We start from the raw sequence: 127051 nt of genomic DNA, 5'->3' as shown, positions 1-127051 counted from the left end.
CAGTTTAACTCTTCCAACTCAAGGAATAGTTTTCTCATGATAGAATTGCAGAGATCAGATCCATAACGGGTTGAAAGATTGGGAGATAAGAAGCAGGGTGGTTTCCTGAAATGGCATCCTTTGGTAAAAGTCAGACCTATTCTGGGCCGTGAGGTTTTTCAGGCATTCATTCTCTATTTTACATTGCATCAGAAAAATATGTTATGGCTTATTCACTGGATCACATTCAAAACTATTCAATCCTAAACCCTCAGAAATAATTTTTTTCTTCAAACTACAGAACTCAAAAAGAGGCCAGATGTCTCTTTTTGGTTGATTGACTACCTCCTGGACTACATTCAGTAATACCTCTAATTTTTAGAAGAGTCATTAGCCAGCAACATGAGTAAGAGAACTTGAAGTATACACACATCTGTGCGTTGTAAAATATTGCTGCTTTAATAGAGTAAAATTTACAGCAAAGTAAACTTACAGGGCCGGGCACGGTGGCTCACACTTGTAATCCCAGCACTTTGAGAGGCCAAGGCGGGCGGATTACCTGAGGTCAGGAGTTCAAGACCAGCCTGACTAACATGGTGAAACCCTGTCTCTACTAAAAGTAAAAAAATTAGCAGGGCATGGTGGCACACGCCTGTAATCCCGGCTACTTGGGAGGCTGAGGCAGAAGAATCGCTTGAACCTGGGAGACAGAGGTTGCAGCAGTGAGCTGAGATGGCACCATTGCACTCCAGCCTGGGCAACAAGAGTGAAACACTGTCTCAAAAAAAAAAAAAAGTGAACCTACATGTAATGATATTTAATTTTTATGCTTAATTGTGCTGGTTGGGTGCAGTGGCTCACACCTGTAATCCCAGCACTTTGGGAGGCTGAGGCAGGCAGATCACAAGGTCAGGAGTTCAAGACCAGCCTGGCCAACATGGTGAAACCCCATCTCTACTAAAAATACAAAAATTAGCTGGGTGTAGTGGCAGGCGCCTGTAATCCCAGCTACTGGGGAGGCTGAGGCAGGAGACTCGCTTGAACCGGAGAGGCAGAGGTTGCAGTGAGCCGAGACCACACCATTGCACTCCAGCCTGGGCGACAGAGCAACACTCTGTCTCAAAAAAAAAAAAAAAAGTAATTGTGCTTAAGTGGAAAGTACTTTGTAGTCAACATTTCATTTATTAATATTTATTGAAAGCATAACATGCCTATTATGTGTGAGGTAATGTGTTAGCCTTAGTGAATACAGTAGTAAATTAAACAAGGCTCAGTATTCCAAATAGCAGCAAACATTGAGTCAGCCAGACTAGGGTTCAAAGCCCAGATCTGTCACTTTTCTTTTTTGAGACAGAGTTTCGCTCTGTTTGGAGTGGAAAGGCATGATCTCGCCTCGCTGCAACCTCTGCCTCCCGAGTTCAAGTGATTCTCCTGCCTCAGCCTCTCACGTAGCTGGGATTACAGCATGGGCCATGACGCCTGGCTAATTTTGTATTTTTAGTAGAGATGAGGTTTCTCCATGTTGATCAGGCTGGTCTTGAACTACTGACCTCAGGTGATCCACCCGCCTCGGTCTCCCAAAGTGCTGGGATTACAGGCCTGAGCCACCACACCCAGCAGATCTGCCACTTATAAGCTGTGTCCACTTGAGCAAGTTATTTAATTGCTCAGTGCCTCAGTTTCATCATGTGAAAAAAATATCCACAATAATTGTACCTACCTCTTAGGGTTGTGATGAACATTAAATGAGTTAATATCTGCAAAGTGCTTAGAACACAGTAAGTACACAAAAAATTAGCTATTGTCATTCAAAATAAGTTTATATACTGTGTGTTCATACATTCTGAAAGAAATCAAAATATTTGGGACAGGTGCAATGGCTCACACCTGTAATCCCAGCACTTTGAGAGGCCAAGGCAGGTGGATCACAAGGTCAAGAGATCAAGACCACCCTGGCCAACATGGTGAATCCCCATCTCTACTAAAAAAAAAAAAAAAAAAACCACACACACATACACAAATTAGCCAGGCATGGTGGCTCACTCCTGTAGTCTCAGCTACTCAGGAGGCTGAGGCAGGAAAATCACTTGAACCCAGGAGGCGGAGGTTGCAGTGAACCAAGATCGAGCCACTACACTCCAACCTGGCTGTAGAGCGAGACTCTGTCTCAAAACAAAACAAACAAAAAAGAAATCAAAATATTTTACCCCAAAATAAATTTATTTGCTGTATTTTCGAAATGTCTGCCTCAGGGTCAGAGGACTGAGATGGGGGAAATTTGCATCTGTAGAGAACCTCCTTGAATGCAGCCAGGCTTCCCATTTCTATGCCTTCCCTGGATCCAGGAGAGATTGAGAGTCTGCCACCTTTAAAAATTTGAAAGAGGCTGGGCATGGTGGCTCATGCCTGTAATCCCAGCACCTTGGGAGGCCAAGGCCAGCAGACCACAAGGTCAGGAGTTCACCAGCCTGGCCAATAGGGTGAAACTCTGTCTCTACTAAAAATACAGAAATTAGCTGGGTGTGGTGGCACGGACCTGTAGTCCCAGTTACTAGGGAGACTGAGGCAGAAGAATCACTTGAACCTGGGAGGCGGAGGTTGCAGTGAGCTGAGATCGCACCACTATACTCCAGGCTGGACCATAGAGTGAGACTCCATCTCAAAAATATATACATAAAATAAAATTTAAAAAGTTTGAAAAGAAACATTTACCATCTATTCTCTCTGAAGGAGGCTTCATCTACATAACAAGGCCACTTTCACAAACCAAGCCTCTTCCTTTCTTCCTCCCATAACCTATCTTGCCACTAAAACCTATTTGTTTCTGTTTCTGTTTTCATTTTTGAGACGGAGTCTTTCTCTATCGCCCAGGCTGGAGTGCAGTGGCACGATCTCGGCTCACTGCAACCTCTGCCTCTTGGGTTCAAGCAATTCTCCTGCCTCAGCCTCCCAAGTAGCTGGCAATTACAGGCATGAACCACCACGCCCAGCTGATTTTGTATTTTAAGTAGAGACAGGGTTTTACCATGTTGGCCAGGCTGGTCTTTAACTCCTGACCTCAGGTGATCCTCCTGCCTCGGGCTCCCAAAGTGCTGGGATTACAGGCACGTGAGCCACAGCGCCTGGCCTCTTTCAGTAATTTCAAGATGATATATAAGCTTCTATTAATTATTAGGAAGTTGGGTATCCATGCTGAAGGCTCTCATGTGTACATGTTAAATAAATTTGTGGCCGGGCGAGGTGGCTCACGCCCATAATCCCAGCACTTTGGGAGGGCGAGGCGGGTGGATCAGCTGAGGTCGGGAGTTTGAGACCAACCTGATCAACATGGAGAAACCCCATCTCTACTAAAAATACAAAATTAGCCAGGCGTAGTGGCACGTGCCTGTAATCCCAGCTCCTCAGGAGGCTGAGGCAGGAGAATTGCTTGAACCCAGGAGGTGGAGGTTGCAGTGAGCCGAGATCGAGCCATTGCATTCCAGCCTGGGCAATAAGAGCAAAACTCTATCTCAATAAATAAATAAATAAATAAATAAAATTTGTATGCCTTTTCTCCTATTCATCAATCAGCCTCATGTCAGTGATATTTTAGCAAACCTTCAAGGGGGGCCAATAGCTATGGCCCCCACCACACACACACACACACACACACACACACACACACACGTTTATATTTCTTTTTTTTTAAAGAGAGATTTCACTTCCATCCTGAACCCTTGAGGAGGTGTTTGACTCAAATTGCCATTATCCTAACTGCTCTCATGGCTCATAAGCAAAATTTGAGCTCAAGCCACTGTGTCAGCTTTCTATTCCCATGCAGTGCTATCAAGTGAGACCAGGCTCTATTTTCCCTTTCTCTTCTTTTAATCCCCTCTTATATGGATAGACAGCTCTATATCTTTTATCACCTCCTCTTCCCCTTTCTTCTTCTTCCCAAGCCTTTCTGCTCCTTTATCACTTCTCATTTTGGCCTTCTGTGCTGTGCCTAGCACAGAGTCAGGTGTCCAATACAAGTTCAATAAATATTAACGTTTGATTAATTGAACTGAATTTCAGGTTGTCTGCTGAAAGAGAGAAGGCATTTCCTCCCTCACCCCCACCCCCACCTATTTCAAGCATCCAGGCAAATTCATTTAAAGCAGACCTGTCATTCAAGGTGGCAAAACTCTGAGGGATAAAGAGAGAAAAGAGATTAAAGAAGCTAAAATGTAATTATTTAGCCATTAACCCCTTTATATTTATTTAATGTGGTAAATCATGTTCTTTTCTAAAAGTGAAATCTTTATATTTTTAAGAGGGGAAAGAAATACCCCATATTATAGAAAAGATTAGACTCTCTTCAAACCAGAAAGTCAGTAAGTGGATATGTCATAGATGATAAGGAATATTGTTACGTCAAATAAAAGCTGGAACCAAAATAACCTTTTGCTTAACTTTGTTATCAGCAAACCAAATCACAACAAAGTGAAATCCCTAGGAATTTGTCAAACTTTCTCATTTTGGCGCAAGGAAAAGATATCTGAGAGGCTACAATATTAGCGCTCAGAAATAACATGTATTAAAATTGACAGAGCAGGAGCATTGCCATCTTGGACAAGTACAACCATTCTAAAGTTCCCCTTGATCAACAATCGTGCCATTGCACTCCAGCCTGGGCGACAGGGCAAGACTCTGTCTTGAAAAAAAAATCACCTAAGGCCGGGTGCTGTGGCGCATGCCTGTAATCCCAGAAATTTGGGAGGCTGGGGTGGTTGAATCACCCTGAGGTCAGGAGTTCAAGACCAGCCTGGCCAACATGGTGAAACCCCATCTGTACTAAAAATGCAAAAATTAGCTGGGCATGGTGGTACATGCCTGTAATCCCACCTACTTGGGAGGCTGAGACAGGAGAATTGCTTGAACCCAGGAGGCAGAGGTTGCAGTGAGCCAAGATTGTGCCACTACACTCCAGCCTGGGTGGCAGAGTGAGACCCTGTTTCAAAAAAAGAAAACGCCTAAATCCAAAGGGCATCAGCCTAATGGCTAAGGTCAGCATGACCATAAAATGACATGCCAGCCCCAAGATAACCTCCCCTCTGACCAGAGACAGTCCAATCCTGTAATTAACTTCTTCCCCACACAGAAACATTCTAAGCCAATGATAAGCTCTCTCACCCTAAAACCAATAAATACTCTTAGTCTGTAAGAGAGAGCACTCCTGACAGAAATTGGCCAGAAGACCCTCTCAGTTTGATTCTCCAAAATAAACCTGTCTTTGACTGTTGAGCCGCTTTTCATGTTTCTTTCTTCTTTCTTTGACACTTAGAAAACTTAGTTGGCAGTTAGGGCTGGTTTGGTTCCATTAAACAGGTTCTTCAGTGCACCTAGGACTGTGCTACAGGCTACGAGGAACAGATTCATAGACCACACCCTCAAAGATTGTGTGACCTGATGGGAAGATAATATTCAGTGTGAGAATACATGACAATTGGGGCTGGGCTTCGGTAAGTCTCAGAAAACAGCCATCATCTTGGTACCTAAGGAAGGAGGAGACTGTGATAATTGAGTTGAATGCATAGGATATGAATAATCTAAGAGGAACTAGGGACAGCAGCATGAAAAGAGGAAATGAGTAATAATTATACAAGACCCATGGGGAGGCAGGCCTGGCTAGATAACAGTTTGGTGCTTAAGCCATTGGCCATTGGGTGATTAGATAGACAGGTCAGGGAACCTAACAAAGGTTCTAGAGGGCTAGGATGAGGAGTTTGAGCTAGTTCCTGTAACAATAGGAAGCTAATGAAGGGGTTTTATTCATGAGATGTTTCTGCAGGAGAACTCTAGGAGCTGTATATAGATGGATTTTATAGGATGTAGTGATGCAGTCACCTAACCAGTTCTTCCTGCTCACTGCACAGACAAAATCAATTCACTGAGACCACAACATTGCCTTAGAGAAAGGGTTTAGGCCAGGCACAGTGGCTCACACCTATAATCCCAGCATTTTGGGCAGCCAAGTTGAGCGGATCACCTGAGGTCAGGAGTTCAAGACCAGACTGGCTAACATGGTGAAACCCCGTCTCTACTAAAAATACAAAAATTAGCTGATCCAAGATGGCTGATGATTAGCAGCTCGGGCACGTACCTCCCAGTGAAAGCGCAAAGAACGAGAGGACGCCACACTTTCAGACGAATATTTGTTGCTCACGGACCAGGAGATTCCTAGTGGAGGAGCCCCACGGGTCGCCAGGGCGACTCTTGTGGCCGGCGTGGTGGTTTTGCTGGTGCCTTAGCACGCCAGTTCTTGGTGCAGAGTCCGGAGATTCCCGGGCAGAAAAGCACCATCAATCTTAACACCACTGTTTTGGCCGGCTCAGTGGATTGCTCAGATCTCGGCGCAGGGAATCAACAAGTTGGACGTCAGAGACCCAGTTAGAAAGCCGGTAATTATAAAGACGACAGACGGACAAATATATAATGAAGGGAAGAAACCAGCGTAAAAAGGTAGAGAATACTCAAAATCAGAATGCCTCTCCCTCTACAGGGGATTGCAATTCCTCATCAGTAACGGAACAAGGCTTAATAGATTACACGTGTGTTCCAATAACAGAAGCAGGTTTCAAAACGTGGGTGATAAGAAACTTCTGTGAATTAAAAGAACTTGTTCTAACCCAATGCAAAGAAACTAAGAACCTTGAAAAAAGGTTTGACGAACTGTTAACGAGAATGGACAATTTAGAGAAGAATATAAGTGAATTGATGGAGCTGAAAAGCACAACACGAGAACTTCGCGAAGCATGCACAAGTTTAAACAGTCGAATTGATCAAGCAGAAGGAAGGATATCAGAAGTCGAGGATCAGCTCAGTGAAATGAAACGAGAAGACAAGAATGCAGAAAAAAGGATGAAAAGGAATGAGCAAAGTCTCCAGGAAATATGGGACTATGTGAAAAGACCTAATTTACGTTTGATAGGTGTACCTGAATGTGATGAAGAGAATGAATCCAAGTTGGAAAATACTCTTCAGGATATCATTCAGGAAAATTTTCCCAACCTGGCAAGGCAGGGTAATATTCAACTCCAGGTAATACAGAGAACACCACAAAGATATTCTTCAAGAAGACCAACCCCAAGGCACATAATCGCCAGATTTATTAGGGTTGAAATGAAGGAGAAAATACTAAGGGCAGCCAGAGAGAAAGGTCAGGTTACCCATAAAGGGAAACCTATCAGACTTACAGCAGATCTCTCAGCAGAAACCCTACAAGCCAGAAAAGAGTGGGGACCGATATTTAACATCCTTAAAGAAAAGAACTTTCAACCCAGAATTTCCTATCCAGCCAAACTAAACTTTATGAGCGAAGGAAAAATTAAATCTTTTGCGAACAAACAAGTACTTAGAGAGTTCACCACCACCAGGCCTGCTTTACAAGAGCTTCTGAAAGAAGCACTATACATATAAAGGAACAACCAATATCAGCCTTTCCAAAAATATATCAAAAAGCAAAGAACTTTAACACAATAAAAAATTTACATCAACTAATGGGCAAAACAGCCAGCTAGCATCAAACGCCGGTATTAAACCTATATATATTTTAATTGGATAAAAAGCCAAAACCCATCGGTATGCTGCATCCAGGCCCATCTTACATGCAACAATACACAAAGACTCAGAGAGAAGGAGGAAGATTTACCAATCAAACAGAGAGTAAAAATAAACTAATAAACAAAAAGCAGGAGATGCAATTCTCGCCTCTGATAAAGTAGACTTTAAAGCAACAAAGATCAAAAGAGGCGAGGAATGACATTACATAATGGCAAAAGGATCAATGTAACAAGAAGAGCTAACGATTCTATAGATCAACGAGATAGAAAATTAACAAGGATATTCAGAACTTGAACTCAGACCCGGAACAAGTAAACTTAATAAACATTTATAGAACTCTCCACTTCAAATACACAAAACATACATTACCACCTCACACCTATTCCAAAGGTGACTATATAATTGGAAGTAAATCACTCCTCAGTAATCGCATAGCATTTCATAGGTTTAAATTAAATATTGGTTGGCTGTTTGTTTGTTATCTTCTTCCCTTATTCCTTCCTGACTACATCATTAAGTATAATTATCAGTATAAAAGAGCTTTTCAATACCCATTACTAAATTGCATTCTAGCCTGGGCAAGAAAGCAATACTCCCATTCTCTCTCCCTCTTTCTTTTCCTTCTCCCTCCTCCCCATTCTGTCTCTCTCTTTCTCTTCCTTTTTCCTCCTTCCTATTCTCTCTCTCTCTTTCAAAAAAAAAAAAAAAAAAAAAAAAAAATTAGCTGGGCGTAGTGGTAGGTGTCTGTAATCCCAGCTGCTCAAGAGGCTGAGGCAGGAGAATCACCTGAATCCAGGAGGCGGAGGTTGCGTGAGCCAAGATCACACCACTGCACTCCAGCTTAGGTGACAAAGCGAAACTCCGTCTCAAAAAAAAAGAGTTTAATTGATGAGAGGTCAGCCATACCATGTAGGAGATAGAGTTATTACTCACATCAATCTCCCTGAAAATTTGAAGGCTAGAATTTTTCAAAGATAGTTTGGTAGGCAGTTACAGTTATATGTATAGATAGCTCTACACCTTTTATCACCTCCTGTTCCCCTTTGGTTGGGGATGCAATCATAGGGGTGTGGAAAATGATCCTCTTGGACTGAGTCTGCTCCTGGGTTGGGGCACAGTAGGTGTGAGGTGGAACAGTTCAGTAGGTGTGGAGTGGGACTCAGAAATCCATATTTGTTACACTCATCCAAGCTGATTATGTTGCAGATGTGCCCTGACCATATTTTGAGAAACTTTTGCAGTATGCAGTATAGCTTGCGTAGCACAGAAACTTATGACCTCCCATCTGAATGTATGCAACAGTCTTCCTCAGCTTCCAGGTCACTGAAACAGTCTTTGCAAAACGATGACATTAAGAGAAATCTGACTCACTGAAACTGCCTTTGCAAAATGATGACATTAAGAGAAATCTGACATAGTTTATTCCATCTTGCCTTTAACTTCCAAGCTGTCCTTGGTCATTCCTGGGCATGGGCCACGCTAACTTTGGGAGAAAGTTAGTTTATAGTTTAAATGATAACAGCCTTTCCCAAAAACTAAACCGTCCTTGTGAAACTAATGAACGGCCACCAACCAGGTTAGAAGGATGAAAGGGGCCTGCTTTCTACTAAGACGTAGGCATAGTTAGTTAAATGATTACCAGTCATTATTCCAGAGGACATAAAATGTGCAACTATTCCAATTACTCCTGCAGATAACATGACTATTGTAGAACCTAAGATTGGCCTTTTGAGATGTCTCCAGGTTTCTTACATGTCTGACACCCATGGCTCCACCTGTACCCACCAACCACTCCTGTGGTCCCACCTAGAAGTGACTCAGTACAAGAGGAGAGCTTCCAATCCCTATGATTTCATCTTCTATCTAAGCAATCAGCACCTATTGCCTAGCTACCCCCACCTCTTCCCCCAAACTACCTTTGAAACACTCCTAACCTCTCCTCTTGCGCTCTCCTGTTAATGGCAGATGGTGGCCACTGAGGTTGTCGTAAATAACTGCTTCCCGCACAGGGAAAGTCTTCCCTGCCTCCCACTTTCTGCTCACCACCAGCGCCAGAGCTTGGCAGCATGTCTGTGGTACCTCCCAATCACTCGCAGACCGGCTGGTCGCCGGGGGTCACTCAGTTCGGCAACAAGTACATCCAGCAGACCAAGCCCCTTACCCTGGTGTGTACCATCAACCTGTACCCTCTTACCAATTATACTTTTGGTGCAAAAGAGCCTCTCTATGAGAAGGACAGCTCTGTTGCAGCCAGATTTCAGCACATGAGGGAAGAATTTGATTAAATTTACTTTTGGTTCTATTCATACTTTTTGGTACAACATTAAAGAAAATGGACTACTTTTTAAAAATTTTAATTTCTCATTCAACTTCTAAAATTCTTTAAAAAAAAAAAAGAAAAAGAAAACCTCCTAACCTTTGATACATTGCTACATTGAGGAGATGGCTTGGTCAGCCTGGTGTCAATTAAAATCTTTCTTACTGAAATGCCATGGTCGCCAGGGGCAGTGGCTCACGCCTGTAATCCCAGCACTTTGGGAGGCTGAGGTGGGCAGACCACAAGGTCAGCAGTTCAAGACCAGCCTGGCCCACGTAGTGAAGCCCCATCTCTACTAAAAATACAAATATTAGCTGGGCGTGGTGGCAGGCACTTGTAGTCCCAGCTACTCGGGAGGCTGAGGCAGGAGAATCACTTGAACCCAGGAGGCGGAGATTGCGGTGAGCCAAGATCGCGCCATTGTACTCCAGCCTGGGCAACAAGAGCAAAACTCCATCTGGAAAGGAAAGGAAAGGAAGGGAAGGGAGGGGGTCATGGTCTATTTTGTTTGTGCAGTGGGCAGGAAGAACCCATAGGGTGGTTACAGGGTTCAGGAATATTTAGGTTAGTAACAAGCATACCAGGTGATGCCCATTAAAATCTGAGCTCTGGTCAGGGGCAGTGGTTCACGTCTGTAATCCCCGCACTTTGGGAGGCTGAGGCAGGCGGATCACTTGAGGTCAGGAGTTCAAGACCAGCCTGGCCATCATGGTGAAACCCTGTCCCTACTAAGAAAAAACAGCAAAAAGTTAGCTGGCATGGTGGCATATGCCTGTAATCCCAGCTACTCCAGAGGTTGAGGCATAAGAATCACTTAAACCTAGGAGGCGGAGGTTGCTGTGAGCCGAGATGGAATCACCGTACTCCAGCCTGGGTGACAGAGCAAGACTTCATCTCAAGAAAAAAAAATCATTTGCGGTAGCTTTGGAGAAAAAAAAAAAAAGAAAAGAAAAAAAAATCAAACCATAAAAGCCCTAGAATAAGACATAGATGATTATGCATCTGAAATTTGGATGGGAGCAGACATTATAAACTTAAAAGCAGCAGGAAAAAAACACTAAGTAGGCAGATTTTACAACATAACCTTAAGAACCTGACATTACAAAACTATAATTAACAAAGCAAAATCATAAAAAACAAGCAGAAAAATATATACAAGTATAGCAAAGAGTCATTATCTTTCTTGATTAAAAGCTTACATAAACTTACAAGAAGAACACGATGTCCCCAATAAAGACCTTGATAAAAGCATGGAGAGAGAATTTCCAGGAAAAGTGGTTGCTCAATAAGGTGTTGTGTTCTACCTCACTAGTAATCACAGAACATGCAAAGTATACAAACTAGATAATACTATTTTACCTGTGAAGTTGATGAAGATTTAAAAAGAACTGGCCAGGCGCTGTAGCTCATGCCTGTAATCCCAGCCACTCAGGAGGCTGAGGCAGGAGAATCGTTGAACCTGGGAGGCAGAAGTTGCAGTGAGCCGAGATCGTGCCATTGCACTCCAGCCTGGGCAACAAGAGCAAAACTCGGTCTCAAAAAATAAATAAATAAATAAGGAACTGTGCCAGGCATAGTGGCTCACACCCGTAATCCCAGCACTTTGGGAGGCTGAGGCGAGAGGATCACTTGAGCCCAGGAGTTTGAGACCAGCTCGGGCAATATCAAGAGACCATGACACTATAAAAAAATTTTAAAAATTAGCCAGGTATTGTGCATGCTTGTGGTCCCAGCTAGCAGGAGGCTGAGATGGGAGAATTGCTTCAGCCCAGGAGGTCAAGGTGACAGTGAGCCATGACAGTGCTGCTGCACTCCACCCAGGGTGACAGGCAGCGTGACTCTGTCACAAAAAAAAAAAAAAAAAAAAAAAAATTCTGAAAGTAGACCACGGGCAGTGAGGCAGAAACCCTCATACACTGCCAGTGAGATTGTAAATTGATGCTTCCTAGAAAACAAGTAGAATCACTAGTCTTAAAAAAATCTCATAGCATTTGCCCCAGAAATTCTCCCTCTAGGAATCTAGTATAAGAAAATAGAGATATGGGCGGGGTGTGGTGGCTCATGCCTGTAATCCCAGCACTTTGGGAGGCTAAACTGTGCTGATCTGTTGAGGTCAGGGGTTCCAGACCAGCCTGGCTAACATGGCGAAACCCATTCTCTACTAAAAATAAGAAAAAATTAGCCAGGTGTGGTGGCACGCACCTATAATCCCAGCTACTTGGGAGGCTGAGGTGGGAGAATTGCTTGAACCCATGTTGCGGAGGTTGAAGTGAGCCAAGATCGCACCACTGCAGTCCAGCCTGGGTGACAGAATGATTCCATCTCAATAAAAAGTAATAATAAAAGAAGGGCCAGACGCGGTGGCTCACGCCTGTAATCCCAACACTTTGGGAGGCTGAGGCAGGTGGATCACCTGGGTAGGGAGTTCAGACCAGCCTGACCAACATGGAGAAACCTTGTCTCTACCAAAAATACAAAATATACAAAATTAGCTGGGTGTGGTGGCTCATGCCTGTAATCTCAGCTACTCGGGAAGCTGATGCAGGAAAATCGCTTGAACCCAGGAGGTGGAGGTTGTGGTGAGCTGAGATCGTGCCATCGCACTCCAGCCTGCATAATAATGATAATAATAAGATACTGGCTTACAAGTCAAATACCAGTGAGGAGAAATATAGTTTCTAATGACAGGAATTATCTATTATTTAGGGTCCTACCTATCAGATATTAATATACCTGGGAAACCAAGCTAGTAATCAGAAAGTCACTTATAATTTCAACAAATGGAGCTGAATGGCTTTTTGTTTTGTTTTGTTTTGAGGTTTCACTCTTGTTGCCTAGGCTGGAGTGCAATGGCGCAATCTAGGCTCACTGCAACCTCCACCTCACGGGTTCAAGCAATTCTCCTGCCTCAGCCTCCCAAGTAGCTGGGATTACAGGCATGTGCCACTACACCTGGCTAATCTTTGTATTTTTAGTAGAGATGAAGTTTTGCCATGTTGGCCAGGTTGGTCGCAAACTCCTGACCTCAAGTAATCTGCCCGTCTCAGCCTCCCAAAGTGTTGAGATTACAGGCATGAGCCACCGTGCCCGCCCAGCTGAATGGTTTTAACGAAGGTCTTTGGGTTATTTATAACATGTACCAGACCAGTGCTTCTGTCACTTGAATAGTACTGCATAAACACTGACTCTCCAATGTTCTTTTTTCTACCATCTCTAACTAGTTATTAGAATCTTCTGTCATTGCAATATTACCTGCCTCCTGTTCTCATTACATGTCACAGTTTCCAAGGTAACAGCTGCCTTACATGAATTACATTCTAGGTTGGTAGCTCCCAGGTGAGATATTGGGAAGCATCTTAATCTTATTTGCATATATCTACAAATTATATTTACCAGAAGTCACTTCTGGGAAGAGTCACAGATGGCTAGTTTTATCCACTGTGAGCCTTTTTTTAAAAAAAATTTTCAGTTGAAGGGTTTATCATTTCCCGAATTATGTGTCTGATTTTTCTCTAAACTGTATCTCTTAAATTTGGAGATACACATTACTGTGTTGGCCCTTCATTTCACTGATAAACATCAAGGGTCTTTTGAAGATAGTACTTAGGAGAATGGTACGGCCACGCACAAAAATTGGGAAATTGGCCAGGCGCGGTTGGCTCATCCCTGTAATCTCAGCACTTTGGGAGGCCAAGGCGGGTGGATCACCTGAGGTCAGAAGTCTGAGAGCAGTCTGATCAACATGGAGAAACCTGTCTCTACGAAAAATACAAAAAAATTAGCTGGGCGTGAGGCAGGAGAATTGCTGGAACCTGGGAGGCAGAGGTTGCCGCGAGCCAAGATTGTGCCATTGCACTCTAGCCTGGGCAACAAGAGCGAAACCTCGTCTCAAAAAAAAGGGAGTCAGAGAGGGAGTCTTTTGGGAGAGGGAGGAAATAGTGGAATTGAGTGAAGGTTCAGTGGGCATGTAGAGAAAAAGTTAACATAATAGGAAAGCTCTTAATGTTGTATGTGGTGGGGAATTACCCTGGAAACTGTCACCAAACTACCTACCTACCTTTATAGTGCTGGTTTCTAGGGTAACACAGATATTTACTACCTTACATTTACATGGCTGGTGCTGATGTTCATTTTCTCACTTTTTACAGTCCCAACCCTTTGCTTTTTATAGTGTTGAAATTTGCATTTCAATGTTAATAGGATTCCAGTACTGGTGGCTCATTCCTCAAAGCTAGATGTGGAGAAATAGTATAGGAACTTCTATCCTGGGTCCTGCTCCACACTGGAATGTCATCAGTACATAATCCTGGGCTTCATGCCTAGGACTCAACACCAAGGGCATAAATTCTACAACTACCCAGAGGCTATAATTTCCATCCCCTCCAAGTCATCCTCAGTAAACTCTTGATAAAGACACTAGCTTCTACTTTTCTTCCTTTTTTCCCCCACTTAGACTAGTCAAGTGAAGCAGTGGGAGTGGAGAAGTCTACTTTCTTTCTTTCTTTTTTTTTTGAAATAGGATCTCCTTCTGGCACCCAGCCTGGAGTGCAGTGGCGTGATCACAGTTCATTGCAGCCTCGGCCACCTGGGCTCAAGTGGTCCTCTCACCTCAGCCTCCCGAGTAGCTGGGACCACAGGCACGGACCACCACACCCAACTATTTTTTTTTTTTTTGAGACGGAGTCTCGCTCTTGTCTCCCAGGCTGGAGTGCAGTGGCAAGATCTGGCTCACTGCATCTCCGCCTACCAGGTTCAAGCAATGAGAATTGCCTCAGCCTTCCTAGTAGCTGGGATTACGGGCATGCACTACCACACCTGACTACTTTTTATTTTTAGTAGAGACAGGGTTCACCATGTTGCCCAAGCTGGTCTCAAACTCCTGACGTCAAGTGACCCACCTGCCTGGGCCTCCCAAAGTGCTGGGATTACAGGCATTAGCCGCTGTGCCCAGCCCCAGCTAATTTATTTTTTTAATTTTTAGTAGAGACACTACATTCACCATATTGTCCAGGCTGGTCTCGAACTCCTGGGCTCAAGCGGTCCTCCCAGCTTGACCTCTCAAAGCGCTGGGATTATGGGCGTGAGTCACCTCACCTGGTCTTTTTTGTTTGTTTTAACATTAATTTAGGTTCGGGGTACATGTGCAGGTTTGTTATAAATTGCTTGTCTCAAGGGTTTGGTGTACAGATTATCACCCAGGTAGTAAGCACAGTACCTGATAGGTAGTTTTTCTTTTTTCTTTCTTCTTCTTCTTTTTTTTTGAAACAGGATCTCCCTCTGTCACCCAGGCTGGAGTGCAGTGGCACAATCTCAACTCTCAACTCACTACAACCTCGGCCTCCCAGGTTCAAGAGATTCTCTTGCCTCAGCCTCCTGAGTAGCTGGGACTACAGGCACACTCTACCATGCCCAGCTAATTTTTGTATTTTTTGGTAGAGATGGGATTTCACCATGTTGGCCAGGCTGGTCTCAAACGCCTGACCTCAAGAGATCTGCCTGCCTCAGCCTCCCAGAATGCTGGGATTACAAGCATGAGCCACCGCACCCATCCCTCATAGGTAGTTTTTCAATTTTTCTACCTTATGCCTTGTATTTCAGCTTGAGGTACAGCTGAGGTCACTGAGTTTTTAGGCAACAAAGCATAGTTCAGTGTTCATTAGTGTGACTGCACATCAGGTCATTTGAGAAGCTTTTTTTTTGAGATAGAATTTCACTCTTGTTGCACAGGCCGGAATACAGTGGCACGAGCTCACTGCAACCTCTGCCTCCTGGGTTCAAGTGTTCAAGTGATTCTCCTGCTTCATGCCTCCTGAGTAGCTGGGATTACAGGCACCCATCACCACACCCGACTATATTTTGTATTTTTAGTAGAGATGGGGTTTCATCATGTTGGCCAGGTTGGTCTTGAACTCCTGACCTCAGGTGATCCGCCACCTCGGCCTCCCAAAGTGCTGGGATTACAGGGAAGAGCCACCACGCCGGATAGAAACCTCTTTCATGCTAAATGGGGGAAATGATGCTTCTTTGGATAAGACATCAAGTAAAAGCAAAACAGAAACAAAGTACCACTAATATTCTTAAGAGACCGGCCCATTAACTACCTTGAGGAAATAATAGACCACTTGGGGTTCTCAGATCACAACTAATTCAAGAGTCACAATCCAAAAAATGTAATATTTATTGCCCAATGTCTCACCAGATTTGCACATTTATCCCTCACTCCTTGTAGGCATGTGAATTGGTGACCCCTAGTACACTCATCACCCAGAGACCTCTACAGTTTAAGGAAAAAAACTACAAGAATCTAAGCATTAGGATATAAGGAATGAGATGAAACACAACAGAATTTCTTAGGCCTTAACAAACACAAAGAAAGCTGCCCTTTGTGGGAACCAAGTATTGGATCTCAGCTCAGTTCCAAGATAAAGTAAAAAAATCCAGGCCGGGCGTGATGGCTCACGCCTGTAATCCAAACACTTTGGAGGCCAAGGTGGGCGGATCACCTGAGGTCAGGAGTTCAAGACCAGCCTGACCAACATGGTGAAACTCCGTCTTTAAAAAAAAAAAAAAAAATCCAGTATTCCGGCCAGATATGGTGGCTCATACCTGTAATCCCAGCACTTTGGAAGGGCGAGGCAGGTGGGTCACCTGAGGTCAGGAGTTCAAGACCAGCCTGGCCTATATGGTAAAACCCCATCTCTACTAAAAATACAAAAATTAGCCGAGCATGGTGGCAGGCGTCTGTAATCACACCTACTTGGGAGGCTGAGGCAGGAGAATTGCTTGAACCCACAAGGCAGAGGTTGCAGTGAGCCGAGATGGGGCCATTACACTCCAGCCTGGATAACAGAGCAAGACTCCATCTTGGAAAAAAAAAATCCAGTATTTTACACTTGATCTTAGCCAAAAGGCCGAGAAACAATAAAAAAAATCCAGTATTCTATATTGCCTCTAGAACCAAGTAAAGATAAAGCATATCCATCTCAAACCAATAGCCAACAATGTGATAAATGAGAAAAAGGAAGTTAGTAAAAATATGATAGTTAATAAAATGGGCTTTTGGGTTCAGACCAACCTGGGTTTAAAATCTCAGTTCATGTGTGGGTGAGGTGGCTCACACCTGTAATCCCAGCACTTTGGGAGGCCCAGGTATGAGGATCCTCTGAGCCCAGGAGTTCGAGACCAGCCTGGGCAACATAGTGAGACCCTGTCTCTATTTTTATCAAAAAAATATAAAAATCCCAGCTCAGGAATATATATGCCTGTGACTTTGAGCAAGTTACATAATAAATCAAAACCTAATAATAATAGTTTCTACTTTTTGGGGTTGCTGTGTGGAATGAATGAGATTGTGTATGCAAAACACTTAAAATAGCACTTGATACATGGTAAACCCTCTGTAACTTTTTTTTTTGAGACAGAGTCTTACTCTGTCGCCCAGGCTGAAGTACAGTGGTGAGATCGCGCCTCACTGCAACCTCTGCCTCCCGGGTCAAGTGATTCTTCTGCCTCAGCCTCCAAAGTAGTTGGGATTACAGATGCCTGCCACCACATCCAGCTAATTTTTTTTTTTTTGCGTGTGTATTTTTTTTTTTTTTTTTTTTTTGAGACGGAGTATCGCTCTTGTTACCCAGGCTGGAGTGTAATGGTGCGATCTCGGCTCACCGCAACCTCTGCCTCCTGGGTTCAGGCAATTCTGCTGCCTCAGCCTCCTGAGTAGCTGGGATTGCAGGTAGGCGCCACCATGCCCAGCTAATTTTTTGTATTTTTAGTAGAGACGGGGTTTCACCATGTTGACCAGGGTAATCTCGATCTCTTGACCTCGCAATCCACCTGCCTCGGCCTCCCAAAGTGCTGGGATTACAGGCGTGAGCCACCGCGCCCGGCTTTGCATGTGTATTTTTAGTAGAGATGGAGTTTCACCATATTGGTCAGGCTGGTCTCCAACTCCTGACCTCAGGTGATCCGCCTACCTCAGCCTCCCAAAGTGTTGGGATTACAGGTATGAGCCACCATGCCCAGCCAAACCCTCTGTAAAGTATAGCTTACTTCTAGCTAAAAACACTCTCACTGGAGTCAGGGACAAAGCTCAACTGCTACCATTTACAAGCTCTTAATAGTGTTCTGAATAACCAATATCATCCTTAGACCTAGGCAAGAGGGGCTTCTGCCCTGAAGCTCATGCTTTAAAGGATACCTCATATTGTAAATATTCAAAATAAATTCATTAAAAAAGACACAGACACTTGTGCCACTTGGGATCTAGTGCCTACTTAGTGTTGGTACAGCAAACCACATAACCCCAAATCTCCACTCTCTTGAGTAACATCATTCAAACTTAAAGGAAATACTTCCGATCTCTCACTCTTTATACTTGAAACAAAGGCAACTCCATCTACAAGCCAGGAAGTTTTGTGAGTTATGCTGCTGCTGATATCAGACACTGCTTAGAAGTACAAGAAACATCTGAGTAGCAGATGTGCTTACTGAGAAAAAAGGACAGTTAACTTGTCAAATCCCTTCTCTCTCAGTAGAAATAGATTCTTCCACAACGATGATTGTTTCCCAATAGTAAGAAGCATAGGCTTTCTTGCTTCTCTTTGTTTTCCAACTCATGGTTCCTTGATGTGTGGTAAGTAGGCCTCCAATTGTACTCTTGCCCCAGGCCAAGCAAATCTTAAAAGCTGGCTTGTAGCTAATACCATAAGACTTGAAAGGGAAATTAGGAATAACTATTGGAAGAGAGACAGAAATTACCATTATTTCCAGTTAATTTGTCTGTCAAGAGAATACCCAAGGGAATCAATTGAAACACTCATAAATTTAACAAAAGGGTTCAGAAAAGTAGCTGAAGAACAATCAGTAGTTTTCCTGTAAGCCAGCAACAACCAGCTAGAAGATACAATGGGGAAAAAAAATGCATTAATGATGATAAAAATAGCATAAAATTCAATAACTCTTTTGAATTCTTGGGCTCAAGAGATCCTCCCGTCTCAGCCTCCCAAGTAGCTGAGACTATGGGCACATGCCCATGCAACCTGGGGGCAGTTGGGGGGGGTAGGGGAGAGACATTGGGGGGTGGGGAGGGAGGGGAGAGTGGGGAGGGATAACATGGGGAGAAATGCCAGATATAGTATGCACCTAAAATAAAATAAATAAAATAAAAATAAATAAATAAATAAAGACTTCAAAAAAATTTCATTGTAGACATTTTTTTAAAATTTCATAGTGAGACCAACATGTGGTCTCACTATGTTGTCCAGGCTGGTCTGGAACTCCTGGGCTCAAGTGATCCTCCTGCTCTGGCCTCCCAAAGCTTGGGAATTACAGGCATGAGCCACCACACCCAGCCAGGAAATGCACAGAGGCCAGGCGCAGTGGCTTGCGCCTGTAATCCCAGCACTTTGGAAGGTCAGTTCACCTGACATCAAGTGATCCACCCGCCTCGGCCTCCCAAAGTGCTAGGATTACAGGTGTGAGCCACTGCGTCTGTCCTATTGTCGAAACAGGACGATACTGAACATACCTGTAGTCCCAGCTACTGGGAAGGTTGAGGGAGGAGGATAGTATGAAACCAGGACCTCCAGACTGTAGTGTCAGACTGCACTTCAGCCGGGGCAACATAGAGAGACCTTGTCTCTAAAAAGCAAAAACAGGGCAGAGCACAGCAGCTCATGCCTGTAATCTTAGCACTTTGCAAGCATAAAAAGGCATCCTTAATTTTGGGGATCTGACTTTGCCTTCAGCTTATTTGCTGCTTCTTTGGCCCTTGAAAGCCATGCTTTCCTGGCTCTGTTCCTCCAAAGGAACCCTAAAGCCAGTAATCAGTTAAGAAACTGGCAAATGGAAAATCTTACAAGTGCGGAATCTTCTGTCTATCTGTATTTATATGCATTTTGTGTGTGTGTGCGTATGTGACGTTTATATATAAAAGAGCTCTGATTGCCAGGTGCTGTGGCTCACGCCTGTAATCCCAGCACTTTGGGAGGCCAAGGTGGGTGGATCATGAGGTCAGGAGTTTGAGACCAGCCTGGCCAATACGGTGAAACTCTGTCTCTACTAAAAACACAAAAATTAGACAGGCATGGTGGTGTGCACCTGTAGTCCCAGTTGCTCAGTAGGCTAAGACAGAAGAATCACTTGAACCTGCGAGGCAGAGGTTGCAGTGAGCCAAGATCGCACTATTGCACGACAGCCTGGGCAACAAAGCAAGACTCCATCTCCAAAAAAAAAAAAGAAAAAAAAAAGAAAAATACTTTCAAATAGAAGAGTGAATGGTATTTGGTTTTCTTTGGACTGTATTTGTATAAATATGTTATTGGTATGTGTTCCAAAATTATGGGAAACTTCTGTTTCCCAAAAAATGTTGATATAATTTAGCATACATTATCAATAATTATAATTGTTATATGAAATTGTTGTTTGCCACAGAAGTAACCAAAATTCCTAGTCAATTGTAGCTTTAATAGTTGCTGTAGACTTTTGTCATCCACAGACATTTTGTCTTCCTTTGGTCCTTTTCAAAAGACAGTTTATAATCAGATATAGGACTCTGAGTGCAGGTCCTCAGATAACTTTAAAAACTGAGCTATTGGAGGCCGGGCGCAGTGGCTCATGCCTGTAATCCCAGCTCTTTGGGAGGCCGAGGCAGGCGGATCACAACGTCAGGAGTTTGAGATCAGCCTGACCAACACAGTAAAACCCCATCTCTATTTAAAAAAAAAAAAAAAAAAAATTAAAAAAGAACTGAGCTATTGGAAACTTCTAGGACTCTCATGGAGAGTTAATGTGTTAAGCATTGCTAGACCCTTTGTCTTCAGAGTCAGGAGAACTTATTTCTTTAGAGCTATTTGCAACTGTTAACAAGTAAGTAAAATACACTGCTGTGAACAAAATTTGGAGCATATTTGTTCCTCTCTGATTTCTCCAGAATTTGGAAACTATTTGTGAGTATTCTCAATTTATGGCAGTATGGTTAATTGCATAAATGCAATAAGAATTTGTTTTCTTTTGTAGCAGGACACAGTGGGAGAAATTGGTTATTTTACCAAGGCTTTGACTGGAATGGCATGCTTCCTTTAAAGAATCAAAGTTGACTTATAGAGCCAATTAAAGCCCATTGGGGCATCTGGCCTCATACCTTGTCCACACAGAGTCCCTGTGCAAGGTCCCTGACCTGTGGTAACTAAAGAATGTCACTTCTAAGAGGCTCATGAACCCCAAGTTATCTTGGGACCTCAAGAGGAGAGGAATTTACCTAACTCATTTGAGTATTTGAGGGTACAAACCCATGGCTGGGCTCAGCTTTTAAAATGTCTTATCTGAGATTCTTCATGAAACAGAGTTCTAGCAAAGCCAATTAAAAAAGCCTAAGTGAAAAATAATCATTCTTGCCGCACATTATGCAAATAATCAGGCCACATACAGTAAGACTAAAGTTTATTTTGTAAACAAATCAGTTCTATTAAGATTTTTTTTTAATAAAAATAGGGACTAGGCCGGGCGCGGTGGCTCAAGCCTGTAATTCTAGCACTTTGGGAGGCCGAGGCGGGTGGATCACGAGGTCAAGAGATTGAGACCATCCTGGTCAACAAGGTGAAACCCCGTCTCTACTAAAAATACAAAAAATTAGCTGGGCATAGTGGCGCATGCCTGTAATCCCAGCTACTCCGGAGGCTGAGGCAGGAGAATTGCCTGAACCCAGGAGGCAGAGGTTGCTGTGAGCCGAGATCACGCCATTGCACTCCAGCCTGGGTAACAAAAGCAAAACTCCGTCTCAAAAAAAAAAATAGGGACTGGAGAGAGAAAAATTATGCTTCAAAAGAAAAACTATAGTACACTGTTGTTAGCTGTTCTTGAGGTTTCTTTTGCAATTTAGACTAAATTTTAAATTCTTTGTGGGTTAGAAGTCCCCAAACTAATGCTTTCAAATCTTTGCTTTTAAAATTGGGAATTGTATTCCTCATCCCAGGACTCATTATTTACTTTATAAGGTAAAATGGCTGTTCACTTGAACACTGTAGTAAAACTATAGATGAAAGTACTAATGTTTCTGCCATACAAGCCTTAGAAGCTCAACCAGGCCTGCATGAGTATGCTCAGACAATGGCAAAGCAGTTCCACTGTTCTCACCTTAGGGTTCACTCCCATTCCCACTACATCCTCTGTCAGCAGGAAGAAGCCAGAGTGATCAATGGCCTTTTCCCATGTTCATAGCCTACACCTTAAGATTTAGGTGCTATATAACTCAAAGGGAGGGATTGAAACTGTCTTTGCAAAATTATGACAGACAGTGAAAGAAATGTAACTTGACTGACTCTATCTTGCTTCTAACCTCCAAGCTGTACTCATTCACTCCTGGGCATAGGCTGAACCAACTTTGGGAGAAACTTAGTTTATAGGTTAAAGAAAGATGGTGGCCGGGCATGGTGGCTCACGCCTGTAATCCAAGCACTTTGGAGGCTAAGGAGGGCGGATCACCTGAGGTCGGGAGTTCAAGACCAGCCTGACCAACATGGTGAAACCCAGTCTTTATAAAAAAAAAAAAAAAAAAAAGAAAGATGGTAACAGCCCTTTCCCAAAGTAGACCTCCTTCCTGCCTGGGGACAAGATTGCCTTTGTAGGACTAACATTGGCCACAAGATTAGAAATTATGGTTTAGGAGTCATGTAGCTGGAGGCTACAAGATTCTGACCGTCCCTAAACTGCTCATAAGTTAAGTGTTTGAGATATTTTGCAGAGCCTGCACTTGATGGATCACCTGGCACCACCCAGATCAATGAACTAGCTCATCTGAAACTTGTGGCCCCCACCCAGGAACTGACAAGAAAACAACTTTAAGTCCCTGTGATTTCATCTCTGACCAAGCAGCACTCCTGCCTCACTGGCTTCCCCTCACCCTTAAAAACTCTGCTCCCAGGTCAGGTATGGTGGCTCATGCCTGTAATCCCAGCACTTTGGGAGGCCGATTCAGGTGGATCACCTGAGGTCAGGAGTTCGAGACCAGCCTGGCCAACATGGTGAAACCCCCGTCTCTACCAAAAATACAAAAATTAGCCTAGTGTGGTGGCACATGCCTGTAATTCCCAGCTACTTGGGAGGCCGAGGCAGGAGAATTGCTTGAACCCAGGAGGCAGAGGTTGCAGCCAGCTGAGATGGCACCACTGCACTCCAGCCTGGGTGACATCTCAAAAATACACAAACAAAACAAACAAAAAACTCTGCTCCCCCAATGCTCAGGGAGATTGATTTGAGTAATAAAACTCTGGTCTCCGGCATAGCGGGCTCTGTATGAACTACTTTTTCTCTATTGCAATTCCCCTGTCTTGATGAATGGGCTCTGTCTAGGCAGCGAGCAAGGTGAACCCCTTGGGCAGTTACAGTTTCACCATGTCGGCCAGGCTAGGCTGGTCTTGAACTCCTGACTTCAGGTGATCCGCCTACCTCAGCCTCCCAAAGTGCTGGAATTACAGGCACGAGCCACCACGCCTAGCCATGCATCACATTTTTATTTGTAAAAGTAAAAATCATGGAAACAACATCAGTATCTAGCAATAGGATGCTAAATGAATTAGAATTATCATACATTCGAGTGACGCTAAAGTTTTATGCAATCATTAAAAATGATTGTGTAGGGCTGAGCATGGTGCCTCATGCCTATAATCCCAACGCTTTGGCAGGCTGAGGCAGGAGGATCAATTGAGCCTAGGTGTTCAAGACCAGCCTGGGAAACCCCATCTCTACAGAAAATAAAACGGATGTGGTGACACGTGCCTGTAGTCCCAGCTACTTGAGAGGCTGAGGTGGGAAGACCACTCGAGCCCATGAGGTCGAGGCTGCAGAGGAAGACCCTGTGGTCTCAAAAAAAAAAAAATGTGTAGGGCTGGGTTCTGTGGCTCATGCCTGTAATCTCAACATTTTGGGAGGCCAACATGGAAGGATCCCTTGAATCCAGGAGTTAGGGATCAGCCTGGACAACATCACAGGCTCTGTCTCCACAAAAAATAAAAAAATTAGCCAGGCATGGTGGCATGTGCCTGTGATCCCGGCTACTCTGGAGGCTGACGTGAAGGATCACTTGAGTGAGACCTTGCCTCTAAACAAAACTAAACTTTCTCTGTGTGTGTGTGTGTGTGTGTGTGTGTGTACGCACTTACAGTGCTAAACAACTTTAAGTGCGACACAACATTGCAAAATATTATAGGAAAGGCAGCAGAACAATTGTTAAGAGCCTGGGCTCTAGAAATGAATGCCTAGGTTTGAGTCCTGGCTCTCCACTCACTAGCTGTATACTCTTGGGCAAGTTACTTACCTTCCCTGCACCTCAATGTCCTCATTTATAGCATGGGGACTCATATCTAGTCCATAGTGTTGCTGTAAAGATTAAACGAGTTAATAAAAGTAGAGGGCAGTGTCTATCATCTAGTAAACAGCCAACAAATATTGGTTATTGTTACAGAAAATTGGAGGAGGGGAAAATCATATCTAACTGAGAATGGATCAGGAAAGGCTTTATGGAGGAGGTGACATTGAAGAAAAGGTTTAATGCTAATGAAGAGTGATGGTCGGGTGAGGGGGTGAGGGTCAACAGATAGGAAGTTAAAGGTAGAGGAGGTGGAAAGGCTTAGGTTGTGTGGGGCCATGAGTGGAGAGATGAGGAGTGGCATGTGGCAGTGGGAGCTATTGAAAACTAAATCTCCAAAGAGAGACAGAGGTCAAAACGTGGAGGGCCTTGAATGCCAAATTTAAAACTGGAGTTAACCACTGGCTATGAGAGTCATTAAAGAGAGAGTTGGGCTGGGCACGGTGGCTCACATCTGTAATCCCAGCACTTTGGGAGGCTGAGGTGGGTGGATCATGAGGTCAGGAGTTCGAGACCATCCTGGCCAACATGAAGAAACTCCATCTCTACTAAAGATACAAAAAATTAGCTGTATGTGGTGCTGGATGCTTGTAATCCCAGCTACTTGGGAGATTGAGGCAGGAGAATCGCTTGAACCCGGTAGGCGGACGTTGCAGTGAGTCAAGATAATGCCATTGCACTCCAGCCTGGGCGACAGGGCGGCACTCCGTCTCAAAAAAAAAAAAAAAGATAAAAGAAAAAAATAATGAAATAAAGAGTCATTCTCTTCTTTGTGAAAGAGAAAAAGAAAGCCCTCTTTGGCAGCATTGAAGACTGACAACTTTCCAGTTTTATCCTTGAGTGTTACCAACTTCAGAAACAACTCTCTGAGGACTAATATTTTGATTTAGGGAAAGGAAAGGGGGTCAGAAAGGAAGAGATGGAAAAAGGGAGTGAATAACTGAAGGATGATAAGTGGGAGGGGGAGATGAAAAGTGAGCCCTTTTGCGGTAGCAAAGGCTGTCTTCCCTAATTCCTCATTCCTGGGTGGTGACTGAACTCATATATAACCTACCTTCTCCTCATTTAAGATTTGAAGTTTCCGTCTTTAGTTTAGGGCTTCATTTAAGTTCGAGGCGGTCCTTTTGGCCTGTGAGCACACGTAGGGCATTAGGACCCAGCGATTGTTGTAGTGAGAGTGGTTGAATCTCGGTCTCTCAATTTTTCTCTCTAGCTCCCTCCTCTCCCTTTGTCATTCTAGCTGCCTGCTGCCTCCGCAGCGTCCCCCCAGCTCTCCCTGTGCTAACTGCCTGCGCCTTGGACAGAGCGGGTGTGCAAATCAGAAGGATTAGTTGGGACCTGCCTTGGTGACCCCATGGCATCCCCCAGAACCATAACTATTGTGGCCCTCTCAGTGGCCCTGGGACTCTTCTTTGTTTTCATGGGGACTATCAAGTTGACCCCCAGACTCAGCAAGGATGCCTACAGTGAGATGGTAAGTAAAACAAACGGGTGATGAGGAGTGCACTCCCATGGGATTGCGAGGACCTCTCCCCTTTTTTCCTTCTCAGTCTCTGGTCCCATCCCCTTAGCCCCTATCCCCACCTGGACCCTCCCTTCTCAACAACTTTGCAGCTCGGAAGGAGCAGCTGGGCAAGAGCGATTTCTTTTGTGGGCTATGCTGCTCTGGAGCCACTGAATGCCAGTTGGGGGAGGGGTTGCCCAGCGAATATCCCCCACCCCAAGTAAACCAGAAGGCTGAGACCTGCATAGCACCTGTCACTGGCAGGAATCCTTCCCTCCTTGCAGCACGCACCCAAAGTCCAGGCAACCAGTCTACAAGTCTGATTCCCTCCCTGTGAGCTAAGAGTTCAGCAAGCAGAGAGTTTATTTATTTTAGAGCAGAACAAAGGGGAAAGAGGGAAAGAGCTGGGAAAAATGGGCTACTAAAACAAGCAATTTGTAGGGGCTGGCTGGTATTCCTCATCCCAGGCAGACAGCTGATAGTATTCCTCCAGCCACCTGGGTATGTATCTGGATCTTTGAGACAAAGCATTCTTCGCCCAAATAAAGGTCACTAAGCTCTTGTTCTTCCCCTTCTCTCAAGGGAGAGCTAGGTATTTTGTTTTATTTTTTTTTGTGTGTAGGGTAATTACGAAATCCGCAAAGTCTGCTTTTTCTCTCCTGCAAAACAGTCCGTAATCCCCACCTTCCTTTCTGTGGATGTCCAGAACCAGGCCCTCTGCAGGTTTTCCCCTCTGCAGAGTTGGAATCACCGAAGGTGACTGGCCAAAACATCTCCTCTGCAACCTGGGGGCTGGGCTGCTTTCCCCAGTTGGGCGTGATAAGGACTTGCTTTTATGCCTTGGAGTACTAGGAGATGGCAGTGAATGTTTCCAGCACTTTCAGGTCTCTCCCTTCTCCCCCTGTCACTTTGCCTCTTCTTTTCCCCACCCCAGCTGAAGGGACCCTGCTTTTCATTGCCTTTGCTAGACTGTCAGTAATGGGAGGGAGCACATTAATAGGCTCTCAAGGTCAAGAGAGAAAGGAGCTTAGAAGAGGAACAGAAGGGGAGAGAGAAAAAAGGCAAGCCCCGTAAGGGCTGAGGCAGGGAGGAACAGCCTCACACATTGCGAGGAATTCATAGCTCTCCTGAACCCACTGCAGAGCTTTCCAGGGCCCCTTAACGTGAGCTGCAAATGCATGGAGACTGGCAAATTATATTAATAGATGCTCAGAAAATGTTTGCAGGCAGCTCTGGCTTCTGTCTCAGGGTTTAAGCTGGAGCTTTCCATTTCTTCCTCACCACAGTATCACCCTAGGGTGGGGGAGGGTGGCTAGGAGTCAAGGGCTTAGGTCTAGCCCCAGTGGCAAATCTTTACATGCTTCTCCTTCTCCCTTCCCCTCTTCCCAGCATGTTTGACCAGATGGAATTTAAATCAGGTCAAGATGAGGACCCAAGGCAGCCTGCACTGGGAGAAGAGGGGCGGGGTGGGGTAGCAGAAGCCACCAAATGACTTGAAGAGGTTGGGAAAGAGGGACAGGGTGGAGGGGAAAGGCCACTATATTTCTGTCTTGGTGGTAGTAGTTTAGTGTTAGATTATGACTAAATGAATACGGTCTTGCTTTACTTTTCATATGTACATATATTTATATATTTGTGTGTGTGCACCATAGGTATTTGTAAGCTTTCCCTAGCCTTAGGGACACACTACCTTTCTTCAGTATATTCCCTGCCCTCCAGACCCTAGTCAGCTGCTTCAGAGGCACCCCAAGCTGCACCCTAAGTACAGTGTTAGGCTCTGCAGGCAATCCGACTAAGATGGAGTCACCGGGAAGCTTCCTACCAGCTTGGCAGGAACTCACGAGGACCAGCCACAAATGGGTTTACAGTATGTTTCTTCCTAGAAATGGAGCTGTCTAGCACAGCCTAATGAAAGGCAGAAGAAACAAATATGAAGATTTCATATCACACATAGGAACGTATTTAAATAGATATAATGTAACACAGCAATACAGAACCATTGTGTGTGGGTGTGTATGCACACTTCTGCACTTCTGTGCTAGGGGCATCTAGAGGGAATGGAAAGATTGTATCTAACTGAGAAGTAGAAGTCACAGTAGTTTGAGGAGGGTTTTCAGACTGCCCTTTTTCAGGGTCCCCTCCTGCATCGAGCATCAGGTCATAGACTGGAGACTGCTCTCTGGCATAGAGCCTACTGCATAGTGCCTGGGCTTGGCCCAGTTTTATTCTCATTTTCATAGGAAATGGAGGGAAATTCAGTTCTAGTACAGAGAAGGTACTCAATATATATTTGTGGAGTGGATGGGTGAATGAATGAGTCATTGTAGCATTGCCTTGGCTTGTTACCACCCTTCAGATTTCTCTGGTTGGCTCTTGATTATGCAGTTCAGGAACATGTCTTGCTTCTTAGAGGGGATCTCTAAGAAGCCCCTCTCTCTCAGAGGGAGAGTCTCCCAGAACCCCTAGATCAGTTGCGATGATTATCTGGGATTTTCTGTTTTCCATTAAGGAGTGATTCCTCTGCATCGACGAGGTTAGTCATGTATTGACTGCAGTGGCATTTCTTACAAGATCTCAAAGCGTTGTTGCTGCTGTTGTTTTAAGATTGTTTGTTCTTTACAACATCTCTGTGAGGTATATTTCGTGTATTAGTTATTTTTATTTTACTGATGGATAAACTGAAGCAGAACAAGTTTAGTGGCATATCCAAGGCCAGGAAGGCAAGCTGTTGTTGGAGCAGAGATGAGAAGCCAAGTCTATACTCCCAATAGAAAGATCATTAATAATTAAAACTGTTGGGTTTTTATGGATGCCAGAATGGACAACTGATTCTTGATAATACCTGGTACATTCTTCCTCCTTTTATTGTACCAGTTTAACTGCCAAATCCATATTGTAAGTTTTGTTTTACTTCAAAATCAATTTTTTAAATTTTAGAGTTTTGATTTGATTTGGTTTCTCTTTTCCTTTCTCGCTCTCTCTTTTTTTCTGCTTTTCTGCCAACTATTTTTTTTCTTGTTTTAAAATCATTTGTGTCATTCTTAGATGTTATCTTCTCCATGGAGAATCATTGCTAAAAAAACAAATAACTGAACTTTTCTCCTACTTCTACTGGAGAAGTCAGGAAGGGTTAGTGGAAAGAGTGCAGGCTTTGCAGTCTCACAGGCTTGGGTTCAAGTCCTGCTACTCTTGGTGTCTCAGTTTCTTTGTTCACAAAATGAGGATAAGAATGCCTGCCACTTAAGAAACAACCATCCTAAGAAGAAGAAGAAGAAAAGAATGCCTACCTCAGAAGGCTGTAAATATTAAATGAGATTATGTATAAAATGTCTGGTACAGTATGTGTTTGAGAAATGCTTTGGGTGAGGTGATTATGATGTGATTCTGTTTTATGCAGTGGTTTCCTAACTGATTTAAATAGCCAGTTTAAGGGATTGATATAAAGCATTTATTTATTTATTTATTTTTGAGATGGCGTTTCGTTCTTGTTGCCCGGGCTGGAGTGCAATGGTGCGATCTCAGCTCAGTGAAACTTCTGTCTCCCAGGTTCAAGCAATTCTCCTGCCTCAGCCTCGGGAGTAGCTGGGATTACAGGTGCCCCCCACCACGCCTGGCTAATATTTATATTTTTAGTAGAGATAGGGTTTCACCATGTTGGTCAGGCTGGTCTTGAACTCCTGACCTCAGGTGATCCATCCACCTGAGCCTCCCAAAGTGCTAGGTTTACAGGCATGAGTCACCACCCCCAACCTGAAATCAAGCATTTAGAAGAACAAGATGCTATTTTTATGTGCCCTGTGGACAGACCTGTATGCCATCAGCTAATATTGAAAAATGCACACTTGCCACTGTATAATGTACAGTGGATTTCATGCAGAACTTCCAGATGCATCTCTGAATAGCCCATTTGGCATGTGTTGTCCCATACCTCCTCCAGATTTAGCAAGTATCATTATAGAGTACTCTAAATCCCAAGTGAATTCAATATGACTGGCCACTCCCTTAACTAAATGCCTTTATTAGTTCACTTGAAATTGGGAGACAGCCCTTAAAAGTGCTGAGATGCAGTTTCCCGTGCAGTGACTAGGAACATATAAATAGTTGGTTTGCTTTAAATTTGGTGTTCAGCTTTTTGTAGTAGTGGCTTCATCCCGTAAGCACAGGGGTCCACATATGAAAAGATAAGAAAACACCAAAATCCTGCTCAAAATAAATCCAAGAGATTTTAGTCCTGAGGATGACTGGGCAAGTCTCTGATTCTTTGTATGCCCTCATAGTAAAGGTTTGTTGATTTGATTTATTTGTTTATATGTAGTTAAATGCCCTCCTGTTTATGTAATCCTGAGGAAACACTCCCAATATATTTGGGCAGTTTATTTAATATCCATAGGTAATCTTTTAAGCTTCCAATCACTGCTATTACTTGCTTTCCAACTAGGTAATAAGATAGTAATTTACTGATGCTTAGACTGCTCTCTGAGGTGGTACAGTATGTTTATATTCAGAGGAAACTGAGACCCTGAGATGTGAAGCAGCTTTGCTTAGTTCATACAGCCTGCCATCACAAGCTAAACTACATATTAGAGCTTATGTTGGGGAGCTTGTAGCCTCTCAGTATGGACAACAGCTGAGTTTGTTTCAGACAGATCTTTGACTGACAGTAGGAGTCAGTCTTCTGGTTGCCCTACGATGCAATCTGGGAAGGGTCCACTTTAACTGGTACAATTAGGCTTGCCAGCTTCCTCTTTAGGTGGGCACTATATGACAGTGGAAAGTAGAATTGCTTAAAAGGTGTTTATCATTCATGTGGCTATTTGGCAATTAAATATGTAGTGGCTTTTTATTACATTTAAACAATGATCTATGATTCACATGGGCTCTATTTCTTACAGGGACTCAGAAAAATCACACATGAGTCAGTACATTTTGCAGCACTTATGTAGGCTTTATGGTTTAAGATAGCAACCAGGCTGAGATTTTTTGCCAAAATATATTTTTATCAGTGCTTTCTTCGGCTTTCATATAGTTTTTTTCCTTGTAAATCTTATTGAAGTATAACATATATACTGAAACATGCACATAGCATAAGTATGCAGCTCAAGGAATTTTCAGAACATTCTCGTGTAACTAACACCCATATTAAGAAAAAGCACACTGCCAGACACTGTGGCTCACGCCTGTAATCCCAGCACTTTGGGAGGCTGAGGCAGGTGGATCACCTGAGGTCAGTATTTCAAGACCAGCCTGGGCAACATGGCGAAACTCCATCTCTACTAAAAATACAAAAATTAGCCGGGCTTAGTGGTGGGTGCCTGTAATCCCAGCTACTTGGGAGACTGAAGCAGGGGAATTGCTTGAACCCGGGAGGCAGAGGTTGCAGTGAGCCGAGATTGCACCACTGCCCTGCAGCCTGGGCAACAGAGCGAGACTCTGTCTCAAATAAATAAATAAATAAATGAAAGAGAGAGAGAGAGAGAGAGAGAGAGAGAGAAAGAGAAAGAAACAGTACATGACCAGCACCCCAGAAACCTTCCTCAGGGCCCCTTCCAGTTGCTACCCATCTCAAGGGTAATTACTATCCTGACTTCTAACAACATAAGTCAATTGTACCTGATTTTGAACTTTATATAAATGGAATTCTACAGTATATTAGCCAATTTATCTTTTCCTTTTACTAATTGGCATGAGTGAACTGAAGTGGATACCACTTTCCCTGTGTTCTCATTTCGTATTTTGTCTTGTTAGCTGGCTTAGGCTGGTTATTAATTGTAATCATGAGTGAACTGAAGTGGACACTACTTGCCCTGTGTTCTCATTTTGTATTTTGTCCCGTTAGCTGGCTTGGGCTGGTTATTAATTGTAATCAAAGATTAATATCATTTGACAGTTTTGAGCTGTTCAAGTTTAATGTCATTAATATGAGATCATGAATCCTGGTCTGTGGTGAAGAATAAATGACAAAAAGGAAAAAAAAAGATATGACTAAAGAAAGGCTTCGGCTGGGCTCGATCCCTGATGCCTATAATCCCAGCACTTTGGGAGGCTGAGGTGGGTGGATCACCTGAGGCCAGGAATTCTAGACCAGCCTGGCCAACATGATGAAACCCTGTCTCTACTAAAAATAAAAAAATTAGCCGGGCGTGGCGGCAGGCGCCTGTAGTCCCAGACGTTCGGGAGGCTGAGGCAGGAGAATTGTTTGAACCCGGGAGGCAGAGGCTGCAGTGAGCCAAGATCGTGCCACTGCACTCCAGCCTGGGTGACTGAGCAAGACTCCATCTCAAAAAAAGAAAAAATAATAAATTTTAAAAATAAAAAGGCTCCATATGCTTTTGACTCATGTCTGAATCATAATGTCCTCATAAGAATGGACCTGCTTGATTCATCAATGATTTTGTTATCATTAAAATAATTACTGTGGCTTGCAAACATATGGATTTCTAATTGTGTGGTTCATTTTTTTGTGTGTGTGTGTGACAGCGTCTGGCTCTGTTGCCCAGGCTGGAGTGAAGTGGCATGGTCTCGGATCACCTCAACCTCTGCCTCCTGTGTTCAAGTGATTCTCCTGCCTCAGCCTCCTGAGTAGCTGGGACTACAGACGTGTGCCACCACGCTTCGCTAATTTTTGTATTTTTAGTAACGAAGGAGTTTGGCCATGTTGGCCAGACTAGTCTCGAACTCCTGACCTCAGATGATCCACCCACCATGGCCTTCCAAAGTGCTGGGGTTATAGGCGTGAGCCACTGCACACAGCCTAATTATGTAGTTCGTTAATGATCAAATGTGTGTGTGCTGATGCTATGACACTTTATTTGACTAAATCTTTAAAATGCTCATTTGATTTACTGAATCTGAGGAGAAACTGAGGTAATAAAATACTTAGTAATTTTCTCCAAGCAATTTAGTGGCAAAACTAAAATTGGAATTCAGCTTAAGAATCCCAGTCCCAAGGATACTGCTACATGATTGCCTTTGATTACAGGAATTTGAAACATATAACCAAACCCGTCTTTTTCCTGTTTTTTTTTTCCCCCTCCTATAAGGAAACTATGGTTTCAGAGCCTGGGTTATTGCAGTGGAAAGAACACAGACCTAACAAAGTGATTTGCAAGAGCCTTTTAAGAAAGTGAATCTGTCAACTCTCTTTATTCTTGCTATCCGTACAATTAAAGTCCTTAGAGACCTAGTTACTATAGACTCAAGACATGTGACCCTTCTATTGTTAAACTTGAGGTGGCCTGGACCAAGCATAATGAGGGGGCTGGCAATAACAGGATTCTTTTGATGTCTCTATCCTACTCCACAGGAGAAAGATAGATGGTTTCCTATGATGTCAAGACCCATCCAAGCTTAGTCTCATCTCCAATAAACTAAACATTTCCTCTTTGGAGTCCTAGGGAATAAATCCTATCTGTACCTACTCAGCTTTCAATGACAGATTTGATAAAATGGCTTATCCACATGCAGTTTTCTCTTGAGAAAAGGAGGAAAGAAAGAGGCAACAGCTGCATAAAATATCCACAGCTGCAGTTTAAGAGGTTAGCTAAACAGCTAAAAATGTAATATGCAGTTTTACTAAATGGAGAGAAAAAAGATTACTGAAGTTATAGGAACTTGATTTAAAGACCTGGAGTTTGGCCCCAGGCTACAGATTGCACTATAGTATAGATAAGAATCTATTCCTGAATGATGGATGGTTAAGCCCTAGTCAAAAAAGAAGTGTTTCCAGAAGCCACTCAACAAGCATTTGGAAATCTTGGCTCCAAACTGACTATAAGAAACTCATCCTGGCTGGGTGTGGTGGCTCAAGCCTGTAATCCCAGCACTTTGGGAGGCCGAGGCGGGTGGATCACGAGGTCAAGAGATCAAGACCATCCTGGTCAACATGGTGAAACCCCGTCTCTACTAAAAATACAAAAAATTAGCTGGGCATAGTGGCGCGTGCCTGTAATCCCAGTTACTCAGGAGGCTGAGGCAGGAGAATTGCCTGAACCCAGGAGGCGGAGGTTGCTGTGAGCCGAGATCGCGCCATTGCACTCCAGCCTGGGTAACAAGAGCGAAACTCCGTCTTAAAAAAAAAAAAAGAAAAGAAAAGAAACTCATCCTGGCCGGGCGTGGTGGCTCACACCTGTAATCCAAGCACTTTAGAGGCCAAGGTTGGCGGATCACCTGAGGTCGGGAGTTCAAGACCAGCCTGACCAACATGGTGAAACCCCATCTTGAAAAAAAAAAAGAAAGAAACTCACTCATCCTTTGGCTGGCGCGGTGGCTCATGCCTGTATTCCAGTATTTTGGGAGGCTGAGGTGGGTTGATCACCTGAGGTCAGGAGTTCGAGACCCCCCGACCAACAAAGTGAAATCCCATCTTTACTAAAAATACAGAAAATTAGCCAGGCATAGTGGCAGGCACCTGTAGTCCCAGCTACTTGGTAGGCTAAGAGAGAATAATTTCTTGAACTCGGGAGGCGGAGGTTACAGTAAGCAGAGATTGTGCCACTGCACTCCAGCCTGGGCAATGGAGCAAGAAGAAAAAGAAAACTCATCCTGAGCCAGGTGTGGTGGCTTATGCCTTTAATCCCAGCACAGTATTTTGGGAGGCTGAGGCAGCAGATCACGAGGTCAGGGGTTCGAGACCAGCCTGGCCAATATGATGAAACCCCCGTCTCTACTAAAAATTCAAAATTTAGCCGGGTGTGGTGGCACACGCCTGTAGTCCCAGCTACTCAGGAAGCTGAGGCAGAAGAATCGCTTGAATCTGGGAGGCAGAGGTTGCACTGAGCCGAGATCACGCCACTGCACTCCAGCTCAAAAAAGAAAAGAAAAGAAAAGAAACTCATCCTGTCTCCTGTGTTAATCACATCAGAAGTTTACACTTAGGATTTAGGAATTGCCTCTTGAGAACCTTTGTGTTACTAATTAGAAATGGCCTTTACTTATCCAGTGGCTTTCGCCTGTAATCCCAACACTTTGGGAGGCTGAGGCAGGAGGATCACTTGAGCCCAGGAGTTTGAGACAAGCCTAAGCAACATAATGAGACCCAGCCTCTACAAAAAATGTTACAAGATATTAGCCAGGCATGGTGGCACAAGCCTGTAGACCCAGCTACTCGGGAGGCTGAGGCGGGAGGATCACTTGAGCCTGGGAGGTCGAGGCTGCAGTGAGCCCTGATGGTGCCACTGCACTCCCGCCTGGGTGATAGCAAGACCCTATCTCAAAAGTGGTAAGAGGCCAGGTGTGGTGGCTGACGCCTGTAATCCTAACACTTTGGGAGTCCGAGGTGGATGGATCACCTGAAGTCAGGAGTCCAAGACCAGCCTGGCCAACATGGCGAAACCCTGTCTCTACTAAAAATACAAAAGTTAGCTGGGTGTGGGGGTGCACACCTGTAATCCCAGCTACTTGGGAGGCTGAAGTGGGAGAATTGTTTGGGTCTGGGAGGCAGAGGTTGCTATGAGCTGAACCACTGCAATCCAGTCTGGGTGACAGAGCGAGAATCTGCCTCAAAAAAAAAAAAAAGTGTTAAGGAAGCCTCTTGGGTCTACATTTTTTCCCATAATGTCCCCCTGCTACCATCACCAGAGTGCAGAGGGAGAAGGATAAGGCAGGTGGCATGTTTTGAGGTTAATGAGAGCAAAGGGTGGACTTCTCACCATCACCAAGTACCCTAAACCTCAGCTCAGCTCTGCCCCACATGGGTCTGGCTCTTTTCAGCCCAAGGTTTTACTCTGCCTCCTTGTCAACCTCTCTCCTAATTTCTCTCTGAAAAATCATTGATTTAATCTAAGATGGGCAGAGAGAGGAAGAATGACTAACACTTTGTATTTCCATATAGGCTCAGGAACAGGGTAGGGATGACGGTGAGGTGGAATTTTAAATAAGGACAGTCTCTGCCAAGGCAGGTTTAGGGAGAAGTAAGTGAAGCAGGGTCGTGCAAATGTAGAGTCGGAGCCTACCTTTATTTAAAAGTTTGATATTTTGTTCATCATGGATATTATTTACCTTGATTAATGAGTGTTTTTGGTGCCATCTTAAATTTTCCACCCGAAGTAAGTAGCCTTGCTGACTTTACCTTAGCCCAGGCTTGTTCAGGAACTTTCAAGTAATTTGCTCAGAAACACCCAACTAGAAAGTGGCAGGAGCACTTTGGAAAGTTGAGGCAGGCCATATAGCCAGGCGCTGTCTCTAAAAAAACGTTAAATAAATAAATAAATAAATAAAAGAAATTTAGCCTGGTATGGTGGTGCATGCCCTGTAGTCCCAGCAACTTAGGAGGCTGAGGCAAGGTGGGAGAATTGCTTTTGAGCCCCAAAAGTCGAGACTGCAGTGAGCTCTGATCTTACCACTGAACTCCAGCCTGAGTGACACAATGACAGCCTATATCAAAAAAAAAAAAAAAAGACTAGAAAGTGGTAGAGCTGGGATTTGATGCCGGTCTGTTTGCATCTAAACCATGCTTTTTTTTCTAAACTTTTAGTCTTTTTTTTTTGAGATGGAATCTGTTCCCCAGGCTGGAGTGCAGTGGCATGATCTTGGCTCACTGCAACCTCTGCCTCCCAAGTTAAAGCAATTCTCTGCCTCAGACTCCCGAGTAGCTGAGATTACAGGTGCCTGCCACTATGCCCAGTTAATATTTTTGTATTTTTAGTAGAGATGGGCTTTCATCATCTTGGCCAGGTTGGTCTTGAACTCCTGACCTCATGATCTACACACTTCGGCCTCCCAAAGTACCAGAATTACAGGCGTGAGCCACCAAACCTTGCCTACCATTAGTCTTTTTTTTTTTTTCTGAGATGGAGTTTCTGTTGCCCAGGCTGGAGTGCAGTGGCGTGGTCTTGGCTCACTGCAACCTCTGCCTCCTGGGTTCAGGTGATTCTCCTGCCTCAGCCTCCTGAGTAGCTGGGATTACAGGCATGTACCACCACACCCGGCTAATTTTTTGTATTTTTAGTAGAGACCAGGTTTCACCACATTGGCCAGGCTGATCTCAGCCTTCTGACCTTGTGATCTGCCCACCTCAGCCTCCCAAAGCGCTTGGGTTACAGGCGTGAGCCACTGCCCATTAGTCTTTTAAGAGTCCTCATAGGTGATTATCTTAGGCCACTCATGATAATTAATCAATTAAGTAAAGATACATTTGCTTGTTAGCATTTGTTCCAAGTCTACAGTGTGTGAATACTATTTTAAGTGCCAGATGCTTCTGAAAGGTCAAGTTGGCTTTCTGCCTGTTTCTTTATTTTTTTATTTTTTTGGTGCCATGACTCTGCCTTATTCTTACACTTGTCTAGCATTTGGCACTTTTGACTATTCCTTTTTTTTTTTTTTTTGAGACGGAGTCTCGCTCTGTCACCAGGCTGGAGTGTAGTGGCGCAATCTCGGCTCACTGCAATCTCTACCTCCTGGGCTCAAGCGATTCTCCTGCCTCAGCCTCCCAAGTAGCTGAGATTACAGGCACGTGCCGCCACACCCGGCTAATAAAACTTTTTTTTTTTTTTTGAGACAGTCTTGGTCTGTCGCCAGGTGCCAGGCTGGAGTGCAGTGGCGCAATCTCAGCTCACTGCAACGTCCACCTCCTGGGATCAAGCAATTCTCCTGCCTCAGGCTCCCAAGTAGCTGGGACTACAGGCGCACACCACCATGCCCAGCTGATTTTTGTATTTTTTTAGTAGAGACGGGGTTTCACCATATTGGCCAGGATGGTCTCGATCTCTTGACCTTGTGATCTGCCCGCCTTGGCCTCCTAAAGTGCTGGGATTACAGGTGTGAGCCACTGCACCCGGCTTGACTAAAACTCCTCTTGGTTTTCATGACCTGGTCTCTCCTGGTTTTCCTCCTACTTTTCTGACCATCCTTTCTTCTATGTGCTTTGTGGACTCTTCTTTCTTTTTTCTCTCTCTCTTTCTTTCTTTCTTCTTTCTCTTTCTTTCTTTTCTTCTTTCTTTCTTTATTTTTATTTTTTTGAGACACAGTCTTGTTCTGTTGCCCAGGCTGGTGCAATCTTGGCTCACTGAAACCTCTTGCCTCCTGGGCTCAAGTGATTCTCCTGCCTCAGCCACCTGAATAGCTGGGATTACAGGCATGTGCCACCACGCCTGGCTAATTATTGTATTTTTTAGTAGAGATGGGGTTTCACCATGTTGGCCAGGCTGGTCTGGAACTCCTGACCTCGTGATCCGTCCGCCTCAGCCTCCCAAAGTGCTATTACAGGCATGAGCCACCAGCCAGATTTTTCTTTCTTTTCTTCTTCTTCTTTTTTTTTTTAGACAGAGTCTCACTGTGTTGCCCAGGCTGGAGTGCAGTGGTGTGATCTTAGCTCGCTGCAACCTCTGCCTCCCGGGTTCAAGCAATTCTCTCCCTCAGCCTCCCGAGTACCTGGGATTACTGGCACCCGCAACCATGCCGGGCTAATTTTTGTATTTTCAGTAGAGATGGGGGTTTCACCATCTTGGTCAGGCTGGTCTTGAACTCCTGACCTCGTGATCCACCCACCTTGGTCTCCCAAAGTGCTGGGATTACAGGCATGAGTCACTGCGCCCTGCACAGATTTTGCTTTCAAAGCATTCCTCAACTCTGTCCCCTTCCCCTAATCCTGACTGTCATTGTGCTAGTCCACATCTCTTACCTGATCTCTTTGTTTCTAGGCACACTTCCCCCAATTCATCCTCCACAGTATTTCCAGAGGGACCATCTTTTCTCTTTTCTTTTTTCCAGACAGGGTCTTGGTCTGCCACCCAGGCCGGAGTGCAATGGCACAATCACAGCTCACCAAAGCCTTGAACGACTCTCTGAAGCCTTGAACTCCTGGGCTCAAGCAAACCTCCTATCTCAGCCTCCTGAATAGCTGGCACTGCAGCCATGCACCACCACGCCCAGCAAAATTTTAAAAAAAACTTTTGTAGAGAGAGGGTCTCACTATCTTGTTTAGGTTGGTTTGCATTCCTGGGCTTGATCCATCCTCCTGCCTTGGCCTCCCAAAGTGTTGGGATTATAGGTGTGAGCCACTGTGCCCAGACTATTTCCAGAGGGAACTTCTTTCAAAGTTCCTCTTGGCTTATAAGACAAAGTCCAGCTCCACATCAGAACAGATATTGTTCTCCATGATCTAATTCATATTTATCTCTCCTATTTCATGTCTCACCTCCCTCTCTTCCCTCTGTCACCCTATGCTGAATTGAAGTGGTATTTGGCCGTATTTGGTCTTTGCTCATCCAGCTTCCTCTGCCTACAGTGCCCTTTCCTTTTTTTATCTTGCAAACACCTGCTCTACTTTTAAGATTCCATTCCAAGTTTTCTGTCACCATCCAGGGACATTTGACCACTCCCTCTGGTGTACCTATACTGTTCCTACTACATAATTATATCCAGCACTTATAACACTTTATTGCATTTGTGTATTTACATATCTGCTTTTCCCCTTATAAACCTCAAACTTCAGGAAGACAGGACCTTTGAATAAAAGACACCTGTATCCAGAGTACCCAGTACAGTGTCTAGCACAAGGAGGCACTTAATAAATATTGAATTCAGGCCGGGCGCAGTGGCTCACGCCTATAATCTCAGCACTTTGGGAGGCCGAGGCAGGTGGATCACGAGGTCAAGAGATTGAGACCATCCTGGTCAACATGGTGAAACCTCGTCTCTACTAAAAATACAAAAAATTAGCTGGGCATGGTGGTGTGTGCCTGTAACCCCAGCTGCTCAGGAGGCTGAGGCAGGAGAATTGCCTGAACCCAGGAGGCGGAGGTTGCGGTGAGCCAAGATCACACCATTGCACTCCAGTCTGGGTAACAAGAGCGAAAACTCTGTCTCAAAAAAGAAAAAAAAAAAAAAGAAAAAGAAAAAGAAAAAGGAAAAAAAGAAAGAAAAGAAACTTTTTTTTTTTGAGATTGAGTCTTGCTCTGTCACCAGGCTGGAGTGCAGTGGCGTGATCTTGGCTCACTGCAACCTCTGCCTCCCAGGTTCGAGCAATTCCCCTGTCTGGCTAATTTTTTGTATTTTAGTAGAGATGGGATTTCACCATGTTGGCCAGGATAGTCTCAATCTCCTGACTTCGTGATCTGCCCGCCTTGGCCTCCCGAAGTGCTGGGATTATAGGTGTGAGCCACCGCACCCAGCCAGAAAGTAAACATTGAATGAATAAATGGAAACAAAATGAAAACAAAGCAGTGGGCCAACCCAATAAAACACTTGATAAAATCTCATCAATTTACTGCAAAATGAGGCACAGGTCAATCTGGATAGTGAAAAATAGGAATGATCTATTATTCTAAGGTCAATATAATTCTGTTACTTTGTAATCTTATATAGATCTCTATTTATGTACCACTAACTGTGCTGCTTTGTGTTGTTTACATACCTGTTTCCTCCTTCTAGTCTGAAAGCTTCATGACCCATCTTATTTATCATTGATGCATAACCCATAATAGGTGTACAATAAATATTTGTTGAATCAAAATTAAGGAATGAGGCCGGGTGCGATGGCTCATGCTTGTAATTCCAGCACTTTGGGAGGCCAAGACAGCCGGATCACCTGAGATCAGGAGTTCAAGACCAGCCTGGCCAACATGACAAAACCCCATCTCTACTACAAATACAAAAAATAAAAAACTAACCAGGCGGTGGTGGTGTGCGCCTGAATCCCAGCTACACCAGAGGCTGAGGCAGAAGAATCGCTTGAACCTGGGAGGTGGAGATTGTAGTGAGTTGAGATTCCATCACTGCACTCAAGCCTGGGCAACAGAGTGAGACTCCGTCTGAAAAAAAAAAAAATGAATAAATAACATAAAATAAAAATTAAGGAATGAAGCTAGCCAAAGTAGCTTCTTATAAAGGTCTAGGGATTTATTTCAATGAAATGAGAATTATTTCGTCTTACTATATTTTAAAGCTATATAAAGGGCTGACATTTGCATACAGTTTTCTATTTGCTCAGCAAAAACATTCATTTTTATAGATTCTATAAATATAAACTCCAGTTTCCTCTTTTCTGAAATATCACAGATTCCAAATTAGGGAAGTCCAAGTTAGTGAAGCTCTACCATATTGTACCTTACCTTGTTTCATTTTGCTTGGTATTCATATGCATCTGGGATTTGACAAAGCAGGCACTAGAAAATATGGATGTGCCTAACATGTACCAGTTTTTATGGACCTACTAAATTTAAAAAAAAAATTCTTTTTTTTTTTTTGAGACGGAGCCTTGCTCTGTCACCCAGGCTGGAGTGCAGTGACACGTTCTTGGCTCACTGTAACCTCTGCCTCCCAGGTTCAAGTGATTCTCCTGCCTCAGCCTCCCGAGTACCTGGGATTACAGGCGTGCCCCACCACACTTAGCTAATTATTCTATTTTTAGTATAAATGGGGTTTCACCATGTTGACCAGGATGTTCTCGTCCTCCTGACCTCAGGTGATCCACCCCCTTCAGCCTCCCAAAGCGCTGAGATTACAAGTGTGACCCACCACACCCAGCTAAAAAAAATTCTTAATGTTATTTATGATTTATAATCATAAATGTTTTTAAACTATAAAATCAAATTATTTGCCTTATTACCTTTGGTGCTTGTCTTAGTCCATTCAGACTATTATAATAAAATAGCATAAACTGGGTAGCTTATAAACAACAGAAATTTAGTTCTCACAGTGGAGCTCAAGATCAAGGTGGCAGCAGTTTGATGTCGATTGAGGGCCCACTTTCTGTTCATAGACAGTGCCTTCTAACTGTGTCCTCACATGGCAGAAGGGGCAAGTCAGCTTTCTGAGGCCTCTTTTATAAAGGAATTTATCTCATTTAAGAACACTCCACCCTCAGACATAATCATCTCCCAAAACCTACTAATACCATCATCTTGGGGGTTAGGATTTCAACATATGAGTTTTGTTGGGAACACAAACATTCAGACCATAGCAATCATGCTACTAAGGTTTAAATCACAGGGATCCCAGAAGATTGCTTGTTTTTTTTTTTCATTTTATTTTATTTTTTATTTTTTTGAGACAGAGTCTCACTCTGTCACCCATGCTGCAGTGCAGTGGCGTAATTTCGGCTCACTGCAACCTCCACCTCCCCAGTTCAAATGATTCTTATGCCTCAGCCTCCTGAGCAGCTGTGATTACAGGTGACAGCACCATGGCCGGGTAATTTTTGTATTTTTAGTAGAGACAGGGTTTCACCATGATGGCCAGACTGTCTCCAACTCCCGACCTCAGGTGATCTACCTGACTCGGCCTCCCAAAGTGCTGGGATTACAGGTATGAGCCACTGTGCCTGGCCTCTTATTTTAATTACATAAAATTAAGATATGAACAATTATATGTAATGGGACACCAGTGGCTGTTGTGAAAGGGGAATGGAGGTAGGAAAGGAGGACTCTGCTTGTGTTTTCTTCATTCTAATGTTAAAATCATGGTTAATGCAGTAATTTCCTTATAATATTCCCACTCTAGAAACGTGCTTACAAGAGCTATGTTCGAGCCCTCCCTCTACTGAAGAAAATGGGGATCAATTCCATTCTTCTCCGAAAAAGCATTGGTGCCCTTGAGGTAGCCTGTGGCATCGTCATGACCCTTGTACCTGGGCGTCCCAAAGATGTGGCCAACTTCTTCCTACTCTTGCTGGTGTTGGCTGTGCTCTTCTTCCACCAGCTGGTCGGTGATCCTCTCAAACGCTACGCCCATGCTCTGGTATTTGGAATCCTGCTCACCTGCCGCCTGCTGATTGCCCGCAAGCCTGAAGACCGGTCTTCTGAGAAGAAGCCCTTGCCAGGGAATGCTGAGGAGCAACCCTCCTTATATGAGAAGGCCCCTCAGGGCAAAGTGAAGGTGTCATAGGAAAGTGGAAGTGCAAAGAGTGGACCTTCCAGGCAGTTGCGTCTACGACACCAGGAAGATGTCAGTGTGTGTTTCTCATTTGATTTATTTATCTTGGGGAAAGGGAAAAATGTAATCTGCAAGTTAATGACCCTATTGGCTTGTGTACATCTATATGCTAAAATGACTTCCCCACTTGACATTTGTGCACCACCTGTAATCACTCTGGGGCAACTCTCACATCTTGCTGCATGTACATGTATACGGCTACTATTGAAGTGTAATTGTGAGATGGACTCCAGCAAGCATGTGATTGTGAGACTGTGTGTGGGAAAATGTATTTAACTACTCTGTGTGTGTGTGCACATGCACAAACGCATGTGCAGAGCAGGCTCTGATCTTGAACTAATCCTGCACAGGCATCCTTCCCTTTATGGATTGATTCCAGCAAAGGCAGAATAAAACAAATTTCCGATATAGAGAATCCTGATCAAGTCATGTATTCTCATGGCCGGGAATCTCTCCACAGATGCTGAAAACTTAAACTTACTACTTTAGAGAAAAAAAAATTCAATTTGAGACACTGAGTTATATATAAAATTAATTAGGCTTTATTCCAACAGTTGTTTAAAATTTAAATAGTCCATATTGAGTTTAATTAAAACAAGGGTGCATGCAGTTAAATTGATAGTTTAATTCTTCAAGTGATAGTATAGGAAGTTTCACCTTGCCTTTGTCTGAGCCCCACCTACTAAACCCCTTTACTCACAGTTTGAAACTGAAGCAGTAAACTTGTTTCCTGACATCTTTTTCAGATTGTCTTAAGCCCAAAATTGCCTCACTTCCACTATTCTCAGCAGCCAACCAAGATTTGGCAGCTGCTCCACTGTTAGGGTCGAGGGAACAGGATCAATCTTGTTAGAAGTCTGTGAGTCTCAAACTCTACCTGTTCTTTGCAATCATCCAAAATTTGACAAAGAAGCTATATTCAGTGTTTCCTTGCCAAACAAATTTACTACTCTTATTGATTCTTCACCGAGGTTTGCTAGTGTAAGCAGAGTTCCAAGTCACCCCGAGAGTTGTCTCTACACTTCTTTATCATTCCAGTGAGTGGAGTTTAGCTGGGGGAAGGACATTTCATAAGGGTTAGTTGGATTGAGCAGTATAAACATTTGCTTTTTTCATTACGTACTGTTGTTTTTCCTTGTTAGATGTGCTTTGGTGGTTTAATATTATTGTGCCAGGGATGGGGAAATGGGTGGGGTGGGGTGTGTGGGAAGAGTACTTATTACTGTATTTTCTTCAGTGTCATTGTTCTTGGTAATTGATACCTCTCTGTTTTATTTCTCTCATTCTTTCAAAATAAAACTTTTTGAAATTTGGAGGAAACTGGACAAATACTGAAAATCTGGAAAGTAAAGATCATATCAAAGGATTCAGCTTCTCTTTTTCTGAGTCTGGATGAAGGAAGAGAGGAAAGAGAAGAGTATAATCACTCAATATGCTAATGAAGTTGCCAACTTTCTGATTTCTTTTTTTTCTTTCTTTCTTTTTTTTTTTTTTTTGAGACATGGTCTTGCTCTGTTGCCCAGGCTGTAGTAAAGTGGTGTGATCACAGCTCACTGCATCAGTCTACCAGGTTCAAGTGTTCCTCCCACCTCAACCTCCTGAATATCTGGGACTATGGCATATGTCACCATGTCCGGCTAATTTTTTATTTTTTGTAGAGACCGGGTTTTGCAATAGTGCCTAGTCTGGCCTCAGATCCCTGAGCTCAAGCAATCTGCTTGCCCCGGCATCCCAAAGTGCTGGGATTACAGGTGGGAGCCACCTCGCCTGACCTAACTTTCCAATTTCATTTACGTTCCCACACACTTTTGTGATGTTAGCACACAAGACAGCCACATAATTAGGATCCCAATAAAATTTCCAGGTTTTGGAAGTTTTGCTTTATTAGGTGATGCCAAGGGAAGTTAGAAAAATGATTTCAGAGAAAATTGAAGATATATTAAAGGTGAATCACTAGCTATCACTACATATATATATATGTCCAAAAATTAGTACAAGTTGCACTGCCTCAGACTTGTCACAGTAGGCAAGATATTTCACCACTCAGGGCTCCAGTTTCACCATCTACAAAAAGAAGGGTGTTGAAACTTTAAATTCCCTTCTAATTTACATTTCTTTGAGCCTATTAAACATGATTAAAAGCATGAAAAATAATTCAAGAAATTTTCTTTTTTTAAAGAAATTTTCAATTTTATTAAAGAAGAGCATTTATCAGAAAAAATTGAAGAGTCTCAGTTGTCATGCATGATTAAATAAGAGTTTGTGAAACTACTCTGAAAACCATATATGATGTGGTAAATAATTATTTTTGCTGTGTGCTTTCCCAAATACATAAACTTAATTTTTGATAGTTCATCTCTAAGATTGCAGTTCCCCCCAACTAGTTTACCTAAAGTTTATAGGTATGTGTTGGTCTCAACAACTCAGTGAGTCATTAAATTTATATCTTTTCTCTCTTATTCCTACTCTAATAAGAGATTAAATTAGAGACTAAGCTGAGAGCTCAGACTAAACCCTTGTTGCTGTTTTAAAGCCAGTTTCTTTAAGGTCAATTAACTTCTCATGGTTAGGAATAGTTACATGTTGACAGCCAGTTTCTAGAAAACCTTGGAGGATATCCTTACTGATTCTCGGTAAAAGGAGGGCAGATCCAGCTTTTCTTTCCTCCCACGCCCTAGGTTCACACGGGGAAAGCGACAGGCCCTTTGACTTAAGTCTCATCCAGGGAGAAGCCACCTTTATTGTGAAGTTTGCGGTTTCACGTTTTCCTACAAAGTCCCGACATCTGGGGTCAGCGTAGGCAAAATAATCACTATAATTGATCATGTTAAATTCAAGAACGGAGACCTGAATTGTCCCATCACACGCATAATGACGAATGCGAACATTCCTAGCACAGTGGGAACGCCAGCCAATCAGTTCACTCCAGCAGCAACGGCCCACTCGCTGCGCGGCCCCTAGGCCCCCCAGGTGGGTGGGGCAATCCGCTCTCTGTAATTGGGTATACGTCAGCGTCGGCGCGCGCGCCACCTCCCGCCACAGAGCCACCTCCCGCCACCTCTAGCCAGTCAGGCTTCAGCTGAGTGCGTAGCTCCGCCCAGCCGCCGCTTGGGTCTGCGCGGAAGCGCATGCGTGCGGGTGGAGTCCGCGTCTTTGAATTCCGGAGGCGGCATTCGGTCGTCAGAGGCCTGGGCGGTTACATGTCGAGTGTGTCAGGTGAGGAGGTACTTTTAAACACCGCGCGAAATAGGGGCGAAGATAATCTTTTAATTTTTGAGGGTGGAACTATCCTGCAAGATGTGGCTGTGGTCCGGTTTTCCGTAGCCAGTTTCGCTTCCAGCTGGAGCAGGCTGTGACAGGGATCCTTGGGAAGCGCTGGGATGGTTCAACTGGGTGGGGTCAGAAGCCGCTCCCCCGCCCTTCTTTCCTAGGACCCTAGGAAACGACTTGGCACCTGTAACCTCCCACTGGGTTGGACATACATAGTCCTCTTCTGATCTGGCCTCATCTGTTCCAGGGAGGTGGGATTGAGTAGGTGTCATTCCGACCATTCCTTTAGTTTTTCCTATTTGAAGCCAAAAACTTAGAAGTCATTCTTGGTTATACTTCCCTTTTCCCTACATCCAATTCTTTTATCACGGCCCACTCTGTCTACTTCCAAAACATAGCACTAATCCAATCATTTTCCACCTCTACACCCTAGGCCTAGTGCAGGCTACAGTCATCCCTTTACTGGACTTCTCCAACAGTCTTTTATTTGGTTTGTTGCCGCTACTTGACCTCTAACGTTCTTGTCTCTGCACTGCAGCTAAAATGATCTTCAAACACAAATCAGATGGTATTGCTCCCTTCTCTAACCTCTCCCCCTTCCCCTATGTTTTCCCATGACATTTAAAATCCGAACTCCTTACTCTGGCCTGCAAATCCCAGTGTGATCTATCGAGTCCCTGGCTACGTTCTGACTTCATCGCTTATTATCTTTTACCTCTTTCATTCCACTCCCTCCAGACTGATGTTGCTACACTTTCTTTTTCGATTTCCTTCCTTCCTTCCTTTCTTTTTCTTCTTTCTTTCTTTCCTTCTTCCTTCCTTCCCTTGTTTTTCTTTTCTTTCCAGAGTCGGGTTGGGTGTGGTCGCTCACGACTGTAATCCCAACACTTTGGGAGGAAGCTGAGGTAGGTATGGATCACTTGAGGTCAGGAATTCCAGACCAACCTGGCCAACATGGGGCAAACCCTTCTCTACTAAAATACTACAGTTAGCTGGGCGTGGTGGCATGCGCCTTCTTCTTCAGTCTAATGCTCTCCCAACTGAGCTATTTTGGCCACTGGCGTGTGCCTATAATTCTAGCTACTGGAGAGACTGAGGCAGGAGAATCCCTTGAACCCGGGAGGTGGAGGTTGCAGTGAGCTGATCAGACCACTGCAGTCCAGCCTGGGTGAGGAATGAACTCTGTCTCAAAAAAAAAAAGAAACAAAAGAAACAATGTCTTGCTATGTTTCCCTCAGCTTCCCAAAGTGCTAGGATTGTAAATGTGACCAACCCTACCGTGTAGGGCCAAGCTGCTGTTTCTTTAACACATAAAGTTCTTAAAGGTCACCTCAGAGAGGTTTTCTTTGAACATTTGTTACAAAGTTACAATGTAGCTTCCCATTCCCACTTCATTTCTGTAACATCACTGTGTATTATATTCATTATTGCTTGTTTACTTTTCTTCCCTTTTTTTTTTTTTTTTTTAGAGACAAGTTCTTGCTCTGTCACCGAGGCTGGAGTGCAGTGGCGCGGTCACGGCTCTCTCTGCAGCCTCTACCTCCCAGGCTCAAGCGATTCTCCTGCCTCAGCCTCCTGAGTAGCTAAGACTACAGACACGTGCCACCACGCCTGGCTAATTTTTTAAGTCTTTTTTAGAGACGAGGTCTCACTGTGTTGCCCAGACTGGTCTTGAACTCCTAGGCTGAAGGGATTCTCCGGCCTTGCCTCCCAAAGTGCTGGTATTACAAGTGTGAACCACCATGCCTGGTCTTAGTTGTATACTTAAGTATTGACTCTCACCTCCCCGCTTCAATGTAAGTTTCATGAGAATAGGGACCTTGATTGTTTTATTATTTTATCCCTGGTAACTAGACTTGTGCTTGGCATATAGATGACATTTAGTAATTATTAAGTGAATGAATGGGAATATTTGTCTCCTGAAAATGCTTAGTCTTGCCACCAGTTTGGCTTTTGAACTGTGTGGTTTTAACTTAGCACTCACAAAGTGAGATGCATAAAGATTAAAAGTAAAATCAAGGAGAGGTGGGGAAAATAGGAGTGGAGAAAGTAAGATTGAGTTATTGAGATGGATTAGTTTTTTGTTTTGTTTTTGAGACAGGGTCTTGCTCTGTCGTGCAGGCTGGAGTGTAGCAGTGCAATCTCGGCTCACTGCAACCTCCACCTCCGAGTTCAAACGATTCTTCTGCCTCAGCCTCCCGAGAAGCTGGGATTACAGGTGTGTGCTACCATGCCCAGCTAGTTTTTGTATTTTTAGTGGAGACGGGGTTTCATCATATTGGCCAGGCTGGTCTGGAACTCCTGTATGCCTGACCTCAAGTGATCCACCCGCCTCAGCATCCCAGAGTGCTGGGATTAGAGGCGTGAGCTACTGCAACTGGCCGAGATGGATTAGTTTTGGACACACTTATATGACATAGCCATTCTAAGAGAGAACTTGCTCTGTTTCCTGTATTCTGGTGTTTTTTTCCACTAGAAAGCTAGTTCAGCTGATGAATGTTACCTTGGCAGGTTGTTTCTATTTCTATTTAGGGCAAGGGCTTTCTGAGAAAGTCAACCTCTAGATTTTGTTTCCTGGATTGTTGTCAACTTGTTTATTGCATGCCTGTTGTATGCTAGCTATTGTATACTAAATACTGGAAATACACTCTGTCTCTGTGGAGAAGAAAGGACTGTTTGGCTGATTAATGATAACTTAACACTTGTTTCTGTATAGAACATATGCAGTAATGTCATCTCAAAAGAGAGGTAAGAACGTCCAGGCACAAAACAGGACTTCACAAGGTAGTAATAGTTTTCAGACCACGCTTTCAGCCTGGAAAGTAAAACAGGATCCAAGCAACTCAAAGAGCATCTCAAAACATGGAGAAGACAATCCAGTGGGAGATTATGAACATGCTGATGATCAAGCTGAAGATGCTCTGCAAATGGCAGTGGGATATTTTGAGAAAGGTAAAGGTGGATTATTTTCCTTATGAAAGCCCTATTTCTGTAAGAATATTCTAGTCTTTTTTCTGAAGAATTTTTAAAGGGCTGGGTACGGTGGCTCACGCCTGTAATCCTAGCACTTTGGGAGGCCGAGGTGGGTGGATCACCTGAGGTCAGGAGTTCAAGACCAGCCTGGCCATCATGGTGAAACCTCATCTTTAAAAAAAAAAAAAAAATGAATTTTAAAGGAAAGCATAATTTTGCTCATTCATGCTTTTGTTTATTTAATAGACATTGAACACTTACTATGTATCAGCATGCTAGGTACTAGGGACACAACAACAAAACTTACTAGCAGAGTGGTTTCCAAACTGCTGCATATTGGGATCACCTGAGAATCTTTTTTTCTTTTTCTTTATTTTCCCCTCCCTCTCTACCTTTTCAGCTCTGAGAATCTTTTAACAAACAAACAAACTGTTGTCAGGCATCCACTCTTTTTTTTTTTTTTGAGATGGTGTCTTGCTTTTGTTGCCCAGACTGGAGTGCTGGAGTGCAATGGTGTGATCTCGGCTCACCACAACCTCCACCTCCTGGGTTCAAGCAATTCTCCTGAATTCAGGAGAATTGCTTGAATCTGAATAGCTGGGATTACAGGCATGCGCCACCACGCCCGGCTAATTTTGTATTTTTAGTAGAGATGGGGTTTCTCCATGTTGGTCAGGCTGTTCTCGAACTCCCAACCTCAGGTGATCTACCTGCCTCTGCCTCCCAAAGTGCTGGGATTACAGGTGTGAGCCACTGTGCCCAACTGGCATCCACTCTTAGACTTTCTGATTTTATTGGCATGGGATGCAACCTGGCATAGGGATTTTTTTTTTTTTTAAGGTTTCCTAGGTGATTCCAATGTATGACAGAGTTTGGAAACCACTGTCCTAGTATTGAAAGAGACTGTAGTCTAAGGTCAGTGCTTTTAGTAAGTTTAGAATAAGAATGTCAGTGCATGATCCAGCTTTCCTCACTGAAGGTGCTATTGCTGTTAAATATTCTTTAGTTAAAAATATCTTTGAATGGTTTTTGGGAAGACACTTCTTACATAAACAAACTCATTTATTTATTTATTTTTGGAGACAGGGTCTTGCTCTGTTGCCCAGGCTGCAGTGCAGTGGCATGATCATGGCCCAGTGTACATCTGACCTCTTGGGTACAAATGATCCTCCCATATCAGCCTCCTTAGGAGCTAGGACCATAGGCATATGCCAGCATGCCCAGCTAGTTTTTAAATTTTTTGTAGAGATGGGGGTCTTGCCATGTTGCCCATGCTGGTCTCAAACTCCTGACCTTAAGTGATCCTCTTGCCTTGGACTCCCAAAATGCTGGAATTACAGGTGTGGGCCACCACACCTGGTCATTAAGCTATTCCTTTAAAGAGTTTCAAGTTGTTATTATTGAGGCTGAAGACAGAAATAATTTTAAAGGTCTCACTATTTAATATTGTTTCTTTTTTTCAGGTCCCATTAAAACTTCGCGGAATAAAGATAAAACCTGGGAAAAACACTTGAAAACTGTGGAAAATGTGGCTTGGAAGAATGGGTTAGCTTCAGAAGAAATTGACATTCTATTAAATGTTGCACTCAGTGGCAAATTTGGTAAGTTGAGGAGATGCTTTTTTTTTTTTAATCTTTTGACTCACCTAGCACCTATATTTTTTATTTTAAAAATAAATTTTTTACATTTTCTTTTTTTATATAATAGAGAGAGGGTCTCACTGTATTGTCCAGGCTGGTCTCGAACTCCTAGACCCAAGTGATCCTCCCCCATTGGCCTCCCAAAGTGCTGGGATTACAGGCTTGAGCCACCACACCTGGCCCAAGGGAATGTTTTCTGATTTTTTGTTTTTTTGAGACAGAGTCTTGCTCTGTTGCCCAGACTGGAGTGCAGTGGCATGGTCTCGGCTCACTGCAACTTCTGCCTCCCAGGTTCAAGCCATTCTCCTGACTCAGCCTCCTGAATAGCTGGGATTACATGTGTGTACCACTATGCCCAGCTAATTTTTTGTATTTTTTTTTAGTAGAGATGAGGTTTCCCCATGTTAGCCAGGATGGTCACGATCTCCTGACCTTGTGATCTGCCTACCTTGGCCTCCCAAAGTGCTGGGATTACAGGCGTGAGCCACCGCATCCAGCCTAGGGGATGCTTCTTTTTTTTTTTTTATTTTTATTTTGAGACAGAGTCTTGCTCTGTTGCCCAGGTCGTAGTACAGTGGCTTGATCTCGGCTCACTGCAGCCTCTGCCTCCCAGGTGTAAGCGATTCTCTGCCTTACCCTCCTGAGTAGCTAGGATTACAGGTACCCACCACACGCCTGGCTAATGTTTTTATATTTTTAGTGGAGACAGGATTTCACCATCTTGGCCAGGCTGGTATTGAACTCCTTGACCTCGTGATCCACCTGCCTTGGCCTCCCAAAGTGCTGGGATTAAAGGCATGAGCCACAGTCCCCACCTGGGGATGCTTTTGTCATCACTTTGCTATTAGTTTTTCCTTTTAGACTTTGACTTGGATTGTTCATTGGAATCAGTTGCAGTTCTTTATATTTACTGTTCTCGTCATAAGACCAATCTGTTAAGATTATAAAATTGGCTTTTCTTGTGTTTAGGCCAAAAGTTTCTATATGCATATGCTGAAAATGACCAGTTACCATATATCATTACAAATAAAATACAGAATACATACTCTTGTCACCAAATACATGAAAATCATTTTTTAGTATTTCTCTTAAGAAGCATACATAATAATTTAAATAATGTTGCTGGAAGACATCTTAAAATATTACTTAGTCTACTTCATTACCTTCATTATCTATGGCAAGTCCCTGCTTACACTGTCTCCATTCCAGTGTCTATGACTTTTAACAGTCAAGATGCTTTTTCTTTTGTGCAAATACATCTTTTCCTGTTCTGAGTTCATTGGTGTTGGTGGGGATGGTTGGATGAGGTTCTTAGAAGTAACATCTGGTCAGTATTTTATTTACTTGAAAAGAACCTTTTAACGTTTTCTCATTTAAATTCAGACTTGGAAGGTATTTTAGACTCTAAATACTTTCATTTAAAAGTGAGGAAATAGGCTGGGCGCGGTGGCTCACACCTATAATCCCAGCACTTTGGGAGACTGAGGCGGGTGGATCACGAGGTCAAGAGATCGAGACCATCCTGGTCAACAAGGTGAAACCCCGTCTCTACTAAAAATACAAAAATTAGCTGGGCATGGTGGTGTGCGCCTGTAGTCCCAGCTACTCAGGAGGCTGAGGTAGGAGAATTGCTTGAACCCAGGAGGCGGAGGTTGCGGTGAGCTGAGATCGCGCCATTGCACTCCAGCCTGGGTAACAACAGCGAAACTCCGTCTCAAAAAAAAAAAAGAAAAAAATAAAAAATAAAGGTGAGGAAACAGAAGCTCAGAGTAGTTAAAGAGACTTGCTTAATGTCAGAGCTAGAACTGGGGAAATAAGATGTCCAAACTCCCATTCTAGTGCTTATACTGTACTACATTGCTGCCTTTTCTTCTACTTAGAAAAAAGTTAACACTGGGCACAGTGCCATGGCTCATGCCTGTAATCCCAGCAGTTTGGGAGGCCAAGGCAGAATAATTGCTTGAAGCCAGGTTTGAGACCAGCCTGGGCAACAAAGTGAAACCTTGTCTACAAAAAGTAAACAAACAAAAAAAAGTTAGCTAGGTGCAGTGTCATGTGCCTGTAGTCCTAGCTACTTGGGAGTCTGAGGCAAGAGAATCACTTGAGCCCAGGAGTTTGAGGCTGCAGTGAGCTATGACGGTGCCACTGTACTCCAGTGTGGGCAACAGAGTGAGACCCTGTCTCTGGGGGAAAAAAAGAGTAAGACAGCTCTGAAAACCAAATGCTTTATATACTAAGTGTTTCCTGGCCCTTGCATGTTAGATTTATTTGTTTATATCCTAGCAGCATAAATAGTTGGGATCACGGGCACCCACCACCACGCCCAGCTGATTTTTGTATTTTTAATAGAAGCGGGGTTTCACCACATTGGCTAGGCTGGTCTTAAACTCCTGATCTCAGGTGATCTCTGTGACATCATTTCTATTACCAGATGGGAGAACATCACAGAGTCCTGAGATCAAGTGGAAAGATTGGACTAGTGTAGAAAGATATTACTGCCAGCCAATTCCAAGAATATCTTGTTCTAGGCCAGTCACAGTGGCTCATGCCTGTAATTGCAGCACTTTGGAAGGTCAAGGTGGACAGATCCCTTCAGCTCAGGAGTGTGAAACCAGCCTGGGCAGCATAGTGAGACCTTGTCTTTACTAAAAATAAAAAATGTAAGCAGGCATGGTGGCACGTGCCTGTAGTCCCAGCTACTCTGGAGGCTGAGGTGAGAGGATTGCTTGAGCCCAGGAATTTGAGGTTGTTGTGAGCTGTAATTGCACCACTGCACTCCAGCCTGGGTGACAAAGTGAGACCATGTCTCAAAAAAAAAAAAAGACTATCTGTTCTATTCTGCTACTCTCCCTTCTTTTTTGGGGTGAGTGGATGATATAAATATATATATATTTAATTATATATACATATATATATGTATTAATTTATTTTGAGACGGAGTCTCACTCTGTCACACAGGCCGGAGTGCAGTAGCACGATCTCCACTCACTGCAACCTCCACCCACCACCACGCCTGGCCAGTTTTTGTGTTTTTAGTAGAGACGGGCTTTCACCATGTTGGCCAGGCTGGTCTTGAACTCCTGGCCTCAGGTAATCCACCTGCCTCTGCCCCACAAACTCCTGGGATTACAGGTGTGAAACACCACGCCTGGCTATATTTTTATTTCCAGTTCACATTCTCTCATGAACAAATACTTTTTTTTTTTTTTTTTTTTTTTTTTGAGACGGAGTTTCGCTCTTGTTACCCAGGCTGGAGTGCAATGGCGCGATCTGGGCTCACCGCAACCTCCGCCTCCTGGGTTCAGGCAATTCTCCTACCTCAGCCTCCTGAGTAGCTGGGATTACAGGCATGCGCCACCATGCCCGGCTAATTTTTTGTATTTTTAGTAGAGACGGGGTTTCACCACGTTGACCAGGATGGTCTCGATGTCTTGACCTCGTGATCCACCCGCCTCGGCCTCCCAAAGTGCTGGGATTACAGGCGTGAGCCACCGCGCCCGACCCGCAAATACATTCTTAAATGTAACACCTCATGCAAGGTTTCCCTTGGTAGCTTTAAATAAATCTGTCTATTATGGCATTAAAAAAAATGAAATCTTTGAAATATTCCCGTGATTGAAAGGGTTTTTTGGAGATATAACTCTTATTTTTTTTTTTGAGACGGAGTTTCACTCTTGTTGCCCAGGCTAGAGGGCAATGGCGCAATCTCCACTCACTGCAACCTCTGCCTCCCAGGTTCAAGCAATTCTCCTGCCTCAGCCTCCCTAATAGCTGGGATTACAGGTGCCCGCCACCACGCCCAGTTAATTTTTTGTATTTTTAGTAGAGACAGCGTCTCACTATGTTGGCCAGGCTGGTCTTGAACTCATGACCTCAGCCTCCCAATGTGCTGGGATTATAGGCTTGAGCCACTGCGCCCGGCTTTGTCTTTTCATTTTGTTTCTTCTTCTTCTTTTTTTTTTTTTGAGGCAGAGTTTCACTCTTGTTGCCCAGGCTGGAGTGTAATGGCGTGACCTTGGCTCACTGCAACCTCCACCTCCCGGGTTCAAGTGATTCTCCTGCCTCAACCTCCCAAGTAGCTGGGATTATAGGTGCCCAGCACCATGCCCAGCTAATTTTTGTGTTTTTAGAAGAGACTAGGTTTCACCATGTTGGCCAAGCTGGTCTTGAACTCCTGAACTCAGGTGATCCACCCACCTCAGACTCACAAAGTGCTGGGATTGCAGTTGTGATCCACCATGCCCTCATAAAATTCATTGTTTTAAAAATTCAGTATTTTTGTTTTTGGAGATAGGGTCTCACTCTGTCACCCAGGCTGGAGTCCAGTGGTGCAATCTCAGCTCACTACAACCTCCACCTCCCAGGCTAAAGCTGTCTTCCCACCTCAGCCTCCCAAGTAGCTGGGACTATAGGCATATGCTACCGCATCTGGCTAATTTTTGTACTTTTTGTAGAGATTGGGGTCTCACTATATTGCCCAGGCTAATCTCAAACTTCTAGGCTCAATCAGTCTTCCAACCTCAGCCTCCCAAAGTGCCTGGATTATAGGCATGTGTCACCATGCTCGGCCCCAAATTCAGCATTTTTTAAAAAGCATAGTCACAGAATTGTATAATCATCAACACTGTCTAATTCTTGAACATTTTTATCATCCCAAGAAGAAATTTATATTTTTTAGTTTTTTTATTTGGGACAGTCTCACTCTGTTGCCCAGGGTGGAGTGCTGTGGCATGTTCTCAGCTCACTGCAACCTCTGCCTCCTAGGTTCAAGCGATTCTCCTGCCTCAGCCTCTCGAGCAGCTGGGGTTGCAGGTGCCTGCCACCACGCCTGGCTGATTTTTTGTATTTTTAGTAAAGACGGGGTTTCTCCATGTTGGTCAGCCTGATCTTGAACTCCCGACCTCAGGTGATCTGCCTGCCTTGGCCTCCCAAAGTGCCAAAGTGCCGGGATTACAGGTGTGAGCCACCATATCTGGCCTATATTTTTAAAATAGAAATATTTGGGCCAAATAATTTGCCATATATATATATATATTTTTTTTTTTTTTTTTTTTTTTGAGACAGGGTCTCACTCTGTCACCCAGGCTGGAGTACAGTGGCATGATCATGGCTTACTGCAGCCTCGACTTCCCTGGGCTCAGGTGATACCCCCACATCAACCTCCTGGGTTGCTTGGACTACAGATTTGCACCACCACCCTTGGCTAATTTTTGTATTTTTAGTAGAGATGGGGTTTTGTCATGTCGCTCAGGCTAGTTGTGAACTCCTGAGCTCAAGTGATCCGCCTGCCTCATCCTCCCAAAGTTAGTTAGGATTACAGGCATGAACCACTGTGCCCAGACATTGCCTTATGGTTTATATTAGTAGTTAAAGGTACATTTTTGTTTTGAACAATTTATTAATAATGTTAAGAGATACTGAATTTTACATACTGTTGTTTTTTTTTTAGATTTTATTTTTGTTTGAGACAGTCTCGTTCTGTTGCCAGGGTCCAGGCTGGAGTGCAGTGGCACAATCTCAGCTCACTGCAACCTCCACCTCCCGGGTTCAAGCAATTCTCCTGCCTCAGCTTCCTGAGTAGCTGGGACTACAGGTGCACGCCGCCACGCCTAGCTAATTTTTGTATTTTTAGTAGAGATGGGGTTTCACCATGTTGGCCAGGATGGTCTCGATCTCTTGACCTTGTGATCCGCCTGTCTCGGCCTCCCAAAATGCTGGGATTACAGGCGTGAGCCACCGCACCCAGCCATACTGTTGGTTTTTATTGCCTTCAACGTAATGTGAGATTTTTAGATCCAAGAGTGAATAATAGTGAAAGAACAATTGAGACACTAAAATGTTTAATTCAGCTTGTTTGCTTTCCAGGAAATGCTGTAAACACACGAATGTTGAAGTGCATGATCCCAGCAACAGTAATATCAGAAGATTCTGTGGTTAAGGCAGTCTCCTGGCTTTGTGTTGGCAAGTGTTCTGGTAGCACTAAGGTAACCTTTTAAACACTATGTTGATACGTCCTTCAGAACCACTTAACGGCTGGCAGGGAAGAGCCACTTAGGAAGTAATGGCAATGGCCTTTTGTGCGAAGCCTGTAGTTTAGGAACAATACATCTTGATGCAAGGACTATGTTCAAACAGAAATTTTTACTGAGAAGTAAAATCTGTCATTCTACTTTGTGCTGGAAGCTTCTAAAACAGCCCGGGGAGCGGGGAGGGTGAATTAAACTCTTCTGTACTAGTTATAGTTCTTTAAAGATAAGTATTTTGTCTCTTTGATAGGTACTTTTTTATCGTTGGCTGGTTGTAATGTTTGACTTCATTGATCGTAAGGAGCAAATTAACTTGCTCTATGGCTTCTTTTTTGCCTCATTGCAAGATGATACATTGGTAAGTAAAAATTGGACAGTATTGAGCATCAGATAGTACATGTGTGTATATTAATGTACCACATATGCTTCAGAGTGCTACACAATGTGTTTTTCCTTATTTTTTTTTTATTGCATTTTAGGTTTTGGGGTACATGTGAAAAACATGCAAGGTTGTTGCATAGGTGCACACGTGGCAGTGTGATTTGCTGCCTTCTTCCCCTTCACCTATATCTGGCATTTCTCCCCTTGCTATCTCTCCCCAACTCCCCACCCCCCACTGTCCCCCGCACTGTCCTGCAACAGACCCCAGTGTATAGTGCTCCCCTCCCTGTGTCCATGTGTTCCCATTGTTCAATACCCGTCTATGAGTGAGAACATGCGATGTTTGATTTTGTGTTCTTGTGTCAGTTTGCTGAGAATGATGGTTTCCAGGTTTATCCATGTCCCTACAAAGGATGCGAACTCATTGTTTTTGATGGCTGCATAATATTCCATGGTGTATATGTGCCACATTTTTCCTGTCCAGTCTATCATCGATGGGCATTTGGGTTGGTTCCAGGTCTTTGCTATTGTAAACTGTGCTGCAGTGAACATTTGTGTTCATGTGTCCTTATAGTAGAACGATTTATAATCCTTTGGATATATGCCCAGTAATGGGATTGCTGGGTCAAATGGAATTTCTGTTTCTAGGTCCTTGAGGAATCACCACACTGTCTTCCACAATGGTTGAACTAACTTACACTCCCACCAACAGTGTAAAAGTGTTCCTATTTCTCCACATCCTCTCCAGCATCTGTTGTCTCCAGATTTTTTAATGATCACCATTCTAATTGGCGTGAGATGATATCTCAATGTAGTTTTGATTTGCATTTCTCTAATGACCAGTGATGATGAGCATTTTTTCATATGCTTATTGGCCTCATGTATGTCTCCTTTTGTAAAGTATCTGTTCATATCCTTTGCCCATTTTTGAATGGGCTTGTTTGTTTTTTTCTTGTAAATCTGTTTTAGTTCGTTGTAAATTCTGGATATCAGCCCTTTGTCAGATGGGTAGGCTGCAAAAAGTTTTTCCCATTCTGTTGGTTACCGATTCACTCTATTGACTGTTTCTTTCGCCGTGCAGAAGCTGTGGAGTTTGATTAGGTCCCATTTGTCTATTTTGACTTTTGTTGCCAATGCTTTTGGTGTTTTGGTCATAAAGTCCTTGCCTACGCCTATGTCCTGAATGGTTTTGCCTAGGTTTCCTTCTAGGGTTTTTATGGTGTTAGGTCTTATGTTTAAGTCTTTAATCTATCTGGAGTCAATTTTAGTGTAAGGTGTCAGGAAGGGGTCCAGTTTCTGCTTTCTGCATATGGCTAGCCAGTTTTCCCAACACCACTTATTGAACAGGGAATCCTTTCCCCATTGCTTGTTTTTATCAGGTTTGTCAAAGATCGGATGGTTGTAGATATGTTGTGTTGCCTCCGATGCCTCTGTTCTGTTCCATTGGTCTATATCTCTGTTTTGGTACCAGTACCATGCTGTTTTGATTACTGTAGCCTTGTAGTATAGTTTCATGTCTGGTAGTGTGATGCCTCCCGCTCTGTTCTTTTTGCTGAGAATTGACTTGGCTATGCGGGCTCTCTTTTGGTTCCATATGAAGTTTAAGGTGGTTTTTTCCAGTTCTGTGAAGAAGGTCAGTGGTAGCTTGATGGGGATAGCGTTGAATCTGTAAATTACTTCGGGCAGTATGGCCATTTTCACGATATTGATTCTTCCTAACCATGAACATGGAATGTTTCTCCATCTGTTTGTGTCCTCTCTTATTTCATTGAGCAGTGGTTTGTAGTTCTCCTTGAAGAGGTCCTTTACGTTCCTTGTTAGTTGTATTCCTAGGTATTTTATTCTCTTTGTAGCAATTGTGAATGGCAGTTCGTTCTTCATTTGGCTCTCTTTAAATCTGTTATTGGTGTATAGGAATGCTTGTGATTTTTGCACATTGATTTTGTATCCTGAGACTTTACTGAAGTTGCTTATCAGTTTCAGGAGATTTTGGGCTGAGATGGGGTCTTCTAGATATACAATCATGTCGTCTGCAAATAGAGACAATTTGATTTCCTCCTTTCCTAATGGAATGCCCTTTATTTCTTTTTCTTGCCTGATTGCTCTGGCTAGAACTTCCAGTACTATATGGAATAGGAGTGGTGAGAAAGGGCATCCTTGTCTAGTGCCAGATTTCAAAGGGAATGCTTCCAGTTTTTGCCCATTCAGTATGATATTGGCTGTTGGTTTGTTGTAAATAGCTTTTATTATTTTGAGATACGTTCCGTCGATACCTAGTTTATTGAGAGTTTTTAGCATAAAGGGCTGTTGAATTTTGTCGAAGGCTTTCTCTGTATCAATTGAGATAATCATGTGGTTTTTGTCTTTGGTTCTGTTTATGTGGTGAATTACATTTATAGACTTGCGTATATTGAACCAGCCTCGCATCCCCGGGATGAATCCTACTTGATCATGGTGGATAAGCTTTTTGATGTGCTGTTGTAATCGGCTTGCCAGTATTTTATTGAAGATTTTTGCATCTATCTTCATCATGGATATTGGCCTGTAATTTTCTTTTCTTGTTGAGTCTCTGCCGGGTTTTGGTATCAGGATGATGTTGGTCTCATAAAATGATTTGGGAAGGATTCCCTCTTTTTGGATTATTTGGAATAGTTTCAGAAGGAATGGTACCAGTTCCTCTTTGTATGTCTGGTAGAATTTGGCTGTGAACCCATCTGGACCTGAGCTTTTTTTGGATGGTAGGCTCTTAATTGCTGCCTTGACTTCAGACCTTGTTATTGGTCTATTCAGGGTTTCGACTTCTTCCTGGTTTAGGCTTGGGAGGAGGCAACTGTCCAGGAATTTATCCATTTCTTCCAGGTTTTCTAGTTTATATATATGGAGTTGTTTGTAATAATCTCTGATGATGGTTTGAATTTCTGTGGAATCTGTGGTGATATCCCCTTTATCATTTTTTATTGCATCTATTTGGTTATTCTCTCTTTTCTTTTTTATTAATTTGGCTAGTGGTCAGTCTATTTTGTTGATCTTTTCAAAAAACCAGCTCCTGGATTTATGGATTTTTTGTGGGGTTTTTCGTGTCTCTATCTCCTTCAATTCTGCTTTGATCTTAGTTATTTCTTGTCTTCTGCTAGGTTTTGAGTTTTTTTTGATCTTGCTCCTCTAGCTCTTTCAATTTTGACGATAGGGTGTCAATTTTAGATCTCTCCTTTCTTCTCATGTGGGCACTTATTGCTATATATTTTCCTCTGGAGACTGCTTTAAATGTGTCCCAGAGATTCTGGTATGTGGTGTCGTTGTTCTCATTGGTTTCGAAGAACATCTTTATTTCTGCCTTCATTTAATTGTTTAGCCAGTCAACATTTAGGAGAAAGTTGTTCATTTTCCATGAAGCTGTGTGGTTCTGGGTTGGTTTCCGAATTCTGAGTTCTAACTTGATTGCACTGTGGTCTGAGAGACTGTTTGTTATGGTTTCTGTTCTTTTGCATTTGCTGAGGAGTGATTTACTTCCAATTATGTGGTCAATTTTAGAGTAGGTGTGATGTGGTGCTGAGAAGAATGTATATTCTGTGGATTTGGGGTGGAGAGTTCTGTAAATGTCTATTAGGTTTGCTTGGTCCAGGTCTGAGTTCAAGTCCTGGATATCCTTGTTAATTTTCTGTCTCGTTGATCTGTCTAATATTGACAATGGTATGTTGAAGTCTCCCACTACTAATGTGTGGGAGTCTAAGTCTCTTTGTAAGTCTTTAAGAACTTGCCTTATGTATCTGGGTGCTCCTGTATTAGGTGCATATATATTTAGGATCGTTAGCTCTTCTTGTTGCATTGATCCTTTTACCATTATGTAATGTCCTTCTTTGTCTCTTTTGATCTTTGTTGCTTTAAAGTCTATTTTATCAGAGATGAGAATTGCAACTCCTGCTTTTTTTTTGCTCTCCATTTGCTTGGTAAATCTTCCTCCATCCCTTTATTTTGAGCCTTTGTGTATCCTTGCATGTGAGATGGGTTTCCTGGATACAGCACCCTGATGGGTTTTGGCTTTTTATCTAATTTGCCAGTCTGTGTCTTTTGATTGGGGCATTTAGTCCGTTTACATTTAGGGTTAATATTGTTATGTGTGAATTTGATCCTGTCATTTTGATGCTAGCTGGCTGTTTTGCCCATTGGTTGATGCAGATTCTTCATTGTGTTGACGCTCTTTACCATTTCGTGTGTTTTTGGAGTGGCTGGTACTGGTTGTTCTTTTCTATGTGTAGTGCCTCCTTCAGGAGCTCTTGTAAAGCCGGTCTGGTGGTGATGAAATCTCTGAGTACTTGCTTGTTCACAAAGGATTTTCTTTCTCCTTCACTTATGAAGCTTAGTTTGGCTGGATATGAAATTCTGGGTTGAAAATTCTTTTCTTTAAGGATGTTGAATATTGGCCCCCACTCTCTTCTGGCTTGTAGGGTTTCTGCTGAGAGATCTGCTGTGAGTCTCATGGGCTTCCCTTTGTGGGTAACCCGACCTTTCTCTCTGGCTGCCCTTAGTATTTTCTCCTTCATTTCAACCCTGGTGAATCTGACGATTATGTGCCTTGGGGTTGCTCTTCTAGAGGAATATCTTTGTGGTGTTCTCTGTATTTCCTGGACTTGAATATTGGCCTGCCTTGCTAGGTTGGGGAAGTTTTCCTGGATAATATCCTGAAGAGTATTTTCCAGCTTGGATTCATTCTCTTCATCACATTCAGGTACACCTATCAAACGTAGATTAGGTCTTTTCACATAGTCCCATATTTCTTGTTGACTTTGTTTATTCCTTTTTACCCTGTTTTCTCTAATCTTGCCTTCTGGTTTTATTTCATTGAGTTGATCTTCAACCTCTGATATCCTTTCTTCTGCTTGGTCAATTCGGCTGTTGAAACTTGTGCATGCTTCACGAAGTTCTTGTGTTGTGTTTTTCAGCTCCATGAATTCACTCATATTCCTCTCTAAGTTGTCCATTCTCGTTAGCATTTTGTCAAGTGTTTTTTCAAGGTTCTTAGTTTCTTTGCATTGGGTTAGAACATGTTCTTTTAGTTCACATAAGTTTCTTATTATCCACTTTCTGAAAGCTGATTCTGTCATTTCATCACACTCATTCTCCATCCAGTCTTGTTCCCTTGCTGGTGAGGAGTTGTGATCCCTTGTAGGAGGAGAGGTGTTCTGGTTTCGGGTGTTTTCATCCTTTTTGCACTGGTTTCTTCCCATCTTTGTGGATTTATCCACCTGTCGACTTTGTAGTTGCTGTCTTTCTGATTTTGGTAGTGTTAAGTCTGCAGCAGTAGAACTCATAAACCCCCTTTTTTCCCCCCAGGTGTTCTGTCCCAGGGAGTTAGGGCTTTATGATTTTCTGCTGTGCTGCTGCCGTTTTCCCTGCCCACAAGGTGGCAGCCTAGTCACACTCAGCCTGCAGAGGCTTCGCTGAGCTGCTGTGGTCTCCACCCAGCTTCCGTGTGAACTTCCCTGCAGTCCTGTTTATATGGGTGTAGTTAGAACTGCTTCTGCTATGTTGGCCCGCCCCTGTAGTGATGGAGTCTCTGTAGTGGCGGGTTGCCTTGACTACAGCAGATTGCCCTGGGAACTGCAGGGTGCCTCTGTAACGGAGGATGCCCCTCCTCCACAGAGCTGGACCGTCCCGGGTTCAGTTGTGTTTGCCGTGGCACTTTTTTTGCCCTGGAATCTCCTGGCTTGGCTCCCTGTTTCAGCTCCCCTTGCTGGCTAAGAGGGGACACCATCTTATCTGCTCTGCCCCAGGAGCTGCTGCGTCAGCTGAAGCCGCAGCTCTGAGATTCGTGGTGCTTTTTTTCCCAGAGAATCTCCTGGCCTGGCTCCCCGTTTCAGCTCCCCTTGCTGGCTTAGAGGGGACTCAGTCTCGCTCACTCTGCACAGGGAGCTGCTGCATCAGGGCGCAGGCCAAGCGGCCGCGCCGGTCAAACCAGTGGTGCTGGTGACCCGTGGGGCTCCTCCGCCTGTGAATCTCCTGGTCTATGCGCAGTAAAAATCCGTCTGGAAATGCGGTGTCCACTCACCCTTTGCGCTTTCTCTCGGAACTGCAATCCCGAGTTCCTCCTAACCGGCCATCTTGGAGCTCCTCCATTTTTCCTTATTTTAAAAATAAACATACAGAAATGTACCAAGATAACATAGACATATGAAATATACAGAAAAAGGCAAAGAATAGCATTCTATTTTGCACCTGTCTGTCAGATTAACAAAAATTTTTTATCATATCTACTTTATATCTTCTTTTAAGGAAATAAAAATGTTACAGATAGAGTTGATTCCATGTTGGAGTCTCTGTGCTGAGCTAGAGCACTCATTGCCATCTTTTCCTTTTTAAACCACTTCAGCAGGGTCCTCTGAGTCATTTACTCTACATTTTCTTGATTAACACTGCAAAAGCCTCATCAGAATTAATGAGGAGAGAATTCCTTTTCATGAGTGCTAATGGAGTGATTTTGATTAAATAGCATAGTTATTTCCCTTAAAAACATTAATGACTTTAAGAAATCAATCTACTGTCTACCTGGAAGACTTTTAAGGACCATCAGTAGTTCATGGACCATGTGAATCACTCATCTAACTCTATTTCTCTTGCCTTTGGGAAGAGAATTCATTTATTGATTTTATTTTTTAAAAATGTTTCCAGTGTGTTCATTGCATTGTCCTAGGCACTGTAGAAGATTCAAAGTTTAGCATAGAGTTTCTTTACTCCAGGAACTTGAAATCTAGTTGGGGAATTAAGGAAATCACATAGAGTTGAATTATCAAAAATAGTATATGATAGTTTGAGGATAATAATTGCTGTAATATTTCCAGGAAGGAGGAAAGCACTGTAAATCAAAATGATTAGTAAAAGCACCATAAAATATGTGGGTGTTGAGCTGGGCCTTACAGGTTGAATAGAATTTGGGATTTGATGACAGAAAATGACATTTGATATGATGGGAGATAGTTCAAGCAAAGTTGTGAGATGTGTAAGTTGTGTTTTAGGAGACCTTAAACAGACCAGCCTGACTTAATTGGAGGTGGTGGTAGGTGGTAAAGCTGAAAAAGTTGGGTGAAGACAGATTGTAGAGTTCTTCCAATGTGTTGCTAAGGAATTTGAACTTTATTCAGTGGGGAAATCACTGAAAATTTCTGGGTAGGATATGTTGAAAGCAGAAAGCTATATCTAGTAGTGCCAAACAATGTGAATTAGGAGGGAGACTGAAGGCAGGAAGACTAGTTAGGAAGCTGAACACGGTAATCTAGGTATATCATGATATCCTAGACAAGAAATTCTCAAATATGATCTGTGGACCCCCTGAGGCTCCCTGAGACCCTTTCAGGAAGTCTGAGAGGTCAGAATTATTTTCATAATCCCAAGGTATTATTTGCCATTTTCACTTTGTTGACCTTGTCACTGATGGTGCTAAAGCAATGGTGGGTAAAACTGCTGGCCCTTTAACAAGAATCAAAGCAGTGGCACCAAACTGTACTAGCATATTCTTCATTGTGTTCTTCATTGCGGTGAAAAACAAAAATGCTAATTTCATTTAAGAATGTCAAGTGAAGCAGTAAAAATTAACTCATTTTTATTAAATCTGTACATCTTTTGTTTTTTTTTTTTTGAAACAATCTGGCTCTGTCACCAGGCTGCAGTGCAGTGGCATGATCTCAGCTCACTGCAAACTCTGCCTCCTGGGTTCAAGTGATTCTCCTGCCTCAGCCTCCTGAGCAGTTTGGACTACAGGCATGTGCTACCATGCCCAGCTAGTTTTTGTATTTTTTAGTAGAGACAGGGTTTCACCATGTTAGCCAGGATTGTTTTGATCTCTTGACCTTGTGATCTGCCCGCCTTGGCCTCCCAAAGTGCTGGGATTACAGGCATGAGCCATTGCACCTGTCCTAAATCTCTACATCTTTAATATTTTGTTTGATGAAACGGCAAGTGCAAACACAGTGCTGCATACTAAAGTACACTGGTTATTCTGAGGAAAAGCATTTGTGTGATTGAGTTGCGAGTCAAATTAGCTCCCTTTTTTTTTTTTTTTTTTTGTGAGACGGAGTCTCGCTCTGCCCAGGTTAGAGTGCAATGGCTTGATCTCTGCTCTCTGCCTCCTGGGTTCAAGCGATTCTCCTGCCTTAGTCTCCCGAGTAGCTGGGACTACAGGTGCGTGCCACCACACCAGGCTAAGTATTTTTAGTTGAGACGGGGTTTCACCATGTTGGCCAGGCAGGTCTCGAACTCCTGACCTCAGGTGATACGCCTGCCTTGGCCTCCCAAATGTTGGGATTACAGATGAGAGCCACCGTGCCTGGCCTCCATTTTTATTTGAAAGAATGAATGACGGCTGGGCGCAGTGGTTTATGCCTGTAATCCCCACACTTTGGGAGGCTGAGGTAGGCTGATCATGAGGTCAACAGATAGAGACCATCCTGGCCAACATAGTGAAACCCTGTCTCTACTAAAAATACAAAAATTAACTGGGCATGGTGGCACTTGCCTGTAGTCCCAGCTACTCCTGAGGCTGAGGCAGGAGAATCGCTTGAACCCAGGAGGTGGAGGTTACGGTGAGCCAAGATCACGACACTGCACTCCAGCCTGGAGGACAGAGTGAGACACTGTCTCAAAAAAAAGAAATTTCAAGATGAGATTTGGGTGGAAAAATAAGAAAAAGAAAAAAAGAGTGGAAAAAATAAAAGGAATGACTGACATATGAACCATAGTTATTCAGACTTGAGTATTTGGAAGATGTTTTCTTGAAAATGAACAAAACAAGCCTGTTATGTTAAAGAAAACAACTGGCAGTATCTGTTGCTAGTGATAAAATTTGAGCATTCAAGTGAAAAATTGAAGTTTGGAAAATTTGTTTCTGCCACCATGAGCCGGATGACTTTCAGATACCTGAAAGACTTTTCTAATGATTGGTGATGGTATTAATGATGTGATTTTTAGTTATCATATAATGAAATGTGTCAGCATTTGGAAGCTTAGTATAACTCATTGAGCTAATGTTTTCCAGATTAACAAGTATGATGTTCTAAATTCATACATGGTTAAAAGATCCATTCAAAGTACAAGATACATCAATGAATTTTAATAGAACAGAGTACAGAGCTTTTACTGCAAGTGTTTCAGATTCTACATTGCAGCTAACCCTTAAGAAACTACCACTTGTCAAGTTTTGGTGTAGTATCAAAGACTAATACCCACATTTTTCTGAAAAGGCTTTTAAAATATTCCTACCTTTTTCAACTACATATTGGTATGAGGCTGGATTTTCTTAATATAAAACATAAGATTGAAGATCTTCAATCAAAACAACAGAATTGATGCTGCAGCACAGAATCCAACTGTATTCTTTTAAGCCAGAGACATTAAAAAGATTTGTATGGCCGGACACAGTGGCTCATGCCTGTAATCCCAGCACTTTGGGAGGCCGAGGTGGGTAGATCATGAGGTCAGGAGTTCCAGATCAGCCTGGCCAAGATGGTGAAACCCCATCTCTACTAAAAATACAAAAATTAGCCAGGTGTGGTGGTGGGTGCCTGTAATCCCAGCTACTCGGGAAGCTGAGGCAGAGAATTGCTTCAGCCCAGGAGGTGGAGGTTGCAGTGAGCCGAGATCATGCCACTGTACTCTAGCCTGGGAGACTCTGTCTCAAAAAAAAAAAATTGTAGAAATGGGCTAGGCGTGATGGCTCATGCCTATAATCCCAGCACTTTGGGGGGCTGAGGTGGGCAGATCACTTGAGCTCAGGAGTTCGAGACCAACTTGGACAACATGATGAAACCCCATCTCTACAAAATATATAAAAATTAGCTGGATGTGGTGGTATGCATCTATAGTTCCAGCTACTTGGGAGGCTGAGGCAGGAGGATTGCTTGAGCCCAGGAAGAGGAGGTTGCAGTGAGCTGAGATCATGCCATTGCATTCCAGCCTAGTGAGACCCTGTCTTTACTTAAAAAAAAAAAAGCTGGGTGTAGTGGCATGCACCTGTAGTCCTGCCTGACTACTTGGGAGGCTGGGGTGGGAAGATCACTTGAACTTGGGAGTTGGAAGCAGCTGTGAGTTGTTATGGTGCCAATGCATTTCAGCATGGGTGACAGAGCAAGAACCTGTCTCAAAAAAATAAATTCTCAGTATTATTTGCAACATGGTGAGTATTGACAGACAGTCCAGATAAACGAAAGCTCTTTGCGGTCCTCTAATATATATACATATTTTTTGAGACAGAGTTTCACTCTTGTTGCCCAGGCTAGAAGAGTACAATGGCGTGATCTCAGTTCTTGGCAACCTCCACTTCCTGGGTTCAAGCGATTCTCCTGCCTGAGCCTCCTGAGTAGCTGGGATTACAGGTGCCCACCGCCATGCCTGACTAATTTTTTTGTATTTTTAGTAGAGATGGGGTTTCCCCATGATGGCCAGGCTGATCTTTAACTCCTGTCCTCAGGTGATCCACCTGCCTTGGGCTCCCCAAAGTGCTGTGATTATAGGTGTGAGCCACTGTGCCCGGCCAAGGGGTCCTCTAATTTTTTTTTTTTTTTCTTGAGACGGAATCTTGCTTTGTCGCCTTTCCCGGCTGAGAATTAGTTTATTTACCTTGGTAATGATTACTGATATAGTAAAAATAAATTCAGATATCTTATTTTGAGATATTCTAAATGAGCTGGGTTTTTTTTTTCCAAGTGTTCTCTATCCTCCTTTTTTTTGGATTGACCCTAATTTTTTTCCTATTCTTGTTTGGAAGTCACATACTCTGTGACTCTTCTTCAAAGTGTATTCGTACCTACTTAACATGCATACTTAAAGTCTAAAGGTGACTGGCATCTTTACCTTTATCTTATATGATACAAAGACCTTAGGATCCTTTAACTCTCTTTTTCATTTTTTTTTTCTCTCCCTGTCATATGGTACTGAAGAATGCTTTAACTCTCATCACACTGCTCCTGGCTTATATGCTGCTGGTGTCTGGTTTTAGTTCTAGCTTGTTTTTCTCCATCCCTTTACACACACACACACACACAGTAGATTTTTTCTTTTTTTTTTTTTTTGAGATGGAGTTTCACTCTTGTTGCCCAGGCTGAAGTACAATGGCGTGATCTTGGCTCACTGCAACCTCCGCCTCCTGGGTTCAAGTGATTCTCCTGCCTCAGCCTCCCGAGTAGCTGGGATTACAGGCATGCGCCACCATGCCCGGCTAATTTTGTATTTTTAGTAGAGATGGGGTTTCTCCATTTGGTCAGGCTGGTCTCGAACTCCTGGCCTTGTGATCCGCCTGCCTTGGCCTCCCAAAGTACTGGGATTACAGGCATGAGCCACCATGCCTGGCCTCTGAAACCATTTTTTTTTTTTTTTTTTTAAAGACAGGGTTTCACCATGTTGGTCAGGCTGGTCTTGAACTCCCGACCTCAGGTGATCCGCCCGCCCTGGCCTCCAAAGTGCTTGGATTACAGGTGTGAGCCACCACGCCTGGCCTTTTTTCTCTCTCTCTTTTTTTTTTTAATTAATTTATTTTTTTTGAAACCATTTCTAAGTATGGAAGAAGCAATATGGAATATGCTGTACTTTAGACCTTGAAGTTTAGAGTCATGACTACAAAAATACAAATTTGTTTAAAGAAAGTCTTTGCTTTTGTTGCTTTCTCTAGTACCATTAAATACTTTATTTTTTCACTTGCCTATTATTTAGAGAGGGTGTTGGCAAATTTTTCTTAAAGGGACAGGTAGTAAACATTCTGGGCCTGAGAGTATTGTGTTTGTTGCAACTATTCAACTCTGCTGGTGTGGTGTGCAAGCAGCTGTAGACAATAAGTGAATGAATGAGTGTGGCTGTGTCCTAGTAAAACTTTATTTACAAAAACAGGTAGACCATAGTTTCCTGACCCCTGATCTAGAATAAGACCTTAACAGATGGACACTGAAAATGAAATGGTATAAGGGAATCAGTCATTCAATAATTTAATTAGCAAATTGAGTGCATGCTATTTGCCAAACTGAAGACCAAGCTGTTAGTTAAATTCTTTATATATACTCACTGGAATATGAAGCAACATTGAAAATGATAATTTTGGAGACTGAACAACATGGGAAAATGGTTTTAAATAGGAAATCAGGATAAAAGTTTCAAGTTTATGTCTTAATAAGTATGGGGCAAGCTCAGTGGCTCATGCCTGTAATCCTCATACTTTACGAGTCTGAGTCAGGATAATCACTCGAGGCCAGGAGTTAGAGACCAGCCTGGGCAACATACTGAGACCTTGTCTCTACTAACTAACAATACATACATACATAAAAATATTGAAAGAAATAACAAAAATTCATGCAATTCTTTCAATATTTGTATGAATTTAGTAACTACATACATACAAATATTGAAAGGAATGCATGAATTTTTGTTAGGTAGAAGGATGATAGGTAATTCTGTTTTTCAGATTGTGTGCAATATCTTTACATTCCAAAAATAACTAAAAAATGACCTAATGGGATGTTGATTAAAACTATTGTTTTTTTTAAATCACTATATAGTAGGAAAAAGAGATGCTTTGTAAAGCTATTGTTCAGTGAAGTCCTGAAGGTTTTTTACTTAATCAGCATAAGATTGACGTTTGAGGAAAATGTGTTACCCCTGTGTTCAAGACATGTTATCATTTCTCTTAAATTTTTTGTTTTAACAGTGCCCTTATGTTTGCCATTTGTTATATTTACTTACCAAAAAAGAGAATGGTGAGTATTTTCATTACAGTTATTTTACACTTTGTGGAGTTTGCATTTGTGTTGGCCTTTTTAAAGTTAAAATCACTATTAGCATTAGTTATATGACAAAATTCATTTTGTGGAAATTGATTTTTAGTACTTTATCTAAGAGCATCTACTTAATGGCTTAACTGAACAGTGTGCTTATTTTCTTGATACATTGTAAGAAAAAAACTGTATGAACTGCATGGTGGTTAAATATAACCAGTTTCTTTTTATTCTGAACCCAAATTCATGCTACCTCTTTCCTTTATGTTTTCTAGTCAAACCATTTCGTGTGAGAAAACTGCTTGATCTTCAGGCCAAAATGGTGAGTACCGAAAAGACCTAAGACCTGCCAAGGTACTATGTGCCAGATACAGAGCCAGACTTTGGGAATGCAAAATCAAATAACTCATTATCTTTTTTTTTTTTTTTTTTTTTTTTGAGACAGGGTCTCACTCTGTTGCCCAGACTGGAGTGCAGTGGAACGATCTTGGCTCACTGCATCCTCTGCCTCCCAGGTTCAGGTGATTGTCCTGCTACAGCCTCCCAAGTAGCTGGGATGATAGGCACGTGCCACCACATCCGGCTAACTTTTGTATTTTTTGGTAGAGATAGTGTTTCAGCGTGTTGGCCAGGCTGGTCTGGAACTCCTGGCCTCAAGTGATCCAACTGCCTCGGCCTCCCAAAGTGCTGGGATTAGAGGCGTGAGCCACTGAGGCAGGCCTAGGAAAGCATTTTAAGACATTATCTTCTGGATGCTTAAACTTCAATATATTCTCTGACTGTTATCTCTAGTCCTTTACAGCTCTCTTGCATTGTTATTTTCACTTTACCTGCCAGGTAACAGAAGTCTGTGAAGCTTTGGGTATGAAACAATAGGAAGTAATAGTGGCCATGCCTAACTGGAGCCTTCATGACCTGCCTACAGGCATTTATTGAATGAAAGTCGCAAACACAGAATGCATTCGTGCTTCTCCAATGTGAGGTCTTCTCTTAGTGCAGTTCAATGATTATTCTTTTTTTATAGCCTTCTGTTTTAGTTCCATGGGCACAATTATTTTTTCTTAGTTCTCTGAAGATATTAATGGTAATGTTTTTGTCCAATTTGAATTTTATTTCACATTAGTAGAAATTATGAAAAAGATGTACCTTTTCCCATGTTACAGCAAAACATTTCAATGGAATAAGAAAATTCTTACTGTAATAAAAGATCTTGCTGGGTGGGCACAATGGCTCACGCCTGTAATCCCAGCACTTTGGGAGCCTGAGGCAGGTGGATCACAAGGTCAGGAGTTAGAGACCATCCTGGCCAATGTGGTGAAACCCTGTCTCTACTAAAAATACAAAAAATAGCTGGGCGTGGTTGTGGACATCCGTAATCCCAGCTACTTGGGAAGCTGAGGCAGGACAGTCGATTGAACCCGGGAGGTGGAGGTCGCGGTGAGCTGAGATCGCTCCATTGCACTCCAGCCTGGGTTACAGGGTGAGACTTTTGTCTCAAAAAAAAAAAAAAGATCTTGCTGATTTGTATTAGCTGAAACACAGTGTATGTTCAAGTTAAAAAATGATTTATTAGATGATTGTCTAAAAATCTAAAAGACACTAAATGTATGGTTTCATTACTAACACTCTGTAAGTACTTTACTAAGTTATTCCATTATCAATACCCATTTAAAAAGATGCATACATAATATTGTTTTGATTAGCTAAATTTTGATGAGTTTGGGCAAGTCCAATAATATACCAAGAAGGCATAGCCATGTGCATATGTAACCTAACATGCATGATAGTAACAGGCATAGTCAGTCCCCATATGTGAGGAAATACATTGGATGTGTGAATTTCTGATACCTGCAAAGGCATATATCCCATCTATCCCATCCATGCCCCATAACTCCCAATCTATGAAGGAAACAAAACCACAAAAATTGCCTTTCTGGTGGCAGGCATGAATAGTAGGAAGTGAGGCAGGCATGTTATTTTCCTACATACACTAGGCCCTGTCCAGAGCAATCTTTGGAACAAGAAGGGAGAATTAGGTGGTTTTTTTTTTTTTTTTCCATGACATTACCCTAGGCTTGTCAGTCAAGAGAATTAGGTCTTATCTTAAGGGTTGATGAGGATGGTTTCTGGGATTCTCCCTCTCTCAGGCATGAGCCTGTGTGTATGCACCTTGGGCTGTGATATTTTTCTGTTTCAAGCTTTGTCTCTGTTTTCTCATAGTTTATGTTTTTAGTTTGTTTGGTCTGTCTTTAATGGTACTTTTTATTTTGTTTTTCTTTTTTTTTTAACATATTTCTTTTCTAATTGTACTTTTTAAATTTAAATTTTATTTTAATATTTTTAAGAGACAGGGGTCTCACTTTGTCACCCAGACTGGAGTGCAGTGGCATGATCATGGCTCACTGCCAGTTTGAATTCCTGGGCTCAAGTGATCCTCCCACCTCAGCCTCCAGAGTAGCTGGGACTACAGGCATGCACCACCATGCCTGGCTGATTTTTTAATTTTTTGTAGAGACAGGGTCTCTCTATGTCACCCATGCTGGTCTTGAACTCTTGGGCTCAAGCAGTCCATCTACCTTGGCCTCCCAAAGTGCTGGGATTACAGGTGTGAGCCACTGCACCTGGCCTGTCTTTCTTGGTAGTTTTTCTCAAATGCTTGGTAAAGCTTATTTGTTCATATTTAAAAGTAAAGTAGTAACACGATGATTGGAAACTTGTGTGCATGAGCAGGACTTGTTCATTTGTAGGATCTTGATGTTTCATTGAGGATCCTCCCAGATGACTATGTCAATTTTCTCAGCAGAAATCTCCTGTTTCCTGTCTTATGGGGTTGCATAGTTGCACATACTCAATTGTGTGTGTGTGTGTGTGTGTGTGTGTGTGTGTTTATAATATGAGGAGTTGGCTCATTTAATTATGGTGGTTGGTAATTCCAAAATCTACAGGATGGGCCAGCAGACTGGAGATCCAGGAGAGCCAATGTTCCAGTTTGAGTTCAGTGGCAGTCTACTATAGAACCAGAAAGAACTGCTGTTGCAGATAAAGTCTGAAGGCAGTCTGTTGGACGTTTTCTTCTTATTTAAGGGCCTCTTCTATTCAGGCCTTCAACTGATTGGATGAGACCTATCCACATTACAGAGGGCAATTTGCTTTACTCAAAGTCTGCTGATTTAAATGTTAATCATATCCAAAAATCCCTCACAGAAACACCCAGAATAATGTTTGTCCAAATATCTGCGCAGCCTGTGGACCAGCCAAATCAACACTTAAAATTAACCATCTGATATGGTTTGGCTGTGTCTCCACCCAAATCTCATCTTGAATTATAATTCCGATAATCCCCACATGTCGTGAGAGGGACCTGATGGGAGGTAATTGAATCATGGGGGCAGTTTCCTCCATGCTATTCTTGTGATAGTGAGGGACTTCCGGCTTCTCTCTGCTCTCATTCTTCTCCTTCCTGCCATCATGTGAAGAAGGATGTGTTTGCTTCCCCTTCCATTATGATTTCAAGTTTCCTGAGGCCTCCCTAGCCATGCAGAACTGTGAGTCAGTTAAACCTCTTTCCTTTATAAATTACCCAGTCTCAGGCAGTTCTTTATAGCAGTGTTAGAGTGGGCTGATATATCATCATGGGGTGTAAACTTGGCTACTGGCACTCTGAGACCTAAGCAGTAGAAAGGGGTGAGAAATGGTCTTGTTATCCTCCCTTGGCTATGCCTGGTTGTATCTGAGTCCAGCTTCATTTTCAGAGAGTAAAGCCTAATGTCTTGCCAGTATAGTGAAGGGATTTGGGGTTCTAACTGCTTCTTACGTAGCCTTTCATGCAATACTCCAGTTTTCTGTTCCTCTGGCATCCTCACGTTTTAGAGGTATCTGGTCCCTCAAATCTTGATCCTTTCTGGGAGTTGTCAAACATGAATCTGATTTTTTTGAGGCTTTTTCTGTTGATACCTTATATTTTATTTTATCTGTTCTGCTGACTTGGTTACTATTTGCCCATCTTCATTCTAGGTTCCAAAATCTTGTTTAGATTTTTCATTTGCTGTTGTCTCCTCTCTTGTTCTCTTTGAACTTGTGCTTTGCTTTATCCCCTTTTTATTCTTCTTTTATTTATTTATTTATGTTTTGGAAATGGAGTCTCGCTCCATCACCCGGGCTGGAGTGCAGTGACGCAATCTCGGCTCAGTGTGACCTCTGCCTCCCAGGTTCAAGCCATTCTCCTGCCTCAGCCTCCTGAATAGCAGGGACTACAGGTGTGCACCACCATGCCCAGCCTAATTTTTGTATTTTTAGTAGAGTCAGGATTTCACCATGTTGGCCAAGCTGGTCTCGAACTCCTGACCTCAAGTGATCCACCCACTTCGGCCTTCCAAAGTGCTGGGATCACAGGTGTGAGCTACCACACCCAGCCACCTTTTTCATTCTTTTGCTGTCTTTTAAATGGGGCTTTAGGAGAACCCAGAATTAATCATGTGTTCAATATGCCATTTTAACTGGAAATCTCCCCATCCCCTTTTTTAGCATTAACTTTTTAACAAGAAAAATAGTTATTAACTAGACTATACGTTATAAAGGCCTCAGCACTACCAAGTATTCTATAAAAAGCATTCTGGCTCAAAACAAACACTCTGATACCCATGGATAATGGGTGTACAGAGGTTAGAAGATATTTTCAACGTAGATAAACTGGATCAATTTAGTTTTGTTTTAATAAATTTAATTTCAAGAAGCTGTTATAAAATAGAAATATTAGGCCGGGTGCAGTGGCTCACGCCTGTAATCCCAGCACTTTGGGAGGCCGAGGAGGGTGGATTACGAGGTCAAGAGATCAAGACCATTCTGGCCAACATGGTGAAACCCCGTCTCTACTAAAAATGCAAAAATTAGCTGGCTGTGGTGGCGTGCGCCTGTAGTACCAGCTACTCAGGAGGCTGAGGCAGGAGAATTGCTTGAACCAGGGAGGTGGAGGTTGCAGTGAGCCAAGATCGCGCCACTGCACTCCAGCCTGGCGCCTGGCAACAGAACGAGACTCTGTCTCAAAAAAAAAAAAGTTGTATTTCTAAGCCTCATTTGCTGCCTTACTTTTTACAGTATTTGATTCAATGAAATTTTAGTATAATAAAACAATTCAGTTACTTTCTTAGAATTCATTTTAGTGGTATTCTTTCTCTGGATAGCCAGATGTATAAAACAGGTTTGTAGCAGTAATGACTTCTTTCATTGTGAAATTAGTGCTTTTGTTAAGACTTAAGACTTGTTTCAGTTATATCAAAGCTGCTTGATTATGGCTTAATTTCCTAGATAATTTTCCAAGAATTATGATAATCAGGTATTAGCTTCTCTTTTGGTCCTATCCCTTTGATGTCTAAATCAAGGACAAATAAACTTTGAGTCCTGAGTATGCTTGTGAAAATAAGCTATGCTATGCTAGTAAGTATAACTGGTAAGCCTAAAGTATAGGAAGAGAAGAGAGAAAACAGAAGGTAGAAGTAAAGTCAAAAAAGGTCTTAAGAGAGAAGATCACAGTTTGGAGAGGGTTGTTTTATGGTGGTTGACTTGAATGCCTGGCTACTCATTTTTTGATTATCGATAGCATCTTTCTATAGATATATCTCATAGTGAAATTATGGTCTGAATATACTTTTTTCATTCTTATTGGTATTTGTTTCCTCAGTTTCTTAGTAGCCACAGAATTGAAAATGAAAAACTTATTTTTATTTCAGGGAATGCAGCCTCATCTCCAGGCTTTGTTGTCGCTGTATAAGTTCTTTGCTCCTACTCTGATTTCTGTATCTTTGCCTGTAAGGAAGAAGGTAAGGGATTAAGGAGAGAGAAATCATATTGAGATTGAAATACGTTATTTTTGGTAAGGTTAACTTACAGATTTCAACTGAAATGTTTACAGCCTACTATTTTACTATCTAGTATTGTGGTACTGTTTTGGGGAAGTTTTTTTAGGGATTGGCATTTTGTATTAATCCTATTTAGTGTATTTAATAGATTGCTGATGAGAAAAAAAACTTTAAATGTATTTGTATGCGTGTAAAGGATTTCATAATATATTTTCAATTAATAAGAGTTTTAGACTTTATGTTGTTCCAATTTATGGGTGCCTACTCTCTTGTACTTTATATCCAAATTTATAGATGTATTTTAAGAATTCAGAGAATCTATGGAAGACGGCTCTGCTTACCATGAAGCAAAGAAACCAGGGACCTTCTCTAGAACCTCTGAAATTGATGTTAGGTCCAGCTAATGTTCGTCCTCTAAAAAGAGTAAGTATCTAAAGCCCAAACCACTTGCATGGCTTTCTTTTATTAAATCCAAATAATAACCATTCATATCTTAGAGGAGATTATAGATATTTAAATACATGTCAGTTACCCAGGATTCTGTGTAAACCATATTCAGATTCCTTTAATTGAAACACCTTAACAGCTGCTTTTATATTTATGGTTTGTAGTCTGTTTAGTCCATCAGTAGATTGTTTTATTTTCTTTCTTTAGAAGTGGAGTTCTCTCTCAGTTATACCAGTGCACAATTCCAGTAGCTGCACTAAAGAATGTGGAAAAAAAGAGATGAGTCTTTCTGATTGTCTGAATAGAAGTAGATCATTTCCACTAGAACAGCTTCAAAGCTTCCCCCAACTTTTACAGAACATCCATTGCTTAGAGGTATGCGACTGGACCATATGCTTCTTTGCATTTTCTATTTGAACTTCATGGCCTTTTTTTTTGTTTGTTTTTTTGAGACAGGGTCTTATTCTGTCACCCAGGTAGTGATATAATCATGGCTCACTACTGCCTTCAGCTCCTGGGCTTATGTGATCCTCCCATCTCAGCCTTCCAAGTAGCGGGGATTATAGATGTGCATCACCACGCCTGGCTAATTTAAAAAAAAAATTTATATCAGGCTGGGCGCGGTGGCTCACGCCAGTTATCCCAGCACTTTGGGAGGCTGAGGTGGGTAGATCACTTGAGGTCAGGAGTTCAAGACCAGCCTGGCCAAAATGGTGAAACCCTGTCTCTATTAAAAATACAAAAATTAGGCCAGGCGTGGTGGCTCACGCCTGTAATCCAAACACTTTGGAGGCCAAGGCGGGCGGATCACCTGAGGTCGGGAGTTCAAGACCAGCCTGACCAACATGGTGAAACCCTGTCTTTTAAAAAAAGAAAAAGTAAAAAAGTAAAAAAAAAAATACAAAAATTAGCTGGGTGTGGTGGTGCGTGCCTATAGTCCCAGCTACTCAGGAGGCTGAGGCATGAGAATCGTTTGAACCTGGGAGACAGAGGTTGCAGTGAGCCAAGATTGTGCCACTGCTCTCCAGCCTGGGTGACAGAGCGAGACTCCATTTTAAAAAAATTATTTAAGCCAGACGTGGTGGCTCATGACTGTAATCCCAGCACTTTGGGAGGCCAAGGCAGGCGGATCATGAGGTCAAGAGATCGAGACCATCCTGGCCAACATAGTGAAACCCCGTCTCTACTAAAATACAAAAGTTAGCTGGGCATGGTGGCACGTGCCTGTAGTCCCATCTACTCAGGAGGCTGAGGCAGGATAATTGCTTGAACTCAGGAGGCGGAGGTTGGTTGCAGTGAGCTGAGATCACGCCACTGTACTTCAGCCTGGCGTATGGCGACAGAGCAAGACTCTGTCTTAAAATAAAAAAATTATTTAAAAAATATGTTGCCCAGGCTGGTCTCAAACTCCTGGGCTTAAGCAATCTTCCTGCCTCAGCCTCCCAAAGTGTTGGGATTATAGACATGAGCCATTGTGCCAAGCCTGTTTTTGTTATATATTTTCTGTATGATGATTCCCTTATCCACTTTTCAGATACTTAATTGTTGATCAGTTGTTCTGTCATTGCAGCTGCCTTCTCAGATGGGCTCAGTGCTAAACAACTCTCTGCTGCTTCACTATATTAATTGTGTCAGAGATGAGCCCGTCTTGCTGAGGTTTTATTACTGGTTGAGTCAAACATTACAAGAAGGTAAGAATTGAGTGAGGATGGAACAAAATAGTTTACAAATGGGTTTCTTTTATGAGGGTGCCAAATCCTAGACAAGAGGAGCCTTCATATGTTGTAATTATATCTCTGGGAGTCATATATTTAAAGCATGAATGTTTATATTGTTGTAATTTTAAGGCAGTAAGAAGGGAGAGAGATTTTGTTAAGGAAACACTGCTGGATGGCCACCAAAACTCAATGGGGTGTTCTACTTTGGTGACTATTGTAATCTAAGGATTCTTCATCTTTGTATGTCCAGAAACTTGCTGTTAAGCCCCCAGAGTCTTCCCATTAATGGTAACGAAACTCAGAGGAAACTAATGTATAAGCCAGAATGTCAGCTTATTATAAAATTAATTATTTCTGGTAAGCAAAATGGTCATATCTGCCAACTAGAATATTCCCTCTGTGCTATCAGCATATATGGGAGCCAAATTTGTCATTAGAAGGTTTCTTAATTACAGAATTAAAGGAAAGGGCAGTGAGAAGTGTTTCATCCAGGCCAGAGTAAAGCCTGAGCATTCATTCCTCCAATGGTGGGGGACAGTGGGGAGGAGAGGGTGTGTTTCTCTGGACATAGTATTTCTTTTGACCAAATTGTTTCTTTACTGGATAAGCAACTCCTGACTCTTCTGATGGTTAAAGTTGCTTTTAGTTGGTTCCAGGCCAATTCTCCTTCTTGCACTCTGAATCTTTTAAACAGAATATGATACAGTTTATTAAATTTCCACTTACTAAATTTCTATCACTCTTACATTATACCCAGCCTACCCTAACTGAAGTTTAGGGTATTCTAAAACTTTCAATTCAGATGTTTATACTTTCTTGGATTACTATGTGATATAAAGCTTACCATATTCATTATACATGAATTTTCTCCATTTATTTTTTTCACTGTATAAACTTTTCCCTGTATTATCAAGTTGTTGAGGAACATCTTACTATCACCTCCATGTATTTGTTCTAGTCTACATCATGAGTTAGCTAGGATGTATGAAACTTACTGGCTTTTTTACTTTGTCACTTATTTGTTACTTTAGTGATAATTATTTTTTGTGCACTTTTTTACTGTGGTACAACTAGATGCTTATATTTACTGTTTTTGCTCTAGAATGTATTTGGTACAAGGTGAATAATTATGAACATGGAAAAGAATTTACCAATTTCCTGGATACTATCATCAGGGCAGAGTGCTTCTTACAAGTAAGATTTCACTTGCTTCTTCCACATTCCATCACTCTTTACTAAAGTTTATTTAGATATCCATTGAAAACCTTTTCTTGGCTGGGTGCGGTGGCTCATGCCTGTAATCTTAGCACTTCAGCGACTGAGGTGGGTGGATCGTTTGAGCCCAGGAGTTCAAGACTAGCTTGGGCAACATGGCAAAACCTCATCTCTATAAAGAATACAAAAATTAGCCAGGCGTGGTGGCATGCATCTGTAGTCCCAGCTACTCAGGAGGATGAGGTAGGAGGATCACTTGAGCTCAGGAGGTTGAGGCTGCAGTGAGCCATAATTGTGCCACTGCACTGCATGCAGGCTGGGTGACAGAGTGAGATCCTGTTTCAAAAACAAACAAACAAAAAACCCCCCTTTTTAGTACCTGATATCTTTTGTAAACAATATTTGTTCAATTTGAAACTTATTATAAATAGAGCTGAGTTGGACTTTTATCTTTGCACTGTTGGATTTGAAGAAAGAATATGTTATATTATGCAAATAAAAGGGAAAAGCCTGTAATTAGAGAACAAACTGAAGACGTAATTAAATATATTCAGTTAATTGAATTAGCCAGTAATGAAATTTCATAGGGTCACTACTTATATTCTTTTTTTCTTTCTTTTTTTTTTAATAAAGAGATGGGGTGTCATCATGTTGGACAGGCTGGTCTCGAACTCCTGACCTCAGGTGATCCACCCATCTTGGCCTCCCAAAGTGCTGGGATTACAGGTGTGAGCCACCGTGCCCGGCCTCCACTACTTATATTTTTATAATCAACATTTTTCGAGCATCAAATATGTTCCAGCCAATGGACAATTTGGTCTGGGTAACCCTGAGTTGTATTTTAAGCTGCAACTTAGGTATTAGCACCATCAAGAAGCCTTCATTTATTGCCCCAATGCGGGTTAGCATCTTGTGCTCCCATGGCTCCCTGTGCTTACCTCTATCGTGACACTTTTAGCACCCATTTTTCCACACATTATGAGCTCCCAGCAGGCAGAAACTATGTCTAACTTTTCTTCATGTATAGATGTTCAGCTTGATTGATAAACGTTTGTGGAATAATTCTTTGTTTTTTTTTTTTTTTGAGACAGGATCTTGCTCTGTTGCCCAGGCTAGAGTGCACTGGCACAATCATGGCTTACTATAGCCTGATTCTCCCCCTTTGGTCTAGTAGCTAGAACTACAGGTGTGCACCACCACTCCTGGCTAGTTTTTTTTTTTTCATTTTTTTGTAAAAATGGGGGTTTGCCACTTTGCCCAGGCTGGTCTCGAACTCCTGGGCTTAAACATTCCTTCTGCCTTGGTCTCCCAAAGTGCTGAGATTACAGGCGTGAGCCACCACACCCAGCCCAAGTTTTAGGGATTTGGTGTGAAACCATTTAATTGGAAGTTGGGTGCAGACGATGGTAGTGAGGATAGCAATTTAGGTTGACGTTTATGTTTCCTACTTGGGAAGATGGATGGCACTCACTGAGAAAAGGAATATAGGAGAAGCAGGCTTGGAAGGAAAGATGTTTCAAAACTTAAGAGATGCCTATGGGACATCAAAGCGGTCATATCTAGTATGCAGTAAAATAATGAGTCTAGAGCTCAGGAATGAGATTTGGGCTAGAGATACAGATTTAGGACCCCTCATGTTAAAAGTGGTGGTTTTAGCTGTGATATGGATGAGATTGTCCAGATAATTCATGTCATGAAATGAAGGTCTTAGGATAGAGTCCTGGTGCATGTTACTATGTAAGGCTTAGGTGACAAAGGAAAAAAGGGAATTCCCAGATCCTCACTCTGGTGGAAATATAAGCAACCTAGACATTAAGCCTCTAAAGATGGAGCTGCTCAGAGTAGGGATTTGGTCTATGACCTCCAATGAACTTCTAGCCCTGTTACATAATAACATTGTATACATTTTATTGACTGTTCAAATTACTGCATGTACCCCAAGATAATAAATTTTATTTAAAAAATTCTATAACTTTTAATCTTCTTTCCAATTGATGAAGTTTTATAGCATTTGAGAAGTATTTGATAAAGATGGTAATGTATGCAAATACTGATCTTCTTATCCTTTTTCTGAGGAAGTCTGGCACCTAACCTAAGGCTTTTAATATATTGATGACAAAAAATTAGTCTAAGAGTGAAGCAACTATAGCATAAAATAAACTGGTTGTTTAGAGCGTAATTTTATGACTGAAGAGTTCCATATAGGGATTTACTATTCACTTGTGTTACAGGAGGGATTTTATTCTTGTGAAGCGTTCCTATATAAGAGCCTTCCTCTCTGGGATGGCCTCTGTTGTCGGTCACAATTCCTTCAGCTTGTGAGCTGGATTCCTTTTAGTAGCTTCTCTGGTATGTATCATGAAAATTTGGAGTCATTTAATTCAATGTGCTATGATTGAAAATGTTTTGAATAATTTTTTTTTTTAATTCCCAGAGGTGAAACCACTTCTTTTTGACCATCTAGCACAGCTCTTCTTTACGTCAACCATTTATTTTAAGGTAACAAAAACTTGCCTTGCTTAGATTCCATAGGATGTATTATTCTATTGCTAGTAGTACACAATTCCAAACTGATATTACAACAATGGTTTTATAACAGGATTTTCTTGGACCTGGGTGTTGAGGTGCTGCATCACTCAACTCGAAGTTAATGCATAGAATGTTCCTTTTTTAAGGCTGTGTTGTATATAGTTTTCCTGACCTGTTTCCGCTTGTAGCAAATGACATAGTGAACAAACAAGTGGCAAATGCATACTAATAAAAACAAACTGAGAAATAGTTTGATTGTTGTGGTTTATATTTTTGTAGATACATTTATTGATTTTACAAATATTTTTTGAGCACCTACTGTATACCCTCTTGACAGTGGGAATACAGTCGTGATCAAAGCAAACAAAACTCCCCATGACATTCATATTTTATATTTATAATAATAGTTTTCTGCTAATAAAATTGTTCCAACCTTATATATAATATGTTACTATTATGGGGTGGTCTCCAAGAAGACCAATATGGCTTCCAGAAGTTTTACCTGAGTGAGTTTGAGAGCCACCTTCTTTTTTTTTTTGTTTTGTTTTGTTTTGTTTTCAGACGGAGTCTCGCTCTGTTGCCTGACTGGAGTGCAGTGGCACGATCTTGGCTTACTGCAACCAACCTCCACCTCCCAGGTTCAAGCGATTCTCCTCGTCTCAGCCTCCCTAGTAGCTGGGACTGCAGGTGCACACCACCACATCCAGCTGTTTTGTATTTTTTTTCCATCTACCTCAAACTTCAAAGTTTTGTATTTTTTGTAGAGACAAGGTTTCACCATGTTGGCCAGGATGGTCTCAAACTCTTGACTTTGTGATCCTCCTGCCTCAGCCTCCCAAAGTGCTGGGATTACAGGCGTGAGCCACTGTGCCTGGACGAGAGCCACTTTCTTATAGAATTCCTATCCTAAAAGAGGGACAATTAAGTAATGTTTCTTTTGTAACTTTTCTTTTTTTTTTTTTGCCTTAAATCACTTACTGTTGACCACATTGACAGCAAACATGTTGTTCTGGTTAGTGTTTGTCATAACTGAGTGGCACTTGATTAATTTCTATCATATTAACTTGGATTTGAGGTCTATTTATGTTAATTGTAATTTATATATCCTGACCAATATCATCATTCACGTGGCATCCACACCAGTTCTCCCAGCTAATAAATTTTCAGAGACTTCAGTTTGAATTTTTTTTGCAATTCTCCCTCAATCTTCTAATTGGGTTATTTGTTTCTTTTCTTATTCTTCCATGCTGAAGAGCTATTTAAACATTAGGCTGGACCATAGGAAATTGCCATTTTTTGTAGGTCAAAGATGGTTAATGATTGGCAGTTTGCTGTGGTTCAACCTAATATGCATATACACATTCATACACACTTATATTTGAGAGGGAGAGGGGTGGGGAGAGGAAGGAAGGAAGGAAGGGAACAGACAGTAGGCTAAGTACAGAACTCAGGGGAATGCACACAGTATTTAATTCTCAAGCCAAGAAGGAGGACAGTCTGAAGGAATCTTAAGAAATTGCCAGAGGTATAAAAAGAACCAGGAGAATAATAGTTCCAAGGAAACAAAGGGAATATAGAATATCAAAAGGAATGAAGGAATAATGTTGCCAAGTATCCCAGGAAGGTCCAGAAAGATAAGGACAAAAGAAGTTTCTTTTAGAATTGACAATACAGAGGTTTTGGCTTCCTTTGTGAGTAGTTCCAGTGGAGTGTGGAGGTAGAAGTCAGATTGTGTGGGTTGAGGAGTAAGTGAAAAGTCAAGACAGTGAGTATAGAATATGTTTAAAAATGTTTGACCAAAAAAAAGTTGTAGAGAGGAGCTATAGGGGGCTGTGAACCAGGGGAAGTTGTTTGTTTGTTTGTTGCCTCTAAAATGAGATAAACATGAGTGTGTTTATAGATGGAGTTGAAGGAGCCAGTGGAGAAGAGGGAGAAGTTGAAAATGGAGAAAAGATTGGGGATAATTGATGGTACAAGGTTCCAGAAGGAATATGAAGGTATTGAGTTAAACTAAGTAGGGAGATTTACTTGAATGGGTGGTTAGGAATTGGGAGGCACCATTTATCCTCTAAGACTGGGGAGAGGATGCACGGATAGGTGGTAGATAAATTTGTAAAGTTAGAAGAAAGGGTAAGACATTGAAGTACTTTGTGCCTAAGAATGTTAAATTTCTCTAAATGAGAAGCATGCTTGACAGAATAGAATTAAGTAGGTCACTCCAGGAGGGCATTAACTGTTTAAAACAGCCAGTGAGTATAAAGAGCTGGTTAAAGACAAGTAAAAGGATTATTGAGTGTCATTAAGGACCCAGCAGAAGTTGGCAATCATAAATTTGGAATGGTGCCAATCTTTGCAGTTGTGTGTTTTTCTTCCACTTAGATATTGGAGAAGAGAAAGCAAATTATGAGATTGAATCAGTTTGGGTTTTGCTGGTTGAATGGAGTACAAGAGAGTTGTGATCAGCTGTGGTCTAGTCTAGATAGGAAAATAAGACCAGGAGAAAGCTGATAAACCTGAAAAAGGAGGTTAAAAATTAAGGAATTGGCCAGGTGCAGTGGCTTACGCCTGTAATCCCAGCATTTTGGGAGACCAACACAGGTGGATCATTTGAGGTCAGGGGTTCGATACCACCCTGGCCAACATGGTGAAACCCCATCTCTACTAAAAATACAAAAATTAGCCGGGTGTGGTGGTGGACACCTGTAATCCCAGCTACTCGGCAGGCTGAGGCAGGAGAATCACTTGAACCTGGGAGGTGGAGGTTGTAGTGAGCTGAGATTGCACCATTGCACTCCAGTCTGGCTGATAGAACAAGACTCCGTCTCAAAAAAAAAAAAAAAAAGGAATTAAGGGATTGAGTATCTCTGATGCTGAGAAACAAGAGTAACTATATTGGAGTTGAGTCTGTAAGAAAGTTGGAATAGGAAGTTATAACAAAAAATAATTTTTGTGTGGTTCAGTTCAGGTTATGACAGAATAGTATGTGGCTGTGGGAGTAGGTAACTAAGGTGGAATGAAGGTTAAGGTTATTTGATTCAAAGTCAATGAACTGTGAAGCTGAAATGTTGGGGAGATCATTGCATGGACACTGGTGTAACTGAGGTGTTGATGGCAGGACATGATGCAGAGTTCTAACATCCCCAATGAATCTTGATGAGTTTCCAAGTGATAGCAAAGACATGAGAAGATAAAAAAAATCGAGGGTAGTGTTGCTAGGTAGTATGAACAAAGGAGAAAGGGTTTACACAAGGAAGGAGGAATAATGGTTTGGAAATAGAGTTGAAGATAGCTTTTATATTGTGTTCAGAAAAGCAAGGGATAGTCAAACTCGTGAGAAAAACTGTAGCAAAATGCAATCAGAAATAGTGTATTTGATCTTAGCCTAACAAATTCAGCTTTTAGCAGTAGTTTGGCTAATGAGGTTCTTTCTGTAGCTCAAAGATTATTTGTAAACATACTTAAACAAGGCAGTTTTTTTCTGTGGCACCTGATTAAATAGAAGATCCATTTGATTTCTCTATATTATCGTTTCTTCTTTTTGAGATGGAATCTCGCTGTGTCACCCAAGCTGGAGTGCAGTGGCATGATCTCAGCTCACTGCAACCTCAGCCTAGCAGGTTCAAGTGATTCTCCTGCCTCAGTCTCCTGAGTAGCTGGAATTACAAATGCCTGCTACCACGCCCGGCTAATTTTTTGTAGTTTTTAGTAGAGAGGGTGTTTTGCCATGTTGGCCAGGCTGGTCACGAACTCCTGACCTGAGGTGATCCACCCACCTCAGCATCCCAGAGTGCTGGGATTACAAGTGTGAGCCACTGTACCTGGCCTGTATGTTATCTATTAAATTAAATCTGATTTCCTTCTTAAAGTAGGATTTATAGGGCAGTGCTTACATCTAGTTATTAAGGTGGGATATGGAAATGTATTCAGAGGAAGCAGTGACCTGGTTTGTTGGTGAAGGAGAGCTAGGATATGATTAAGGTAAGAAGACAGAGAAATCATACTTTGTAGAATATGAAGGTGTATGTTTAGGTTACTACAGAACAGAGGTTCTGGATACTGCAATTGAGAGATTTGGAAAGGACAGGATCAATGAAAGGGGACAAGCATAGAGACAAGGAAGAAAAAGTGACTAAAGGGGCTTACATATTGGGAGGTGACTAAGGGTAACAGGAATGTGAAATATGGTAGAATTAGCTAAACATGAGTTTCCAAGGCCTGTAGTAACTAGTTATTGCCTTATTGTATAGCTTGATTACCCAGCTTAGTCTAATAAATGAATAGTATTTTTAAAGTCTATTAAAATATTTTCACATTTTCAGTGTGTTTTGTTTGGTCCTGGTCAGTTATGCCTATCAGCAGACAACTTATTTTCATCGAGGATTTTTTTTTTTTTATATGGAGTTTCGCTCTTTGTTGCCCAGGCTGGAGTGCAATGGCGTAATCTTGGCTCACCACAACCTCTCCTTCCCAGGTTCAAGTGATTCTCCTGCCTCAGCCTCCTGAGTCGCTGGGATTACGGGCATGTGCCACCACACCTGGCTAATTTTGTATTTTTAGTAGAGACGGGATTTCTCCATGTTGGTCAGGCTGGTCTCGAACTCGCGACCTCAGGTGATCTGCCTGCCTCAGCCTCCCAAAGTGCTGGGATTACAGGCGTGAGCAATTGTGCCCGGTCTCATTGAAGAATTTTGCATGGGAAAGGCCCCATAAATCCACACAAATGTTACATTTGTTTTGGAATGTTAATTTTTCAATACCTGTCCTTATTGATTTATGATTTTCCATACAGTTGCAAACATAGTAGACATAAATTTAAAAATCAGAATATGTAATTAACATAAAAATGAAAATACATAATCAAAATCGGAATACATAATAATTTTCATGTTTCCTCATAGTCATAATGTTGTTAATAGTGGCACCATAGTCCTTAGGACCATAATTTATTTAGTAATTTATTATTATTTCTCTCTCTCTTTTTTAGAGACAGGATCTTGTTCTGTTGCCCAGGCTGGAGTGCAGTGGCATGATCATAGCTCACTGTAACCTTGAACTCCTGGGCTCAAGGGATTCTCCCACCTCAGCCTTCCAAGTAGCTGAGACTATAGGCATGTGCCACCAAACCTGGCTAATTAAAAAAAAATTTTTTTTGAGACAGAGTCTCGCTATGTCACCAGGCTGGAGTGCAGTAGTGCAATCTTGGCTCACTGCAACCTCTGCCTCCCAGGTTCAAGCAATTCTTCTGCCTCAGCCTTCCAAGTAGCTGGGACTACAGCGTGTGCCACTATGCCCAGCTAATTTTTGTATTTTTAGAGAGATGTGGTTTCACCATGTTGGCCAGGTTGGTCTCGATCTCTTGACCTCATGATCCACCCACCTCGGCCTCCCAAAATGCTGGGATTACAGGTGTGAGGCACTGTCCCCGGTCTAAAATTTTTTTAGAGACAAGGTCTTGCTATGTTGCCCAGGCTGGTCTTGAACTTCTGGCCTCAAATGATCCTCCCACCTCAGCCTCCCAAAGTGTTGGGATTACAGGCATGAGACACTATACCTGGCCTCTATTATTTCTAATTTGTCTCTTTTGTCAAATAACTGTCTCGAGCATCTTTATATATATATATATATATATTTTAAACTTCTTCCCTTGGCATACCTATATAGGAGGGAGATTACTGGATGAAAAGAAAGGTGCTGTTACTTAGCTAGTGGGATGTACACTGCAAGTTCTTGGAAAGAAGGAGGATGCAGTGGATGGAGTGCTTAAATAACAAGAGTTTAGCAGCAATGAGGAAAGTGTTGGGGTTTGGGAGATGATACAAGAATAAAGGAGACTAGCTAGGAGGATAAAATGACCTCAAAGATGTGAAGGCCCGGTCTAGGGTAGTTATAGTGTGATTGGGAAGAAAATGAATAAGTAGGACATTTTGAAGAAAAAAAAAATGATAGGATATGGTGACTGAAGATAAAGTGTATATGATGCAAGATGACTTGAAGTTTTCCAATTTGAGATAGTAAATGAACTTGGGCTATTTTGCCTGGAGGAAAAAAAGACTAAGATTTTCTGGTTCCCTTTCAATATTTGAGGGATTGTCACATGAAAAGAGATCTCTGTGTAGCTGCAAGAAACAGAGGCAAATATAGGGCAGTATCTCATAACAGTTAGAGCAGACTCATGATGGAATAAAGGACTTTCAGAGGTGATATATTTCTTAACAGTGAAGTAGGTCAGGCAGAGGTTTAATGGCTGTCTATTCAGGATATTTATGTAGAAAAGGTTCACATGTCAGGTAGAGCTGTGTTTCTCAGTCTTGTTTTTAGAAAGCAAAAACTGGCTGGGTGCAGTGGCTCACGCCTGTAATCCCAGCACTCTGGGAGGCTGAGGTGGGTGGATCATTCGAGGTCAGAAGTTCGAGACCAGCCTGTCCAACATTGTGAAGCCCCATCTCTACTAAAAATACAAAAATCAGCCTGGCGGTAGTAACACGCACTTGTAACTCCAGCTACTTGGGAGGCTGAGGCCAGAGAATTGCTTGAGCCTGGGAGGCAAAGGTTGCAGTGAGCTAAGATCACGGACACTGCACTCCAGTAGTGAGATCCTGTCTCAAAAAAAAAAAGAAAAAAAAAAAACCTATGTCCTCTTATCATCATGAACATAAAAACCTCATATCTACCTTCCCTCCCTCCCTCCCTCCCTCCATCCCTCTCTCTCTGTCTCTCTATCTCTCTCTCTTTTTCGAGATGGAGTTTAATTCTTGTTGCACAGGCTGGAGTACAATGGGGCGATCTCTGCTCACTGCAATCTCTGCCTCATGGGTTCAAGTGATTCTCCTGCCTCTGCCTCCTGAGTAGCTGGGATTACAGGTGCCCACCACCATGCCTGGCTAATTTTTGTATATTTAGTAGAGACGGGGTTTCACCATGTTGGCCAAGCTGATCTTGAACTCCTGGCCTCAAGTGATCCACCCCTCTTAGCCTCCCAAAGTGCTGGGATTGCAAGTGTGAGCCACCCCACCTGGCCCTTCATACCTTTCTTTTGTTTTTTTTGAGATGGGATCTCATTCTGTTCCTCAGGCTGGTGTGCAGTGGTGCGATCTTGGCTCACTGCAACCTCTGCTTCCTGAGCTCAAACTATCCTCCTAGCTCAGCCTCCTGAGTAGCTGGGACTACAGGCATGTGCCACCATGCTTGATTAATTTTTATGTTTTTAGTAGAGAGAGAGTTTTGCCATGTTGCCTAGGCTGGTCTCAATCTCCTGGGCTCAAGAGATCTGCTCACCTCAGCCTCCCAAAGCACTGGGATTACAGGCATGAGCCACTGTGTTTGGCCAAGTTTTTTGCTTTCTAAATATGACATGATATGTATATACTGTGTACCCACAAAAATTAAAAATAAATTTTAAAAAATGATAATATAACATAATGTTGAATATCTTTTCAAATGATAAAATTCCTTGGTTGACACTGAAGTAGACTATTGTCTTAGATGATTCCAGAGTTGCTTTCAACTACTACTTCTAACCTGAATGCAAGTTGTCAAAAAAAAATATTAATTGAACTGTTCTGTGAAGTAGCAGTGAGCACTCTATCACTAGAAATACTGAAATCAGTAGGCCATTATTTAGTAAGAATGTTTTTTAAGAAAGGTTTGTTGTATTAGATTTTGGGATGATATAGATAGCTTTCAAATTTATAGATATTACGGTTTATCATCATAAATGCCGTGGATTAATTTCTGTGATCATTGTATGTTTTTGTATGTGACTGAGGCTTGGGAAATCAAGGCAAGGCCTGAGAAAAGAAAGACTAGAGCTGGGCACGGTGGTGCTTGCCTGTAGTCCCAGCTACTCGGGAGGCTGAGGTGGGAGGATCACTTGAGCCCAGGAGTTCTGAGCTGTAGTTCACTATGCCGATCGGGTGTCTGCACTAAGTTCGGCATCAATATGGTGATCTCCTGGGAGCGGGGGACCACCAGGTTGCCTAAGGAGGGGTGAACCGGCCCAGGTTGGAAACGGAGCAGGTCAAAACTCCCGTGCTGATCAGTAGTGGGATTGCGCCTGTGAATAGCCACTGCACTCCAGCCTGGGCAACATAGCGAGACCCCGTCTCTGGGGAAAAAAAAAAAAGAAAAGAAAGACTAGAATTGCTTGTTTTTCAAAGTCACAGAAGTTAAGATAAATTTTTGTGACTGTCAAAAAAGGCGACAAATTGTAATTGTAGACCATAAGGTAAAAAGGAAGAGGAACTTGTATCTATAGCAACTTCAGAAGATCTCTGAGAGGGGTCGATAAAGATGCTGTTTTTATTCGATGATGTAATATTTGTTATAAATGAATTTAATTTAGAGAAAAGTCTATTCCTAGGCTGATAAGTTGGGCAGTCCTGCTGAGGTATGTTTCTTGTAGAGAAAATGGCAAAATAAACTTGTACTTGGCATTTGTCTGTCTCCTGGAGACTGATCATGTTGTAGAAGCAGCTGTTGGGTTCCAAATTGGATGTGATCATCTCTGTGATCCTTTCCATCTCTTAGCCTCTGTTAGTTCTGAACACTGTTATGTCTGAATGATTTCATGATTTTGTTTTGTTTTGTTTTGTCCTCTTCAGTGTAGTGTTCTTCAGAGTCTGAAAGAGCTACTGCAGAATTGGCTGTTGTGGCTTTCTATGGACATTCACATGAAACCTGTTACAAACAGTCCTCTGTGAGTTATCTAACAGTCTTCCACAAGAGACGATCTGTATACAGATGTTTGCATATGTTTAATAGTGTGGCATGAAACCTAATTTTTTCATGTAAATGCTTAGTAGTACTTTCTAGCAGACTTTTTTGTGACTTTACACTCTTCTTCCCCCATAATCCTGAGAGGAAGGTTAATTCTCTAAGTTTCTATTATGTAAATCAAAAAGCAACCTCTTATCTGGTAAGTGACTTCAAGAGTTAATAGAGCAAAACACTAGAGAGCTGAGATTAGACTTTGACTTCCATTCAGTTTAACTCATTTTATAAAATATATTCTTATATGTAAAGCCAATTTTCATGATGGCTAGAAAAATCTCTAAGGCAATTTTGCTGTACAACTTTGTTTTTATGTTTCTAAGCTGTATTTTGGTTATATCCATTAATTTATCTTAACTTGGAGTTTAAAATATAAGTAAATTTTTGTTAAATGTGTGCTTTACCTTCAAAATAAAAGACTTGTGTTAACTGGTGTATGACACTTATATTTATATAAAAAAAGTAAAAGACTAAATTTCAAGGCACTGCATAATCAGGTTGTTTTGCCTCTCTACCAAAAATATTTGCCTTGTCCTATATTCTTTTTTTTTTTTTTGAGACAGAGTCTTGCTCTTTCACCCAGGCTGGAGTGCAGTGACGCAATGTCAGCTCACTGCAACCTCTGCCTCCCAGCTTCAAATGATTCTCCTGCCTCCACCTCCTGAGTAACTGGGACTATAGGCACATGCCACCACGCCTGACTAAGTTTTTTTTTTTTTTGGTATTTTTAGTAGAGATGGGGTTTCACCTTGTTCGGCAGGCTGGTCTCAAACTCCTGGCCTCAGGTGATCTGCCCACCTTGGCCTCCCAAAGTGATGGGATTACAGGTGTAAGCCACTGCGCCTGGCTGCTTCTCCTAAATTCTATTATCAGTCACATTATTTTTCAGCAGTTGAAGAACTATATTATAGAAAATTACAAATTGAGTCAAAAGTAGAGAAAATACTGCAGTGTTACCGTTCTGTGCCCATTACCCATCTTCAACAAAGGTTAACTCTTGGTTAACCTTTTTTCATCTAAGTACCTTTCACCTTTCTCTTCAATTTTTTTTTGGTTAACTAAAACATTAAGATTTATATCTTCAATTATTATTATTATTATTATTTTTTGAGACGGAGTTTCACTCTTGTTACCCAGGCTGGAGTGCAATGGCGCAATCTCGGTTCACTGTAACCTCCGCCTTCTGGGTTCAAGCAATTCTCCTGCCTCAGCCTCCTGAGTAGCTGGGACTACAGGCGTGCACCATCATGCCCAGCTAATTTTTGTATTTTTAGTAGAGACGGGGTTTCACCATGTTGACCAGGATGGTCTCGGTCTCTTGACCTTGTGATCCACCTGCCTGGGCCTCCCAAAGTGCTGGGATTATAGGTGTGAGCCACCGCGTCCTCTTCAATTGTTTTTAAGCAAAACTCAGTTCCTGTTTCAACTGTAAAAAACGATACCATTACGACACCTAAAAAATTAGTAGTTCTTTTTTTTTGAGACAGAGTCTCACTTTTGCCTAGGCTGGAGTGCAGTGGAGTGATGATAGTTCACTACAACCTCCGCCTCCTGGGTTCAAACAATTCTCCTGTTTTGGCCTCCCGAATAGCTGGGCCTATTGGTGTGTGCCACCGTACCCAGCTAATTTTTGTGTTTTTAGTGGACGGTTTCACCATGTTGGCCAGATTTGTCTTGAACTCGTGACCTCAAGTGATCCACCCTCCTTGGCTTCCCAAAGTGCTGGGATCACAGGCAGGAGCCACCATGCCCAGCCAATAGTTCTTAATATCTTCAAATATCTAACCAATGTTCAAATTCCCCTTAGCTTCAGTTATAAATAGCTGGTGGTTAGCTTGGTTAAAAGTTCAGCCCAGACTCATTTTTCTGTATGTTCTTATCCCTATAGTGGTTTCCTACTTTGGTAGGAGAATAGAGAATAGAAGCCTCTTAAGGCCTGGAAAATTGTTTTTAATTTTTCCTATTCCTTATTACATTGTTTCCATATACATCTGATCACTTTTAGAAGGAAGTGGAGTGTTAGTGAGTAGTAAACATCTTGTAAAGCTGTGCTTCTCAAAATACGGTCCTTGGATCATCAGTATAACCTGGAAACTTGTTAGAGTTGCACATCTCAGGTCTTGCCCTAGATCTACTGAATTAAACTCTGGAATTGGGGCCTAGTAATCTGTTTTAACACCACCATAATTCTGGTGCAAGCTGAAGTTTGAGAACCACTATTATAAAGAAATTCCTTTTAAATATTTAATCTCTTCTACCTAAGTTACATTAAGAATAGTAGGTTTGAAATTACTCCCCCCTGCCTTTTTTTTTGGAGAAAGGGTCTTGCTCTGTCTCCCAGGAGTACAGTGATGCAGTCTTAGCTCACTGCAGCCTCGACCTCCCAAGCTCAAGCAATCCTCCCACCTCAGCCCCTGAATAGCTGTGACCACAAGTGTGCACCACCACACCTGGCTAAATTTTTAATTTTTTATAGAGACATGGTCTCACTGTGTTGTCCAGGTTGGTCTTGAACCCCTAGGCCCAAGCTATCCTGCTTTGGCCTCCCAAAGTTTTGAGATCACAGGTATGAACCACCACATCCAGCCTGAAATTCCTCTTTTACTTGTGGTTTTCCCTAACGTGCATTCCCCTCTGTGGGCTACTGAGCCTGGACCCATATTTATTAATTCCCTATTCCCCAGATAAGCAAGAGATTTAACAAAATAGTATGTTTGCATCTATAATCTTTGGCCAATTTGCAATGTAAGTCTCCGGTACCCCTGAAATAGCTGCCTTACAATTTCTGTATTATCTTTCCAAAAATCTTAAGATTCCTCTTTTATTAGTGTCATAAGTTAAGGGAGACAATTTAAAAAGGAATTCTGCTTTCTAAAATTCTTAAATAGATGGACATACATGTAGATAATTTTGCTTGTCGTATCAGTATATGGCATTATATAGTATAGCTCAAGTTTTCAATACTTCTTTATTTAGTAAATATAGGTGTAATGCCCTGTTTCTGTCATGTGGCCATATGCCATATCACTGTCAAAAAGGGAGTAAACTGTAGTTATATATCATAAGAAGAGAAGGGAAGAAAACTTCTTAACAGTGGTTCTCGAAGGGAGGCATTTCTGGTTGTCACAGTGACTGGGAAGAGGTTACAACCATCATTTAGTATGTAGGAGATGGGGATGCTCAATGTGCTCCAGTGGGTAGGGAGTAGGAGGCAGTCCTCAACAGTGAATTGTTTCATACAAAATGCCAATAGTGTCTTGTGGAGAAACACTTCAAAAGAGGCTGTTCTGAGCAATTGTCATTGTTTCAAATTATTTCACACATAGTTGCCAAGTGTTAGCAAAATTCATAGTTAAGATACAGTTACCACCTGTAATCCCACCACTTTGGGAGGCCGAGGCCAGCGGATCACTTGAGGTCAGGAGTTCAAGATCAGCCTGGCCAACATGGTGAAACCTTGTCTCTAGTAAAAATATAAAAATTAGCTGGGCATGGTGGCACATGTCTGTAATCTCAGCTACTCAGGAGGCTGAGGCATGAGAATTGCTTGAACCTGGGAGAAGGAGGTTGCAGTGAGCCGAGATCACACCACTGCACTCTAGCCTGGGTGACAGAGCAAGACTCCATCTCAAAAAAAAAAAAAGATACAGTTTTGCAAGTAGCCAGATGGCTATGTGTAGATGCTTGCTTATTTGAATGGTCTCCTGATCCTTCCTTGATTACCCTGGCACTGAACTATCACGGTGGTGGGCAGTAGTAGAGTCATCATCATCTCTAAAACTAAGATTATACATGTTCTTTTCCTTATGCATAATCATTGTTGACTACCTAGATAGGAGGGTAAAGCTATGAATTCAAATTTCTAAGTCTTTTCCTAATCCATTTAACATTGCATTGAAGGACAGGGGTGAGTAGGTGGATGGATTGAACTAATACCCATATGTGCTGTAGGAGACTCCATTCATTGATCCAGGGAGAATATAAAATACCCAGATCTGTTTTTTACTAGAAGAATAAAAGATGCCAAAAAATTTGCTAATTCTCTTTTAGGATTGAATTGAATTCAAGTGAAAATATATATATTTCTTTTGCTTTTGCTTTTTTTTTTTTTTTTTTTTTTGAGACAAAGTCTCTTTTGCCTAGGCGAGGCTGGAGTACAGTGGTACAATCTTAGCTCACTACAACTTCCACCTCCCGGGCTCAAGGGATTCTCCTGCCTCTGCCTGCCGAGTTGCTGGGATTACAGGTGTGCACTACCACGCCTGGCTAATTTTTGTATTTTTAGTAGAGACAGGGTTTCACCATATTGGCCAGGCTGGTCTTAAACTCCTGACCTCAGGTGATCCGCCTTCCTCAACCTCCCAAAGTGCTGGGATTACAGGCATGAGCCACTGCACCCGGCCAAATTCAAGTGAAAATATGTTTAACAGCATTTTAGCTAAGGAATTCAGGCAAAACTGAATTTTGATTTGTGTACTGTAGGTTTCCTTCAATATGTGTTGCAGTGTTACCGACAGCATAGGAAATGATTCCTAAAGTCATTTTAATGTTTATTCCTTTAAACCACTTTTGACTTGGTTGGGATAAACTAGTACTCATTTTTTCTAGTTTACTGTATAATTTTGTCTATTTTCACATTTTATGCTGAATTTTTTTAGACAGGGTCTTGCTCTGTTGTCCAGGCTGGAGTGCAGTGGCATGATCTCGGCTCACTGTAGCCTCCACCTCCTGAAGTGATTCTCCTGCCTCAGCCTCCTGAGTAGCTGGGATTATAGGTGCCCACCACCATGCCTGGCTAATTTTTGTATTTTTAGTAGAGACAGGGTTTCACCATGTTGGCTAGGCTGTTCTCAAACTCCTGACCTCAAGTGATCTGCCTGCCTCGGCCTCTCAAAGTGGTGGGATTACAGGCGTAAGCCACTGCATCTGGACTGATTTTTTTTTTTTTTGAAACAGAATCTTACTCTGTTGCTCAGGCTAAAGTACAGTGGTGCAGTCTTGCTCACTGCAGCATTTGCCTCCTGGGCTCAAGCGATCCTCCCACCTCAGCCTCTTAAGTAGCTGGAACTACAGACGTGTTCCACCACACGTCTACAGACGTGAGCCACAGGCTCAGGTGATCCTATCACCTCTGCCTCCCATGTATCTGGGACTACAGGTATGTGCCACCACCCCAGCTAACTTTTGTATTTTTTGTAAAGATGGGCTTTTGCCATGTTGCCCAGGCTGGTCTCAAACTTCTGGATTCAAGAGATCTGCCCACTTTGGCCTCCCTAAGTGCTAGAATTACAGGTGTGAGCCAGTGTGTGCTGCCCTGAATTTTTCATGTCACTTTTATGTGAACTTTTTCCCCCCCTTAACTATCAATGGAATACCTATTTTTCTAGTGGTTTTTATATCTCTCACTTGAGAATTTTCATATCTGCTTGGAACATATTACCTTATTTCTCTGGTATTTACTAGTAGAGTCTGGTTGCTTAGAATGTTCTATGAATTCATCTTAATGGTTCTCTGGAGGGCTAAGTGTAGTTTTATGATTAATCACTGTGATTTTTCTAAAAAGTGAATTATACATTGGAGCACTGAAAGTGTTTAAAATATTCGCCAACTTTTTGCTTTATATCATTATATCATTCAGCTTTAGCGTTGGAATTGTGAGCACTTTTGCTACTCTATATCTGAATGTTAACGGTTTTTTATTGCAGAGAGACAACTTTGGGTGGATCCATGAACTCTGTGTCTGAACTGATCCACTATGTAGGGTGCCTGTCCACTACTGCAATGCGCTTGGAGAGCAACAGTACTTTCTTGCTGCACTTTATTTTGGATTTCTATGAGAAGGTAGTACACATTACATTTTCCCCATTTGGATTTTTGTGAAGGCTGTCCACTTTATTGACTTACTATTTAAATTTTATGCAAAACCATTAAGGTGGGCTATAATCTTATTAGCATCGTTAAAATAACCTCACATTTTGAGGTTCATGATTATTTTCTTGGCAGAATCGCTGACTTTCATAAACAAAGTGGAAAAACAAATGCTTTTTTTTTTTTTTTCCTCGAGACAGAGTCTCGCTCCGTCGCCCAGGCTGGAGTGGAGTGGCACAATCTCAGCTCACTGCAACCCCCACCTCCCAGGTTCAGTTCCCTGCCTCAGCTTCCCAAGTAGCTGGGATTGTAGGTGCCTGCCACCACATGCAGCTAATTTTTGTATTTTTAGTAGAGATAGGGTTTCACCATGTTGGCCAGGCTGGTCTTGAACTCCTGACCTCGTGATTCACCTGACTTGGCCTCCCAAAGTGCTGGGATTACAGGCATGAGCCACCACACTCGGCCTAAATGCTGTTTTTTTTTTTTTTTTTTTTTTCCATTTTTGTTTTTAATCACCAAAGGCACTAGACTGGACTAAATGCTGGCAGATTTTTAGGTCCAGGTACCGCTACATTGACCTGTGTTAATACCGGCCCTAGACGGAAGTCTATTGTTAGCATTATTTTTGTTCATCTCATTCCCCACCCTTGGCAGAAACCAAAAATATCTTGTTTCTACAGATGTCCATTTCTACCTTTCAATTGCCTTACTTTTCTTGGTACCTAGTATCCTTTTATTGTTTTACAGTATATGACCTGGACAGAACTATAGATCGGTGCAAAAGTAATTGCGGTTTTTGCTATTGTTTTCAATGGCAAAGACTGCAATTACTTTTGTGCCAATTTAATATTATCCATGAAGTTATCCATTATAGTCTCACTTTTCCCAGCTTTCTCTATTTACTAATACCTAGTTGTCTTGTATTGTGCATTTGCTTAGAAGCATGCTCCTTTGTTTTCTAGGTTGACAGCTAACTCATATGATAAGTAAGTATTATGGGAATTAAGGAGAAAGAAATACTTCCTTCCTCTACCCTGTTCCCCTAACTTTAAGACCTTTCCCCAGAAAAAATGAAAGATTTAAGTAATGGCCTTATAGAAATAATCCTCTATAGTATAGTTGATATTTGGTGAAGTGTATTTTAAGCAAGCTTGTAGTTATCTGTTTATTTAGGAGTCAGACATGTCCAAAGCTAATGTTATATTATTGCTTATCTTATACTGATGATTCTTTGGGTGAACTTGGTTGAAGAGTTCTGGGGAATACTCTATATACTGATGTTATCATTCTTTTTCAAAGGTGTGTGACATATATATAAATTATAACCTTCCATTAGTGGTGTTGTTTCCTCCTGGGATCTTCTATTCTGCACTCCTCAGCCTAGATGCCAGCATCCTGAATCAGCTGTGTTTTATTATGCACAGGTACAAAAGCTTTTTACCATTTTATGAAATAGTGTATTATAATTCTCTCTTCATTTTTCAGCTATAATACAATAAATATTCCTACTCATTTTCTGCCAGGGCCTCTGGAAATCGGAAACGTGGCTTGCGTTTGGACATGACCTTCCGATATGGGGCTATGATAGCTGTGTTGTTTTTAAATCCACTGCTGTGGTTACGGAATAAAAAAAAAGTCATAGTTGAGGACCTGTTGTGCAGTGGTACTGTTGCACTCAGCATGGTTCATTCTAGTTGCTGTGTCTTCAGGAAAAATTAGTCGTTTGATGACAATTGCTTTCAGTGTTTGTAGCTTCTCTGGTAAAAACATTTTCTGGGAGATAAGGGGAGCTATTGCCAATTATGTAAAGCTGTGTTATTTCTAGTCTCTTCTAATTATTTCACGTATGGACTGAAATTACTCTTTTTAGTCCATAAGTGTACACTTTTTTTTTTTTTGAGATGGGGTTTGCACTTGTTACCCTGGAGTGCAATGGCGTGATCTTGGCTCAGTGTAACCTCCGCCTCCTGGGTTCAAGTGATTCTCATGCCTCAGCCTCCTCAGTAGCTGGGATTATAGGCACTTGCTACTACGCCTGGCTAAGTTTTTGAACTTTTTTGTAGAGACGGGGTTTTACCATGTTGGCCAGACTGGTCTTTAACTTCTGACCTCAGGTGATCCACCTGTCTTGGCCTCCTAAAGTGCTGGGATTACAGGTGTGAGCCACCATGCCCAGCTAAGTATACACCTTGTTGGCATAACTCGTAGAACTATGTCAAGGTTGAAATGTTAAAAAACTTGTTAGTTGTTAATAGTTCTCTGACAAGAAGAACGTATTTCTAAATTTCCCCTTTAACCTTTCTGCTGTACCTTTTTTTTTTTTAACATCAGGAAAATATGTTCTATATCAGTGACTGACTGCTTTTGAGCCTCTATTTTTTTTTTTAATTTTACTTTAAGTTCTGGGATACATGTGCAGAACATGCAGGTTTGTTACATAGGTATACATGTGCCATGGTGGTTTGCTGCACCCATCAACCCATCATCTAGGTTTTAAGTCCTGTATGCATTAGGTATTTGTCCTAATGTGCTCCCTCCCCTTGCCCTTCACCCGCTGACAGGCCCCAGTGTGTGATGTTCTCCTCCCTGTGTCCATGTGTTCTCATTGTTGAACTCCCACTTATGAGTGAGAACTCTGTTAAATTTTTAATAGTGAAACGTTGAAAGCATTTTTCATTGTTTATTTTTTACTTAGTCAAGTGCACATCTTAAGTGAACCAATTATTGAGCCTCTATTAATTTTCACTTGAGAATGTATCACAAAATGATAAAATCCTTAACTACACAACTGGATATTTGTGTATGTGCACATTTGCAGATATTTACATTTAAAATATATGTTTTTGTTTATTTTTACCACTTCAAAGGCATTATATTCAAAGGCATATTACATGTTTCATTCTGTTTGTTTTTTCTGTTAGGTATCATAAAAATTTGACTGCCGCAAAGAAAAATGAGTTGGTACAAAAGGTATGAATGAGAAAACTCTGTTAAATCACTGTTGTTTACAAATTAAGTCTAGATATACGTGACCTGATGGGAATAAGAAAGAAAGGGATAACAGGTGATAGTGACAATTTTTTATTTCTCTCCCATTAGACAAAATCGGAGTTCAGTTTCAGCAGCAAGACTTATCAAGAATTTAATCACTATTTGACATCCATGGTTGGTTGCCTGTGGACCTCCAAACCCTTTGAGAAAGGAATATATATTGACCCTGAAATCCTGGAAAATACTGGAGTGGCTGAATATAAAAAGAGTTTAAATGTAGTCCATCATCCTTCTTTCTTGAGTTATGCTGTTTCCTTTTTGCTACAGGTAAGGGTACTTCTTTTTATTGTAGTTTAGGTTCTGGGGTACATGTGCAGATCATGCAGGATTGTTGCATAGGTACATACATGGCAAGGTGGTTTGCTGCCTTCATCCCCCCATCACGTATATCTGGTATTTTTCCCCATGTTATCCCTCCCCACCCTCCCTCCCTCCCTCCTCTGTCCCTCTCCCAGCCCCCACCAACTGACTGCAATGTGTGATGCTCCCCTCCCTGTGTCCACTTGTTCTCATTCTTCGATACCTGCCTATGAGTGAGAACATGCGGTGGTTGGTTTTCTGTTTTGTGACAGTCTGCTGAGAATGATGGTTTCCAGATTCATCCATGTCCCTATGAAGGACACGAACTCATCGTTTTTTATGGCTGCATAGTATTCCATGGTGTATATGTGCCACATTTTCTTTATCCAGTCTATCCTTGATGGACATTTGGGTTGGTTACAAGTCTTTGCTATTGTAAACAGTGCCTCAGTGAACATAATTGTGCATGTGTCTTTATAATAGAACAATTTATAATCCTTTGGGTATATAACCAGTAATGGGATTGCTGGGTCAAATGGAATTTCTATTTCTAGGTCCTTGAGGAAGCACCACACTGTCTTCCACGATGGTTGAACTAATTTACACTCCCACCAACAATGTAAAAGTGTTCCTATTTCTCCACATCCTCTCCAGCATCTGTTGTCTCCAGATTTTTTAATGATCGCCATTCTAACTGGCGTGAGATGGTATCTCAATGTAGTTTTGATTTGCATTTCTCTAATGACCAGTGATGATGAGCATTTTTTCATATGTTTGTTGGCCTCATATGTCTTCTTTTGTGAAGTGTCTGTTCATATCCTTCGCCCACTTTGAATGGGTTTGTTTTTTTCTTGTAAATCTGTTTTAGTTCTTTGTAGATTCTGGATATTAGTCCTTTGTAGATTCTGGATATTAGCCCTTTGTCAGATGGGTAGATTGCAAACATTTTTTCCCATTCTGTTGGTTGCCGATTTTCTCTATTGTTTTTTTTTTTGCTGTACAGAAGCTCTGAAGTTTAATTCGATCCCATTTGTCTATTTTGGCTTTTGTTGCCATTGCTTTTGGTGTTTTAGCCATGAAGTCCTTGCCTATGCCTATGTCCTGAATGGTTTTGCCTAGGTTTTCTTCTAGGGTTTTGATGGTGTTAGGTCATATGTTTAGATCTTTAATCCATCTGGAGTTAATTTTAGTGTAAGGTATCAGGAAGGGGTCCAGTTTCTGCTTTCTGCACATTGCTAGCCAGTTTTCCCAACACCATTTGTTAAACAGGTAATTCTTTCCCCATTGCTTGTTTTTGTCAGGTTTGTCGAAGAGGAGATAATTGTAGATGTGTGGTGTTGCCTCTGAGGCCTCTGTTCTGTTCCATTGGTCTGTGTTTCTGTTTTGGTACCAGTACCATGCTGTTTGATTACTGTGGCCTTGTAATATAGTTTGAATCAGGCAGCATGATGCCTTCAGCTTTGTTCTTTTTGCTTAGGATTGTTTTGGCTATGCAGGCTCTCTTTTGGTTCGATATGAAGTTTGAAGTGGTTTTTTCCACTTCTGTGAAGGTCATTGGTAGCTTGATGGGGATAGTGTTGAATCTATAAATTACTTTGGGCAATATGGCGATTTCCATGATGTTGATTCTTCCCAACCATGAGCATGGAATGTTTTTCCATCTGTTTGTGTCCTCTCTTATTTCCTTGAGCAGTGGTTTGTCGTTCTCCTTGAAGAGGTCTTTTACATCCTTTGTTAGTTGTATTCCTAGGTATTTTACTCTCTTTGTAGCAATTGTGAATGGGAGTTTCCTTTTGATTTGGCTCTCTGTTTGTCTGTTATTGGTATATAGGAATGTTTGTGAGTTCTGCTCATTCATTTTGTATCCTGATACTTTGCTGAAGTTGCTTATCAGTTTAAGGAGATTTTGGGCCGAGAAGATGGGGTCTTCTAGATATACAATCATGTCGTCTGCAAATAGAGACAATTTGACTTCCTCTTTTCCTAATTGAATACAGGTAAGGGTATTTTTAAAAGAATTTTTAGCTCTTCCGCCGCCGCCGTGGGAATGGAAACATCTGCCCCACGTGCCGGAAGCCAAGTGGTGGCGACGACTGCGCACCACTCCGCAGCCTACCGCGCAGATCCTCTGCATGTGTCCTCGCGAGAGGAGTTCCTCGAAATGGTTGCGTCCAGTCAAGGAAACTTTGAGGGAAATTTTGAGTCACTGGACCTTGCAGAATTTGCCTAGAAGCAGCCATGGTGGTGTAAGCTATTCGGGCAGGAATCTGGACCTTCAGCCGAAAAGTATAGCGTGGCAACTCAGCTGTTCATTGGAGGTGTCACTGGATGGTGCGTGGGTTTCATATTCCAGAAGGTTGGAAAGTTGGCTGCAACAGCTGTGGGAGGTGGATTTTTTCTCCTTCAGCTTGCAAACCATACTGGGTACATCAAAGTTGACTGGCAACGAGTGGGGAAGGACATGAAGAAAGCCAAACAGCAGCTGAAGATCTAAGAGCAGTCAGGTACCTGCTGAGGTCAGGAGCAGAGCCGAGGAGGTGGTGTCATTTGTGAAGAAGAATGCTCTAGTGACTGGGGGATTTTTCGGAGGCTTTCTGCTTGGCATGGCATCCTAAGGAAGATGACCTCATTTTCATTGTTCCTGTTTTTTTCCAGCCAGCAGCCTCTACACTCCGTCATAGGACATCAAGTCGTTCCTCTTCTCCCGTGCCTTCCTCCCTGCCATGGCAAATCCGGGTGGCTTCTATAAGCATCTGTTGGTGCAAGTTACTGTGGCACCATGAGCTTGATGGTGGCAGAAGAGACAGTAGTCCTTAGCTCTCCTCCCAGTACACCCCCCACTTGGTCAGTCTGTAGGTCAGCAAGAAGATTCCTTTACCCCCATGCAAGACACTTAAACCAGAACACATTGCAAGCTGGCTCACCATGGAAGATGACTGGATCCTGAAAGGTTGTCCCAAAGTATTGATTTGGAAAAGAAATAAGCACATAGATAACCTTATTGTGTGCTGCATGGAAAGGAACTGAATGCATTTGCCTTTAAGCATGAAAAAAAAAGAATTTTTAGATGGCAGAAATAGGAAATGCCATAAATTTAATGTGTCTGAATTATAAGACGTATTTAGTAATTTTTTTTAAGTAACAACTAAATTTTGGGCATTGTACTAGGCTCTGGGATTCTAGTTAATTTAGGTAAGTTTCTGTCCTCTAAGAGAGCTTGGGCTTGTAGCAGAGACAGACTTCTAAACAAATTACTATAATACAGTGTGGCAAAATGAGAAAAAGTTCAGTTGTGAGAAAGATGGGGGAGTGATTAGTTCAGTCCTGCCTGGATAGAGGTGGTGCCATGTAAGGAAAGGCTCATAGAAGTGGAAGCTCTCATAAAATCCTTCTAGACAAGATAGAAAATGTAGGCTACATAATAGTACAATTAGACTCTTAGTCAAAGACTGCTGATTTAATGGATTGATACCAATATGCAGGCAGGTGGCAGAGGGTGTGTGTTTGTGTGTGTTCTTTCAGGACTTTATTCTCAGCCCTGTCACTTTCAACATTATGTGTATGTGATATGGAGAAGAACTCAAATTGTGTGTATCTGAAATGCATGGATGAGACAACAGGGTGGGATAAAAATACCCTGAAAGAATTTGGACTCAGAATTCCCTTAACAGACCGGAACATCTAACAAAATGAGAAAAGGTGTGCGGTGGGGGTGGGGGGAGATATTCATTGAATAAATTTTAATATATGCATACAATGAAGCAGACACTATAGTGAATAAGACACTCAGAGTGTTGTCCTGAGAGAGTTTGCCATCTAGTCAGGGAGGCAGTCATTAAACAGACATCTTAGAAGAAACAATAATGAGTCATATAATAGGGGAAAGTACAGAGGGTGATGAAAAAATATAAAGGAGCCTAAGTTCAGGATTTGCAGAAATGATGTTGATTTGAAGGATGGACAGGAGCTTGCCAAGATAGGAGCAAAGTTTGAGGAAAAGTGCAAAGATGCAGAGCAGAAATGGAACAGAAGTCAGCAAACTTTTCTTGTAGAAGGCTAGACTGTAAATATTTTAGATTTTACAAATCATGTGGTCTGTGTCAAGAGTACTCAGTGTTGTCATTGTAGCATGAAAGCAGCTATAGACAAAGCATAAACAAATGGCTATAGTTGTATTCCAGTAAAAAATTTATTTACAAAACCAGGTATTGAGCTGGAGTTTGGGCTTTGGGCCATGGTTGGCTGACCTCCATGTTAGAGCCTGTCATGTTCGAGGAACATGAAGTAGAATTGTAGGGCTGGAGCAGTGATTCTATACTGACTGAGCAGCTGAATTGCCAGTGGTGCTTTTCCTTTTTCTTTTTGTTTTGTTTTTGAGATGGAGTCTTGCTCTGTAGCCCAGGCTGGAGTGCAGTGGTATGATCTCGGTTCACTGCAACCTCCAAGGTTCAAGCCATTCTCCTGCCTCAATCTCCTCAGTAGCTGGGAATACAGGCATGCTCCATCACACCTGGCTAATTTTTGTATTTTTAGTAGAAACGGAGTTTCACCATGTTGATCAGGCTGGTCTCAAACTCCTGACTTCAAGTGATCCACTTGCCTCAGCCTCCCAAAGTGCTGGGATTACAGGTGTGAGCCACCATGCCTGGCCCCGTGCCCAGCCCCAGTGGTGCTTTTTGAAAGTGTACATCCTTGGCTCCTCCCATGCTGAGACTCTGATTTAATAACTCTAGGGCAACATTCGAAACCCACCTTTTAAGTAGTTCTGATATACAAGAGTTGAGAGCCACTGGGCTAGACTATAATCTGGTAGGAGATGAGGTTCTGAAATGCAGTCAAGGACCAGATGCTGAGAAAAATAATACATAAGCCTCTAAAACCATATTAATTGATTTGAATATTTGAATAAGAGTTATATTTTTTAACTACATAGAAGAATTTCAGAGACAGTATAGTGATCTTCTGATATTTCTTCTTCTTGTCTTTTTCTCTTTTCTTACCTTCATAAAAGCTTTATTTATCATACAATATATAAAAATGTGTCAAATTAATAATGTTAATATTACTACTAATATGAGACTACTAGATGTTTGCAGGTCTTCTTCCCCTGGACTAAATCTTTCTACAAATGTAAGGTGCACGTAACTGTATTTTACATGCAGTTAGGTACATTTGTTTTCATGTTTTACAGATTGCCTTTTTTTTTTTTTTAAGACAAGGTCTCATTCTCACTCTTTGTCCCCCAGGATGGAGTGCAGTGGCGCAACCTTGGCTCACTACAGCCTTGACCTCTGGGGCTCACTTGGTCCTCCCACCTCTACCTCCCAAGTAGCTGGGACTACAGGTGTGTGCCATCACTCCCAGCTAGTGTTTTTTCTATTTGTAAGGATGGAGTTTTGCCATGTTGCCCAGGCTGGTCTCAAACTCCTGAGTTCAAGAGAGATGCCTGCCCAGCCTCAGCTGGGATTAAAGGTGTGCACCACTGTGCCTGGCTACTTTTTTTAGATTTGATTTTATTTTGAAATATGTAAATTTACGTAATTTCCATTTTTTTTTTTTTTTGAGAGAGAGTCTCGCTCTTGTTGCCCAGGCTGGAGTGCAATGGTGTGATCTTGGCTCATCGCAACCTCTGCCTCCCGGGTTCAAGCAATTCTCCTGTCTCAGCCTCTCTAGTAGCTGGGATTACAGGCATGCGCCACCACGCCTGGCTAATTTTGTATTTTTAATAGAGACAGAGTTTCTTCATGTTGGTCAGGCTGGTCTCGAACTCCCGACCTCAGGTGATCCATTCGCCTCAGCCTCCCAATGTGCTGGCATTATAGGCGTGAGCCACCACGCCTGGCCCTAAATTCTAAACTATGAAAATCTCATTTCTACCCTTGCCTCTTCCATCTTTTACCATCTTCTTCCTTGAGATAGCCATTTCTATTGCTTTTTGTTTTTTCCATCCAGTGTTTCCTTTCTTGCATTGTTTTATAATCTGTGTTTGATAATTCCAATGTCTGAAGTTTTTGAATGTCTGCCTCTGTTGCCTGCTTTTGTGTGTGTGTGTGTGTGTGTGTGTGTGTGTGTGTGTGTGTGTGTGTGCGCGCTTCTTCCTCACACTACTTAGTTTCTTTGTGTGCCTGGTTATCTTTGACCATGTGCTGGATACTTGGAATATTATTTTGTAGAAATAAGTTGAACGCTGAAATGATAACTTTCTGCACCGAGGATTTTCCTTTGCTTCTCACAGGTACCCAGTGGTGCTCTTTATCTGTCACTACCCTAAATCCAAGTTCTGTGTCTCAGATTCCCTGAACTGGGAGGTCAGACTGCAAGCTTGTAAGAGGACTGATTTACTTCTGGTTATGTCCTATCTTGAAGGTGTAGCCCATTTCCAAGTTTAAAGTGGAGCATGGCTGGGCGCTGTGGCTTATGCCTATAATCCCAGCACTTTGGGAGGCTGAGGTGGGAGAATCACTTGAACCCGGGAGGTGGAGGTTGCAGTGAGCCGAGATCTCAACACTGCACTCCAGCCTGGCAACAGAGCGAGTCTCTGTCCCAAAAAAATAAGTGGGGCATGATTAATAAGAGTTCCCAATTTTGGCAAACCCTATGCTCTGAATTTAATTACCTTAGTTCTTTGAGGCCGTGGAAGTACAGTTCACTTTGGTAGCAAATTCCTCTGGATTGGCAAATTCCCTCAGGCCAAAAGTTATTTTGAGTATTAGACTTACCTCTTTGGGTTCTCATTTTCTATATTTTGGCTTTGTAATTCCTTACCATATCATTAGCACTTTACTTTAAAAAAAAATCTACCTTTTGTTATGGAAAATGTCAAACATAACAAAGGTAGAATAGTATGATGAAGCTAGGCACAGTGGCTCACCTCTGTAATCCCAGCACTTTGGGAGGCCAAGGCGGGCGGATCACTTGAGGTCACGAGTTGAGACCAGCCTGGACAATATGGCAAAACTGGCGAAACCCCAGTCTCTACTAAAAGTACAAAAACTTAGCCAGGCATGGTGGCGCATGCCTGTGGTCCTAACTACTCAGGAGGCTGAGGCAGGAGAATCGCTTGAACCCAGGAGGCAGAGGTTGCAGTGAGCTGAGATGGCACCACTGTACTCTAGTCCAGGTGACAGAGCAAGACTCCATCTCAGAAAAAAGCCAAACCAAAACAAAACAAAAAAAAACAAATTAAGTATACGGTTCAATGGCTTTTATTCTTAGAGCTGTGCATCCATCACCATCATCAATTTTAGAACATTTTCATTATTCCCAAAAGAAACATCACACCCCTTAGCCATCATTCCCCAGGGCCTCCCACCTTTCAGTCTTAAGCAAACACTAATCTACTTTGTATATCTGTGTATTTCCCTATTCTAGAAGTTTCAAATCAGTGAAATCATACAATATGTGATTTTCTGTGACATACAATATGTGACCACTTCTGTGCAGTGGTGCCGTCTTGGCTCACTGCAACCTCTGCCTCCTGGGTTCAAGTGATTCTCCTGCCTCAGCCTCCTGAGTAGCTGGGACTACAGGCACGCACCACGACGCTCAGCTAATTTTTTGTACTTTTTGTACTTTTTCTTTTTTGAGACAGAGTCTTGCTCTGTCACCTGGGCTGGAGTGCAGTGGTGCCATCTTGGCTCACTGCAACAACCTCTGACTCCTGGGTTCAAGCAATTTCTCCTGCCTCAGCCTCCTGATGCATGTGCCACCATGCCCAGCTAATTTTTTGTATTTTTAGTAGAGATGGGGTTTCACCATGTTGGCCAGGCTAGTCTCTAACTCCTGACTCTCTAACTCCTGACCTCACTATGGGAGGCCCACCTTGGCCTCCCATAGTGCTGGGATTACATGCGTGAGCCACAGTGCCTGACCTGGCTTCTTTCACTTAGCATAGTATGTTCAACGTTCAGCTATCTTATGGTATGTATCAGTATGTTATTTGTTTTTACTGCTAAGTAATATTTCTTTATATAGATATGACACATTTTATTCAATTGTCAATTGATGTCATATTGTCAATTGATGGACATTTTGGTTATTTTCAGTTTTTCATTTCCCTTGGGTATATATACTTAAGAGTGGGGGCTGGGCGCGGTGGCTCACGCCTGTAATCCCAGCACTTTGGGAGGCCGAGGCGGGTGGATCCCGAGGTCAACAGATCGAGACCATCCTAGTCAACATGGTGAAACCCCGTCTCTAGTAAAAATACAAAAAATTAGCTGGGCATGGTAGCATGTGCCTGTAATCCCAGCTACTCAGGAGGCTGAGGCAGGAGAATTGCCTGAACCCAGGAGGCGGAGGTTGCAGTGAGCCGAGATCGCGCCATTGCACTCCAGCCTGGGTAACAAGAGCGAAACTCCGTCTCAAAAAAAAAAAAAGAGTGGGAATACTAGATCATATAATAACTCTATGTTTAACCACTGGAAGAACTTCCAGACTGTTTTCCAAAGTAGCAGCACCATTTCACATTCCCATCAGTAGTATGTAAGGGTTCCATTTTTTCCACCTCTTTCCTAACACTTGTTACCTGGTTTTTTTTTTTCTTTCCTAGCCATCTTGGAGATGTGAAGTGGTATTTTATTGTGGTATTGATTTGCATTTCCTTGGTAGCTATTGATGTTTAGCATCTTTTCATGTGCTTATTAATCATTTATATATTTTCTTTGGAGAAATGTCTATTCAGACTCCTTGCTCACTTAAAAATTTTTTTTTAAGTTTTTTAGTTTATATATATATATATTTTGAGACTGTCATTCTGTAGCTCAGGCTAGAGGGCAGTGGCACAATCACAGCTTACCTGCAGCCTTGAACTCCAGAGCTCAATTGATCTTCCCACCTCAGCCTCCTGAGTAGCTGGGACTACAAGCGCACGCCACCACTACTGGCTCACTTTTTGTAGACAGGGTTTTACCTTGTTGCCCAGGCTGGTCTGGAACTCCTGGTCTCAACTCTGGGTTGCCCTCCCAGAGTGCTGGTATTACAGGTGTGAGCTACTATGCCTGGCCCTTTGCTCATTTTTTAATGAGTTTATTTGCGATTTTATTATTAAGTTATAATAGTTCTTTTTGTATTCTAGATACAAATCCTTTATCAAATATGTAATTTGCAAAAGTTTTCTCCAATTTTGTAGGCCGTCTTTACTTTTTTGTTAGTGTCTTTTGATTTACAAAGGTTTTTAATTTTAATGAAATGTGATTTCACTTTTTTTTCCATTGCTTATGCTTTTGTTGTCAGAGCTTAAGAAATCACTGCCTGATCCAAGATTACAAAGATTTACTCCTCTGTTTTGTCTGAGAATTTTATAGTTTTAACTCTTATATTTGGGTTTTTAAAATCAATTTTATCTCTTGTGTATGTTGTGATTTAAGTATACAACTTCATTTTTGTGTGTGTGAGCACACAAATGTACCCACATCATTTGTTGAAAAGGCTACTCTTTCCTATTAAAATGCTTTGGCACCCTTATCTAAAATCAATGGACCATAGATATATGGACTCTTAATTCTGTTTTATGGATCTATATGTCTGTCCTCATGCCAGTAAATGTTGTCTGGATTAGTATAGCTTTGTAGTAAGCTTTGAAATCAGAAAATATGAGTTCTCCAACTTGTTCTTATTTTTCAAGATTGTTTTGGCTATTCTTGATTCTTTGAAATTCCATATGAATTTTAGAACCAGCTATCAATTTCTATAAAGAATCCAGGCAGGGTGTGGTGGCTCATGCCTGTAATCCTAGCACTTTGGGAGGCCAAGGCGGGGGGATCACCTGAGGTCAAGAGTTCAGGATCAGCCTGGCCAACATGGTGAAACTCTGTCTCTACTAAAAATACAAAAATTAGTCAGGTTTGGTGGCATGCACCTGTAATCCCAACTATGAGAGGCTGAGGCAGGAGAATAGCTTGAACCCGGGAGTGTGGAGGTTGCAATGAGCCAAGATTGTGCCACTTCACTCCATCCAGCCCGGGCAAAAGAGCAAAACTCTGTCTCAAAAGAAAAAAAAAAAGGATCCCACTGCAATTCTGATAGATAATGGCTTGTAATCTGTAGAAATTTGGGTAGTATTCTAATATAGATGACGGGGTGATGGAGGCAGCAAACCACCATGGCATGTGTACACCTGTGTAACAAACTTGCATGCTCTGCACATGTATCCCAGAACTTAAAGTATAATAATAATAATAATAAACAAAACCAAAAAAAAAAACCCTAGAGACAGTAAGACGTTTACAGAAAACAAGAGACCCAACAACATGGGCAGAAGATGAGAGGGTCTCCCAGTATATGAAGGCAAATCCAGGATAACAGCTGTGTCCCAGGCAAGGAGGGCAAACTAGGGTTAGAGCAAGTGAGAAGGTTGTGGGCAAGACTTGTTCAGAAAGATGGAGTAAATAGAATACTTCAAAAAAAAAAAAAAAAAGAAATTTAGGTAGTATTGCCATCTTAACAATATTGTCTTCCAATGCATAAACATCATGTCTTTTCATTTATGTAGGTCTTCAGTTTTTTTCAACAATGTTTTGCAGTTTTCAGATTATAAATTTTATACTTCTTTTGTTAAATATATTCCTAAGCATTGTTTTTTTTTATATTATTGTAAATGGAATATTTTTCTTAATTTTAGTTTTGGATTGCTTATCGCTATTATATAGAAATGCAATTGATCTGCATCTGTATATTGTTCTTATATCTCATAATGTTGTTGAACTCAATTATTAGTTTTTATAGCTTTTCGTTGTATTCCTTAGGATTTTCCATATACAAGATTATGTCTTCTGCAAATGGATATAGTTTTGTTTTTTTCCTTACAAATTTGAATGTCTTTTCTTTGTCTTGCCTAATTGTACTGCCAAGAACCTCAGGTACTATGTCAAAAAAGAAAATGACAAGAATGGCCACTTAATTATAGGGAGAAACATTTCACTTTGTCATTTGTCAGGTTGAGGAACTGCCCTTCTATTTCTAGTTTGTTGAATTGTTTTTCTGTTTTGGTTTTTTAAATAAATTTTTGTTGTTGAATGTTTTTTTATTTTAATTTTTTATTTTTTTTGAGATAGACTCTTGCTCTTGTTGCCCAGGCTGGAGTACAGTGGTGCAGTCTTGGCTCACTGCAACCTCTGCCTCCTGAGTTCAAGCGATTCTCTTGCCTCAGCCTCCCAAGTAGCTGGGATTACAGGCGCCCGCCACCCTGCCTGGCTAATTTTTGTATTTTTAGTAGGTATGAGATTTTACCATGTTGGCCAAGCTGGTCTCGAACTCCTGGCTTCAGGTGATCCACCTGCCTCGGCCTCCCAAAGTACTGGGATTACAGGCATGAGCCACTGCTGTGCCAAATGTTTTTTATTATGAATGAGTGTTAAGATGTTGTGAAATGCTTTTCTGCATCTATAAACATGGTTTTGTGTTTTTTGTCCTCTATTCTACTGATATGGTATATTACATTAATTGAGGTTCGGTATATTACATTAATTGAGGTTCAGATGCTTAACCAACCTTGCATTCCTAGAATAAATCCTGTTTTGTAATGGATAAGAATTCTCTTTTACACATTACTAGGTGTTTTTGGGTAACCCTTTATAGCACAGGCTTACGAAATTCAGGAAGGGCAACCAAAAACTCTTCTGTTAAGTCTTTAGATTCTTGGAGACAAACAGATTCGATTATTGAAGAAAAAATGTTAAAGCATATAAATTACCAGTTTAGTTTGGAAAATAGCTCAGACTAGATTGTCATGTAAGACTTTTATGATGTAATGTTGAACTTAATAAAGACAATTGAGTCAAGTACAGCCATAAATACTTGTAATAATAATGATGATGATGATGGTGATGATGATGCTAATGTTTTACCTTGCCTTTGTTTAATAACTTACCCTCTTTTTTTTCTTTTGAGACAGAGTTTTACTCTCATCGCCCAGGTTGGAGTGCAGTGGCACAATCTTGGCTCACTGCAACCTCTGCCTCCTGGGTTCAAGTGATTATCCTGTCTCAGCCTCCTGGGTAGCTGGGATTACAGGCACCTGCCACAACACCTGGCTAATTTTGATATTTTTAGTAGAGATGGGGTTTCACCATGTTGGTCTCGAACTCCTGACTTGGCCTCTCAAAGTGTTGGGGTAACAGGCATGAGCCAACCACTCCTGGCCTTATCCTATTTTTTTAAGTGCCACAATATACATTGACTCTTTAATTATCAAAGCAGTCTTGTGAGGTTGTAAGGTTAGGCGCCATTATTCCCATCTGAAAGGTGAAGGAATAGCCTCAGGAAGGTTGATTTATTGCTTAAAGGGGAAGGTAATGAACAATTATTTATTTATTTATTTATTATTATTATTTTGAGATGGAGTTTAGGCTGGAGTGCAGTGGCACAATTTTGGCTCACTGCAACCTCTGCCTCCTGGGTTCAAGCAATTCTCTGCCACAGCCTCCCGAGTAGTGGGATTACAGGCACCCGCCACCATGCCCTGCTAATTTTTTTTGTATTTTTAGTAGAGACGGGGTTTTGCCATCTTGGCCAGGCTGGTCTTGAACTCCTGACCTCATAATCCATCCGCCTCTGCCTCCCAAAGTGCTGGGATTACAGGCATGTGCCACCACACCTGGCCTTTTTTTTTTTTTTTGAGACAGAGTCTCGCTTTGTCGCCCAGGCTGGAGTGCAGTGGTGCAATCCTGGCTCATTGCAACCTCTGCCTTCCAGGTTCAAGCAATTCTCCTGCCTCATCCTCCCGAATAGCTGGGATTACAGGTATACACCCCCATGCCCAACTAATTTTGTATTTTTAGTAGAGGTGGGGTTTCACCATGTAAGCCAGGCTGGTCTTGAACTCCTGACTTCAGATGATCCACCTGCCTTAGCCTCCTGAAGTACTGGGATTACAGGTGTGAGCCACCACACCTGGCCTATTTATTATTTTTTCAATGTTTATTTCCATAGGTTTTTGGGGAACAGGTGGTATTTGGTTACATGAGTGAGTTATTTAGTGGTGATTTGTGAGATTTTGGTGTACCCATCACCCGAGAAGTATACACTGAATCCAGTTTGTAGTCTTTTATCCCTCATCCCCTTCTCGCCATTTCCCCGAGTCCCTCGAGTCCATTGTGTCATCATACGCCTTTGCATCCTCATGGCTTAGCCCCTACTTATGAGTGAGAACATATGATGTTTTGTTTTCTTTTTTTGAGATGGAGTCTTGTTCTGTCGCCCAGGCTAGAGTGCAATGGTACAATCTCGGCTCACTGCAACCTCTGCCTCCTGGGTTCAAGAGATTTTCCTGTCTCAGCTTTCTGAGTAGCTGGGACTACAAGCACATGCCACCACGCCCGGCTAATTTTTGTATTTTTAGTAGAGACAGGGTTTTACCTTGTTAGCCAGGATGGTCCCCAACTCCTGACTTTGTGATCCGTGGCCTTGGCCTCTGAAAGTGCCAGGATTATAGGCATGAGCCACCACGCCAGGCCACGATGTTTCGTTTTCCATTCCCGAGTTACTTCACTTAAAATAATAGTCTCCAATTCCGTCCAGGTTACTGTGAATGCCATTAGTTGATTCAGTTTTATGGCTGAGTAGTATTCCATCGTGTATATATGCCACAGTTTATTTATCCACTTGTTGATTGATGGGTATTTGGGTTAGTTCTACATTTTTGTAGTTGCAAATTGTGCTGCTATACACATGCATGTGCAAGTGCCTTTTTTGTATAATGGCGTCTTTTTCTCTGGGTAGATACTCAGTACTCAGATTGGTGGATCAAATGGTAGTTTGACTTTTAGTTTTTTAAGGAATCTCCACGCTGTTTTCCGTAGTGGTTGTACTAGTTTACATTCCCATCAGCAGTGTAGAAGGGTTCCCTTTTTACTGTATCCACACCAACATCTATTATTATTTATTTATTTTTTTATTACGGCCAGGAAGTAACAATTATTGTATTGAAGACTTATGACTCGCCAGACTTGGACTATAATGTACTACATATATATGTTAGGTCTCAAAACTAGGTATCACTATCCCTGTTTTGCAGGAGGGGAAGCTTAACTCAAAGAGGTAGAATATATTGACCCTAGATCAGTAACAAACAAGAGGAGGACATTGGGGCCGGGCACTGTGATTCATGTGTGTAATCCCAGCACTTTGGGAGGCCAAGGTGGGAGGATCGCTTGAACCCAGGAGTTTGAGACCAGCCTTGGCAATATAGTGTGATGCTGTTTTTATATAAAATTTAAAAAAACTTAGCTGGATGTGGTGGCATGTTCTCAGCTGCTTGGGAAATTGAGTTGCGAAGATCCACGTGAGCCTAGGAGGTCAAGGTTGCTGTGAGCTGTGATTGCACCATTGAACTCTCTAGCCTGGATGACAGAGTGAGACCTTGTCTCAAAAAAGAAAAAACAAAACACTGTTTTGGTTTTTTTTTTTTTTAATTTGGGGTATTTATGTGGTATTTTGATATATGCATGCAATGTATAATGATCAAATTAGAGTAAATGGGATATCTGTCAACTCAAACACCATTTTTCCATTTTAAGAACATTCCAGATCTCTTCTAGCTATTTTGAAATATACAATGAATTATTACTTCTAGTCACACTACTGTGCTATTAAACACTAGAACTTAATCTTCCTATCTAACTATATTTTGGACCCAACCTCTCTTCATACCTGTCCCCCTCCCCCTTTTCCCAGCCTCTGGTAACCATAATTCTACTCTCTACCTCCACGAGATCCACTTTTTTTTAGCTCCCACATATGCGTGAGAACGTGCAATATTTGTCTTTCTGTGCTTGGCTTATTTCATTTACCATAATGTACTCCAGTTCCATCCATGTAATCGTAAATGACAGAATTTCATTATTTTGTATGGTTGAATAATATCCCATTGTGTATATCTACTGCATTTTCTTTATCCATTCATCTGTTGATGGATATGTTATTGGTAGTTTAATAGGAATAGCATTGAATCTGTAAACTGCTTTGGGCAGTATGGCCATTTTTACAATATTGATTCTTCCTATCCATGAGCATGGAATGTTTTTTTCCATTTGTGTCATCTCTGATTTCCTTGAACAGTGTTTTTTAACTCTCATAGAAATCTTTCATCTCCCTGGTTAGCCATATTCCTACATATTTTATTCTTTTTGTAGCTATTGTGAATAGGTTTGTGTTCTTGATTTGGTTCTCAGCTTAGGTGGTGTTGGCGTATAGAAATGCTACTGATTTTTGTGCATCGATTTTGTATCTTGAAACTTTGCTGAAGTTGTTTCTCAGGTCTAGGAACTTTTGGGCAGAGACTGGGGTTTTCTTGGTATAGAAGCATATCATCTGAAAACAGATAGTTTGACTTGTTCTCTTCCTATTTGGATGCCTTTTATTTTTTTTCTTGCCTGATTGCTCTAGCTAGGACTTCCAGCACTATGTTGAATAAGAGTGGTGAGAGAATGCATCCTTTTCTTGTTCCAGTTTTCAAGGGGAATGCCTCCAGCTTTTGTCTCTTCAGTATGATGATGGCTGTGGGTTTGTCATATATGGCTCTTATCATTTTGAGATATGTTCCTGCAATGCCTAGTTTGTTGAGAGTTTTGACCTGAAGGGAGACTGAATTTTATCAAAAGTCTTTTCTGCATCAATTGGTTCTGATCATGTGGTTTTAGTTTTTAGTTCTGTTTATGTGGTGAATCATATTTATTGATTTATTGATTGTGTATATTGAACTAACGTTGCATCCCAGGGATAAAGCCCACTTGATTTTGGTGGACTAGCTTTTTGATGTGCTGCTGGATTCAGTTTGCTAGTATTTTGTTGAGGATTTTTGCATCAGTGTTCATCAAGGATATTGGCCTGAAGTTTTTACTGAGTTACTACCTTGAAAATGTTTCAAATTAGCCAGATTCTTTAGAGATAATTTAGTAAACTTTAATTTGGCCAGTTAGATCTCATTATTAAAGAATTCAGCTCACTTAATAAGTTGAAATATTTTAAACGTGTAGAGCCTACATTTTGGGAAATTCCGAAGCTCTGTGTTTTCTTATCACAAATTGCCTTTGAATTAACAACTAGTTGTTTCTTTATTCATTCAGCAAATATTTATTTGGTGTCCCTTCTGCTCCTGGCACTGGGAATACAGTGTTGAAGAAAACAGATGTCATCTCTGCCCAATGGAGTTTATATTCTAATGAGGGCAAATGATAAGTAATAAAACGAAAAAACATAATAATTTTAAATTCTGATGAATGCTACAAAGAAAATAAACAGTGTGGGGTGAGATAGAGTCACTGTAGAGTTGTCAGGGATGGATGGTCCAGGAAGACCTTTTTGAGCAGATGACATTCTATCTAAGATTTCTTCTAAAGAATGAGAATCAGCCAGCTTGGAAATAAATAGAAGAGTGATGTAGGCAATGGGAATAGTAAATAAGACCAGTGTGGCTTAGCATTAAGGAACAAGAGGAAGAATGGAGTAAAATAAGGTTGGAGAGATGCAGGAGCCATCTATCTTACAGGTCTGTTTAAGAGTACAGTGGGAGGCCAGGCGCAGTGGCTCACACCTGTAATCCCCACACTTTAGGAGGCTGAGGCGGGCGGATCACGAGGTCAAGAGATCGAGAGCACCCTGGCCAACATGGTGAAACCCCGTCTCTACTAAAAAATACAAAAATTAGCTGGGTGTGGTGGCACGCGCCTGTAGTCCCAGTTACTCGGGAGGCTGAGGCAGGAGAATTGCTTGAACCCAGGAGGCGGAGGTTGTAGTGAGTCGAGATCATGCCACTGCACTCCAGCCTGGTGACAGAGCGAGACTCGGTCTCAAAAAAAAAAAAAAAAAAAGAGTACAGTGGGAAACAATGGAATGATTTTTTTTTTTTTTGAGACAGAGTTTCGCTCTTGTTGCCCAGGCTGGAGTACAGTGGCACCATCTGGGCTCACTGCATCCTCCGCCTCCTGGGTTCAAGTGATCCTCCTGCCTCAGCCTCCCAAGTAGCTGAGATTATAGGTGCCTGCCACCACACCTGGCTAATTTTTGTATTTTTAGTAGAGACGGAGTTTCACCATGTTGGCCAGGCTTGTCTTGAGCTCCTGATCTCAGGTGATCTGCCCGCCGGCCTTTCAAAGTGCTGGGATTACAGGTGTGAGCCACTGCGCCTGGCTGGAATGATTTTTAAGTAGGGTTGTAAAATGGTCTCAGTTGATGTTTAATGGAGATCACTTTTTTTTTTTTTTAAACAGAGTCTTGCTCTGTTGCCCAGGCTGGAGTGCAGTGGCATGATCTTGGCTCACCGCAACATCTGCCTCCCAGGTTCTAGTGATTCTCATGCCTCAGCCTCCCTAATAGCTGGGATTGCAGGCTTGCACCACCACACCCAGCTAATGTATTTTTAGTAGAGACAGGGTTTTGCCATGTTGGTCAGGCTGGTCTCGAACTCCTGACCTCAAGAGATCTGCCCACCTTGGCCTCCTAAAGTTCTGGGATTACAGGCATGAGCCACCATGCCTAGCCAGTTTTGGTTTATTTTGAGACAGGGTTATGCTTTTGTTGCCCAGGCTGGAGTGCAATGGTGTGATCTCGACTCACTGAAGCGTCCGCCTCCCTAGTTCAAGTGATTCTCCTGCCTCAGCCTCCCAAGTAGCTGGGATTACAGGCACCTGCCACCACGCCCAGCTACTTTTTTATATTTTTAGTAGAGATGGGGTTTCACTATGTTGGCCAGGCTGGTCTTGAACTCCTGACCTCAGGTGATCCACCTGCCTCAGCCTCCCAAAGTGCTGGGATTACAGGCGTGTGCCACCGCACCTGACTGACTTTTTGTTTTTTTGACTTGAATACTTGGGTTGATGGTGGTTTTGTTTATTATTAAGATGAATACTGATAAGAAAACAGGAGAGGTTATTTTGTTTTGTGGGGAGGACAATTTGAGAATCAAGTTCTGTTTGACCTACTTAAGTTTGAGATGCTTATTAAACATCCAAGAAAAAAACGTTAGTAGACAGCTTTAAATAGGCGTGCGGTGCTCAGAAGAGAGGTTCAAGCTAGAGAAATAAATAAAATATGGAATTCATCAGCGAGTAGTATATTTATCAATTTCAAAAACTTTTTTTCACTTTCCTACTTCTAAGAGAGCAGATACATCTTGTGATCATTGTAGGTCAGGTAAGAATCATGACATATTTGTCATTTGCTGTGGGAGTGTGCACAGGCAGACTGAAAAATCTGGAGACAATATTGGAGCATTGTTGTAACCTTCAAAAACCCAATGATTTGGAGGGAGGGAAGGCAGAAGCAGTGATTCATACCTGTTATGGGCTTTCCTGAAGCAGAAGCCAAAAGTAGTTAGCTTTATATAATTGAGACCCCAGCATCATTAGCTATTAGTTCTTTTAAGAAATGCATTGTATATTTCCAATAGCCAAGAGAGGACTTTGAATGTTCCCACAGCAAGGAAATAATTTTTATGGTGATAGATATGCTAATTGCCATGATTTGATCATTAAACAGTATATACACATATTGAAACATTGCATTGTACCCCTTTATCATAAATATGTACTATTATGTGTGAGTAAAAAGAAAAAAGAAATTCTACATCACCAACGCTCTATGGCACAGAGAATGATGTGGTGTGAAAAAATATAGACATTCCACAACTCAGAGGAGTTGTACTTTGAATAGAGGAGTTGTAGTCTGAAGTTTTAGAAGTACTTTCACCAATTTATTTTGTTTATGTTTATAAAAATGATATATGATAAAAATCTGCCTACATCTGAGCTTTTTCTTTTTCTTTTTTTAAATTTATTTTTATTTTTTTATTTTTATTTTTCCAGTAATGGCTATAAACAAACAACTCTTAATCATTATAACAATTCTGTTAAAAAGGCATTGTGTTATACATAGTTTATTTATTTAAATAGAGACAAGGTCTCATGTTGGCCAAGCTGATCTTGAACTCCTAGTCTCAAGAGATCTGCCCACCTCGGCCTCCCAAAGTGTTGAGATTACAGGCATGAGACATTGTGCCCAGCCCGTTATACATAGTTTAATAGGCAGTTTTCACTTAGCAATAATTTTTAAAATGTTATTTCTTTTTTTTTTTTTTTTTTTTGAAAGGTAATCAGTTATTTAATTAGATTATTAGGACATTTAAAACACCAATTTGTGAGGATAAATTCCATTTGTCAGGGCAAACACAGATCGCAGGTAGCCCTGGAGCTGAGGAATGGCTTTGATTTTTGGTAAAATTTGTGAGTCCACAGCTTTCTGATCAATCTTGCGCTGCTCTGTAATCTCGTATTTCTCTTTTTCTGTGTCGAAGATCTCACCTTCCTGGTGTCTGGGCTTCCGCAGCTTCTTCTTCTTGAAGTAAGCATCAGTAAGATGTTTTGGGATTTTTACATTGCTGATATCAATTTTGGTTGAGGTGGCAATGACAAATTTCTGGTGCGTTCTTCGCAGAGGAACTCGATTGAGGACCAGAGGTCCAGTCACAAGTAACAAGCCACTAGACAGCTGCTTCAGGAAAACCACCCTCTTGCCCCTGTGGCGTCCAGTGAGGATGATCAGAATGGTCCCAGGGGTAATGCTGGCTCGCAGTTTTCTCACATCCTGACTAAAGGGTTTTTTGCCGTGGCTCAACAGCTTTCGAGGCACATCTTCAGTAGGATAATACCTAGGCATTTTGCGAAGTTTAATCACCCGGGTACCGCCGTTTTTGTCACCACCAACTGGTTTTGTAACAGTTGCAAGAACCTTCTCCTTCTTTTTCTTTTCAACCTTGGATTTAGCCGCTGAGTACTTCCTCTTGTACATGGCCTTTCTGGAATACATAGCAGATCGGGAATACCTGCTAATTCCTCTGACAAGAACAGGATTGCGGCTGCAATGGGGCTTCCCCTTCTTGGGCTTTTTAGCCTTAAGGTTACCCTTTTTCACTTTGCTACCAGCATCAGCCTTCTTGGCTTCAGGTTTCTTCTCTTTAGTATCTGGCTTCTCAACTTTTTCACCCGCCATCTTGCAAGATGGGACTAAAATGTTATTTCTTAGAGCTGATAGATCTTAGATTCAGTGAAATACAGTAAGTGATAGTTAAAGCCAGGAAATACAGGACTACCTAGGCTTAGAGATTTTATAAAGAATTAGTTTAATAGAATCTACCATGTACACAGCCTGCCTCACCAAACTTCCTCTTCATCTTTTAAGACTCAATTCAGTGATCACATGCCTCAGAAAAACCTCTAACACCCTTCATCCCTAACCCTGGTGGCTAAGTACAGAATTTTAAAATGAAGCCATAGATTAGCAAAATGGTGCTCACTTTATCTACTGTGATTTTATTTCCCCTCTGTTTGTGCTTCTAAGGAGAAAGAAATATGAAAGGTTATATAGTAGGTGTGTTTTTGAAAGGAATCCAAGAGTGATGGTCGGAATAAGCGCCATCTTAATTTTCTGGTGATTTGTGCTAACCAAATATTTCCATCCCCATGTCTCCCCACTTCTTTTTTTTTGTGTGTGTGTGTGTTTGTTTGTTTGTTTGTTTTTAAGGAAAGCCCAGAAGAAAGGACAGTAAACGTGAGCTCTATTCAGGTAAATAAATTTACTTTCATCATGTTAAGGGATTTCATACAGCTTAATTTCATCAAAAGAATTTAGACCTTTCCTTTTTTCCAAATCTTAAGCCTGCTGCCTCCACAAAGTCAAAATGAAGTATTTGCCTTCCAAATTCATTCCAGTGACTTTAATGTGAATTGATTGGCACTTACTCTTTCTAGTCTTCTCTAGGATATAACTTTTCATAGTTTCACTCTTGCTGTTGTGACCACACATTGTCTTATTTTATATTAGTACAGTTGCATGTATATAAAGTGTGACTAATCAGACTGATTTAACAAAACTGTACATAGGCCGGGCATTGTGGCTCTTGCCTGCAATCCTAGCACTTGGGGAGATTGAGGCAGGAGGATCTCTTGAGGCCTGGATTTTTTTTTTTTGAGAAGGAGTCTCACTCTGTCTCCCAGGCTGGAGGGCAGTGGTTTAATCTCGGCTCACTGTAATTGCATCCTGGGTTCAAGTGATTCTTCTGCCTCAGCCTCCAAAATAGCTGGGATTACAGGTGTGTACTACCATACTTGGCTAATTTTTGCTTTTTTAGTACAGAAGAAGTTTCTCCCTGTTAGCCAGCTGGTCTCGAACTCCTGACATTAAGTGATCTGCCCACCTCAGCTTCCCAAAGTGCTGAGGTTATAGACGTGAGCCACTGGACCCAGAGGCCTGGATTTTGACACCAGCCTGGGCAACCTAGCGAGACCTGCCTCTACTAAAATTTAAAAAAATTAGCCGGGCATAGTGGTGCATGCCTGTGGTCCTAGCTACTTGGGAGGCTGAGGCAGGATGATTGCTTTAGCCTGGGAGGTTGAGGCTGCAGTGAGCTGTGATCACTACTGCATTCCAGCTTGGGCAACAGAGCAAGACCCTGTCTCAAAAAATAAATTTAAAAATATATAATTATATCATTATCAAAAACTCTTGCTATTCACATGTTTCATATAGGCAGTAATGTAATAATATCTGCTCCTATGTTATCTCCTAGAGTGTGAGAATAATGACACATTTCCATTTCACAGTACTTAATTTTTTTTATTTTTTTCCAACATATAAAATGGATGCTTAGCCCTTGGAATTGGGTACTTTCTGGTTTAAATGTTACTTAGTGACTGAGCTTATTTCCTCCTTGAACTAACTTTTGATATGTGCATGCAGGATCCTGCGAACTCTTCCTAGGGAAAGAGGCGGAAATAGAGAAAAAACATAGTAAAATATTCGATAAGTAATTTTCCTTTTTCTGTGCCTGCAGGGAAAGAAATGGAGCTGGTATTTGGACTATTTATTTTCACAGGGGTTACAAGGCTTGAAACTTTTTATAAGAAGTAGTGTTCATCGTTCTTCCGTTACCAGAGCAGAGGGCATAAACTGCAACAATCAGTATTAAATGAATGTTAACATAAACTGAGCATACTGGACTAAACTCCTTCCTTGATGCTAGAGGCAAAGTGGCTCATCTTGAGTTCCTATTTTCATTTCACTGACTGCCACCCTCAAGGAGTACTCAGACTGGCCTTCTGTTCATGGCTTAGGAGAGCCTTGGCGTGGCTAACTGATTTTTCAGGATGTAAATTCTTTAGCCTACTGGTGAAAAATGACCCCTTCATCATCAGGCTCTGCATTCTACCAAATTGTATATAAAAAGACACATCTGTTTTGTGGTAGTATTTTTTCCACATTTTTGTGTACTATGAGCTGCATTGATGGAAGACAGCAGGTAATATGTGGTGACAGGTAATTCACAGACATACACATGCAAAATACTTTGCTGCCTCTGGGGACGTTCCCATTTTTCTTACTGTGAACAATAGCACGAGCACCAAATTAACAGGATGCAACATGTATGGCTCTAAAAGCCCTAAGTATTTGGTAACTTCCTGGGCCTTCAATCATAGCAATTTGATGAGGGAATGAAGGCAAGAGGATTTGTTGGGTAATAAGGGAATGAAGGCAAAAGGATTTGTTGGGTAATCAAGACATTCCTGTATATGTTTCATTTCATGAAACTGCTCTATTTTGTTTGTGTATATATGTATATGTGTGTATATATATGTGTGTGTCTGTGGCTTCAGTTTTTAAGTGTTGAGGACTAAATAAGTTAACTGAAATTTTACTTTCAGAAGGAAGTCTAAAGTTTAAAAAAAATTAATAGCTAGAATATCTTGCTGAAAATTTACTATAAAATTTTGCCTCAGTGCTACTGAATAACTCTCCCTTCTAATAAAATTTATATCATTTGAAAAGAATCAAGCTGAATTAATTTTTGTCTTTAAGGATACATACTTGGGGTTCTTTTTTTCCCGCATTAAGAAAACCAAACCCTATATTATATTATTGGATAGTGTTCAGACTAGAAATCCCATTCGTCCGTTGACTCATTAATTGATTCAATAAATATTTATTGAGCTCCTTACTCTGTGCCAGGTACTCTTCTGTGTGCTGGTTATCCAGTTGTGACCAGTACAAAGCATCTGCGTTTTTTGTTTTTGTTTTTGTTTTTTTGAGATGAAGTCTCACTCTGTTGCCTAGGCTGGAGTGCGGTGGTATGATCTCGGCTCACTGCAACCTCTACCTTCTGGTTCAAGCGAATCTCCTGCCTCAACCTCCTGAGCAGCAGGGATTATAGGTGCCTCCCACCATGGATTTTTGTATTTTTAGTAGAGATAGGGTTTTGTCATGTTGGACAGGGTGGTCTTGAACTCTTGACTTCAAGTGATCCCCCCAATTTGGCCTCCCAAAGTGTTGGAATTACAGGTGTGAGCCACTGCACCCAGCCCAAAGTACCTGTTTTTATGGAGTTTACATTCCAATGGAGAAGACAGACAATAACAATATAAGGAAATACAACATATCAAGTGCTATAAAGAAAAGGCAGGGAATGGGGATAGAATGTGTTGAATTTTGTCAAATGCTTTTTCTGTATCTTTTGAGATTGTCATATGGCTTTTGTCCTTCATTCTGTTAACATGATATATCATATTTACTGATTTGTATATGTTGAATCATCTTTGCATCCCAGGATGAATTCCACTGGGACAGAATGGGTGAATTCTGAGATTCAGAGATGAGGTGTACTGGAGAAGGGACAAGTTTGGAGGAATGTGGAATCAAGTTCTGTTTTGGCTATGTAAGCTTGGAAATGCTGCTGTGTAGGCAATTGGATATCCAAGTCTGGCTTCAGGGTACAATTTGGGACTGGAAAAATTAATTTGAGAGTCATTAGGGAATAACCATAACTTTGGATGAGATCATCTAGTACAGCTAGAGAAGAGAAGGTGGCAAAAGATGGAGACCTAAGATAAGCCATCATTGAGAAGTAGAGGAGAAGAAGAGGAAACAGCAAAAGACTGAGAAGGACCCACCAGTGACCTAGAAGAAAAACCAGGAGACTGGTATTCTGGAAGCCATCAGAAGAAAGTGTTTCACAAAAGGAAGATAGTATTGAATGGTGTGGAATGTTGCCTGTATACCTGGGAAAAAAGCAACTTCGGCTGCTTTTTAAGTAAATGTGGTAGAGTTTGTACTGCAAATAACTTTCCACACAGCTTTTCAGATCATGATATTTTGGTCCTTAAGATCATGTAGAACTTTCTATTGTGAGAAGGGATTTGATTATTTTATCATTAAAGAAACTTTTCTAAACTTAAATTTATGTTCCAAAAGAAAAATAATTTTTCCCTTAGGTGTGTCTTTTTGTTCAATAATGATTCCCTGGGTATCTTTTTTCCCCAGAAATAAAATACTTAGATGTACCTGGATACCTTTTTTTGTGCATATTTCTTTTAATTTTTTAACCTACTTAAGATTATTTATATGGCAATACAAATAAGCCAAATATAGTTATCTGAAAAATATTTTGCATGGCAAAAACCATAATAGTTAAATAAAGAATAGCTATTTTGCTTCAGTGCAAAACATGTCTAGTCGATAAAAGAAATGGAAAATTTGGTTTATTATTGCAGTTATACAAAAAGTATTTTTTTATTTTTTAAGTAGACACTTGGCATTCACAAAAAGTATTTTTCTTTACTGAGTGTGTAGAATTGTTGGCATTATTAATACTGGCTTAATGTTCAATACTAAAGTTGCTATTAGAGTTCTAACATTTGTTTTCCTTTTTATTATACTTTTTCCTTCCTTTTGATCTTGGGGTTGATCTGAAAAGAAAAGTAAGTCAGTGGTGTCACACATAACTTTTATTAACATAGTAGAATTGTCTACTAGAAAAGTTACTCTCTGTAATTCTTACTGAGATAATTTGCATTTATTATAGTTTACCTTCATGGGCAAACAGATTGCCTGAGCCATTTTGGACAAAATGCAAAAAGTATGAATGAATGAGCACATATTTAATAGACTGACATCTTGGGCATTTATGAGTATTCCAGCCTTAGATATAATGATACCTATGAAATTGAACAAGACTGAGTTTTTTTGCATTCCACCTTGGCCTTGCATCCATTCGTATCCAATTTTCTGCTACTTGGGGTAATAAGAGAGAACATAGCATATAATTTTTTTAAAGAAACCATTAATTCCAGCGTTTAAAAATTAGAAATGAATAATTTTTGCATTTATAATCAGCTTCATGGACTAGGTTAAATTCCCAAACTTGATTACCACTTTTTGCATGATCAATTGAAAATTGGAATGTGGGGGACCTCTAGGTGGCACTATGAAGAGTTCAGTGGAACTTCTTCCCAGAGGAATACCCATTTCACTGGTTAAAATTAGCAAAGGCAATCATTCACAGTCTCTGGAGAGTGATCAGAGGATTCACAATAAATTGAAACTCAATATATTCAAACTTTACAGAACTCAATAATACTGGAGGTCATAACATCTGCACTAGAGGCTGCATTCATTTTCCCACCCAACTTCATGTTGCAGAAGAGCTACTGTGGAAGAGGTATTCCGGCAGGCATGGCCCAAATTGGAACTCCTATCCCCTCCAGATACTGCTTCATAATACAGAGGCTCTGCCAAGGGAGCGGGGTCAGTGCAAGCCTTAAAGACTGGCAAGACGTTGGCCCTTCCTGAGAAACCTGACTTTATTTGTCCTGTGGAGCAACTTATGATTCTAGGAATTGCTCATAAGAATAGGATAACCAATTAGCTATATGTACAGACTAGCAGCATGGTATAATACCTATAGAGGAAGACCAGCCAGAAGTTTAAAAGGGAGAGCAGAGAAAGAGCAAAGGAGGCCTTGCTAAAATCATGGTCATAGTTGGTGATATGGAAAAATGTACACATACTTAAATCTGCATTCTCTCAGAAGCAACTGAAGAAGGAACTGCTTTGCTATTAGTTCCTCACTAAATGTGGGACAAAATTGTAAACTCCCAGAAGTGTGAAAGCAGTCTCCAAGCTACAGAGCAAACGGTAAAGAATGAAAACCGTATTAGGCCTGGGCATGGTGTCTCATGCCTGTAATCCCAGGACTTTGGGAGGCCAAGGCGGGTGGATCACTTGAGGTCAGGAGTTTGAGACCAGCCTGGTCAACATGGCGAAAACCCATCTCTACTAAAAATGCAAAAAATAGCTGGGCGTGGTCGCATGTGCCTGTAATCCCAGCTACTAGGGAGGCTAAGGCAGGAGAATCGCTTGAACCGGGAGGTGGAGGTTGCAGTGAGCTGAGATTGCCCACTGCACTGCAGCCTGGGCAACAGAGCAGGACTCTGTCTCAAAAAAAAACAAAACAAAAAACTTTATTGGCTCGGGGGCTTTAAGCACAACTTCTGATCTATCAGTGGCTGACTACTAAACTGTACTGACCCAAGGATGACCCTTAGGAAGCCAGATTTAAAAACAAAAACAAAAAAATCTAAATGGAGTCATTAGAGGCTGTACACTGGGGGAATGGACTTCACAGGATTAGTCTAGCCAGGTCACCAAATAAGTGAACAAACAACAGCGACAAAACCTGGAGCAGAGAGTATCATTATCCAGAGCTGCAACAATATAGTACCTAAAGTGTTCAGTGCAGTAAAATGAGGCATGCAAAGAAAGAGGAACATGTGATTCATACCCAGGAAAAAAGACTAGAAGTTATCTTGATGAGGACCAGATATTGAACTTAGTGACCAATGACTTCAAAGCAGTTGTTATAAGTATCTTCAAAGAAATTAAACTGTTTAATTAAAGGGAGATATGATGACAATGACTGTATCAATAAAGTATAGTGGACACACATACACCATTTCTATACACAGAAATGGAAATTCTGGACCTGGAAAAAAGTGAAGAAAAATGAATGGAGCCTTAGAGAAATGTGGGACACACGCTCATAATGGGAATACTAGAAGAGGAGAGAAGGAGACAGAAAAAGTACAAATAATGGCTAATAAAGTGCCAAACTTGATGAAAAGCAATCTATACATTGAACAAGCTCAAGGAAATATAAGCAAGTCAAATCCAGCAACATACACAGTCATGTACCACCACATAACGACATTTTGTAAAACAACCTCAGGCAGGTCCTTCAGGTGGTATTCCAGAAGAAGGCATTGTTACCATCCGAGATGACAGCTCCATGCTTGTTAGTGCCCCTGAAGACCTTCTAGTAGAAAGATGTGGAGGTGGAAGACAGTGATATTGATGATCCTGCCCTGCTGTAGTCCTAGCCTAATGTGTTTCTGTGGCTTAATTTTTTTTTAAAAGGGGAAGAAGTTAGAAATAAACTTATAAAAATATAAAGAAAATATTTTGTACAGTTGTACAATGTGTTTGTGTTCTAAATGTTATTGCAAAAGTGAAAAAAGTCAACAAATTTGAGTTTATAAAGTAAAAAGTACAGTAAATTAAGGCTAATTTATTGAAGAAAAGCTTTTTATAAATGTAGCCTAAGTGTGCGGTGTTTATAAGGTCTACGGTATTGTGCAGTAATGTCCTAGGCCTTCACGGTCACTCACTGATTTACCCAGAACAACTTCTAGTCCTGCAAGTTTCATTCTTGTTAAATGCTGTTTAGAAGTGTACTGCTTTGTACCTTTTATACGGTATTTTTACTGTACTTTTACTGTGTTTAGATGTGTTGAGATACACACATACGTTGTGTTTCAGTTGCCTACA

The 127051-nt window shown here is 41.8% G+C and overlaps 3 protein-coding genes and 1 pseudogene across 6 annotated transcripts; 3 read left to right on the top strand and 1 right to left on the bottom strand.

The window, feature by feature from the left end:
* Positions 1-25466: 25466 nt before the first annotated feature.
* Positions 25467-43936, top strand: TMEM35A (transmembrane protein 35A). Its single transcript, XM_012464067.2, has 2 exons — positions 25467-25716; positions 42184-43936. The coding sequence occupies exons 1-2, from the start codon at positions 25597-25599 to the stop codon at positions 42565-42567; spliced, it is 504 nt and encodes a 167-aa protein (XP_012319490.1). The 5' UTR covers positions 25467-25596; the 3' UTR covers positions 42568-43936.
* Positions 43937-45751: 1815 nt separating this feature from the next.
* CENPI (centromere protein I) lies at positions 45752-123293 on the top strand. 4 transcript variants are annotated; one of them, XR_001109213.2, is made up of 23 exons: positions 45763-45831; positions 47355-47681; positions 48602-48837; positions 50322-50459; positions 56364-56482; positions 56775-56882; positions 69585-69633; positions 69927-69973; positions 75378-75467; positions 75801-75929; positions 76161-76328; positions 77524-77644; positions 78774-78865; positions 81118-81235; positions 81321-81385; positions 90016-90110; positions 95890-96025; positions 97355-97479; positions 98977-99025; positions 99155-99373; positions 119921-119962; positions 121230-121694; positions 122997-123293. XR_001109213.2 is itself a non-coding variant. In XM_064362553.1 (22 exons), the coding sequence occupies exons 3-22, from the start codon at positions 48615-48617 to the stop codon at positions 121304-121306; spliced, it is 2205 nt and encodes a 734-aa protein (XP_064218623.1). In that variant the 5' UTR covers positions 45763-45831; positions 47355-47681; positions 48602-48614; the 3' UTR covers positions 121307-123293. The 4 variants fall into 4 exon arrangements, 3 of the variants coding, with proteins under 3 accessions (XP_012319492.2, XP_064218623.1, XP_064218614.1); XM_064362553.1 differs by having other exon boundaries at positions 119926-119962; positions 121230-123293; XM_064362544.1 differs by having other exon boundaries at positions 121230-123293.
* Positions 101297-102385, top strand: LOC105725121 (FUN14 domain-containing protein 2-like; annotated as a pseudogene).
* Positions 118493-119393, bottom strand: LOC105725081 (large ribosomal subunit protein eL6). Its single transcript, XM_021666670.2, has one exon. The coding sequence runs from the start codon at positions 119387-119389 to the stop codon at positions 118523-118525; it is 867 nt and encodes a 288-aa protein (XP_021522345.2). The 5' UTR covers positions 119390-119393; the 3' UTR covers positions 118493-118522.
* Positions 123294-127051: the final 3758 nt, after the last annotated feature.

This window comes from Aotus nancymaae, unplaced genomic scaffold (genome assembly GCF_030222135.1).
Source record: "Aotus nancymaae isolate 86718 unplaced genomic scaffold, 86718_ANA_hifiasm-v0.15.2.pri h1tg000004l, whole genome shotgun sequence".
Taxonomy (NCBI): Eukaryota; Metazoa; Chordata; class Mammalia; order Primates; family Aotidae; genus Aotus; species Aotus nancymaae.
The sequence above is the reverse complement of the archived record's forward strand: the minus strand, read 5'-3'. Positions and strand labels throughout refer to the sequence as shown.

Excerpts from the sequence above, each read along its gene's own strand:
- LOC105725081 (XM_021666670.2), bottom strand. The coding sequence starts at position 119,389 with ATGGCGGGTGAAAAAGTTGAGAAGCCAGATACTAAAGAGAAGAAACCT.
- TMEM35A (XM_012464067.2), top strand. The coding sequence starts at position 25,597 with ATGGCATCCCCCAGAACCATAACTATTGTGGCCCTCTCAGTGGCCCTG. Across the intron at positions 25,717-42,183 it reads AGGATGCCTACAGTGAGATG|AAACGTGCTTACAAGAGCTA; the intron begins GTAAGTAAAACA and ends TTCCCACTCTAG.
- CENPI (XM_012464069.3), top strand. The coding sequence starts at position 48,615 with ATGTCATCTCAAAAGAGAGGTAAGAACGTCCAGGCACAAAACAGGACT. Across the intron at positions 48,838-50,321 it reads AGTGGGATATTTTGAGAAAG|GTCCCATTAAAACTTCGCGG; the intron begins GTAAAGGTGGAT and ends TCTTTTTTTCAG. Across the intron at positions 56,483-56,774 it reads AGTGTTCTGGTAGCACTAAG|GTACTTTTTTATCGTTGGCT; the intron begins GTAACCTTTTAA and ends TCTCTTTGATAG.